This window comes from Bos indicus, chromosome 6 (assembly GCF_029378745.1).
Source record: "Bos indicus isolate NIAB-ARS_2022 breed Sahiwal x Tharparkar chromosome 6, NIAB-ARS_B.indTharparkar_mat_pri_1.0, whole genome shotgun sequence".
Taxonomy (NCBI): Eukaryota; Metazoa; Chordata; class Mammalia; order Artiodactyla; family Bovidae; genus Bos; species Bos indicus.
Window position 1 is genome coordinate 95,046,151 of NC_091765.1, and position 143,909 is coordinate 95,190,059.

General features: G+C 39.1%; 1 long non-coding RNA gene across 1 annotated transcript; it reads right to left on the minus strand.

The window, feature by feature from the left end:
* Positions 1–63,227: 63,227 nt before the first annotated feature.
* Positions 63,228–102,369, minus strand: LOC139183547 (uncharacterized). The gene is made up of 3 exons (XR_011567043.1): positions 102,248–102,369; positions 66,615–66,856; positions 63,228–63,372 (listed from the first exon to the last, which is right to left on the minus strand). It is a non-coding gene; the product is annotated as an uncharacterized lncRNA (long non-coding RNA).
* Between the last annotated feature and the right edge of the window lie 41,540 nt (positions 102,370–143,909).

Here is a 143,909-nt window from a genome sequence, read left to right on the forward strand (position 1 = left end):
AAAGGGGCTGCAGGTGGGATAAGTGTAAAGAGGCCCAGCTCCAAGTTTCAGGTTGAGACGTTGTTATTGTAGAGAGATCCCATTTCAAATTCCATCTTAACACATGGTCAATGGCAAAGAGCCCCAGTGGGGCACTGGCCAGAAGAGCAGGGTGACTAGAAAAAAAACTGTAAAAGGAGAGTATCAACAAAAATACCAATACCCGGATTAGAACTAGAATTCAAGAGGGGTCATCTTTTCCTTCCTGGTGTTTGTTTTTTTTTTTTCCTTCAACCTTTAAATATTTTATTTTGTATTGCGATATAGCTGATTAACAATGTTGTGGTAGTCTCTAGTGAACAGCAGTGGGACTCAGCCATGTATATACATGTATTTTCCTGGTGTTTTAAAAACCTGCATTATAATAAAAATCAAATGCAAAATGTTATTATCTGCAGGTGGCACCCATTTAAAATGTTGATTTGCTGGCATACATTTGGATGACACTTGGAAACAAATCTAGCACCATCCTGCTGGTGACTGTAGAATGTAGACATCAAAGAAAAAGGCAAAAGCTGGATTTCTGACTAAAGTTACCAAAGAAAATAGGAACAAAGTTAGTTAACACCTAGTATTAATGTCTTTCTTAAGAGTTCCCCTAGCAGTTAATGACCAGAGTTAGGAAGTTGTAGTTAAACGTATGGGCTTCCCTGATGGCTCAGTGGTAAAGAATTTGCCTGCCAATGCAGAAGATGCAGATTCTATCCCTGATTCGGGAGGACCCCTTGGAGAAGGAAATGGCAACCCACTCCAGTATTCTTGCCTGGGAAATCCCATGGACAGGGGAGCCCATGAGGCTACACTCTGTTGGGTCACACAAGAGTCAGACAAGACTGAACAACAACAACAACAAATTTAAACTGATAAAGGCTTGGGCATTTCCTGAGATGCTAGTTCAAAGCTTGGGTGTTTCCAGTCTTAAAAGATGCTATGGGAAACAGTCCACATGTTCTCATATTTACCATCCAGACAAAAAGTACATAATTTGGGATTTTTACTGTTTTCAAATTTTACAGAATTAAAACACTCAAAATCTACTAGAGTCATAAGGTTCTGTGTGGCCCCTTTAATTCAAGGTCATTACAAAACCATATCCTGTGTGGATCAGTGACCAAGTAGATGCAAAGGAAGGAGATTGTTACAATGAACTGGAAAATGGCTCTGTTCACCTGAGACCAGAAAGGGGATTTTATTAGCACAATAAAAGTCAAATAAATATACATAGGAGCTGCACACTGGCAGAACTTAGAGCAAGTTGTGTGCTGCCTTGCAGTGCCCTTAATGAGTGTGCATTTCTATACGGTTTTGGTAATAGTGCAATATGACACTGATTGTAGGGTCACATTGAAGAAACTGATTTTTTTTCTTTTGGCTGTAGTTAATTTGCTTATCCTTTTCCTGAAATGCCAGTTTTGGGCATTTCATGCAAGCAGAAAGCTAGAAAGACAATAAAAGTTGAATGAGTCCTTGGCATATTTCTCAGACAGTAATGAAACCGGAGTAATTGAGAGAGTCAGCAAATCACAGTTATCAATCAAATGGTGAAGGAGGTGGGTACAGATGCCAGGTCTGATTTGTTTTTCTGGTCCAGAGAACCTGCCTTGTTTTTGTTATTGATTAATTCCTGTTTTGTGTTTTCACATTATTCTTTAAAAGAGAACAACATACATTGTTGCACTGCTGCTGCTGCTGCTGCTAAGTCGCTTCAGTCGTGTCTGACTCTGTGTGACCCCATAGACGGCAGCCCACCAGGCTCCCCGTCCCTGGGATTCTCCAGGCAAGAACACTGGAGTGGGTTGCCATTTCCTTCTCCAATGCATGAAAGTGAAAAGGGAAAGTGAAGTCACTCAGTCGTGTCCGACTCTTAGCGACCCCATGGACTGCAGCCCACCAGGCTCCTCTGTCCATGAGGTTTTCCAGGCAACAGTACTGGAGTGGGGTGCCATTGCCTTCTCCGATGTTGACGTTGTTGCACTAGGTCATACTTAAACTTCAACTTGAAAGTGTGACTTGGAGGTCACATAGTAAGTTTAATTTTCCAAGGAATCTGCCTAACAAATATCTGGTCCTAAAAGTGTAACAGAAGCAGATGATTTAATTGCAAATATAAATAAAAACAAAACAGACACTTCAATTAGTGCATCAGTTAATCTGGATGGATTGAAAACTTACTTCCCACTCAACTCTAAAATTAATCCTCTATTATCATGGAGGAGATGTCATTGCAATGATTTCAGAAATAATGAATTTACCAAGAAATTTAAGATGTGGATAAATCCAAGAACTTTGGATTTAAAGAAACTATTGTTCCTCTTGAATTTTCATTCACCTCCTTTGCTTTCTCCATTGATCTTGATTTTATCTAGAAGACACAAATGAATTGTATTATTTTTCCCCTTTTCTAAGTAAAGGGTCGTTTCTTCCATTCAGATTGGATTCAGAATTAAAACACTCTTCACCCTAGTTCTGAGCTTTTAGAATGTGAAGCTCAGAAGTTTCAAGATGTTATGTTCCAAACACTTAACTAAATGTAGACATTGACAAATGAGTCATCCAGGTCTCAGTTTTTTATCATTCTGTTTTCTGATGAAAAAAAAAAGGAACTGGCTTTAACCACAATTTAAGGGAAAAAACAGTTGCTTCTCTCCAACTGATAAAAATTTCAGCACTATAGGCAAGTTCCCTTGATGCTAATATAGATCTGGTGGGCCCAACAGACAGGTGGAGTTGGCAAATAAATGTTCATTTCTCTCTTTTATGACTCAATGTTATCATGAGGGAAATGGAGAACATTTCCACAACACAGCTGTGTGGGATTCGCCAGCTCGTCTATCAAGATAACGCAGAGTCTTTTACTCCCCTGCAGTTTGGCAACCAGTACGGATCTGAGTAGGATATAGAAGATTACTCTCAACTTCTTGGCTCCACTGGAAGTGCAAGTTGTGTTTCAGAGTTGCGAGCATTATGTATCGATTTAAGAGTCTCTGGAGTAGTTTGTGATATACTCTGGCTTGCAGACTCTGGTAAGACTGGGTAAGATTATAGAGGCCATTTCGTCAATAGTTGCATCCCTTTCCCAGCTCCCTGACAAGTAATTTTCCAGCATGTATATGTATGCCTCTGGTGCAAGGAAACTCACTACTTTCCAGGGACACATTTCTGTTTTCGGTGACAAGCTGGAATCAAGATTGCCAGGAGAAATATCAATAACCTCAAATATGCAGATGACACCACCCTTATGGCAGAAAGTGAAGAAGAACTAAAGAGCCTCTTGATGAAAGTGAAAGAGGAGACTGAAAAAGTTGGCTTAAAGCTCAACATTCAGAAAACTAAGATCATGGCATCTGGTCCCATCACTTCATGGCAAATAGATGGGGAAACAGTGGAAACAGTGTCAGACTTTATTTTTCTGGGCTCCCAAATCACTGCAGATGGTGATTGCAGCCATGAAATTAAAAGACACATACTCCTTGGAAGGAAAGTTATGACCAACCTAGACAGCATATTAAAAAGCAGAGACATTACTTGTTAACAAAGGTCCGTCTAGTCAAGGCTATGGTTTTTCCAGTGGTCATGTATGGATGTGAGAGTTGGACTATAAAGAAAGCTGAGCACCAAAGAATTAATGCTTTTGAACTGTGGTGTTGGAGAAGACTCTTGAGAGTCCCTTGGGCTGCAAGGAAATCCAACCAGTCCATCCTAAAGGAGATCAGTCATGGGTGTTCATTGGTAGGACAGATGCTGAAGCTGAAACTCCAATACTTTGGCCACCTGATGCAAAGAGCTGACTCATTTGAGAAGACCCTGATGCTGGGAAAGATTGAGGGCAGAAGGAGAAGGGGATGACAGAGGATGAGATGTTTGGATGGCATCACCAACTCAATGGACATGAGTTTGGGTGGACTCCGGGAGTTAATGATGGACAGGAAGGCCTGGTGTGCTGTGGTTCATGGGGTTGCAAAGAGTCGGACACAACTAAGCAACTGAACTGAACTGAATTTTTAGATGGGTTTCCCTCATATCTCAGTGGTAAGGAACCCACCTGTCAATGCAGGAGACACAGGAGAATTGGGTTTGATCCCTGGGTCAGAAAGATTTCCTGGAGGAGGAAATGGCAACCCACTCCAGTATTCTTGCCTGAAAAATCCCATGGACAGAGGAGTTTGATGGGCTACAGTTCCTAGGGTCACAAAGTGTCAGACACGACTTAGTGACTAAACAACAGCAACAATTTTTAGGTGGTTCTTGATTGTACTTGTTCCTAAATCTGCTAAAGTAGAGTTTCACTCATTAGTCCTAATTTTATATTTCAAATTCATAGGAAATGAATTCTTTTTTTTTTTTTGTACAAATATATCCTTAAATTCTTGAAAGTAGGCATCATGTCCATTAGGCTGATATTCTAATTATTCTAATGATTCCTCTTCTGTTGGGATCTCGAGTCTTTTCTTCTTTGGACTGAGTGACTTGGCTCAATACCCAAAGTGTGATCAGTTCATGGAATCGTCAATTGAAGTTGTTACCTTGGTGACCCGATGGCTGGACTTTGCAACCATAGTTCAGTTCTCTGTCTGGTCTCAGCTCAACATCAGAAAGAGAAAGGAAAGATGTGACTGGCCATTTTTCGTGGCCATTTTTAGGAATCATTTTCATCTTAGGAAGCAACACAGTTAATGCAGACACATAGTAATAATTTATACATTTAAATACCTCCAGAAAAAAAGAATTTCAGGGAAAAAATTGACAGATAAAAAGCCAAACATGTCATCTTCCTGTACCAATCTTTGTACTCTTCCACTTAGCAATGCTCAAATGTTATCTGCTGCTGCTAAGTCACTTCAGTCGTGTCTGACTCTGTGCGACCCCATAGATGGCAGCCCACCAGGCTCCCCCGTCCCTGGGATTCTCCAGGCAAGAACACTGGAGTGGGTTGCCATTTCCTTTTCCAATGCATGAAAGTGAAAAGGGAAAGTGAAGTCGCTCAGTCGTGTCCGACTCTTAGTGACCCCATGGACTGCAGCCTACCAGGCTCCCGCATCCTAAGTACCCTTTAACCTCCTTCATCCTCCTTCGTCTTTGCAATATTCAATGAGTTGTGTTGTTTCACTGCTATTACCATTCTTGTCCCTGGACCTGATGGCTAAATTAATGCCTTCGATCCTTATAGTTTGGTGTGAACTTAATAGCATCTAGCTCAACCATGCACCTAGCTTGAATCTTTCCTAGATCTCCTTAGTCTCAAATGTAGTTAAATTAAGTGAGTAGTCACAACAGGGTTTGGGAGATTGCATAGCTGAAAAGTTCACTCCGACTAGAAAGGTATCTTACTCTTACTTCCAAAGATCCTTACACAGAAAAATGCAAATGCAACACATGTTCACCCATGGCTGATCCATGTCAATGTATGACAAAAACCACTACAATATTGTAAAGTAATTAGCCTCCAATTAAAATAAATAATTTAAAAAGAAAAAAATGCAAATACAGTATCACAGGTCTAAGTTTTCAAGAAAAGTAGAAATCCATGTTTTTAGATAAACTTCTTTGAGTCTTTTTAAAGGTATTTTTTTTAAGTTGGTCCTCCCTAGTATATTCTCAGGATGTTCTAGTCAACAGCTATCATTTTGGGACCTTTGTTCCATAGCCATACTTTCTGTTTTCTCAATAATTTTTAAAATCACGTGAGAAGTATTAAAGATAAGAATACTAAGACACTAAGAAGGATACAATAGGGTATGCAACATCTATGATACATACTAAAGTCTTAAATAAAAAGATGAGAATTACATGTGTCATATGAGCAACAACTCTATTTTTTAAATATCAATTTAGGAAAACAAAGGCAATGATAAAACATGAAAATGGAATGAAATACTATGGACAATTTAAATTTTTTTCTTTTTTCTCATATAGAAAAATTTTTTAAATTCTATTCTATTAGCTTCAAGAAAGAAAAAGATTATAAATATATATATTTTTAGAAAAAGATTATAAATATATCTTAACTATTATATTTAAGTAAAATAAAAAGAAAATCAGAATGCAAGATTTCATTGAGACTAGAGCAATTCTTGATATGTTAACCTTCCCTTGTAGCATGTCTGCACTTTTCAGTCTTCTTATATTCTTTAAATGCTAATACATGCTCAAATTATCCTGTTTTCAGAATCAATTCTGGTAGAAAAACTAGAAATGTAACATCAAGATGAAGGGAATGGAAATGGAAAATGAAAATTCTTTATTTGTTAGTGAAGTTGCTCAGTCGTGTCTGACTCTTTGCCACCCCATGGACTGTAGCCTACCAGGCTCCTCTGTCCATGGGATTTTCCAGGCAATAGTCCTGGAGTGGATTGCCATTTTCTTCTCCAGGATATCTTCCCAACCCAGGGATTGAACCCAGGTCTCCCACATTGTAGACAGACGCTTTACCGTCTGAGCCACCAGGGAAGTCCTCTTCATTTGTTAATAAGGATGTAAAATAAAAGGGAGAATCATATACTGGGTACAAGATTGATCAAATCTTGGTATTCTGGCTCTTTCTAAAGGGATCTGACTTACTTAAAGCTAACGTTTTTTGACCACTTAAGTTATTTTTATTATTATCTCCATATATTACCTCCATGTTTAGTGATAGAGACACTTAGATCTAGCAAAATCAACCTAATACCACAGAGTTCCCAAGTGCCAGAGGCAGGGTCCCCACTCAGGTCATGATCCCTCCAAAACTGTCACTACTGCCTATTGCTTACAAGCCAAATAATCTCAAGTCAAAATAAAAGCTTCCTGACACACGACAAAAACAGAATGAGAAAATGTTTTTCTAATGTGTCTCTTCCCTCATCAGATCTGTTGCATATCAAATGGATCAGTCACCATGAACCACTGAAAACAGTTGTATTTCTGATGAGGCTTCTTTTCTTGCCTTCTCTTCCTTTTTTTCACCTCTGCACACACCCATGTGATGACTGCGGCTGGCAATTTTGAGTGTCACAGGTTACTGTACCTTTCTTTTCTGTATGACAAGCAGTTAGAAAATCTGAAGGATGATTTGATTTGAGATTCCTTCAGTGAAGACAATATAAAGGGTAAATAAGCTACAACTCTGCTGTAGTAAATCCACTCCAGCATGATACAGTGTGTGCTGGCCAGCTCCGTGTGTGTTAAACAGGTCTTTTTACTGTGTATTCTTGATGCTTTCTCATCCAAGGCCTTGCTGCCCTGCCCAGGACTAGCTCACTCCTAGAGATAGCAAACAACTTACTTGGGAGCATGCTTTTCAAGTTAGACTAACCTATCCATAGCCCATCGCCCAACCACTCCCTTTGTTGGGCTCTGACACTCAGAGCAACTGTGCTTCTGTCCTGATCACCCCTGGGCTGGGCACCACATCACCAGGGACAGCCCCTAGGGTCCAGAGCCTGATGAAAAGATTCGAACTTGCCAATCGTAAGCCTGCTCATCCTGCTTGGCCTGTTCTTCCCCTATGGAAACCACAGTCAAGACTTTCGCCCATGCTTTCCTCCTGGTCTGTCTGCTTCCTGACTGACACTGGTGCCTCCCCTTGAGGCCCACCATGGCATGGCACAACCACTTCTCTTGGCATCTATGAATACACTAGTATATCTTTTTAGGAGCAACTGTCTCCTAAATGTTTAGCTTCACTGTATCTGAAGAAAAGTGAAATCTGTATTTTAAAACCATCCAGAAAGCCTCAAACTCACAGCATGATTTACACTCCCTGGAATGCTAGCTTTACTATTAGGAGTCTGTTTGTGCTGGGCCTTAACCATGCAGAGTCAGCTCGGACTCCGAATGGGGCTTTTACAGCCCGGTTTGAGCAATAGCTCATAAATGACTCCACCCATGTAAAAGGAGATGTGTACTTCAGTGAACTGACTGCATATATAACCCTTTTGTTTGCCATGCAGATTATGTAATACATAAACAAATTGTGTCTGTGTTTCAGCATTAGACAAGGTAAGCACCCTTGATGTTTCATTACAGAGCTGCCACCAGAAACCATGGTGACCTCAGACAGACTGAGACCCACCACATGCTAAATGGGAAGGTCTCAGTTCTAGGTAGAAACTTAAAATCAATGGAATGAAGAGTTGCGAGATTAAGATATAAATGTTTAAATGTAACGCTGAGAAAAGTTTTGCATGCCTAAAACAAATTCAGGCTGGATAGAAAATGCTCACAGCTCCCTCATAAAGCATTGTTTATTTTCTCTGATGAAGCCTTGCTCCCTTGCTACCCTTTCCTTGCCAACATGTGGTGTTCTCAGGGGCAGTTTCCAATCACCGCTGCTGCCAGCCAGCTGGTCACCGCAGCAGTCAGCACACTGACCCTGGAGAGCACCGAGGCGCCACACCGTCAGCCAGTTTGCATGATGCAACCTCAGCAATGTGGAAGCTCCAACCGCCCCTGCACTCTGGCTCAAACTTGGCCGTTTGGGGAGGCTGCCAGGACAGCACCAGGAGGGGAGCCAGGGGGAGCCTTTTGCCAGAACCAGCAGGTGGCAATGGCCAACAGCAGCTCAGAAGGCAGATTAGTCTTTCCAGCAGTTAAGACAGCCAACAGAGGTGGGAGCCAACGCTGCCCTTGTTATCCAACGTATAGGCATTGTTATAAATGACATCGGAGCACTCCTGTACATTTCTCATTGGGCTTGTTAGCCAGGTGGCAGTTTTACCAAAGTCATCAGTGCTCCAAGCAAAGCGTATGCTATATCATTTAACTTACATGGGAGGCCAGGGAATTACATTTCTTGGAAGAGTGTCTTGGAGACACAATAACAATGATCTCTGGTATTTATACAGTACTGTTCTCCAAAGCGGTTAATGCACCTGACAGACGGCCTCTAAATCAGACTTAGAACATTGCTCATGAGTAGAGGAGGAAGCGCGATCCAATCACTTTAGAAATTAGAAAGCTGAAAATGTAGATACGGTATTTTGGAGTTAAGGTCATGCACGATTTGAGTTATAGTCATGATGGACATCTACGAGTTCCGAACGGCATTTTCATACACAAGGCAACATGTCAGTTGAAGGAGTATATAAAACTCTGAATGATGCCAATACATTTGTGTCCATGATCTATTCACTTCGAATGACAAGACTGAAAGACAGTAGAATACAGACCTCTTTTCATTTTGATCTGAAATGGGATTACATATATACTAGAGAAGTGAAAGAGGGCTTCCCCAGTGGCTCAGTGATAAAGAATCCCCCTGTCCATGCAGGAGATGCAGGAGACTTGGATTCAATCTCTGGGTCGGGAAGATCCCCTGGAGGAGGAAATGGCAACCCAGTCCAGTATTCTTGCCTGAAAATTCCCATGAACAGAGGAGCCTGGCGGGCTACAGTCCATAGGGTCGCCAAGAGTGGGACATGACTGAGCAACTGAGCACACACACACAGAGAAATGGAAAAGGTTTATTATAAAATTTGTTCTAAATTCTTTCGAGAGCAGAGATAATATAGAAAACAGATGTTAGAAAAGATGTCTTCCAAACTGGAAGAAGTTTCAATAAGCTGTAAGGTTTCTGAAAAGAGCAAGGCCTAACAATCAACAAGTATTTATTGCTTGCCTATAATGAGTTCAGCACTGTTTAAGGGCTTACATACTCAAGAAATACATTTAAAAAAATCTAAGACCAAGTCTGTGCTTTTAAGGGTATTACAATGCTGTTAACAGAGCCAAACTAGTGAAAGCATTAGTGGCCAGCATTAAAGGAGGCTGTGTCTAGACCTGCAGTTAGACCAGAAGGAAAGGAGAGAACTGGCGAGGCCTGGCATGGTCCAGGGAGGCTGCATGGAGCAGAAGGAATACACTTGGCCAGGCCTTAGCACGCATAAGACTGGGCCCCCCAAACCATATCATACAGAGCCCTAAACTAGGAGTCAGAATTTCATCTGCCACAACATAATGATGATCACTCTAATGAGTTTCCATCACTGAAAATCAGTCATATGCCAGGAACGATGTTGGATACTGATGAACAAGATGAGCTGTGATACAGAAACAGAGAAAGGAGTATTGTAACAAGCCTATACATACTGATTTGTTGTTGCTGTTGTTCAGTCCCTAAGTTATGTCCGACACTTTGCAACCCCATGGACTGCAGCACACCAGACTTCCCTGTCCTTCACTGTCTCCCAGAGTTTAGTCAAACTCATATCCTTTGAATCTGTGATGCTATCTAATCATTTCATTCTCTGTCCCCCTTCTCCTCCTGCCTTCAATCTTTCCCAGTATCAGGGTCTTTTCCAAAGAGTCTGCTTTTTGCATCAGGTGGCCAAAATATTGGAGCTTCAGCTTCAGCATCATTCCTTCCAATGAATAGTCAGGACTGATTTCCTTTAGGATTGACAAGTTTGATCTCATTGCAGTCCAAGGGACTCTCAAGAGTCTTCTCCAGCACCACAGTTTGAAAGCATAAATTATTTGGCCCTCAGCCTTCTTTATGGTCTAACTCTCATATCTGTATATGACTACTGGAAAAACCAAAGTTTTAACTATATGGACCTTTGTTGGCAAAGTGGTGTCTCTACTTTTAAAATTTTTCATAGCTTTCCTTTCAAGAAGCAAGTGTCTTTGAGTTTCATGACTGCAGTCACCGGCTTCTCATGTGGCTCTAGTAAAGAATGCTGGAGACATAAAAGATGCAGGTTTGATCCCTGGATCAGGAAGATCCCTTGGAGGAGGACACCGCAGCCCACTCCAGTATTCCTGCCTGGAGGGTCCCATGGACAGAGAAACCTGGTGGGCTACAGTCTGTAGGGTCACAAAGTCAGACATGACTAAAGCGACTTAGTACGGATGCACACACACATGTCAACATCCACAGTGATTTTGGAGCCCAAGAAAATAAAATCTGTCACTGCTTCTACTTTCTACCATTCTGTTTGCCGTGAAATGCTGCCAGGTCCTCTCAAATTCCATTTAGATTGCTATCCATGCTTTGCAACCATCACAAAAATCCAAGAAATCAAACTTACCCAAAAGAAAAAGCAGACCGTATTGCCAGAGTTAAAACTTCCTTCCACCTCCTGCCTTTACAAAGCCAATACTTTTATGCCTCTTTGAAAAGCAGAACCAGGTAGAAATGGAGTGGGGAGCTGAAAATGATTTGTTACCATCTTAACTCCCTTAGTCTCCCAGGGGATAAACAACTGAGGTACCTTAGTGAAAGCTCTAGAACTCAGGAAAATACGTTTGGAAAATCCCTGGATGGGCTAATTCTTCAAGAACATCTTGATTCTATGAGCCAGAAAAGAAAGCCAAGAATACCAGGTGGCAATTTTAAGTTCAAGGAAAGTCTAAAGATGCATTGACTCTGAAACACTGAGCTGATACTCAAGGGTCTGGACCCGGGTACAGGGCCCCTCCCTTGCTGCATCTTTCCCAGGTCAGAATGGGGTTTTATTACAATGCTAACATATCCTCCCTTTCTTTTGCTGTTACCAGTGTCAACTTGCAAACAAACACAGGGCTTGCTCGTGTTTTTATTCCAGAGTTGCAAGAAACGTAGGCTTCAGCCATTTCTCTCTCACAAAGCAGTGAACATTTCAACATGACAGAGTCATTTCACACGTCTCCTCATCTCCTGGCTGTTTCAAAGCAGCATTTAGCACAACTTGTTTAGAACTGCCTTTTCCTGACTTTGGATGTATTTCATGTTAGTTTTTAAAAAAAAGAGAGAGAACATTTTGAGCTGACTTCCTATCTGGTCTCATTCGCAGCTCATTTCATACCGTTCAGTTCTGAAGCATCTGGGCAAATTCGAAGGCATTACTCAGCTCTCTCCTGACATTTGGAGCACCTGTGATAAAGTTCCACACGGTTCTTCATATTGGAGAATATGGACACTGCTGTCAGAAAACTGGAAAGCAGACTGGCTAAACGGAGACAGTCACAGTGCCCTGCATCCTTACCTTCTGGGTGTCACGGCCCTGAGAAAGCAGCCTAGGGTTTGGAGGGTGCTCTTCATCACAGAACAGAGCCACTGCTGTTCAGGAATCTGTAGGGGACTCACTGGCTAAACAGGGTCGGCGTTACAGGGCTGAGTACCTTCTGTATCCTTTCTTCCTTTCATTTTGAGATGATTTGAAAGGTGAATTAACATACATCATAATGTGGAGGCTTTAACCACAGCCAACTACAGTGTCTTCTTTCCAGTCCTTGAACCAACCAAGCTTGATTCTGCCACAGGACCCTTGCCCTAACTGGGCCCCTACCTGGGACTCTCGTGCTGCCCAAGTTCACCCTCTAGAACTCAGGACTCAAATAGCTCCTCCTCAGATGAGTCTTCCCTAACCGTCCATCTAAGGCAGTATGCTAACCCTTGGTACTTTCAATATATTTTCTATATTATTATCTTTATGGACTGTAGCCCACCAGGCTCCTCTGTCCATGGGATTCTCCAGGTAAGAATATTGGAGTGGGTTGCCATGCCCTCCTCCAGGGGATCTGCCTAACCCAGGGACTGAACCTGGATCTCCTGTGTCTCCTGCATTGGCAGACAGATATTTTAACCATTAGTACTGCCTGGGAAGCCCCTATTTTCTTTATACCACTTATCAAAATCTAAGTTATTGGTTTAATGTATTGCTTTATTGTTTCTTTCACCAGTTGCTCTGTATTAAAATCTAAGCTTCGTGTGATCACTGACGTAATGAATGTATCCCTAACCATACCCTTCCTTGCAACAGTGCTTGGTACATAGTAAGTCCCCCCCTGCCCCCCGCCCCAATTCCACCCAAAGAATGAATAGACGAAGTGCTTTTTGCTTTCATATTTTCCAGTTACGGCTGTAGTTACTATCTCTTTCATCCACTCCTTCTCTGTCTTTTTCTTCCTCCTGACATTGGAGTAGAGAATATTGATGGCATAATACACTGAAGAACAGTTAGGGCTAGGCAACTTTGTTCTTTGAGAATCCTTAAAAATCTTAATAATCCCATCCAGCACCTCTTCCATTTCCACTCAACTTGAAGGAATTGCTCACTTGCTGGAGATCAGCATGTTGGCTTGTTAAGGATTAATTACCCAAGTGACTCTCGTCTGCATGGGGAAGTGAGATGGCAGCAGACTACAAATCAGCCTGAGAGAGAACAAGCTGGAATTACTGCCTGCTCTTTTTCTCCTGAAACTTGCAAATACTACTGGCTAGTTTCTGCACTGCCAATGAGTGGGAGACTTGTTGATTTTTATTACAAACAAATTATAGTTTTGACCCATAATGTTTGATATTTTTCTCTGGAGCTCTGAGTTTCAATTCATTCCACTGAACAGAGGAAAAACTTGGAAGCCCAAACAGGTTTCAAACTGACAGCTATCAACTTGGAAACATCATGCCTGAACCTGCCGAATCAGGTGAGCTAAGATGCAAGTTTGAAGTGCAGAATCTTAACTTATCCTATGGGCTTCCAAGGTGGCTCAGTGGTAAAGAATCCACCTGCAATGCAGGAGATGTGGGTTGGATCCCTTGGTCAGGAAGATTTCCCTGGAGAAGGAAAGGGCAACCTACTCCATTATTCTTGCCTGGAAAATCCCATGGACAGAAGAGCCTGGCATGTTACAGTCCCTGGTGTTGCAAAAGAGTTGGACATGACTTAGCAGCTAAAAAGCAACAACTAATGGGCAGAAACAGTCTTTTAGATATTACACATGAACATACATGTAATCAAAATGAGAGGAAACAGAAAGAAATAACATTGCAGCATTGGCACATGGTCAAAATAAAAGTAGAATTAGAATAAAAATAAAATAAACCCATTCCAAAGTACAACTGTGCAAAATATCTTGAGAGAGCATAATCTGACCTCTTCAGTTCAGTTCAGTCGCTCAGGCGTGTCTGACTCTTTGCGACCCCATGGACTGCATCTGGTCTGACCTTAGCTACATCTTTTTATGGGTAGATGACTTCGTATTAGAATCTTTGCATAAGATGGAGGGGTTGGTTCAACGGGGCAGCACTTCTCAGAGGAGTCATCATTTGGCACATCTGCTACAGAACTGTGGGGAATAAGTCTGCCCTACTGGCCTCAGCAATCCACTGCATTAATAGAACATAAGTGCTTATGCAATGGCACTGGATCTGTGGCAGCTGTTTGTTCAATGTTTCATGCTTTTAGCCACATCTGCTCTAAATGAGTGTTAATATTGCAGTGGCATCCACTAAGGATGGGCTCTGTCGGCTTTGCTGAAGATCAGCCTGACCCCAGCAACAATGGAAAAGCACTTCATCCTGAAGTACCATCTTTTAAAATACCCGTATCCTCTTAACCTGCAGGTTATATCATTATACTCTCTCCACCTTCAGCTTTCTTTTCCATGCCCCTCCCCAAGTAAAAACCCGTCAGTGAATCTCAAGGAGAAAAATTTCATTTATTTCTAGCACCCTGTCCAGCAATGTCAGATAACAGTTTATTCATCCCCCGGCCCCTGGATGACATTGAAGCATATCAACAGTGACAAAAGTATATTGAATAATTATCTTGAAATTAATACATTATCCCAAACTTAAATAAATGTCATCTGATCAATATATCTTGGAATGGAAAGGGAAGAGAATGTGAAGGGCATCGCTTCATTATTCATTAATTTTAGAGTAATGTAGGCAGATGAAATGGTTATTTCAGAGCACTGCTATTATACTCACTGGCATTTTAAATAACTCCCAATATTTAACAGTATATATTCCCTTGTTGAACAGCTTATAGGTGTTAACACTTTAGTTTCCAGATTCAGCTGTTCTGGAAAGTCAAGTGACAATATTCAAAAGCCATTACTTTTATTTCTCTCTTTAAAAAAATGCTTTTCCATTTTCACTGGTAGCTGTAGCATATACTCATCTTCAGTCCTATGAACTAGTCTATTAATGTTGCAGTCTTTAAGCTCCTAATTGTTCCATTCATCATATTCCCCAGGACAAAATAAATAACTCAATTATATTTCTGTTCTCTACTTATGTGAATGAGGTATGTAGGCTAATACCTCCCAGAATTTATATAAACCTGGATAGGGAATATTTGAAAGGAAATAGAATATATACCATGAGAAAGTCAGTATCTAGTGTCATTAGATGAATTATGACCAGAGGTGATGATGAATGCAAATATCCATTCATCAATATAAACATCCTGTTTTATTTTTTGTTATTCCAAGTTAGAAGTCACTGTATTTCCATATATGGTAATTATAATATGATATAACAACGGCACTGTGGTCTTATTTGAACAGGTTTACTACTTGTTCCCCCTCCCAATTCCCTAAATAAATTGCCATAAATCTCAGAAATATGACAATGTAAAGACAGTGTTTGTATTAATCATAAAATTATTTAATTACAGAATTCTTCATTTGCAATTAGTAAGAAAGGACATCAGTAGCCACAAAATCCAATGAAATAAAATGATCATCTGGGGAAGTTAGAGAAGAAGCCTCTTTCTGTTAAACTAGTGAGTTATTAGTAGGTGATACAATCTGTAGAAAACAAACAAATCATTCAAAACCATATTTTAAAGAGAGTAGATTATACATTTCTACTTATTGGTGCTCCAGCTCCCAAACAAATGTGCAAGTTCAAAGGAAAGGATTTTATTAATTAGGCTGCTTTGTGTTTTCTGCCTGGAATGAAGTCTGACTTATGCCAATTCTCAGGCAAATGCCCTGAGAGAGGCACTCAGTTTGCCGGTGATCACCGAGGATCCGTGACATACCTTCTTGTTTTACAGGCCTGGGCATTTCACACAGAGAGTGGCCACCTGTGCTGGGACTCAGGGCAGTTTTATGACCTCAATACAGAGAAAGTAACATAATTTTTAAAACCTTAGTTGTTCTCTGACCTGATGGAAATGAATTCATGGCGCTGGGCTGATATACTTGTCTCATAGCTAGTAACATAATTGTAATATATTCTGGAATGCAGGTGAACATTTGATGCAATAGCTTGAGGATAATTGACAATATGTGAGTATTCCTGAAATCTTAAACCTTCAATCAAAAAAAAATATTTGAATAGTTTTTCTTCTTCCTAATCACAAGTGAAGAATTTTTTAGTTAAATAGTTTTATGGTTAATACTGAATTCAATCTTTTATTTATAGCCTTAATAATTTTTCTTATTGATCTAGAAACCATTATACTATGAAAATCTTTACTCCTATGCTTTCTATTTTGAATGATATTCCTTTTTTCTTCATACTTACCTATGTCAGCTCAAACACCCCTATGAAGCCCACATTATAACCATTCTCTATCATGCAACATTTCCTATTCTCTTCGTTCCAGGTCGTTTTCATCCTTTGAACTCCTAAAGTGATATTTGTGAAAGCACTGTCCATGGATGGTCTGCATCAGAATCACCAGTATTAAAATTAAAGCAAGTTTAAATTAACTCATTAAAATTTTAAAACCCAGACCATCCTCCAGAACCACTGAGTCAAAATTCAATAACCATTGAATGTACTTTATTTATTTGGCCTATGCTTTAATTATATGCTTCAATTATATATATCTATTATAATTATTAATTATATAATTAATTGATTCAATTAAATACTAACCATATTTAATTAATTCTTTCTGAATAATTTTCTTATATTGTTATTTCTTGCATTTTTTATGCGATTCCTCTATTCCTGGGATGTATTTTTTGTGTTATTTCTTCTACAAGGTTATTATTTATTTGAGTTGTGTCATGATTTATCTGTTTATATACACATATATATTTATATATTATTTATCTTATTATTCTACTAGTGAAGGCCTCTCTGAGGTAGTGATGGGTCTGGATGAGTTTGCTCAGGCAACTAAAAGAAGGCCAATCATTCTGGAATGCAGTAAAGAGAAGACAAATCACATAGGGCTTTTTAAGCCCACTTCGTGGTGCTGGAGTGACTATGAGGAGATACCCCATGTCCGAGGGCAGAGAAGCCCCAGCAAGATATTAGGCACTGAAGCAGCAGCTGCGCAGCTCTGGAGCGACTTTGGGGAGATACCCCATGTCCAAGGGCAAAGGATAAGGCCCAGCAAGACGGTAGGAGGGGCAAAATCACATTTAGAATCAAACCCCATACCTGCCACAGACACTCAGAGGGCTCAAACAAACCTTGTGCACACTAGGCCCCAGAGACCCCACAGAGACTGAGACAAAACTGTGTTTGAGTGTCTTCTGTGGAGGTACGGGTCAGCAATGGACTGCCGCAGGGGCAGGGGCTCTGGGTGCAGCAGATTTGGTATGGCATAAGCCCTCTTGGAGGAGGTCACCGTTAACCCCACCAGAGAGCTGCCAGAACTTACACAGTGCTGGGAAATAGACCCTCGGAGGGCTCAAACAGAACCTTGTGTGCACCAGGACCCAGGAGAAAGGAGCAGTGACCCCACAAGAGACTGAATTAGACTTGCCCATTAGTGTCCAGGTATCTCTGAGAGGCAAGGAGAGATAAGAAAGACTTCCTCAGTGATCAATGCAAAGAAATAGAGGAAAGCAATAGAATGGGAAAGACTAGAGATCTCTGAACACATGTATACCTGTGGCAGATTCATTTTGATATTTGGCAAAACTAATACAATTATGTAAAGTTTAAAAATAAAATAAAATTAAAAAAAAAAAGAAAATTAGAAATACCAAGGAAAAATTTCATGCAAATATGGGCACAATAAAGGACAGATATGTTATGGACCTAACAGAAGCAGAATATATTAAGAAGAGGTGGCAAGAATACACAGAAGAACTACACAAAAAAGATCTTTACTACCCAGATAATCATGATGGTATGATCACTCACATAGAGCCAGACATCCTGGAATGTGAAGTCAAGTGGGCTTTAGGAAGCATCACCACGAACAAAGCTAGTGGAGGTGATAGAACTCCAGTTGAGCTATTTCAAATCTTAAAAGATGATGCTGTGAAAGTGCTGCACTCAGTATGCCCAGAAATTTGGAAAATTCAGCAGTGGCCACAGGACTGGAAAAGGTCAGTTTTCATTCCAATCCCAAAGAAAGGCAATGCCAAAGAATGTTCAAACTACCACACAATTGCACTCATCTCACACGCTAGTAAAGTAATGCTCAAACTTCTACACGCCAGGCTTCAACAGGACATGAATTATGAACTTCCAGATGTTCAAGGTGGATTTAGAAAAGGAAGAGGAACCAGAGATCAAATTGCCAACATCTGCTGGATCATAGAAAAAGCAAGAGAGTTCCAGAAAAACATCTATTTCTGCTTTATTGACTATGCCAAAGCCTTTGACTGTGTGGATCACCACAAACTATGGAAAATTCTGAAAGAGATGGGAATACCAAACCACCTAACCTGCCTTTGAGAAATCTGTATGCAGGTCAGGAAGCAACAGTTAGAACTGGACATGGAACAGCAGACCGGTTCCAAATAGAAAAAGGAGTATGTCAAGGCTGTATATTGTCACCCTGCTTATTTAACTTATATGCAGAGTACATCATGAGAAATGCTGGGCTGGAAGAAGCACAAGATGGAATCAAGATTGCCAGGAGAAATATCAATAACCTCAGATATGCAGATGATACCACCCTTATGGCAGAAAGAGGAGGAACTTAAGAGCCTCTTGATGAAAGTGAAAGTGGAGAGTGAAAAAGTTGGCTTAAAGCTCAACATTCAGAAAACTAAGATCATGGCATCTGGTCCCATCAGTTCATGGGAAGTAGATGGGGAAACAGTGTAAACAGTGACAGACTATATTTTGGGGCTTCAAAATCACTGCAGATGGTGACTGCAGCCATGAAACTAACTTGGAAGGAAAGTTATGACCAACCTAGACAGCAGTTTTAAAAGCAGAGACATTGCTTTGCCAACAAAGGTCTGTCTAGTCAAGGCTATGGTTTTTTCAGTAGTCATGTATGGATGTGAGAGTTGGACTATAAAGAAAGCTGAGCACTGAAGAATTGATGCTTTTGAACTGTGGTGTTGGAGAAGAGTACTGAGAGACCCTTGGACTCCAAGGAGATCCAACCTGTCAATCCTAAAGGAAATCAGTCCTGAATATTCATTGGAAAGACTGATGTTGAAGCTGAAACTCTAATATTTTGGCCACCTGACAGGAAGAACTGACTCATTTGAAAAGACCCTGATGCTAGGAAAGACTGAGGGAAGGAGGAGAAGGGGACAGCAGAGGATGAGATGGTTGGATGGCATCACTGACTCATTGGACATGAGTTTGAGTAAACTCTGGGAGTTGGTGATGGACAGTGAGGCCTGGCGTGCTGCAGTCCCTGGGGTCACAAATAGTTGGATACGACTGAGCAACTGAACTGAACTGAAAGAAGTCTGAATTTTATTCCTAACATATGGGGCTAACGTGGCTAAGTGAAAGTTGCTCAGTCGTGTCCGACTCTTTGCAACACAATGGACTACATAGTCCATGGAATTCTCCAGGCCAGAAGAGTGGAATGGGTAGCCTTTCCCTTCTCCAGAGGATCTTCCCAACCCAGGGATTTAACCCAGGTATCCCACATTGCAGGCAGATTTTTCACCAGCTGAGCCACAAGGAAAACCCAAGAATACTGGAGTGGGTAGCCTATCTTTTCTCCATCAGAACTTCCCAACCCAGGATTCGAACTGGGGTCTCCTGCATTGCAGGGCGATTCTTTACCAACTGAGCTATCAGGGAAGCCCTATGGGGAGCCACTGGCAAAAGAGTGGCATGATTTCATTTGCAATTCTAATTTATTAATATAGCTTCTCTATGCAGTGCAGACTGGGACAGAACAAAAGTAGTGCAGGGACAACTGTGAGGAGGCTATGAGACAAATCTAGGTAAGTGGTGATGGTTCAATTGAGTTCAGTCACACAGTCATGTCTGACTCTTTGTGACCCCATGGACTGCAGCAGGCCAGACTTCCTGTCCATCACCAGCTCCTGGAGCTTGCTCAAACTCATGTCCATCGAGTCAGTGATGCCATCCAACCATCTCATACTCTGTTGTCCCCTTCTCCTCCTGCCTTCAATCTTTCCCAGCATCAGGGTCTTTTCCAGTAAGTCAGTTCTTCCCATCAGGTGGCCAAAGGATTGGAGTTTCAGCTTCAACACCAGTCCTTCCAGTGAATATTCAGGACTGATTTCCTTTAGGATGGACTGTTTGATCTCCTTGTAGTCCAAGGGACTCTCAAGAGTCTTGTCCAACACCACAGTTCAAAAGCATCAGTTCTTCAGCACTCAACTTTCTTTATGGTCCAACTCTCACATCTACACATGACTACTGGAAAAACCATAGCCTTGCCTAGACAGACCTTTGGTGGCAAAGTAATGTCTCTTCTTTCTAATATGCCATCTAGGTTGGTCATAGCTTTTCTTCCAAGGAGCAAGTGTCTTTTAATTTTATGGCTGCAGTCAGCATCTGCAGTGATTTTGGTGCCCAAAAAAGAAAGTCAGCCACTGTTTCCACTGTTTCCCCAATTATTTGCCATGAAGTGATGGAACCAGATGCCATGATCTTAGTTTTTTGAATGTTGAGTTTTAAGTCAACCTTTTTACTCTCTTTAATCTTTATCAAGAGACTCTAGTTCCTCTTGGCTTTGTGACATAAGCATGGTGTCCTCTGCATATCTGAGTTTATTGATGTTTCTCCTGACAATCTTGATTCCAGCTTGTGCTTCATTCAGTCTGGCATTTCGCATGATGTACTCTGCATATAAGTTAAATAAGCAGGGTGACAATATATAGCCTTGATGTACTCCTTTCCCAATTTGGAACCAGTCCGTTGTTCCATGTCTGGTTCTGCCTGTTGCTTCTTGACCTGCATACAGATTTCTCAGGAGGCAGGTAAAGTGGTCTGGTATTCCCATCTCTTGAAGAATTTTTCGTGGCTTAGACTAAAGTAAGGGTAAGGATGAAATCATATGGATTCAAAGTGTAGTTCATTCATTAGTAAGCTGACAAATTGACAGACATTTTCAGCTGAGAGATTGGTTGTGGGTTGAAAAAATGGAAAAGGATAGCTGATATGATTTTGGTCACTAAATATGTAAACACACCATTTCAATGCAGTGCCATAATTGCTGCTAAGTTGATGTATACATAGTTTAATGACTGTATAGGGAAAGATGTACCTAAGGATTCCTGAAAGAGTCAAGAATGTTATTAGACAAGGGACTTGAAGGATGAACACAGTTATGTGCTGGGTAGAGATGAAGAGAACTAAATTTGTTGAACTTAACATTTACTGGTTGAACTTCTGCCCTCTGCTCCTCACATTTGCTCATTTCCCTGTATTTCTTATTTTAAGTAATAATATTGCCACAACTTAATATCCAAAGTTATGTCCTATATCCCACTATCTACATATACAATAAATCTAGAGTGAATGTTACTTGATATTGCAAAAACATTAGCTGCATTACCTTCAAAATAAGGAAATGATAAGGACCGCTATTACTACTTGTATTCAATATTCTCTTGAGGCTTTATTTAACAAAGTAAGGTGAAAAAATAAAATTAAGACATAGGATTAGATGTAAAGACATTTATGTTTTATTTTCAGAGGATATTGTTATATAGAAATATCCAAAGAATCTAAACACAAATTTTTGGAAAGAAGAGGAGTTATTAATGTGACTGACAAATACACCACTAACAAAGAGAAAATGTAATGAGAAAGAAAGCATTCACAATAGAATAAAATGTTTAAGGTAGCTGGGGGTGCAATCTGAAATAACTATTGTTATGGGTCATTTAAGAACAGCTATGTCAGAGGAGACATATTTTAACAGTAATGACTTTATAAATAAAAATAATATATTTCTAACCACAACATTTGATAAAAGCCCAACTTTGGAAGTCCAAGCTCTGAGCAGTTGTCCCAAATATAATTTAAAAAGGAATTCTGGGATTATGTTAATCAACATAACAATCATCATTTATGAACTCTATTCATTGTATCATTTTTAGAAAACTGTTGCAAGAAATAAGTTGAAATGAGAAATACAAAATCTACTAGAGTATTTCTAATACAGTTATTGTATAAGTATAAGGTGTTTAAAAAAATAATAGAATACATATCCTCTTGTAATAAAACAGGGAGACATCATGAACTTTTTTAGCTCACAGAGATTCACTGATTACCTTGTGGTAAAGGAATTCTTGGCTATGGAGAAGGCATCTAGAAAACTGATATTTAGAAATATTCCCATTATTAAGGAATATTTTTAGCCCCAAATAAATAAACTTATATAAGATTTTCAAATTGGAGCATGCTAAATAGTCCAAACGGCTTCCCAAATGGCACTAGTGGTAAAGGATCCGCTTGCCAATGCACAGGACACAGGAGATTCAGGTTTAATCCCTGGGTCAGCAAGATTCCCTGGAGTAGGAAATGGTAACCCACTCCAGTATTCTTGTCTGGGAAATCCATAGACAGAGGAGCCTGGAGGGCTACAGTTCACGAGGTCACAAAGAGTCATACACGCCTGAGAGACTGAGCACACGTAAACACACACACAAATACTCAAAAATAAAATTTTCACTGGAGTGAAGCAATTTGCTAAAATTAGAGGAACACCACTTATTAATTTGCAAAGAAAACTGATTGACATCAGGGAAGATGGAAAAGTATGAGTCAAATTTTAAGAAAAATAGTTTTCCTTAATTGGGGGGATTGGGATTTTTAACTGAATATTATGATTTATTAATCACAGCCAAAAATGTCTCATTTGTCTCATAATATTTGCACAAAGTATCTTTTCACTATGGCAGATATTATAACCCTGTATTAAAGTAAATTGTGTGCTCAGTTGTGTCTGACTCTGTGCAACCCCATGAACTGTAGCCTGCCAGGCTCCTCTGTCCATGGGACTTTTAGGCAAGAATACTGAAGTGGGTTGCCATTTCCTCCTCCAGGGGATGTTTGGAGGGATTGAAATCCTGTCTCTTGAATCTCCTGCATTGCAGATTCTTTACCACTAGCGCCACCTGGGAAGCCCTATTAATAAGGGTACATGGTTAGAAAAGTGGAAAAGACATTGCAAAAAATAATAGAGCAGAAGAGAATAGAAATACTTGCAACAGGAGAGCAAATGGAGCAGAGTCTGAAATGTTCTGCCTGTCACACCTACTTGATACTTAAAATACAGGACGGTGGAAGATGATGGGCAAGACTCTGGGTCTTCACAAGAGGTTACTTGTTTCCTAAAATGCTTTATATTTATAATTCCTATTAATTAGAGTATGACTACAAGGACCGATTTCCCATTATAACCAAGACAATATTGCTGGCAGAACAGAGGGAGATTTTGTTGACCATCTAACATTTCCCTCCTCCTTGGCTTTAGGTCTATCTCAGATTAAAACTATTTCAAGACAGTTCAGTTCAGTTCAGTTCAGTCGCTCAGTCGTGTCCGACTCTTTGCGACCCCATGAATCGCAGCATGCCAGGCCTCTCTGTCCAGCACCAACTCCCGGAGTTCACCCAGATTCACGTCCATTGAGTCAATGATGCCATCCAGCCATCTCATCCTCTGTCATCCCCTTCTCATCCTGCCTCCAATCCCTCCCAGCCTCAGAGTCTTTTGCAATAAGTCAACTCTTCGCATGAGGTGACCAAAGTACTGGAGTTTCAGCTTTAGTATCATTCTCTCCAAAGAAATCCCAGGGCTGATGTCCTTCAGAATGGACTGGTTGGATCTCCTTGCAGTCCAAGGTTCTCTCAAGAGTCTTCTCCAACACCACAGTTCAAAAGCATCAATTCTTCGACGCTCAGCCTTCTTCACAGTCCAACTCTCACATCCATACATGACCACTGGAAAAACCATAGCCTTGACTAGACGGACCTTTGTTGGCAAAGTAATGTCTCTGCTTTTGAATAAGCTATCTAGGTTGGTCATAACTTTCCTTCCAAAGAGTAAGCGTCTTTTAATTTCATGGCTGCAGTCACCATCTGCAGTGATTTTGGAGTCCAAAAACATAAAGTCTGACACTGTTTCCACTGTTTCCCCATCTATTTCCCATGAACTGATGGGACCAGATGCCATGATCTTAGTTTTCTGAATGTTGAGCTTTAAGCCAACTTTTTCACTCTCCACTTTCACTTTCATCAAGAGGCTTTGTAGTTCCTCTTCACTTTCTGCCATAAGGGTGGTGTCATCTGCATATCTGAGGTTATTGATATTTCTCCTGGCAATCTTGATTCCAGCTTGTGTTTCTTCCAGTCCAGCATTTCTCATGATGTACTCTGCATATAAGTTAAATAAGCAGGGTGACAATATTCAACCTTGATGTATTCCTTTTCCTATTTGGAACCAGTCTGTTGTTCCATGTCAAGTTCTAACTGTTGCTTCCTGACCTGCATACAGATTTCTCAAGAGACAGGTCAGGTGGTCTGGTATTCCCATCTCTTTCAGAATTTTCCACAGTTTATTGTGATCCACACAGTCAAAGGCTTTGGCATAGTCAATAAAGCAGAAATAGATGTTTTTCTGGAACTCTCTTGCTTTTTCCATGATCCAACGGATGTTGGCAATTTGATCTCTGGTTCCTCTGCCTTTTCTAAAACCAGCTTGAACATCAGGAAGTTCATGGTTCACATATTGCTAAAGCCTGGCTTGGAGAATTTTGATCATTACTTTACTAGTGTGTGAGATGAGTGCAGTTGTGCGGTAGTTTGAGCATTTCAAGACAGAGGTGTCCACAAAATTGTATACTTTCAAAATCACAATAACCCCAAACCTTATCTTTCTTTTTCCAGTCTTACCTTTTCACCCCAATCACATGATAGTATGGAGAAAGTGGAAAAATTCTTTTAGTAGATATTTTAAATAGGCCAGGGAGGTGGGAGCGGGGGTTCAGGATGGGGAACACGTGTACACCCGTGGCAAATTCATGTTGATATATGGCAAAACGAATACAATATTGTAAAGTAATTAGCCTCCAATTAAAATAAATAAATTTAAATTTAAAAAAGGAAAAATAATAATAAATAAATAAATAGGCCATAACTGAACATCAATGCAATTCTAAACCACATATCAAAATTCCCAAACATGTGTTCTCCATCTTTTGCAAATCTATTTTTGTTCCTGGGAGAAATATATTTGAGTCCCAGAACTGTTTGTTTAGCAGAGACATTATATTGCAATTAGCTGAGAATGGAAGAAACAAAGGGAAGTCAGTTGTAGCTGTCTGGTCATTTGAAATCATCTGGCATTAACTGTTAATGGAAGAGTTTAGAAACTTTTCTTTCCTCAGACCTTTTTATAATTAATATGATTATTAATATTATACTTTACAGATAGAAATTAATATTATAGTTTACAGATATAATATTAATAATCATATTAATTATAATAATTAATTTTGTGGACACTGAAAAAGAAGGGTACAGTTTAAGATGCGTGGGAAATTTAGTTCTCTTTAGCTCCAAAACATCTAAACCTACAACCTCAGACAGTCTGTATACACTTTTGTACGCCTGCAGAGAGAACTAGTGTAGTGTGTTCACAGCAACAGTCGGGAAAATATTCTTTTCAAATGGAAGAATCGGCTCTTTGAAACAGCATTTGCAGCCTCCACAGAAGACTGCTGTAGGGCGTGTAAGAAGGCATTATCTTTTACAGAGCTGTGCATCTGCCTATGCACTATCTCCTCTTAGCCAGTTGTCTGAGTGTGGAACATCTGTGTTTATTTTGCATGACAAAGTTGTTCCTTGGCTTTGCCAAAATGAGCTTTGATGTGGGACTCTGGGTTTGTGGATTTTCCGTAGGGTAGAGATAAAGCTCAAGTGGCAGGACATTGTTTTTGTATATAATGCATATTACATGAAGTCATCCATATTTAATGACAAATGTGCTATATTTTTAATCTTTATAGCTTTAATGTGTGTAAGAGGTTTTAATAATTGGTGCTGGGATGGTGGTAACTTCCCAGAAATGCTCAGCACAACTGCTGTGGTTCTCAGCCCACAGTGTGCACAGGTTGTAAATTATAAAACTTGATTAGTGATAGACTTGGCAATATCTCTTGTGCTTTTGAAGATGCCAATCTGTAACATCATGGGTACAAAATATTTCCATTCACATTTGTAATATTCACTTTAATAGCCTATATGAAAAACCCCAGAAGAAAAATGATGAGTTATTTGGGGAAATAAAATTGTTCTCCTAAAGAACTTCTTAAATTTCTAATCTTATTGGCAGGGATGCTTAGAATTCTATATGCAAAATCTAGACAGGTTCACTTCAGTGATTATCCATTTAAGTTCTAAAATGTCTGCTTGTGTTAGCAGAGTTTTAATATTATAGATGTAAGTTCTATAATGTTCCTTAAAAAGACTACTTTGTGAGGAAATCACTAATGGGTTGCTATTAGAAATTCAGGGACCTAACAATCTTAATAACTTTTATTTTCAACTGTATCAATTTTTCTTCCTTGAACTTTTCTTGTACTTGTTTTGCCTGAATTATCTGCTCCAGTGAGCATTTAATTAGTGTTTACTTCAGGCAATAAAGAATATCCTTGATGACCCTAGACCCCATCCTTCCACCAAAAACAGAATGACTATTACCCATTCCCATTCTTATACCCATCACAGCAGAAGACTGAGCATTTATTCTCTGCTGAAGCAAAGGGACCCTGGACTTAATAACACTCTGCTCAGCTGAGGGTGGAGGTTTCAACTGTGAACATATAGACTTATGTGAAAGTCTATGTATAAGTAAGACTCCTCTACTCCTATTCCAATGTCTCAAAGAACACCAAATTACCAAAACAATCTTGAGAAAGAAAAAGTATATCTGGAGGCCTCATACATCTTGCTTTCAAAACATATTATGAAGCTACAGTAATTTAAACAGTATGGCACTGACATAAAGCCTCAAATATAGACCAATGAAGCAGAATAAGGGCCCTGAAATGAACCCTCATGTATTTGGCCAAAAGATGTTTGGCAAGGGTTCCAAGGCTACACAATGCATAAAGGATAGTTTGTTTAATAGATGATGCTAGGAAAACTGGATAACCACCTGCAAATGAATGAAGTGGGACCCTTACCTCATGTTGTATACAAAAATTAACTTAAAATGGTTTAAATCTCCAAATGTAATAATACCTGAAACTATAAAATCCTAGAAGAAACATAGAGCAAAATCTCATGACATTGGATTTGGCAACAATTTCCTAAATAGGATACCAAAAGTGCAGTCAATAATAAACTGGTTTTGGTTATACCTCATACTCACTGAGTATGTTCATAAAGCAGAAAAAAATGAGGGAATGAAAGTAAATTAAGGGGACAGAATTATTCAGATTAAATCATTAGTCCCTACATAGCCAATATACCTTGCATGAGATGATAGAAATATAATTCATAGAAAAATTAAAAATATTTAACCTCACCAATAAATACAAATGGAGAATAAATGAGAAATCTCTCAAAATTCTACATAAAACTGGCAAAGAAAAGAAATAACAATATTTAATTCTAGCAAGAGTACACTGAGATATAGCTATCAAACAATCAGCTCAGTTCAGTTCAGTTGCTCAGTCATGTCTGATTCTTTGCAACACCATGAACTGCAACACGCCAGGCTTCCCTGTACATCACCAACTCCCAGAGTCTACCCAAATTCATGTCAACTGAGTCGGTGATACCATCTAACCATCTCATCCTCTGTCATCTTCTTCTCCTCCTGCCCTCAATCTTTCCCAGTATCAGGGTCTTTTCAAATGAGTCAGCTCTTCACATCAGGTGGTCGAAGTATTGAAGTTTCAGATTCAACATCAGTCCTTCCAAAGAACACCCAGGACTGATCTCCTTCAGAATGGACTGGTTGGATCTCCTTGCAGTCCAAGGGACTCTCAAGAGTCTTCTCCAACAACACAGTTCAAAAGCATCGATTTTCGTGCTCAGCCTTCTTTATAGTCCAACACTCACATCTATGCATGACTACTGGGAAAACCATAGCCTTGACTAGACAGACCTTTGTTGACAAAGTAATGTCTCTGCTTTTTAATATGCTGTCTAGGTTGATCATAACTTTCCTTCCAAGGAGTAAGCATCTTTTAATTTCATGGCTGCAATCACCATCTGCAGTGATTTTGGAGCCCAGAAAAATAAAGTCAGCTACTGTTTCCACTGTTTCCCCATCTATTTGCCATGAAGTGATGGGACCAGATGCCATGATCTTAGTTTTCTGAATGTTGAGTTTTAAGCCAACTTTTTACTCTCCTCTTTCACTTTCATCAAGAGGCTCTTTAGTTCTTCTTCATTTTCTCCCATAAGGGTGGTATCATCTGCATATCTGAGTTTATTGATATTTCTCCTAGCAATCTTGATTCCAGCTTGTGTTTCTTCCAGCCCAGCATTTCTCATGATGTACTCTGCATATACATTAAATAAGCAGGGTGACAATATACAGCTTGGACGTATTCCTTTTTCTATTTGGAACCAGTCTGTTGTTCCATGTCCAGTTCTAACTATTGCTTCTTGACCTGCATACAGATTCCTCAAGAGGCAGGTCAGGTGGTCTGGTATTCCCATCTCTTTCAGAATTTTCCATAGTTTGTGGTGATCCACACAGTTGATGGCTTTGGCATAATCAATAAAGCAGAAATAGATGTTTTTCTGGAACTCTCTTGCTTTTTTGATGATCCACTGGATGTTGGCAATTTGATCTCTGGTTCCTCTGCCTTTTCTAAAACCAGCTCAAACATCTGGAAGTTCACGGTTCACATACTGCTGAAGCCTGGCTTGGAGAAGTTTGAGCATTACTCTACTAGTGTGTGAGATGAGTCCATTTGTGTGGTAGTTTGAGCATTCTTTGGTATTGCATTTCTTTGGGATTGGAATAACAACTGAAAATTGACATTTTCCAGTCCTGTGGCCTCTGCTGGGTTTTCCAAATTTGCTGGCATACCGAGTGCAGCACTTTCACAACATCATCTTCCAGGATTTGAAATAGCTCAACTGGAATTCCATCACCTCCACTAGTTTTTTTCATACTGATGCTTCCTAAGGCCCACTTGACCTCACATTCCAGGATGTCTGGCTCTAGGTGAGCGATCACACCATCGTGATTATCTGGGTTGTGAAGATCTTTTTTGTACAGTTCTTCTGTGTATTCTTGCCACCTCTTCTTAATATCTTCTGCTTCTGTTAGGTCCAAACCATTTCTGTCCTTTATTGAGCCCATCTTTGCATGAAATATTCCCATGACATCTCTATTCTTGAAGAGATCTCTAGTCTTTCCCATTCTACTGTTTTCCTCTATTTCTTTGCATTGATCACTGAGGAAGGCTTTCTTAACTCTCCTTTCTATTTTTTCGAACTCTGCATTCAAATGGGTATATCTTTCCTTTTTCCTTTGCTTTTCACTTCTCTTCTTTTCACAGCCATTTGTAAGGCCTCTTCAGACAGCCATTTTGCTTTTTTGCATTTCTTTTTCTTGGGATGGTCTTGATCCCTGTCTCCTGTACAATGTCATGAACCTCTGTCTATAGTTCATCAGGTACTCTGTCTATCATATCTAGTCCCTTAAATCTATTTCTCAGAATGAACCAGGGCCAAGACTAATAGACTTTTGCCAAGAGGATGCACTGGTCATAGCAAACACCCTCTTCCAACAACACAAGAGAAGACTCTACACATGAACATCACCAGATGGAATTGGATGATTATTGGTACATTCTTTTTGGAAAATCACTTTAGAAATGTACATTTGGGAGTGCTTTTGTGTAGCACAGCTAGAGTAGATATTAGATCAAATTTTCAATTCAAGAAAATTTATCTTTGTAGTTGAGTCTCTACCTCTATCTTGAGGAAATTTCTTCTTTCAAGCACTAACAAACTTCACTTTCCTCGTGATCTCACTAGTCTTGTTTTCCCTTCTAGATCTCAATTTCAGGAATCCTTTTGGATATAAGAAGTTTCTTAATAATTAATACTTTAGAGTAAACATACATTCAATAATATTAGTTTAAATGTGATTTCATTTTTATGCATTAAAATTAAATAGAAAGTGTTAGCATTTGAATGATAGAAACTAGTATTTTGGGGATAAAGAGCTGCATATTCATCCTATTCCTAGTGTTGGACCTAAATATAGAGACAGATTTTTCCAATGCAGCATTCTTCCTGTGTGGATGTAAGTGTATTTGCACATTCCAGCTGGTTAAGAGTCAAGTGTAAAACAAAATGAGTCTCTACAATCCTTAAGTTAATGTAAACCATTTCACTTAAATCTCAAAACCATAAGCTTAGTGAAAAGCATGTCCCTAAGGCAACATTCCCCAAATTGTGCTTCCTAGGACAACAACAAACTGATATTAAATGTTTCATGGAGGAAACAATTGAATTGAATTTAGGGGGGAAATGAGCTGATTATAAGCAAATAAAATGAAATATGTTTATTATATTTCATAAAATGAGGGTGAGACAGGAGTGAAAAAGCTGGCTTGAAACTCAGTATTAAAAAAGCTAAGATCATGGCATCCAGTCCCATCACTGCAGGACAAATAAGATGGGAAAAAGTGGAAACAGTGATAGATTTTATTTTGTTGGCTTCAAAAATCACTGTGGATAGTGACTGCAGCCATAAAATTCAAGTACTCTTGCTCCTTAGAAGGAAAGCTATGACAAACCTAGACAGCATATTAAAAAGCAGAGACATCACTTTGCCAACATAGGTCTATTTAGTCAAAGCTATGGTTTTCCTTCATCAGGTAATGGATGTGAGAGTTGGACCATAAAGAAGGCTGAGCACCAAAGAACTGATGCTTTCAAATTGTGGTGCAGGAGAAGATCCTTGAGAGTCCCATGGACTTCAAGGAGATCAAACCAGTCAATCTTAATATTCACTGGAAGGACTGATGCTGAAGCTGAAGCTCCAATACTTTGGTCACCTGAGGCAAAGAGCTGCCTCATTGGAAAAGACCCTGATGCTGGGAAAGATTGAATGCAAAAGGAGAAGGGGACAGCAGAGGATGAAATGGTTAGATAGCTTCACTGACTCAATGGAAGTGAATTTGAGCAAACTCCAGGAGACAGTGGGGGACAATGAAGTCTGGTATCCTGCAGTCCGTGGGGTTGCAAAGAGTCAGACACAACTTAGCAACTGAACAATAAGAAAAACAAGATACAGTGGAATATTTTATGTACTAATATGCATTGTGAAGCTTTCAGAAATTAAAAAAATGACATTTTAATGAAGAAATTTATATCACAGAATTTTTTAAGAAAAATATTTTCGGTTGAAGGCAAGTTAGGTGATACTTCTTCATAAACCTCTTTTCAAGTGGATTCACCCAGGCCATGATACTCTCTTACTTTTTCAAGACAGTGATTTAAGAGCTTCTGCTTTCCTTCTCTTATTTCACAAAGAGACAAATTAGCAAAATAGTTTCATAGACCACCACTGACAGGTAAGAAACTTCTGAGGTAGAATTAAAACAAAGTTTCCTACCTTTTAAAATGTCCTTGCATTTGACAGTCTAGATTCTCTCTTTGGTTTTTCGTTTTCTTGGAATCTCTCAGGAATTCCCTTCTCACAAGAAACTTCGCAGGCAGTGGTAATGATTTGTGAATGGAAAGAGATTTATAAGGAAATGAGTTGAGACAATGCTTTAAAAATTCATTCTTAGGATACTTTTCAAGACACAGGAACTTTCTGATAACCGTCTGAGATTCAACATAGTGGCTTCTGACAAGCAATAGAACATTAGAAACATAATTAAGCTTTTAAACTTTGAGTAGGTTGCATTGTCCAATTATTTCCCCTGACATTTCAAACTCACACACCATTGAACAAACACAAATCCAAATGCTGAAAACAAATATGTGAGAGTGAATGAAGCAGATGAGACAGGGAACATTCCTTACTCAGAGGTAAATCGAAGAGCTGCTTATGAAGCCATGAGAATTCAACAGAATAGAAATTTGAAATATCAAGTAGGCATGCCTAGAAACACAAATGAAATGATGAGACTAGAGTGTCTGTGAGGATCCTACTATGAAGTGGGATCTCAATGAAAAGTTAAAGAATGAAATAAAAAAAAATTAATGAACATTATAGAAAGTGTAAGAAAAGTGAGGCAACTTTTCTTTCCCCATTTGGAAGCTCTGTTTACTACACAGGAAGCTACTGTGAAGTTGATTAATAGTGCCCCCTCTCTCTCTCTTTAGTCACTAAGTTGTGTCCGACTCTTGCGACCGCATGGACTGTAGCCCGCCAGGCTCCTCTGTCCATGGGATTCTCCAGGCAAAAACACTGGAGTGGGTTGCCATTTCCTTCTCCAGGGGATCTTCCCGACCCGGGAGTCGAACCCAGCTCTTCTGCACTGCAGGCAGATTCTTTACCAACTGAGCTATGAGGGATGCCCTACCCACTGTTAAATCTCTGGTTCTGACTTGTTGCCCAGAATAAACTATGCTCTCAATGCACCTTGCGGGAGGGGGTGCAAATTAACCAACCATGGGGTGAAGTATGAAAGAAGTGGAAGGAATCATTTAATCTCTTTAAACACAGACCTAAAGCTATCATTGAGGCAACCGTGTCCATGTAATGAATAATAATAATATGTATTCTACAATTGATTTGAGGGAAAAAAAATAAACAGAGCAAATTCACAAAACTTGAAGAACAGGAGAGAGAGGGAGGGGATAAAAGGGTTTCTAAGAGTGTTAACTTATTCCTATTTGACAGTGGGTATTCACAAGACACAACCTCATTTCTGAGAGTGATAGATTAGGAAATACAAGTTTTAACAGTATTATTTGTTATAAAAAACAGAAACATTATTTTGCCAACAAAGGTCCATATAGTCAAAGCTATGGTTTTTCCAGTAGTCATGTATGGATGTAAGAGTTGGACCATAAAGAAAGCTGAGTGCTGAAGAATTGATGCTTTTGAATTATGGTGTTGGAGAAGATTCTTGAGAGTCCTGTGGACAGCAAGGAGATCAAACCAGTCAATCCTAAAGGAATTCAATCCTGAATATTCATTGGGAGGACTGATGCTGAAACTGAAGCTCCAATACTTTGGCCACCTGATACGAAGCGCCAACTCATTGAAAAAGACTCTGATGCTCGGAAAGATTGAAAGTGGTAGCAGAAGGGGACAACGGAGGCCCAGATGGTTGGATGGCATCACTGACTCCGTGGATATGAGTTTGAGCAAGCTCCGGGAGCTGCTGAAGGCCAGGGAAGCCCGGTGTGCTACAGTCCATGGGGTTGCAGCAAGTCAGACACAACTAGTGACTGAACAACATGTGTTATAAAAGGTGCCACTCTTAGAATTAAAAAAGTTATACCTTTCCCTATTTATTCAAAGCAACTAAGCATACAGAATAAATTAGAGAAACAAACTCTTCAGAGGATACATAATGAAAAGATCTAGAAATTGTATGCAACAGATTGCATATTATTGAAATTGCTTAAGGCATAAGTACACTGCAGCCCTATTTGCAATAGCCAGGACATGGAAGCAGCCTAGATGTCCATCGACAGATGAGTAGACAAAGAAGTTGTGGTATTAATACATATATACAATGGAATTTCACTCAGCTATAAAAAGGAACAAATTTGAGTCAGCTCTAGTGAGGTGGATGAAACTAGAGCCTGTTATACAGAGTGAAGTAAGTCTGAAAGAGAAAACCAAATATTGCATATTAATGCATATATCTGGGATCTGGAAAGATGGTACTGATGAACCAGTAGAGATGCAGACATAAGAACAGACTTGTGGACACAGTGGGGGAAGGGGAGGGGGGGACAAATTGAGAGAATGGCACTGAAACATACATATGCATTACCATATGTAAAATAGATAGCCAGCTGGGATTTACTGAATGACACAGGGACTGTGCCCAGTGTCCTGTTACAACCTAGAGTGATGGGATGGGGTGGGAGGTGGAATGGAGGCTCATTAGGGAGGGGACATATATATTCCTATGGCTGATTCATGTCGATATATGATAGAAACCAACACAACATTGCAAAGCAATTATCCTCCAATTAAAAATAAATAATTTTTAAATTTATTTTTAAGAGTATGGATGCATATACATTAATACATGTAAATAGGTAGCCAATGGGAATTTGCTGTATAACTCAAGGAACTCAAACTGGGGCTCTGTAATAACCTAAAGGGGTGGGAATGGGCAGGAAGTGGAAGGGAGATCCAAGAGGGAGGGGGACATAGGTATACCCATGATTAATTCATGTGGATGTATGACAGAAATCAAGCCAATATTATAAGCCAATCATCAATCAATTGAAAATAAATACATATTTTAAAAATAAATATATTTTTTTAAAGACATAAGTAAAAGGAAAGTCTTCTTTGCCTGTTTAACTTGCCTGATACGTTTCCTCTGACAGTTCTCTCCTTGTTTCATATTCTGGGGCCCAATTCTGTATTGAAATATTTATATTTATTTTTATCAGTAATAAATTGACAACTTCTACTGTCCATCAAATCATTTTATACCTAGCATATGAGATTCTAATAAAGTTAAGTTGTATTTATATGATTCCCAAAGAGGAGATGTTGAACAAATAAGATCCACCCAGGTACTAAAATGTGGTAGTAAACTGTTCTGAATGATGGAATCATAATAGAAGGAAATGTGGGGGCCCTTATGTCTAGAGAGGCTATTTTTTGATGGCTTTGGGGGATGGAAAATATGTTACCAATCTGAGAGCATTGGTGTCAGGCCGACTTGTTGAGTTCAGGATTGAACTGAAGGTTAGTTTTAGGTAGTCCCTGGACAATTTTGCCATGGGATTTTAGAACAGAAACAAATGCAGGGTTTTCATTCAGGAGAGTTCTAAAGGCTTCCATATGAAATGGAACACAACTTAGTAATAGATAGCATAGGGTTTTAAGTCAAACTCAATGCAATTTGAATGCCAGCTTTGTGACTTAGAATGATTCTGAGGCAATTTTGTGTGTGTGTCTTAGTTTCCTTATCATTAACATGGGATAAGAATAATTAGGGCTTCCCTGGTGGCTCAGTGGTAAAGAATCCACCTGCCAATGCAAGAGATGAGGGTTCAGTCCCTGGGTTGGGAAGCTCTCTTGGAGAAGGAAATGGCAACCCATTCTTGCCTGGGAAATCCCATGGACAGATGAGCCTGGTGGGCTACAATGCATGGGATCACAAAAGAGTCAAACAAGACTTAGCAACTAAACAACAAATAATAACCTCCTCAGAAACTTGTGTCAAGGACTAAATGGGAAAATGCAAGTGCCTAGTTTATAATAAGTTTTCAATAAATGTTAAATTTAAATTTTTACTCAATAACTTTGATGTTCTATGAATTAGTGGGATATAGAATTTATTTTCTCTTTACAAAGATCTTCCAGGATTCCTGGGAGATATATCAAATATAAATATCAGGAATTCATTTTCCAATTCAACAAACTTTTATTGAGCACCTAATACTTGCCAGGCACTCTCCTAAGCTTTGGGGATATTGCAGTGATAATCTACAGACAGAATCCCTGCCTGCTTGAACCTTGTAGATATCGGGTAGAGGTCAGGGGGGAGACAGACGGTATAAAAGCATGCAAGTAAATGTTTCCTTTCTGGTAATTATAAATGCTATAACTAAAATATTTTAGAAAAGTGAGAGAGACTGGTATTACAGATAAGAAAGGGAAAGACTATTTAAATGCGGTCAAGATGTGAGTCTCTAAAGGACATTTGATGAGAGATCCAAAGAGAGGGATCAAATTATACAAAGGTCTATGAGAGAAGAGAATTCCATTCAGCAACAATATTTAATTTAAGGTTTCCAAAGTAAGAATAAGCTGGGGATACCAACAGAACAGCAAGAAATCTGTGGGAGCAAGTGCATGCTTTCTAATTATTAAGACTTCATGCAATTTAGAGTTTCACACAATTTAGTTTCTATTTAGAATTATTGAGAAAGAAACTCTAAATTTCATGAAATAATATTTGTGAAATCATAATCTAAAACTTGCCTGCACACACCATTTATTAGTTCAACATAAGCTTTTATAAATTCACTGTTATACTGTATCTTGAAATATGTTTTTAAAATATCTGGCATTGCTTTGTCTTCATAAAGCCTATAGCCTAGTTTTCCATTTTCTGCATCATTAACGTATACAGTTTATTTGTATGCAATTTAGATCTAACAAAATCTATTAGCATAGTGTGGGATGGAGCTTTATGGTAGCTGATAGAAAGGTAAGCGAAGTGCAGATTGAAGTGCAGTGCCCTCTGAGGTCATATCATTATACTGAGAGTTCTGTGGAGGTCTAAGAAATAATCAAGGTTTTCAGGTCTCAAGTTTTTAAGACAAGTCTCTAAGTCAACTTTGAATATTTTACAGTAGAAAATATTATTAGATAAATACAATTTAGTAGGCAATATAAAAATCATGGCTGAACAAGAACTTAACGATACCTTCTCTGGTTGCTATACCTTTATGTTTAGTTTTATAGAGTATTTTAAATATTTTTATGTGTTTTGTGTATAGTTGAGAACTGAATGAACAAGATTTAGAAAAAAGAGAAATCAAGATTATTGAAAAGGCATAATCAAAAAGAAAAATTTAGTATTATGGTTAGCATAATTGAATAATAATTATATGATACTCATTTTGTATGATACTTTAATACCCTTGCACTTTAAGATAAAGTCAATGCAACCAAAAATACAGGAGGGTAGTAAAAACATACTTAAAGCCAGAAATCCTGGCAGCTATAAAGTCTTAAAGAAGCAATTTTGTAGAGACTGACAGATCTATAGGGGTAGATCCAAGAATCCTTAATAGAGGTGATCATTCATTCAACAAACATTTATTGAGTAAGCCAGACAGTAGATGAAAACCTAATATATGTACCACCCTCTGTATAACACATCAACATATATCATTTCCTCTAATATTTGTTACAGTCCCATGAAGTATGTATTCTTAAGGGGAATACAGAATTCAAAGGGATTACTGTAAATGAGCTAGGTCATAGTAGAAATGCTGGAGTAGAAACCCAGGGTTTTTTGACAATCTATTTCTTGATCTTTCCAGTATACCATGCTAACCTTCCTATTCATTTGCACAAGGTTGAAACACGGGCCTTCTTCTTCCTATAATTTTAATTTTCTTTAAGAGTCTTTTTTAATATAAATGTATTTATTTTAATTGGAGGCTAATTACTTTACAATATTGTATTGGTCTTTTTTTTATCACACAGAAAATGAAAAGACTGAGTATCTTATAAGATGCCACTAGTACCCAGTGGGAAGTGGTGTGCATGAGACTGAAGAGAAAGGAGGAGAGGGAAAACTAATTTGAATGAAGAAGTTGCAGGGTAATAGTAAGAGAGTGAAAGAGAAGAGAGGAAAGTGGTAACAGGGCAGCAAGAGATGCAGGCACACTCCAGAGAAACGTCTTTTGTTGTGTTGTTGTTGTTTTTCACCTAACTTTTGTTCTTACTATATTAGTTTCTAAAGAAAAGCAGGATGATTACAGACATTTCTTAACTTATACTCAATATCCATTTCCCCTAAATTTTATGTCTTCTTCAAACCATTCTCAGAGCTTCAGTTATCTGCCCGTAGTGCAGGAGACCAGGGTTCAGTCCTTGGGTCAGGAGGATCCCCTGAAGAAGGGAATGGCAACCCACTCCAGTATTCTTGCCTGGAGAATTTCATGGACAGAGGAGCCTGGCTACAGTCCATAGAGCTGCAAAGAGTTGGACATGACTGAGCAACTAAAACTAAGCTTCAGTTAGCACATCTAAGTTGCTAACTCCATAAGTTTTATATCCAGACCCAACTGTTCTCAAAAGAATACCATATTTCCAGATGCTTACAGAAAAAAATCAACTTGGAGGATGCTGCAAGTGCCTTAAATTCAACCTGTCCAGAACTACAATAATTTATTTTTTTAATTTTTATTTTATATTGAAGTATAGAACCAAATGTATAAACTCTGGAAAAACAGCTTACTGTTTTTCTCCCTGCCTCTCCCTATATCCTTCATCTGTCTAAGACTAAGAGAGCTCTCTTTCTACCCAAGAATGGCAAATTCAACCTGTGCAACCCATCATCTCCCTCATCTCTATCCAATCACTAGTACCTGTCCTTGTTCTTGCTCAGTCACTAAGTCACATACAACCCTTTGAAACCTCATGAACTGTAGCCCGCCAGGTTCTCTGTCCATAGGATTATTCCAGGCAAGAATACTGGAGTGGGTAGCCATTTCCTTCTCCAAGAGATCTTCTCGGACCAGAGATCAAACTCAGGTCTCCTACATTGCAGGAGGATTCTTTACTGAGCCATCAGGGAAGGATCTGCCCTTGTACTTTATTAATAATTCATGAATCTATCCTCATGGTCTTGGTAATTTCATCATTCTTTCCTGAAGTGCCAGAGGAGCCTCCGCTTTTTCCTTTTGTATCTTCCCTTTCCATTCCAGTCTGTACACAGTCAGTAGAGGCAACTGTCTAAAATTTAAATTTAATCATGTAGTTTTCTAGAAAAATGTTTGTATAGTATCCCACACTATCTGAAAGATCAAGTCCACAATCGTTCCATGGCTTTCAGTGCTCTCAGTGAATTCCGTTCAACCTTTCTCACCATCCTCAGCCCCTGACACTCTTCAGTTGAGTTCAGTTCAGTCACTCAGTCATGTCCGACTCTTTGCGACCCCATGAATCGCAGCACGCCAGGCCTCCCTGTCCATCACCAACTCCCGGAGTTCACTCAACATCACGTCCATCGAGTCAGTGATGCCATCCAGCCATCTCATCCTCTGTCATCCCCTTCTCCTCCTGTCCCCAATCCCTCCCAGCATCAGAGTCTTTTCCAATGAGTCAACTCTTCACATGAGGTGGCCAAAGTACTTGAGTTTCAGCTTTAGCATCATTCCCTCCAAAGAAATCCCAGGTTTGATCTCCTTTAGAATGGACTGGTTGAACACTCTTAGCCAAACCAAATGTACACTTTTTTGCTCAAATTTTTTTCTTTCCAAAGCACTTATCATGGCCTGAATTGTCTTCTGTGCGTGTTTATTGGTTTCCCTCAGAAGGTGAGCTTTCTCAAGTCAAGAACTCTGTTTACTTTGCTTACTGCAGAGTCTGTCATGCCTAGAACAGTGTCTGACACATAACAGGTGCCCAGTGGATATATATTGATTAACTGACTGACCCAGAAGTTTCGAGACAATTGCCTCTGAAGCCCAAATCCATGTTCTCTATTATATATTATTATATATACTAGATTAACAATCACTTTCTTACTTTTCATCTTAACTTTCACTCAAAGTAGTAAAATTTTAAAACTAATATAGTGAGGAAACGTACAGGTTTGGGTGGGGCTTTCCCCAGTGGCTCAGCAGTAAAGAATCTGTCTGCAATGCAAGAGACTCAAGGGACTTGGGTTCGATCCCTGGGTCAGGAAGATCCCCTGGAGGAAGGCAGGGCAACCCACTCCAGTATTTTTGCCTAGAGAATCCCATGGACAGAGGAGCCTGGTGGGCTATAGTCCATGGGGTCTCAAAGAGTCAGACATGACTGAAGCGACTGAGCACAGCATGTAACACAGGTTTGGGTATCAGGGAGACTTGGGTATCAGGTTTGAATTCTGGCTCCACATTGACTCATTTACCTCATTTAGAAAATGAAGAAATATTTCCTTCTTTACATAGTTATTTCAGATCGTGTGTATGATTTAGATATATGATTTATACTGTAAATACACCCTCCCTTCCTTCTTTCCTCCCTCTTACCCTTTCTTCTTTCTTCCTCCTCTTTTCGCTTTGGTAGGGAACCTGTTTTGCAAGATAAAACCTCGACTGTGACACAGAGGAAGGAAGGGGGACATTTTCACATATTAAACTATCCCTCTTAGCTGAAAAATCAAATGTCTGATTTGGACAGCCATGTGATTGTCCAGCTTATGCTTAAATAGCTCTAGCAGGAAAAATTCTACCTCCTGTTTCTGTCTAGCCACCAGAAAACATAAATTCCATATCACAACCACATAAAATTGTAACATCAGCTAATATTAAAGATAGTTTGCATAGTATAATAAATTAATTAAATAATCTTGGTGAGTCTATTTGAATTGAAACGTCAAAGTCAAGTTTCCTGCAATTTCTTTATCAAGGTCTCTAAAGTTGTATTTTTATTGATATTTTAAAAATAAATTCCTATAACATCAAACCTATAAAAGGTTCATCACAGACCAAATACCTCTCTAACCTTTTAAGCTTTCACAGTAAAAACTGTCTTTTTTATTTATCTAAGTTTGGGAAAGATACAAATGTAATCATAACCCCCAAGGCAAAATTTTATGGCAGTTTTCAGAACTCTTCACTATAAAAACTACTCAGACCTACAAACATAAAAGTTTCCAATAAAATTTGTTTTAGATACTTGCAATAAAACATTCTTTGCTTGCCTCTTAGCTCCAAATTTTGGAACCACAGCTGTCCAAATGCTGAAGATATATTCCACCTTCCCCAGCCACACATTCCTCAAACTTTTAATCTCCTTCCATTGAAAAACACTATTATTTATTAAATATCATTAATATTTCATATATAGGAAATGTATGTTAATAAGAATGAAAGAAAAAATGGGTCATATTAAAGAAATCACAAAGAGCATTACATACAAAGAGCAATACACACATACATTACTAAAGCACCTTAAGTAACTATATTTTACGTTAAAAATAATGTCCTTGGGTTTTCACCTAAAAAATCATTCTGCTGTTTAAGCTGGAACATGTTTCATAATGAAAATTTACATAATAAGGGAGAAACATGGACCTATGAGCACAGAAGTGATTCATATTGGAAGGTCTTCTGAGAGTGAGTGCATGTTCTTGTAGGGGCATTTTGAAAGCTGATTTCAATTCCACTTCTGGTCCTCCCAGTACCACAGGGAAATGCTGCCAATGGCTTCAGTGCTCAGGAAGCACACAGAAGCATCCTGGCTCTGGGCTTGAATAGTTTTACCAAGGTGTTCCTTTCAGGCCTCTGACCTTGAAATCAATCCATTCCATCCATTGCTTTGATCTCTGTTTCTCTGGGGCATTACACAAAATACAAACCAGGCTCCTTCCTTTGATATCAGCATATTGTTTACCATGCAGAAAGCAGTCAGTGGTCCGGGCTCTGTTCTCAGCTAGTCCCTTACATACATGCTCCTCTGCCTTAGGGAGGGAGTGTGGGTGGAAACGTGTGCAAAGGCTTAGGCACCAGACCAATTTATGTTTGAACCTCAGAAATGCCACTTTCTATCTCTATCAGTCTGGCAAGTTAAGAAACTTCCTCATCTGTAAAACTGAAGCAAATTTCCTCCCGTTTGTTCCTTCCTGACTCATGGTCCCATTGCTGACCTCCCTGCAAACTCCTTCAATTTTATACAGTTTCTCTCATAGTGCAGTAAAGTTCCCTACAATCCAACCTTCAACTTGCAAACTTTCAAAGACGCAAACATGCATGCTAGCCCCTGTATTGTACTGGTGCTGTTTTTCAGTCGCTATGCCATGTCCAACTCCTTGCAACCCCATGCCTGTAGCATGCCAGGCTTCCCTGTCCTTCAGTATCTCCCAGAGTTTGCTCAAACTCATGTCCATTGAGTCAGTGATGCCATCCAACCATCTCATCCTCTGTCGTCCCCTTCTCCTCCTGCTTTCTCTCAATCCTTCCCTGCATCAGGGTCTTTTCCAATGAGTTTTCTTTGCAAAAGGTGGCCAAAATATCGGAGTTTCAGTTTCAGCATCAGTCCTTCCAATGAATATTCAGCATTCAAAGTACTATACTTTAAGGTTAAAATGTTTATTTTTTATGTTTTTTTATGTATTATCTGTGTGAAAGTATTATATGTATTAAAAGGAAGTGTTAGTCTCTCAGTTGTGTCTGACTCTTTGCAACCCCATGGACTGTAGCCCATCAGGCTCAACTATCACTGGAATTCTCCAGGCAAGAATACTGGAGTGGGTAGCCATTCCCTTCTTCAGGGGATCTTCCTGACCCAGAGATCAAACCCAGGTCTCCTGCATTGCAGGCAGATTCTTTACCATCTGAGCCACCAGAGAAGCCCAATTATATACACTATGTATGTATATCTCTGTAAAAAGTAACATAAAACTATTACAGTAGTACAGTACAATATCGTGATCGTGTTAGTTGGGTACCTAGGCTAACTTTGTTGGACTTACAAATGTGTTCTGTGAATGAAACTCCTTCATATGTAGGAGACTTACTATAAACTCATTGTAATTCAGATTATACAGAAACAAACTGAGACAAGAACTGTGTACAAGGTACTCTCTGTGGTACTGGGAGAGACTTGTCAGAGAATCAGGGAAGCAGGGCAGGGAGAGGGAAGAAGTCAAGCAAGAGTATATTTTCAGGCACAGATTTGGCCTCACCTGGCCTCTCAGAGGAGGTCTGCAGCTGAAATTGCACCGGCAAGTTTGTTCCCCACAGAGACTGGCCAGATAAAATGTGACACCCAGTTAAACTTGAATTTCAAGTACACAAAGAATTCTTTTTGTGCTGTCCTTAGTCTTTCTGTCCTGTGTGACTCTTTGCAACTCCTTGGACTGTAGCCCACCAGGCTCCTTTGTCCATGGGTATTTTCCAGACAAGAATACTACAGTGGGTAGCCTATCCCTCCTCCAGGGGATCTTCCTGACCCAGAAATCAAACAGTGGTCTCCTGCATTGCAGGTGGATTCTTTACACCAGCTGAGCTACCAGGGAAGCCCAAATTTTTTTAGTATGTTTCAAATATTCCGTGAAACGTGCTTATACTAAAAAACAATTATTTGTTTACCTGAAGTTCAAGTTTAATTGGCTATCCTGAATTTTTTTTAGTTTGTATGGAAATTCTGTGAAAGTCAGGTTGCTGGGCTTTCATCCTAAGGGCTGTGAGTTGGGGTCATGGAGATGGGGAGGTGGTAGCAGGACCTCACAGAATCCATACAAGGGATGAAAGAGGATCTGAGTGAGACCCCAGCAAAAGTGTCTGCTAGCATCCTCCAGTACTTTTGCCTGGAAAATCCCATGGACAGAGGAGCCTGGCAGGTCACAGTGTATGGGGTCGCAAGAGTCAGACATGACTTAGCGACTAAACCACCACCACCAGCATCCTATACTGTGTCATGTTCTTCATACAATCCTCCTTCCACTTCCTTCCACTATGGAAAAGAGGTCTCACAATTTTTCTCTGCAACAAAACTAACTTTCTACAGTTCTTCAGTATAGCTTATAGATCACACATTGATTGCTCTGACTCCCCAGGGATAAATCCCTCTTGAGCTCCAGCTCTCTGGCTATTGCCTTCTTGTCCTGCAGTTTTGCCTATATCCAGGAGACCCTTGACCCTGATAACTGTGGTGTCTAGGTCACAGGTTTCCTCCAGTCCCAAATGCTACAGCCATCTTGGTCACTGCTTTGTCAAATAAATAGTCTCAAAGTTCCGTTATTCATTCTTTATGTTCACAGCACATTCTCTTGATTCTTCCTGGTCTAATCATTACTGGGATTTCCTTCACCTGTGAAAACTTAATTATCCCACTTTGAAAATACTCTCATTCATTCAGTTTTCACTCCATTACTCCTATTACATTAGTCCTTAGACTTAATGAAGACACTTTCCTCATTCATCCACCCTTCCAGAGTTTACTTTCTTCTCTCATCAGCAACATATTTCAGCCTTTTATCAATATTTATAAACATTCCAACAGCCTCATCCTGTATTTATTCTGCTATACTCATTCTAAGACCCCCTCAACCCATAACAATGCATAAGCCTCCCTTCTCCATTCCTCTGAAATTTGATTAAAAGATTATCATTGTGAAATGAAAATATCTCCTGCCATATTAATCAACAAGAAATGTCACAGCCATCAGTGATTTCTGGCCTCCAAATGTGAATGAGGGCTCCAAAAACTGATCCGGCGGATGCTGCCACCACCACAAGGTGATTGCTGGGGAGCCGGGGGAATGCAAGAAGCAGAGGAAACGAGGAAACAGGATTGGCCCCAGATAGCTGAGGGGCTATGAAAGGAATGAATTCAGTGAGCCCAGAGGCTAAAGTTATGACAAACCTAGACAGCATATTAAAAAGCAGAAACATTACTTTGCCAACAAAGGTCCATCTAGTCAAGGCTATGGTTTTTCCAGTAGTCATGTATGGATATGAGAATTGGACTATAAAGGAGGTTGAGCACCAAAGAATTGATGCTTTTGAACTGTGGTGTTGGAGAAGATGCTTGAGTCCCTTGGACTGCAAGGAGATCCAACCAATCCATCCTAAAGGAAATCAGTCCTGAATATTCATTGGAAGGACTGATGTTGAAACTGAAACTCCAATACTTTGGCCACCTGATGCGAAGAACTGACTCATTTGAAAAGACCTTGATGCTGGGAAAGATTGAAGGCAGGAGGAGAAGGGAATGAAAGAATATGAGATGGTTGGATGGCATCACCGACTCAATGGACATGAGTTTGAGTGAAGTCCAGGAGTTGGTGATGGACAGGGAGGCCTGGCGTGCTGCAGTTCATGATGTCGCAAAGAGTCGTACACGAGTGAGTGACCTAACTGAACTCAACTGAACTGAGAGGCTTGCCTCTTCCCATACATAGAATAGTATGCTAAATTCCTTGACTTGACACCTGATTTTTGATGTTCAAATTGCCTTCTCCCTTTGCTGCAAACTTGTATTTAGCCTGACTTCCCTGCTGCCTCCTTGAAGCAGTTTTCTCAGAGCTACTGATATGCTGTCTCCCTGGGGCTCCGAGTCCTAAACATTCCCACCAAATAAAATGAATCTCTACTTTCAGGTTTTTGTCAACTATATTTTTTTAGTCGCCATCATAAGGATTTTCTTGGCAGTCCAGTGGTTAAGACTTTGCCTTCCAAGGCAGGGGGTGCGAGCTTGATTCCTGGTCAGAGAGCTAAGATCCCACATGCCTTTTGCCTAAAAAAAAAAAAATCAAAACATAAAACAGAAACAATATTGTAATAAATTCAATAAAAACTTTAAAAATGGTCCACTTCAAAAAAGTCTCTTTAAAAAAAAATGATTACTCTGATGCCTTGTATACAGTATTGGAACAACAAAACTTTCACTTATAATTATAGGAGCAAATTTAAATCATACTGAAATTAGCTACATTATATATTGCTATAACATATCCCCCACCCCAGTGGAGAGGGTTTTAAATGCAAAGACACTCTGATATATTGCAATTTTCCTTTAGGGATCATTAGGCATTTAATATGAAGAATATTAGCTTGGGTAGAGTAGAAGCTTGAATCTATGCATTTAGTAATTTCTCACACGACAGTATAAATTGGAAGCAACATTCTTAGAGTGCTATGCTATGCTAAGTCACTTCAGTCGTGTCCGACTCTGTGTGACCCCATAGACAGCAGGCCACCAGGCTCCCCCGACCCTGGGATTCTCCAGGCAAGAACACTGGAGTAGGTTGCCATTTCCTTCTCCAATGCATGAAAGTGAAAAGTGAAAGTGAAGTCACTCATTTGTGTCCGACTCCCAGCGACCCCATGGACTGGAGCCTACCAGGCTCCTCCGTCCATGGGATTTTCCAGGCAAGAGTACTGGATTGGGGTGCCATTGCCCTCTCCGTCTTAAAGTGCTGAATACATGTTAATATTTATACATTGAAAATAGACACAGGGAAAAGATATCCTTTTTCAAAGGAAAATTCCTTTGAAAGTAGGTTTAATATTAAACCTTATTTCCAATACTCTTTTATTATGCTTACTTATTTTGTGGTGGAAAAGAAGAGGCAGAAGTACAATGAAACACAACAGCAATTATCCTATGCACAGACATGTATTAAACACAATAGTGAAACAAAAAACAATTATCATGCATGCATTTACATTAAAACAGAAATGAAATATTTACAAAGTTGAGTTTTTTCTTGGAATTGAAAGTAACTTCAGGAACAAGTTAAAAACTCTAAACCATTTTAAGTTCAACATTGTACAACTAGATATAACTCCAAGTTCTTTTCAAAACAAACTGTTTACAGTGGCTTCTTAATTCATTATAATTACCGCCACTGTTCAAATCCAACACAACTAAAAGCTGGAAACTACGGCAAGAGTTCCTCCTACTCTAAATAGTGAAATCGAAGTAAAGTTAATTATATTTTAAACCTATTTTTTCTTCCTTGTCTTATTTCACTGTTGAAGTCATTTAATATTCATGAAGGTGTGCAAAGATTAATTTTCATTTTTATATACTTGTTTCAGACATACTTAAACTGAAAGAGTTTGATTACTATACAAAATATAAGGTGATAAACCATAATCCTTCCCCATTTAGTAGAATTGTATTTTACCAATATGTTACCTTAAATTTTATTTGCTGGACTACCCTGTGGTTCAGACAGTAAAGCATCTGCCTGCAATGTGGGAGACCTGGGTTTGATCCCTGGGTGGGGAAGATCCCCTGGAGAAGGAAATGGGAACCCACTCCAGTACTCTTGCCTGGAAAACGCCATGGACAGAGGAGCCTTGTAGGCTACAGTCCATGGGGTCACAAAGAGTCAGACACGACTGAGCGACTTCACTTCACTTCACTTCACTAAGAACCTCAAGTAAGTTTGATTCTTTCAGCTTGACTCCCTGTGTCCTAGTATAAGTTGTTGTGTGCAGGGAGACAGTGTGATATGATTAGGAAGTATGTTATTTCAAACAGTTGGAACAAGAAGGCCCAAGGAATGAGTCCTAAATTAATAGCAACTAGTTGGTTTCTTTTTTGGTTTAAAAGTGAAACTAATATTTCAGGAGATTCAAGAATCAGAGGTCTCCAACCTCTGGAATCTAACAACTGGTGGTCTAAGGTGAGGCTGACGTAATGAGTCCCTTTGCTGTCCATCTGAAACCATTGAAACATTATTAGTTGGCTATACTCCAAAATAAAATAAAAAGTTTAAAAAATATAAAAATATTTTAAAAGGAAGCCACTCAATAAAATAATGAAACATGGACATGGAACTCTGAATTTTGGTTATACAAGAAAGAAACAAACTCCTCTCTGAAAACAAACTAATTTATCAAGTGAGAAATTATTTGCAATAATTTGTATACTTCATAAATATTACAATTTTTAAGGATAAAAAATTAAATAAGTAAATAATTCATAGCATATTAGGTCTGAAAGGAAATATTATTGCAACTTAAATATTTATTTTATTGATTTTTAACACTTTTTAAAAAATTTTATTTTATTTTTAAACTTTACAATATTGTATTGGTTTTGCCAAATATTGAAATGAATCCGCCACAGGTATACGTGTGTTCCCCATCCTGAACCCTCCTCCCTCCCCATACCATCCCTCTGGATCATCCCGGTGCGCCAGCGCCAAGCATCCAGTATCGTGCATCGAACCTGGACTGGCGACTCGTTTCATATATGATATTATATGTATTTCAATGCCATTCTCCCAAATCATCCCACCCTCTCCCTCTCCCACAGAGTCCAAAAGACTGTTCTATACATCAGTGTCTCTTTTGCTGTCTCATATACAGGGTTATTGTTACCAACTTTCTAAATTCCATATATATGCGTTAGTATACTGTATTGGTGTTTTTCTTTCTGGCTTACTTCACTCTGTATAATAGGCTCCAGTTTCATCCACCCATTTGGTTTTAGGTGATGTTGGCACAGTTGAATTTTTAACCATTTAAGCTTTGCATTCATTCACTTGTTCATTCATTTAACAAATATGGATAGAATATCTACCATGTGCCAGGCACTCCACTGAGTACTAAAATGAATGGAACTATGCCAAAGATAAAAGTTGTCATAGCTCCCTGGAAACTCACATGTGATGAGTATGATGATCTAACCAACATGAACCATATATGGCTGAGGAGCTTTCTGTATCTAAGACTCAGAGAAGACTTCTGTGACCCACTGACCTTTCAGATGGGACCTATTTTCTGTGTCCCAGAGGGCAGTGAGGAAGGGAAGAGAGAATTCAAAAGGTAAGATAACACCTTCTTCTTGAAAGGGTTAGCTCTGTGTTTATATTTCATTTTTACTAGTTATTTTATTAGTTTTAGTACATTTTAGTAGTTATTTTCAAATAAGTATTTTCACATTGGTTCAAAATAAACTGAGATTTTTTTTTAAAACATGAGGGAAAGGTGAGATTTGGCATTTGCTATGGTTCTTTTGCTATTTGAAGGGCTCCTTCCTAGGGGCTTGACTTGGAAACAGATGGTGCATAGTAGTGACTTAATGAGATAAATGTTTCTCCCAATTAAGATCTGTGAGTGGGTCTTTCTATTAGTAAAGTATTTACTAAAGAATAAAATCAACTGCTTGTGTACTAGTGTTCCTTAAGCTAATGACACTTTATATTCCTGATATCTAATATTAGGATTTATGATCTGGGATATGATAATGCTTTCAATATAGTCAGTACTTCTTCTTTATATGGTTTATCTTAAAGAGGACTACTGTGTAATTACTTTTGTGCTTTCCCATTTGTTTTCTTGTATAAAAGAAAAAAGACAGAATATTAACAAGCCAGCTGTTAGCACTTCTTTGATATTTCCCTGTGGTCTGCCCCATTAGAGGGGGCTAAGTTCTTAATATCAGTTGGATTTGTTAATCATTGGTAAACAGTGCTCTATGAGTATTGGGTAATGGGTTCATTTTGTGCACTTATTTTTACCATGGAAATTTGGATGTTCTCTTATCTTTAAAAGGTTTGTTTAAAAAATTATGAAAAGCATAATCCAGATTTCCAAGCTTTCCACAAAATTAAACAAAATGATGTTTTCTTTTATTTGCATGACTAAAGAAAGTATGATTTTCAGTTTTTATTTCAAGAATTTATTTCAGATGATCTTAGATCACACTCTCCATACTTAACACCATGGGGAAAATAATAGGAAAAGCTATTGCATCTGTACATGAACACTATTCATTTATTCAGGGACTACTTTAATACCAGGTTTTTGTTAGGCTTTGCGGAAATGAAAGAAATGATAACGATGGGGAAAATTTCACCCTAGAGACTCCTAAGTAGTTAGTTGATCCTTTCAAATAAAGTTCAAGGGTATTTGGTATGGCATTTGCTATTTTATAGGAGACAAAGAAAAGCTCTAGCAAATTATGCCATAGACAGCCAATAAATGCCTAATTCCCATTTCCTTAGTGGTAACCCAACTCTGGGATAGATCAATTTATATCTTTACATCCCCATCACAAGAGATATCCATGGGGAAACCAAGAGACATAGATCTAGATGTTTAGCCCTAAGGCAAAGACTTGATAAGAATAACTTATTCAGCCAGGAGTGTTTTAAAAAGAAAAATGTTCTCTTCTCAGTGAGCTTCATCCAGAGAACATTTCTTCAATGACCTCTCTGCTGTCAGGTGTGGTGGCATCTGCTGTGTGGCTTTAAGATCAGACACTTAGGAGAGCTCCCCCTCTTTCATGAGGCAATCTTCATGAAGTATGTGACAGCTAGAAACACAGACAGAGCTGAAGATAAGGAGGGAACTTAAGCCTAGCATCCTTTCAGGTGCCCGATTTATCTGGGATGGGATCAAATTTTATTCATACTTCTCACTGAGGCAGAAACATAAATGACATGTGACTGCTTTACAATTTGCTTAGCTGATGACCATTTTCCCAGAATTGACTCCTAAAAGCCCACTCCATCAGTCTCAAGAACATTCTAAAGAAATTGACCACTTCCTTGATTGGAAGATTTACTAGGCAGTAGATTTCCCTCCGCCTCCCTGTACATATAGGTCCGTAGAGGACAACAAACTGAAATGATCCTCCTTCCCTGAAGCCAGTATGGAGGCAACGTAAAGTGCAGGCTAATCCCCTGAGTCCTAAATGGCCTTCAACAGACCTGTCCTAATGAAGCAAAGTTAAAAATCAGTAATAAATTAATGAGAATGTGCCTCATAGTGGCAATCATCCATCCATTCCCTCTTAGAGCACCTCTTAATTATTTTTACTAATGACAAAGTTTGGGGGTCACTGATTTCAGAAAAGAAGAAAACTTTTCTGCTCTCAAGGCTGTAATGTGCAGCCTCTACATTCTGCGTGTTTAGAATAATCACTATTTATTACTAGTGGTTGTTTCTTTTTTAAATGTTTGGTGATGGCATTGCTTCAGTGGGCTGAAAAGACCAAATTTGCTTTTTTTCATTCAGAAAGAGACTGTTGTTTGGGACTGTCCATCATTTATTGATAGTAAGGACTAGAGTAACATGTCCTCTGCACCTTCTCCATCTTCCCATGGTACCACAGTAATCCCTAAGGAGTCATAAAGGTGTGGATAAAAATGCCTGTTTCCCCACTTCCCATCTTTCCATTAACTGGACTTAAGTCCAATTTATGCAGAGAATCTTTCAGTCTTGCTGGTGATTGTTACAGCTGCTGGCTAACACAGCCCTCTTAACATCTCTACTAAATTCTAAAATCTGCTTAAAAAATTATCAGTGACACGTGTTGGCAGCAATTTGATTTCACAGAGAATCACGGAGTGAAGGCAGTGCTCATTTTTCCTCCCTCCCTTTCCTTTCTTCCCTCCCTTTCCTTTCTTCCCAAGATACCAGTGACACATTCCAAATGGGGTGACTTTCTGGGGTCACTTTTCTTGGAATATAACTTACAGGTTGGGAAAGTGTGTTTAATAAAATGTGTCACAGCACAAATGAAGAACAATCAACATGAGTCAGTACTTTGTCATCATTTTTAGAGCAACCAAGCTGTAATTGGGAATTAGAGGCTGTGGTCATCCCACTGGACGCCGACAGAGCCAAGAGCAAGGGCCGCTTGTCCAGAGCCCACGGTGTGGCCACACGTGGCAAGTGCACGCCCACTGCTCTCCTGTGCCTTTCACGTCAGCCACCAAATCCATGTGATCTCTCTCTTGGCCTCAAGCTTCCAGATTCAGAACCCATGAAGAGTGTAGAAAAGCAACCAAAGAAAACAGTTGGGTGTATTTTGATAGACTTATGAGAAACTACGGCTTCATCGCTTTGCTTATTACTGTTCTAACTCTGGCAGGCCCCCTCCCACTTCATAAAGGAGGAAGACATTACAGGCAATACTAGAAAATTCAGGATTAGTGAAATAAGAACAACAACAAATTAACATTTTAAAGGATTTTGTTGAGCTTTACATTTTCAAAGCTTCTCCCAAGAATGCTTTTCCTCCCCCTTCAAGACTGCTGATATTGGATCTATCACTCAAGAGAAAATAATATTATCAAGCATTTTAAAAACAATCGAGTTGAAGGAGACTGTAGGATTAATATTTTTAAATGAATTACAGTGGTCTGTATGCACCACTTTCTTCAGCAATTTTTCTTGGCAGAGGAAAATATCAAACCCAGTCCAATGTGAAAATTCCCCACCACAATGAAAGAATTCAATACAAGCATCAAACTTGTGATAGTATGTTGTTCATTAAGAGATTTTCACAGCTAAAGTGTATTATAGGTCAGCCGATTTAATGCACATGTCTCATTCCTTACTACAAAACCAGCAAGGCTTAGTCACATCTCACTTCACGAATTCTCACCTTCATTGAAAACTGAACCACCCAAGTTCCCCAGAAGGCTTTGTAAGAAATGAACTCTTACTCAAATTACCATCACTTTTGCAATGTTCTATACAGGCTAATGCATCCCACTTTGAGGAGAAATCTTTCCTGGAGCGAAAGAGAATGCCGTCAAGCACACCGAGTCTCATAAGGATCACTGACAGTGAAGTAAGTTCAGCAAAATTTCTTTCAACTGATTAAACTCTGAAAGGTCATCCACACAGATAGCAAGCCCAAAGTTACCCTCCCCCTTCACAGGACCAGAACATCTTATCGCCACCAGTTACAAGGCTCATGAAAGATGCCTTCACTTATTTACACATTCATATGTTTTAAAGAAGACTTTTTCCCATTTAAAATTTTTATTATTGAATTTTCCAGAAGTCCTCGAGGTCTTGAGAAGAAAGTCACAAATTTGAGGCACTGTCATTTGGATGTTAAATTGGTAGCAGCCATTAGAAAGGCAGCCTGAGTTAATTATGTGGGATTTACCTGCCCTGTATATTTGCAAGTTAGACTTTGTTGCAATTTCATTATTATTTGTGCTATTCAGAGAAACAAATAACTCCCCTATTTTTACTTTATGTTTTAATGCAATATTTATCTCTTGGCATTGGCAGAAAATAATACTTTTATTGGCATGACCCAGAATGATGGGGCAAAACCATGAGAAGATAGAGTTGATATATGACTTTGCTGATTCAAGTTTCTGTGATTAAAGTAGAGTTGATAGCATATTTTTATCTCATGGCTTGCATGATATTTCTATGCCCTCAGAAGAGAACTGGCATTGCTTCCCCTAATTTAAATCCCAATGATCTATTGCTTTTTAATATTAACAGTCATTGCTAGTCAAGCTCTTGCAGAACAAGCAGCTTCAGCTCCAAATCTCAAGGTCTAAAGACTGTAGTCATTTATCTAATGAGCCCCTGGAGGACCTAGGGTAACTCAGCCCATTAAGCAAGCTGAGTCTCAAGCAAGGGCTGCTGAAAGTTGACCTGCAACTGCCAAAATCCTCCTTTGTGGAGTTTCGTTATGAGTCATAAAACTCACCTCCTCCATGACAAATCCAACGTATTTGTTAATTGTGTCTTTGCTCTGAGCCGTAAGCTTTACTTCACCAGAGCATCTGCTTGGGCTCCATTCCATTGCTAATGATCATTCTCTACTTTCCAGTCACTAATTTTTAAGAAGTATCAGTGTAATACAGTGAAAATCTACCCTTAAAGAGGTATCATGAAACTTGATTTGTATTCCCATTTCTGCCAATAACTATCCAAGTAACATGGAGGAAGTCCTTGGGCCTTTCTGAAATTCAGTTTCCTCAACTGAATTTGCAAAACAGTATGCAAAACAGAGGTGGGGGTACCGGGTGGGGGGATGTACTAGATGACATGAAGGTCCCCTCAGCTATAAAATTTCAGCTCTATTTACTTATAATGAAATGACTTTGTTTTTACTATTTTCATGTAAATTTTTGTGAAATTGGACAATTTTGCATGACTAAAAAAATTCATTATATATTCAGTTATCAACTCTTAGGAAAACTCTTTAAAACCAGAGGAAATCTAACACAAGACAAAAAAAAAAGCATATGAGTTTCACAGCATATTAGCTGATATGATTCTCTAGGAGGGCAAAAAATAATTTAAATCTTCATTAGTCACTCTTAAAACTCTGGATTTACTAGAATTTGGTGTTTAGTTTTCTGGAGTGTTATTTTGTATGATTTGCAATATCTCAACTACCTGAATTGATGCTTTTGAACTGTAGTGTTGGAGGATATTCTTGAGAATCCCTTGGACTGCAAGGAGATCCATCCTGTCAGTCCTAAAGGAAATCAGTCCTGAATATTCATTGTATTCATTGAAAGGACTGATGCTGAAGCTGAAACTCCAGCAGTTTGGCCACCTGATGCAAAGAACTGACTCATTGGAAAAGACCCTGATGCTGGGAAAGATTGAAGGCAGGAGGAGAAGGGGATGACAGAGGATGAGATGGTTGGATGCCATCACGGACGCAATGGACATAGGTTTGAGTAGGCTGTGGGAGTTGGTGATGGATAAGGAAGCTTGGTGTGCTGTAGTCCATGGGGTTGCAAAGAGTCGGACACAACTGAGCGACTGAACTGAACTGAACCACCTTAAGTATGTTCTTTATTTTCTAAATGTGGAAATTAAAACACAAGTTTGGAACCTGTGGTCTCTTACATCAAGGCTGTATGTCGTCACCCTGCTTATTTAACTTATATGCAGAGTACATCATGAGAAATGCTGGGCTGGAGGAAGCACAAGCTGGAAGCAAGATTGTCAGGAGAAATATCAATAACCTCAGATATGCAGATGATACCACCCTTATGGCAGAAAGTGAAGAAGAACTAAAGAGCCTCTTGATGAAAGTGAAAGAAGAGAGTGAAAAAGTTGGCTTAAAGCTAAACATTCAGAAAACTAAGATCATGGCATCTGGTCCCATCACTTCATGGCAGATAGATGGGGAAACAGTGGAAACAGTGGCTGACTTTATTTTGGGGGGCTCCCAAATCACTGCAGATTGTGATTGAAATTAAAAGACGCTTACTCCTTGAAAGGAAAGTTATGACCAACCTAAACAGCATATTAAAAAGCAGAGACATTACTTTGTCAACAAAGGTCCATCTAGTCAAGGCTATGGTTTTTCCAGTGGTATGGATGGGAGAGTTGGACTATAAAGAAAGCTGAACACTGAAGAATTGATGGTTTTGAACTGTGGTGTTGGAGAAGACTCTTGAGGGTCCCTCGGGCTGCAAGGATATCCAACCAGTCCATCCTAAAGGAGATCAGTCCCAGGTGTTCATTGGAAGGACTGATGTTGAAGCTGAAACTCCAATACTTTGGCCACCTGATGTGAAGAGCTGATTCATCTGAAAAAACCCTGATGCTGGGAAAGATTGAGGGTAGGGAGAGAAGGGGACAACAGAGGATGAGGTGGTTGGATGGCATCATCGACTCAATGAACATGGGTTTGAGTAGACTCCGGGAGTTGGTGATGCACAGGGAGGCCTGGCATGCTGCAGTTCATGGGGTCACAAAGAGTCGGACATGACTGAGAAACTGAACTGAAATTGTCCACTCCCCTCTTAAACACACTTGGGCTTCTTCTCCTTGGGTTTCTATGACCCTGTATATCTGGGTTTTCTCTCCTTCTATGACTGTTCCTTGACTTTTCACTGGATCCTCTCCCTCTGCTCACCATATACAGGAGAGTTTTCCCCAAGTTCCATTCTCAGTCCTCACATTTTAATTTCTCTGTGCATGTCCCATTAGTCATATCTTCTGCTACTATCTGAACATAATTTTCAAAGTCATTTCTCCATTAAAATATCTTTGGTGACTCACCATTACATCTATTGATCAAGTTTAATTTACTTAACAAGGCACAGGTGGCCCCAGCCTACCGTGGCAGAACTATTTCCATCTTGCTCTTTCACAAGCACCTAATTCTCTAGGCTTGTTTAACTAAGTACCATTCCCTGAGTCCTCAGGGACATTCAAGTTTCTCTTCCTTGACTATGTTATTTGCCCCTCTTATGATGTCTTTATCTTATCCCCTCCTTTTATATCTTAGAATTTTCTATTCATTTTTAAAAAATTTAAAGTCTTTCTTTTTTACCTCTTTTATTGGAGTTTAATTGCTTTGCAATGTTGTTTAAGTTTCTGCTATACAATGAAGTGACTCAGATATACGTAAACATGTATCCCCTCCTTCTTGGACCTCTCTAACCCCTCCACATCCCACCCCTCTAGGTCATCACAGAGCACCGAGCTGTTTTCCCTGTGCTATACAGAAGCTTCCCACTAGCCATCTATTTTATATATGGTAGTATATATATGTCAATCATAATCTCCCATTCATCCCGCCCCCCTTCCCTCACCCATGTCTATATGTCCATTCTCGTATACCTGTGTTTATATACCTGCCCTGCTAGTAGGTTCATCTGTACCATTTTTCTAGATTCCACATATCTGTGTTAATATATATTTGTTTTTTTCTTTCTGACTTACTTAACTCTGTATGACAGACTCTAGGTCATCCACATCTCTACAAATGACCCAATTTCATTCCTTTTAATGGCTGAGTAATATTCCATTGTGTATGTGTACCACATCTTCTTTATCCATTTTTTTTAATTGTAGGATAATTGCTTTAAAATATTGTGTTGGTTTCTACCATATAGCAACATTAACCAGCCACAGGTATACGTAAGTCCCCTCCATCCTGAACCCCTTCCCACCTCCCACCCCATCCCACCCCCTAGGTTGTCACAGAACACTGGGTTGAGCTCCCTGTGTCACACAGCAAATTCCCACCTGCTATCTACTTTACATATGGTAATGCATAGGTTTCCATGCTATTATGAACCTATTTGCAGGGCAGCAATGGAGACACAGACACAGAGAACAGACTTATCCATTCATTTTTTTCCCCAGTGTGATTAATTTATTATGAATCAGACAATAAACATTTGATTTGACAGGTACCTGGACATAGGCTATAGTCAACATAAAAATTAAACATCTGCCCTTTAACAAATGTAAATAAATCTAGGTCAACATTTTCCCCTAAGTGATTTTAAAGAGACATTTTATTTATATAACTTTGAACTTAGAGACCCAGCTCAAAGCCACTTTTCTCCTTGTAGCCTTACTGACCCAACTGGGAAGCACGAATTAATTGGGTCAGTAGGCTACAGAGACAGAGAAGGCAATGGCACCCACTCCAGTACTCTTGCCTAGAAAATCCCATGGACAGAGGAGCCTGGAAGGCTGCAGTCCATGGGGTCGCTGACGGTCGGACATGACTGAGCAACTTCACTTTCACTTTCATGCATTGGAGAAGGAAATGGCAACCCACTCCAGTGTTCTTACTTGGAGAATCCCAGGGACGGGAGAGCCTGGTGGGCTGCCGCCTATGGGGTCGCACAGAGTCGGACACAACTGAAGTGACTTAGCAGCAGCAGCAGGCTACAGAGAATCCACCTGCAATTCGGGAGACCACAGTTCAATTCCTGGGTTGGGATGATGCACTAGAGAAAGGATAGGCTACTCACTCCAGTATTCTTGGGCTTCCCTTGTGGCTCAGTTGGTAAAGAATTTGCCTGAAATGAGGGAGATCTGGGTTTGATCCCTGGGTTGGGAAGATATGCTGGAGAAGGGAAAGTATTCAGAACTCCAGTATTCTGGCCTGGAGAATTCCATGGACTACATAGTCCATGGGGTTGCAAAGAGTCGGACATGACTGAATGACTTTCACTTCACAGGCTACAGAAAGAAAAGTAGCTTTGAGTTGGGTCTTTAAAAATGACTGGATAAAACTACATGCCCTAGAACCCATGCTCTGCAGCAAGAGAAGCCACCACAATGAGAAGGCTGGGCACCACACCTAAAGAAGTCCAGCACACAGCAAGGAATCCTCAGCGTAGCGCCCCTTCCCTCCCCCTCCAAAAAATGGAAATGAAGTATGATTTGGAAGAATAACTGAGAAGATGTGTTAAAGGACTGAATGTGGAAGATGAGGGGACAGAGATTACGAATGACTTCTAATTTGGGGGATCAATGAGGGTGGTATTCACTGATACGGAAAATATTGAACTAAAAAAGTATTGAATATTGAACTAAGTTTCAGTTTTGCTTTTGTTTTCTGATCTGTGCCTGAGAACAGGAGAGATTACAGAATTCTGTTTAGGTTATGTTAAATCTAAGGTATTGTGGATTGAAGTGGAGATGTCAAAAGGCGACCAACAAATATTGAAATTTGGAACTCAATGGTCATGGCTAGAAATACAAATTTAGTTGCCATGAGCATATACATGGATTTAAAGCTCAGTGACTGAATGGAAACACCTAGTGAGAGACTGCAGAAGAAAAATAAGGACCCACAACCTAGCTCTGGGTAAGTGACATTGAGGAGGAGCCCGCAAAGAGATCCAGAAGAATGAAAATACATCTTATTCAGTAATTTCTCAACATTTTGAATATGTGAGTAGTGAAACAGGAGCCTGTTCTTCAACCATATATCTCGGCACTAGTGAGAACTTAAAGCAGCAAGACGTAAGAAGATATTTGTAATTCACAGAAAATATTGTCAAAGTTTGGAGGAATTTCTCATAATACTGATACTTTGGAATTGGATGCATATGTATTACTTAACCATGACAGGCCATTCTCATATATGAAGGTTTGTAGGCAGAGGTTCGGCTTCCCTGGTGGATCAGAGGTAAAGAATCCACCCACAATGCAGGAGAGACAGGAGACGCCAGTTCTAGCCCTGTCCCTGGGTGGAGAAGATTTCCCTGGAGGAGGGCATGGCAACCCACTCGACTATGCTTTCCAGGAAAATCCCGTGGACAGAGGAGCCTGGTGGGTTTCAGTCCATGGGGTCACAAAAGGGGCCTACAAACTGAAGCAACTGAACAGCAGCTGTAGCAGGCAGATGTTATGAGCATAGATTTCAGAACTTCACCTTTTAGCTTTGGGATTTTGAGCAGGTTACTTCTCAGAGCCCCATTGTATTCATCTGTGAAATGGAGATCATAGTAATAGAACCTATCTCAGAGAACTAATCTAAGGGTTAAATTATTTAGTAGATGTAAACACATTGGAAAAGACTCTGATGCTGGGAGAGATTGAGGGCAGGAGGAGAAGGGGACGACAGAGGATGAGATGGCTGGATGGCATCACTGACTCGATGGACATGAGTCTGAGTGATCTCCGGGAGTTGGTGATAGACAGGGAGGCCTGGTGTGCTGCGATTCATGGGTCACAAAGAGTTGGACACAACTGAGCAACTGAACTGAACTGAAACACTTAGAACAATGCCTAGAACAAAATAGCACTGAAATAAATATCAGCTATGAAACTCCAGTACTTTGGCCACCTCATGTGAAGAGTTGACTCATTGGAAAAGACTCTGTTGCTGGGCGGGATTGGGGGCAGGAAGAGAAGGGGACAACAGAGGATGAGATGGATGGATGGCATCACTGACTCGATGGAAGTGAGTCTGAGTGAACTCCGGGAGTTGGTGATGGACAGGGAGGCCTGGAGTGCTGTGATTCATGGGGTCGCAAAGAGTCGGACATGACTGAGCCACTGATCTGATCTGATCTGATGAGCATCACATGTAGTTATCTTCAGGGAGCCATATTCTTGAGCCATCTACAGTATATCCAAATTAATGTAAAAATGAGTAACAGTTTTCTAGATTCAAACATAAATTGAGAGTTATATTTACTATGTCTTTGAGAGAACTAGGTGTGAACCAGGTAGAAAATATGTGTTTTACAATTCTGATACTTATCATAATAATTATCATAATATATCATATATATATACATATGCATGCTGCTGCTGCTGCTGCTAAGTCACTTCAGTCATATCTGACTCTGTGTGACCCTATAGACAGCAGCCCACCAGGCTCCCCCGTCCCTGGGATTTTCAGGCAAGAACACTGGAGTGGGTTGCCATTTCCTTCTCCAATGCATGAAAGTGAAAGGTGAAAGTGAAGTCATGTGCATGAGTGTGTGCTAAATCACTTTAGTAATGTCTGACTCTGTGCAACCACACACATACATATGGTATATATGTGTGTGTATGTGTATATATAGATACAATACACATATATACCATAATATACTATGAAAGTGAAAGTTGCTCAGTGGTGTCTGACTCTTTGCGACCCCATGAACTATACAGTCCATGGAATTCTCTGGGCCAGAATACTGGAGTGGGTAGTCGTTCTCTTCTCCACGGGATCTTCCCAACCCAAGGATCGAACCCATATATAACAATAATTGTGGCTTTGCAAAAGTATTTTAAAATTATGGGGTCCCAGCTATCCAATTTAAAGAACGAAGAAGTGAAAAGGACTAAAAGTTCCTATTGGTTTTCTCCAAATGTTATAAATTATAAGATTTCTTTATTTCTCATTTCACATGATTTTCTTTCTTTTGAGTCTACAAGTGGATGGAAACCACTGTAAATGGGTTAAAATCTTCACTTAAAGTCTGTGCATAATTAGTTTTTATGGAGCTCAAGATCACAGGAAATAATAGTTACTTTCTTGGTAATTTTTATAGATTACAGATACCAAAGTGTCAATATAACTGTGACTGTAGATCTATCCAAATGTCATGCTGAGAAGCTAATGAAAGCTATTTATGAAAATTCTTACTTGAGTCTGAGATAATTTATTTTGTCTATCATTCATTTGTAAGGTGTGTTTTAAGAAAACACATAGTGATTTCAATACATTTAGTTTAAAATTGATGACTTTCAAGCTATTTATTTGAAATTGAACATTCAAGGAATACTTTTTTTTTGAGATCTTAAGTTTGAATGTAAGTATTTGATTGAAGACATATACAAAGTGCAATTTAATGTGCAAATATCTTGAGAGCAGAAGACTGTGAACTACTACTACTTCTTGTCCGCTTTCCAAACAGGTCAATAGTTCTGGGGAATTTAACAATGCTCCTTGGTTATGCTCAGACCTTCGGGCACTCAGTCATCCAGCCTTCTGAAGACCTTGCTTTTTAACTAACTACAGATAGCAATAGTGTTTCCCTCCTTCTTATTAGCAATGGGATTTTTACCTAGAGATTTCAGAACAAAAGGTAAGAAAGACAGTTAATTATAGCCCAGGCCTCACATGCAGAGTTAATGAATTTTAATGCACATCAATTAATAACTAATTGGGTTTTTTGCCTGACTATAGATAGAGATATTGGCTGATAAGAAGAAAAGAGGCCCCATTTTAATTGAAATACAACAGTCATTCTGCTATGGCTTTGTGTCCCTGGTTCTCCTTGTTTTTAAGTCAAAATCAGAAATAAAAAATCTGAAGCTTCTAAAGAAGTACTCACAACTTTTCACATGAGGCAAATATAAAATTCTTTATAACTCTGTATGGAACAACACTCTCAAAGCGTGTTTACATCCTGTGTAGGCAAGATGGATATGGTACTTTAATTTCTAAAATAAATAAAGAGGAAAAAAGAAAATAAACGAAGAAAAAGGGAGAGAGAGGAGGTAGAAGAGCTCAGAATGTTTAAAATCTTGGTTTCATTTCATAGCTAGTGAAACGGAAACAGATACAAGACTTATGAATCTTAACTCCCAATTTCTCCTCACCACAACATAAAACACCCTCCAACTTCAGTATGCCCTCAGATAAGAACAATCAGGCTAGACTAATGACAGGCATATACATGAAAAGTGAAAGTGAAGTCACTCAGTCCTATCCAACTCTCTGTGACCCCATGGACTGCAGCCTACCAAGCTCCTCTGTGCATGGGATTTTCCAGGCAATAGTACTGGAGTGGATTGCCATTTCCTTCTCCAGAGGATCTTCCCGACCCAGGGATCGAACCCAGGTCTCCCACATTGTAGACAGATGCTTTACCATCTGAGCCACCAGGGAAGTCTGTCAGACTAATGACAGGCATATATATATACCCAAGTGTAGAAAAGTATTTATTTCAATATCTAAACTATTCTATAGAATATGTCCAGCTTTTAACAAAAACATACAAAGCCTATGAAATGCAAAAAAGTTTGAAAAGGCAACATAATCATCAAAACCAGAGTTAAATATGACATAAATGTTGGAAATATCAGACAAGGGATTTAAAATAACTATACTATGTTAATGACTCTTAATGAAAAGGTATACCACATGTTAGATCCGATAGATATCTTCATGAGGGAAAGAGAAACTGCAATCAAACTAAAAAGAAATGGAACTAAAACTAAAATCAAACTGAAAGGCTAGGAATATAAAATAACAGAGATGAACACTGCCTTCAGTGCCTTCAGTCCGTACACTTTACACAGTCAAGGAAAAGATCAGTGAACTCACAGGTAAGTCAATAAAATCACTCAATCTGAAATACAAAGAGAAAAAAGTGAAAGCAGAGGGAGTATCTATGAGCTGCGGGACAATATCAAGCAGTCTAACATCTATAGAATCCTAGAAGGAGCAGAGAGCAAACGGGGCCAAAGTATGACTTGAAAAAAATAATGGCTGAGAATTTTCCAAAGTTAGTGGCAAGACACTAAACTACAGATATAAGAAGCTCAGAAAAACATTTAGTTTAGGAGGGGTAAGGGAACACCTCGGAGAAGGCAATGGCACCCCACTCCAGTACTCTTGCCTGGAAAATCCCATGGATGGAGGAGCCTGGTGGGCTGCAGTCCATGGGGTCGCTAAGAGTCAGACACGACTGAGCGACTTCACTTTCACTTTTCACTTTCATGCATTGGAGAAGGAAATGGCAACCCGCTCCAGTGTTCTTGCCTGGAGAATCCCAGGGATGGGGGAGCCTGGTGGGCTGCCGTCTATGGGGTTGCACAGAGTCGGACACGACTGAAGCAACTTAGCAGCAGCAGCAGCAGCAGCAGCAAGGGAACACCTATATATCATATTTAGATTGCTAAAACCTGGAGACAAAAGGAAAATCTTGCAGAGAAAAAAAGACATATTACCTATAGAGAAACAATGACAAGAATTACAGTAGACTTCTCATCAGCAATCATGTGGGAAAATAGACAATGGTGATACCTTTCAAGTACTGGAAGAAAGAGAAACAGAAAGACTACCAATTTAGAACTCCATACCTAGTAAAGTATAATCCAAAAATTAAAGAGAAATAAATTATTTTCTCAAACAAGCAAAAAACTAGTGAAGTTTTTAAAATTAATGAGTATATGACTATCTTGAGAAGAAATACTCAAAAGGTATTCAGGCAGCGAGGATGCAAGAAATTTAGATTTACACAAAATATGAAGAGCATTTGAAAAGGAATAAATTAAGGAAATTAAATGTATGTTTTTCTTTACTGCTCTAGAGATGACTGTTTGGAGTGAAAGATAATAGTATATTTTCTGTTCATAGCAGACGCAAACGTTAAAATCTATGCCAGCGCAACAAAGGATGGCAGGAAGGGACTGGGAACACACTGTTAGAACTTACAGCGTGTGCGGTTCTCAGTCGCTCAGTCGTGTCTGACTCTCTTCGACCTTTTGGACTGTAGCCCTTCGGATCCTTTGTCCATGGGGTTTTTCAGGCAAGAATAATGCAGTGGATGGCCATTTCCTGCTCCAGGGAATCTTCAGGACTCAAGGATTGAACCTGCATCTCCTGAGTCTCTTGCATTGCAAGCAGATTCTTTATACCACTGAGCTATCAGGGAAGCCCTGCTAAGTGTGAGGGGAGTATAGTATTATTAATATTAATATTTGAACATAAACTCAGTCTTCATCAAGGTAAGCAATGAAACAAACTAATTCACACAAAAATGTTCTAAGATCATAACGGATTTAAACTAGTAACAGAAAGAAATCTAGAAAATGCTCCAATATTTGAAAAGTATGCAACATACTTCTGAAAAGACTGAAAACACAAAATGTTGGCAAGGGTGTGGAGCAAAGAAATCCCTTTTATATACTGATGGTGGGAGTGTAAACTGACCCAAACTTGGAGAACTGCTTGGCAGTTTCTTAAATATTTTTCACATGAACCAGCATTTCAACTCCAAGTATTTGCCTAAACGGAATCAAAACATAAGTCTAGTAAAACCTGTAAAAATATTTTTATTGCAGCTTCATTAATAATAATTCCAAACCAGCATGTGTGTTCAGTGCTCAGTCACGACTGACTCTTTGTGATCGCATGGATTGTAGACCGCCAGGTTTCCCGGTTCCAAACTGGAAACAATCTAAATATGTACCAAAAGGAAGGAAGATAGATAAATAGCTACATATTATACAAAGCAACACCAGTAGGTAATAAAAAAAGAGAATTACCTACTGTTCCATGCAACTATAGAGATAAATCTCTCAAAAAAAAAAAAAAAATAGCATAAGATGGCTCAGTGGTAAAGAATCTGCCTGCAATGCAGGAGATATACAGGTTCCATTCCTGGGTCAGGAAGATCCCCTGGAGAAGGAGGTAGCAACCCACTCCAGTATTTTTGCCTGGGAAATCCCATGGACAGAGGAGCCTGGCAGGCTACAGTCCATGGGGTTGCAAAAGAGTCAGACACGACTTAGCAATGAAAACAAGTAAACACATATTGGGTGGTTCCATTTGAAGTTCAAGAACATATTATACTCTTAGTGACGGAAACAGAGGAGTGTTTGCCTGAGGGTGATAGAGACTGATGGAATGGAGGATGAGGCAACTTTCTGGGTTAGAGGAGTGTTCTTTGATTGGGGTGTCAGTTATATATTTGTGTGAATTTGTCAGACTCCCTAAAGTACACAATTACTGGCTGTGAATCTGTGTAAACTTTACCTGAAATAATAAAAGAAGTTTTAAAATTTCTTTAGCAGATAATATTACAGTATTAGCAAATAGACAATAAATTCTTAATAATATGTACAAAAACACCTTAAAAGAAACTAAAGTTCATCATCACTTTGTTTTGCCCTCAAATAAATTAAATTTCAAAGGCAATATAATTTAAAGTTTCTTAATACTAAAATTAGTTTAAAATCATTATGGAGACCTGGCAAAATTTTAGATTTTAGAATGCTTAAGCAATGGACAAAAATATAATTTAGCATCTTGTATATTTTCAGTTTGGAGAAGGAAATGGCAACCCACTCCAGTGTTCTTGCCTGGAGAATCCCAAGGAGGGCGAAGCCTGGTGGGATGCCATCTATGGGGTCGCACAGAGTCGGACACGACTGAAGCAACACTTATCCATCTTCTTCATTTGATGTTATGATTACCATAATTAATCAAGATTTACTTAATTGTAAATAAAAAATACCCCAAATTACAGCTTACACAAACTTACTTTTTGATTTCTATCAATTTTCAAAGAATACTCCGGGAGGAAGGTATATCTTCAGAATCTACTAAAAATCGAATATTTATTTATGACTGCCAACATTTATTCTTATAGCAGATTTTTGTCCCTTCATAGAATTGTTTTTTAATGGGGCACTGAGTGATGGATACTATCACTTTAGAATTCTTTTTTTTTTTTCTTTACTTTTGGTTATTCATTTGATCTCAAGAAATCTGTTAACTTTCTTTTTGTAATACTTGATGGGGCACTGCTTCATGTATTAAAAATGGATGACTTCCCAAAGTGCAGTATGTCGTTACTTCTTGGCTAGTTTCCCATGTGGAAAAATAAGTGTTCATAATTATCTGAAGAAGAGTGTTTGCATATTACTCCTTAAGCATATAATTATCTCATATTTTGGGAAGCATTTTATGTGTAGGCCTACAGCCTACTGTATGTTTTCTTTAAAAGGCAAAGTAGCTAAAAATGAATGTGTGGAAAATGTGACAGTCATACCATGCTAGCTGTATTTGTTACTATGCCACTATATGATTTAAAAGCCACTAATGCGAAAGGAAAGTGCATGGTACTTGCTGTGTGTTTCTAATTGGCACAATTTGCTAATACAGTCCTTGACGCCAGAATTCTGTTGTTCACATATCTGATTTAATATAATTAAATGGCAGGCACTTTTTCCTTGCAATTTTGGAACACCAGAACAAACAGAAAGAAAGGCTATGCCCATGAATACTAATTAATAGCAGTTCTTGCTAAATATAAATTGCCTTCCTCAAAGGCAACTATGATAAATATACTATTAAAAATGAATGCATGGAAAAGCCATTTTCTAGAATAGAATTGTATCAAGATTTTCTCTGATTCTCTCCTTCAGCCCCCAAGTGTACAGCAGCTCGAGCTTTGGAACTCTGAGTAAACAACACCTTTTCTCATCCCTCACCTAATTCAGAAGAATCAATATCCATGCTGACTTTTAATGATTGGGAAGCTGCTCAAAAGAGCAGGTGACACCTGAGTTCTGAGCTGAGACACACCCACGCCTCTCCATATATAGTCCTGTCTTTCTCCCCTTTCCTTTCTCCCCACTCGATTGTCTGACCCCAAACCCTTGATGACAAGGATTTTTCTTGATGAGGAAGACTCCTCAGTGCAACCCCAAATTCACTCGTTCATCCATTCATTCATCCACCAAGGACTTATTGAGAATCTACTAGGTGTCAGAGGCCATGTTAAGTAATAGGAATAAAATATTAACCAAATCATCTATACCTTCAAGAAGTTTATAGCTTAGTGTGTGCCAAGTCGCTTCAGTTGTCTTCGACATTTTGCAACCCTGTGAATGGCAGCCAACAAGATTCCTCTGTCCATGGGATTCTCCAGACAAGAATACTGGAGTGAGTTGCCACTGCCCTCCTCTAGGGGATCTTCCCAACACAGGAATCGAACTCACATCTCTTACATCCCACCAGTGGCAGGTTCTTGACCACTAGCGCCACCTGGGAGGCCCTTATAGTTTAGTGAGAGAAAGTAGATCAATTATTACAATATAGAATGAGAAGCACCACACTGGGGTGCTATGAGAAAGCTTTGCTATAAAAGGAGAGCATTTCAGGCAGAAAACTAACTGCAAGTGACAAAGCTGCTGCCCGCCCCACTCTACAACACTGTTTTGTAATATTATATTTGTAAATGGATGTGAAAAGTTAAGTCATGAGAAACAGTAACACTTCCTCCTTCTGAAACATCTAGGAAATTTCTATCTAAATACTGCTGAAAGTCCATCTTTAACCTGTGTCTTAAAAATTGGCTTCTTCCTCAAAGAATTATTTACCATATTATTTGCATAGTGATACTCTTTCTTGTCAGAAGATTTGGTATGTTTTCTTTGTCATACAATGAGAAATATACTCTTATTTGACTTGGCAATCTGCAAGCCCAGAGCTATATTTAAAGCTAAATCGTTGGACCTTGTCATATGCTCCTGTTACAAGCTTTTTTTCATCAACCACGTTTTGTTGAAGAATATGTTTCTTGACCTCTCTAACTTTATTTCCAACCATTCTGCTATGCTCTGTGTCACCTCAGATCATCTTTTTACAAGTATGTATATATTGTAAACACTTATTTCCTTAGTAAATTCATACCAGATATTATCACTTGGGCCTTGATACAACGTTACTGAAAATTTGTTGTTGTTCAGTCCCTCATTCCTTTCCACCTCTTTGCAATCCCATGGACTGCAGCATGCCAAGCTTCCCAGTCCTTGACCATATCCTGGGGCTTGCTCAAACTCATGTCCATCGAGTTGGTGATGCCATCCAACCATCTCATCCTCTGTTGTCCCCTTCTCCTCCTGCCTTCAATCTTTCCCAGAACAGGGTCTTTTCTAATGAAAAGAAAAAAGAGAGAGAGAGACTGAGAATTAGATTACTTAATATACTTGAAATAAAATGCACATTCTCCTGATTATTCATTCCTAGTTTTCAAAAGTCACAAAGATAGTTTGTGAGCAACAATATGGCATTCATAAAACATATAAAGTCATTATTCTTTGCTTATCAAAAAGTCAGCAATACTTTACACTGATAGTCTTTATTAAAAATCAGCATTACTGCATTCATGATGAAGCTTGCATTAGGAAAGTTTTTAAAAAATACAGTTTGCTAAAAAGCACTCTATATTTCTACAACAAAATTTGTTTTCATCCACATAGTTATAGTATTGATCCATGCCATGAGTGAGTTGTCTGTAAGCGTTAGGTTGTATATCATAATATATTTTCATTTCCAAAATAAAAGAAATATTCAGTATAAATTTTGAAATGTGTCCCCGGTCCTGATCATTTTTCCCCCCACTTTTTATTGTTCAAGATAATATTTTAGTTTAAAACCTGGAGAAGTTAAAGGAGTATCCTTAAAATGAAGAATCAGTCTGTGCCACATCTTTTTGAGAATAAACTGTTCTAGGAGATCCTAGTGGAACAAAACGCTCTCTGGAAGACAGCAATTACAGGACAAACAGTACTTTCATCAGAGTGCTTGCTGCCACAAATAAATTGAAGGTCCAAATGGCATACACAATCCAAAATTAGAGTAAAGCTTTTCCAAAATCATAGTCTAAGATAAGGAAGAATGATGCTTATCTTGAAAGAATAAAACTGATTTAAAAAAAATACAGCTGGAAGCACTTTAAATAAACAGCATAGGACTTAGAGCCTTTTTATATTTGATTTAGTCCTCATCATACATTCACCATTAATCATTCCCCTCCCCCTTTTTCCTTCCTTTCCTTTTTTTCCCTTCATTCTTGCCTTCTTTTCTTCTTCCTCCCTGTATTCTTATATATGTTGGATTTACAGATGCATAAATAATACAAGAATAATAATTCAATAGTCAATGTCATTATGACTTCACATTTTGAACTGATTCGAGTGTGCCTGCTTTCTATTTTTCCCTCATTAGATAAGGGTCAGACCCTTTCAGGTTTTATAAATTTCTAACCACATCCATAGCTAAGACTTAACAGGCAGATGCAAATCAATTCTACTTAATACCAGAAATAAACACAGAGACTTAAGACTTGCCAAAAAGAAGTCAGAACAGTGTCCTGTCCCCTTATTGATTTTATTCTCATTAATTTTAACAAGAAGACATTATTTGCAATGATTTGTTGTTTTATCAGACCCTCATTAGTAAGTAAGAAACATTTACCTTTATTCTACAGCATTTACCTTACTTATTTACATCTTTTCTGATTAATTTTCAAAGTTGCAGTTTGAAATAGATTTATTTTATTTGGTTATGTTGACATGTAATTTTCTTTATCCTGATATCATAAAAAAAAACACTGGAAAATATGTTCAGTTGAAATAGTTGCCTATGGTCTTTCTAGAGGTTGAAGAGAAAATTTATATGTAGAATTTCCCATATAATCTCTAAAATACATTTATCAACAATTTTACTGATCGACAGCCAAAGGTTTATAAACCCACATGCTATTAATTTTTAAGCACCGGAGGAGAGAACAGTGATAATATGAAAAAGAAAGAACTTATTAGTTTTTAATAGACCACTGGATAGCACAGATTTTGTATCCAACTATATATCCCGGGTTTCTCACCATGCTCTTCCAAACTGCTGCTCAATAAATAATAAAAGATTAAAACCTTAAACCTGGAAAACTTAGGAAAAAATATTAGAAAATTTTATTTGAGATTATAAAAATCCTCAGATGATTTACTTGAAGAGACACCTTCATTGCCTCCATGCGCGAGGACTAATGATGGCCCGGGGCCTGGGATTGGCAAGGAGCTGTGCTGGGAAACATAGTCAGAGGTAGGTGATAAAGCAGACCCTCCACATGCCTCTCTCACTGTCACCCACATATCTTCTTACCATTTGTTACAAGAAAGTGATGGTCCATATACATATTTATATACTTGGACCGTTACGACCCTGATTTTCTCTTTTCCAGGACTAGTCTTTTTGTTCTAAGCAACCCAGTTTCTAGGCAGGGTGACTGAAATGAGTTTTGTGTCTTGAGCTTAAACAAAATAAAAGAAGATTCTAATTAAAGGAACTGCTCTGAGGCTACTGACATCTTCAGCGACAAGATTTCACAATCACGTTGGCTCTGTCTAGACCCACTCTGGCGCTCTACGCAGGCTCTTTTAATTAGGATGTCATGTCTTTAGTAACCTGATACTCATTTCTTCCCTCTCCTTCTAAAGATAATGTATCTTTGATAGTTGCTCAGATACCTATTGGAATGAGATTGGATGTGTCTTTTCTGTTGAATAAGACCTGAACGTATATTTGCCCTAGTCGCAACCAGGAGATGAAGATGAGGACTGAGTTTCAATAGGGTCACTTTTATCCACTATAATAGCAAAAGAGTAAATACGCTAAAAAAATTATTGTCTGGAAAAATCTACAAAACCAGCAGGCTGTGCATATTCTTTATGAAGCTGGGTTGTTCACTAAATATTTCATAAATTTACCTTTGATCTTACAAACAGGTATAAGGAAATGAGAAACAGGAGGCAGAGAGATAGAAAACCTCTGCCTCTCTCCCAGGACTTGGCACACTTACTAACTCACCACTGGACTGCACAATGTCATGTTATTTCTAAATGCCTTGAATTGTTCGCAACTATTCTTGAAATACGGTGTCCCCACAGAGTTAAGACTTGTTTCCAGGACCCATCTCGCAGTGGGGTAGGGTATACGTTCTAGTTTAGACTCAGACATCTCTGCCTTCAGGAATCGCTCATCTTTAGCTGTGACTAGTCAGCCCTGTAATCTTAATCTCTCTAAGCCTCAGTTTCCTCCTTTACAAATAGGATAGTCATAAGATTAAGCTCATAAACTGTGATAAAAGTAAAACGTAAAGTCCTTGACATAAAGCCTGGCATACAGTGAGCATGGAATAATTTCTCTAAGATTATTACTGGCTATTGATCTTATAAAGTTTATTTTCTACTCACCAATGATGTTAATTATATATCCATTATGTCAAAGATACCAAAAAATGTAAGACAGCAGTAAAGAAAAACTAAAGTAAATATGTTTTTAGGATGTTCCTAAAGATAGCAAAAGATAGCAACAGTAGTAAACCAGGAAAAAAAAATATTTTTTCCATCAACTACTAATGAGAAGAAAAGATAAAACGAGGGAAGGGAGAGAAGTGAGAGTTAGGGAGGGAAGAAATCAGCATTTATCAACAGGAATTATTTTCAAAATAATGTTTTTCTTAGGTAGAGGAAGTTTGTACATCTTTCACTTCAATATTTTGAGATGGATGATTGGGTTAGAAGATAAGTGTCATGTAAAAGTGCTTATTCTTTTTAACAAGGTCATTGACACATTCAGACTTTTAAGATGATATGTGGTTTATTGCTTATGGGGAAATTCATAAAAGTATTTTGACAAAAAATATGGAATAAAATTAAATTCTAATTCATTGTGCCGTTAAAATTGTCTACGTGCCTTGTTCACCACTCAGTCTTTTCCCATCCATTTGTGGTTGTTCAGCTACTCAGTCGTGTCTGACTCTTTGCCACCCCATGGACTGCAGCACCAGGCCTCTCTGTCCTTCACCATCTCCCGGAGCCTGCTCCAACTCATGTCCATTGAGTCAGTGATGCCATCCAACCATCTCACCCTCTGTCATCCCCTTCTCCTCCTGCCTTCAGTCGTTCCCAATATCAGGGATCTGGGACCGTCCTGACCCAGGGATCAAAGCTGGGTCTCTTATGTCTCCTGCATTGGCAGGCGAGTTCTTACCACTAGTGCCACCTGGGAAGCCTTCTAACTGCATGCTGCTGCTGCTGCTGCTAAGTTGCTACAGTCGTGTCCGACTCTGTGCAACCCCATAGACAGCAGCCCACTGTCCCTGTCCCTCTATCCTCTGTCCCTGGGATTCTCCAGGCAAGAACGCTGGAGTGGGTTGCCATTTCCTTCTCCAGTGCATGAAAGTGAAAAGTGAAAGTGAAGTCACTCAGTCGTGCCCAACTCCTAGTGATAGTTTTTTACTATTTGCTTTCTTCTAACTTCACTATCATCTGCAGTATCATTTATCACTGCTGTGGCATTTTTCCTCTTGGTGACAGTATAAAGTTAATCCAGAATATAGGATTAACTCCAGTATATATATTAACTCTAGGTTTGGGGCTTCTCTGATAATTGTTGGATGTTTTTAAAAGATAAGTTGACTTACTTCATACTGAGTATTTATATATCTGAAGATAAGGATTAACCTCTTCAGAACACAATTATCTCTGAATTTTAATTCTAATATTAATTGTAGCCCATTCCAGAATCTTTTAACACCAATCAGTAGAAGCCTTCTGCATCTTCAGTCTATAAAACAATATCAAACAGTTGTGTCTTTTACTTGTACAAATGCAGATACCTTAGAAGACATAAGCCTTTTACCTTAGTATATGTTTTTTAAAAAATCAGTATCTAGCTGATATTAATAGCTCAAATCAACTGAGGATTTTAATTGGAAGGTCTTGAAATTTTGGAGGAGAAAGAATTTTAGGGAAGAACAAATTTTATAGAGTACTGAGTTCTCTAGTTATGGTTTAAGAGGAGAAACTAAACAAAAATTGTAAGGAGTAGAGGTGAGAACTTTGACTACTTAATTTTCAACAGAGGTTCTAAAGGTGTCTTAGTGAATAATAAACGATGTGTGTGTGTGTGTGTGTGTGTGTTGGTCCAAAGTGTCCAACTCTTTGTGACCCATGGACTGTAGCCCACTGGGCTCCTCTGTCCATGAAATATTCCAGGAAAGAATACTGGAGTGAGTCGCCATTTCCTTCTCCAGGGGATCTTCCCAACCCAAGGACTGAACCCGCACCTCTTGCATCTCCTGCATTGGCAAGTGGTTTCTTTACCACTGTGCCACCTGAGAAGCCCTGGCAGACATTACTGTGTAGTAACATCCCATGTAGATTGTGATGTGCCTATTTATTTCCTTTATACAGTTTACAATTGACTTATTGCTTATTCATTAGTAAAAGCTCTTTGTGGTCTAGGGATAATCCATTCTCATATGTGTTGGAGATGTTTTCAATTATATTATTTATCTTTTGATTCTATTGCTGATATATTTTCTTTAAAGACATTGAAAATATTCACTGTAATAGAACCTCTCAGCTTTTTTCAATATATCTGTGTTATCTTGGGTAAAATGTTCTTGCCTGCTTCATATCTATGTATAGATATAAATAGATATATGTATAGATAGATAAATAGCCTGACAGACATAAATAGGTAAGGAGAGAGAGGCAGAGAATCCTAAAGAAGAGCAGGACTTCCCTGGCAGTCCAGTGGTTAAGACTCTGTGTTTCCAGAACAGAGGGCAAAACAAGGTACAATCCTTGGTCAGGAAACTAAGATCCCACATGCCACATGGTGTGGCCAAAAACAAGAAAAAGGAAGCAAAAATAGAGATCTAGAGTTATGAGTGGAGTAGGAGCAGTGAGAGGGATAGGAATAGATACAGATAAAGAGCTAAGTAGAGGTATTCAGTCCTTAGGAAATTTACTCTTTGTGTAATTTTAGTAGGAGTTTATAGCCAAAATCAGTCATTTATCCACTTATTCTTATGCCCCTGTCATATGGTTTTGTTTACAGCTTTATAATGTTTTATTAACAGGGGAAGTTCTTCCCTCATATTCTTCTTTTTCAAAATTTCTTGTCAATTCGTACACTCTTATATTTCCATATATTTTCAAAAATTATTTGATCAGCTAAAGCAAGCTACCTTGGAGTTTTGACTACAATTTTTTTTAATGTGTATATAGGTTGGAATTGTTTTACATCCTTCTATATAATATTGTCTTTCCCACCAGAAACGTGGTATGCCTTCCTGAATTTTAAACGTTCTTAGTTTCAAATTCTACCTCTTATTATTTAATATTAGGCTCATTAATTTTGTCCTGTAAACATTTTCTCAGTTAAATTTGGCCTAAAAATAGCTTCTTACAGGATTACTAAAAACTCTAAGAAGAAAACATTCAATGTCATTTTAGAAGATAAATTCAATGCCTAGCACTGCAGACCATCTTAGCCCCCTTTTCAAGCAAAAGAGGGAAGTGAAGAAATAGGTATAGGAAGAGCATAATTATAGGCATTTTATAAGCCACTTTCTACACTATCAACAGTATTCATTAGTACCCTATTAATACAGTGTTCAGAAACTGTACTACTTGGAATCTTTAAAATGTGTCACTATATATTTTCAGTCCTTCTTACAAAGAACCTCTAACCTCTGCAAAAAATGAAGCCGTGACTGGGATGCTGAAAAATATTGTTAGTCTTAGGCATGACTGAAATCAATACACCATATAACTTGAAGGAATGGGGAGTACAAGTTCTTAAAACAAAAAAACAAACGAATGGCCACCACAACAAGACCCTTTTTTTTTTTGGCCCTTTAATCCAATTGGCTGGCTCATGTCCTTATTCCAGGGTTTAGAGTTTTCTCTTCACTCGTACTTACTGTTCTTTATATCCTTTATCTTCCCTCTTAAGGTGAGCTCGTGGTCTTCAGCTTCTCCTTTGGGTCTGGCCAGAATAACTTACACAGTTCAAGCATCAAACCTATGCTAACCCGGGGAGCAGGACCCATCTTTAGACCAGACTTGTCCTGTCCTCCAGAGATCCATCAGCAGTCTGATCCTGTGAGTTCAGCTCTCATACCTGGAACTCCTCACTACGGTCCCATCGTCAGGAGAGACTGATGCTAAATAGACCTTTGTTACTGGGGAAATTGTCATTTTCACTATCAGTCAGTAAGTAATATCAGCAAAGAAGACATATCTTGCTTATTAAAAGCCCAGCACTGTACCAGATATTACACATATTTAAGGAAACATGTAAAGAAATGGTTTACTAAATTATTCCAATTGAAATTAAAAATATTAAAGAAGGTTAAATCTCGCTTAAGATCATTGAACTAGTTAAGTACTAACATCAAGATTGTGAGTCTGTGTTGCTGCATTTCAGTTACATTATTAAGGGTCTATTCATTAATTTAGGTAAGGATATTTAATAGGACTTTAGCATACTAAGAACTGAGAGGAGATGATATAATCAAATGCCTGCTTTTAAAAAAAGAATTTTTAAAATATTTTTTTAATGGAGACATTTTTTAAGTCTTTATTGATATTGTTACAATATTGTTTTGGGTTTGGGGTTTTTGGCCATGAAGCCTGTGGGATCTAGCTCCCTCACCAGAGATGGAACCCCAACTGTCTGCATTGGAAGGCAAAGTCTTAACCACTGGACTGCCAGGGGGTCCCAATGAAATGCCCACTTCCTGATCTTTAGTTCTGACTCTCCTGTTTCCTTATACTATATCTCCTTCTCAAGATATACCACACATATTAACAAGGTCACTGTTAGCATTATTTGCAAGTTAATTGATAGATGGAGTAAAGATTTTAAGTAACAAAAATGGATTTGTTTAGAATTGGTGAAGAGCATCTATTTTGTGGACTAATGCTATTTTAATAGAACTTTCATCTGGGACACTTGAATAATTGCTGTAGGGTATATTCATTTGCTCTTTAAGCAGATCACAATTTAGAAAGAGATTTTCACTATTGCTTTTTCGCTCTGTTCCTCATATATTTAATCTCTATACACGTAGATCTGATACTGCCTCTTTAAATATATGGCTGCACTTCACTTAGAAGTGTTTATCTGTTTATGGGGATGTTTATCTGTCAGTCAGTCAGCTAGTATTTATTGAGGGCCCACAGAGTATGTGCGTGTTTGTGAACACGAAGCTTGCAGATTATTTAATTTTAAAAAATGGCACTTGTAAATCCTGGCCGACTAACTCTATAATGAGGATAATATTGTTTCCCAAGACCTCTTCTGTGTAAATATTATTGTAACTGAGTCTTTTGGCCTCCAATACATTGATCACACTCATGTGGTATGACTCCTGTGAGAGTGACCCAATGCACGATTGCGTTTTTGTTAATACTCCTAATGTTTACTCTGTAACAGGATCACTCTCTTGCCTAGATTTGTGTTGTGAGCTCATTGAATTGCTTGCTGTAGACATACTCACACTCTGGATATCAGAATGAGAATGAGATCTAGCCTAGAAACATCTATCTGTGATTCTTTATAGCCATGTCATTGGAATAATCATTTAGCCTCACCAGACTTCAGTCTCCTTCTGACGGAAATGTTAATAGTCATCATTATATTCATATTAACAATGAACGACAGACATTTGTTAAATATTTACCATGTTCCATTCTTTGCTAAGAGTTTTAGATTGATTATTTTTAAAGAATTCTTATAATAAACCTCATTTACAAAATCACCATCATCTCCATACTTCATCCTACCCACACCTAACTTAAAACATTTCAGAGGCTTCTCCTTCCTTCAGGACAAAAGCTAAAATCCTTTACCTAGCCTCCATATTTCTATACTTCTCACTGTTTTTCACTCCTGCTGCCTTTCACTCTTTTTCTATCAGCCACACCCAGCTTGCTTGTTTGTTTACTTTCTTTTTTCATCAATTTCTTGAATACAGAGTGTTTACCTTCCTCCCATTGAAGACACACTTAGGAGGAATATTTTCAACACATACAACTAAAGCTCCATGTAGACAAAGCAGCTTCTTAAGTCAACTGGGGAAAGAATCTTACCTATGTAGAAAAATCATGGACAAATCACCGCCAAGAGGCAATTCATAAACTAGGAAACACAAACAGAAGTAAATATTATGCTCAATTTCACTAATTTTTAAGGAAATGCAAACTAAAACAATGAGATGGTATATTTGCCTTTTAGGGGTTCCTAGCATTGATGACCAGAGAAGGAAATGGCACCCCACTCCAGTATTCTTGCCTGGAAAATCCCATGGATGGCAGAACCTGGTAAGCACTGTCCACGGGGTCGCAAAGAGTCGGACACGACTGAGCGACTTCACTTTCCCTTTTCACTTTCATGCATTGGAGAAGGAAATGGCAACCCACTCCAGTGTTCTTGCCTGGAGAATCCCAGGGACGGGGGAATCTGGTGGGCTGCCGTCTGTGGGGTCACACAGAGTCGAACACGACTGAAATGACTTAGCAGCAGCAGCAGCAGCATTGATGACAAGGAAAGAGAATTCTAATATTCTTCTCACCCACTTCCATACATATATACTAAGATTCCAGCTATGCATCTCACAGCATTGCTTACGTATTATAAGAAAGATCTACGCCACTCAGCTAAGCATAATATATGTATATATGAACACAAGAAAGAATCAGCAAATAACAGAATATTGATATATTGCTTCAAAGTATAACTGACATGACAGAGAAACCTATAAAATCAATACAACTCCAGTATTTCACATTTTTTATTATACTGGTGAAATATATAAAACCATATATGCAATAAAGGTAGAAACCAGTAAGTGTCACAACAATGTCTGGAACCAAACACTTGAGATGGTCTGCCCTCTAAAGAGAACTATCATGTTGAATACCACGCATTTGTCACTTAACAACAAGAGTCTATGATGCAGCTGGTACATTGATATGCCACCTGCAACTGCTTGTCAAAAGCTCTAGTATGTACAGCTTGTAAATAGCATCATTCAGAGTATAATGTACAAAACTTTTATATGGAAGCAGTGAGGGAAAACAACTCACAGCTATTATACTAAGTCAAGATTAATTCAGCCCCATCATTTTTACATTTTTCACTTTGAAATAATTATAGATTCACAAAGAGTTAAATAGTGAAGAGGTTCCCATCCACCCAGTTCCTTTGAATGATTACATCTTATGTAACAATAGAAAAATATGAAAAACAGAACATTCATTTTGATACAATATGTCTGTACCACTTTATTACAAGTGCCTTTTAAAAAGTGTATTACAGATGCAGATTCTTAGAGCTACCACAAGGTTCCATCACCACAACCATCTTACAAGAGATTTCTTTAGTCACACCCTTCTCCCTCTTCCAGCTCATGTCTAACCCCTGCTGCTAAGTCACTTCAGTCGTGTCCAACTCTGTGACCCCACAGACGGCAGCCTACCAGGCTCCCCCTTCCCTGGGATTCTCCAGGCAAGAACACTGGAGTGGGTTGCCATTTCCTTCTCCAATGCATGAAAGTGAAAGTGAAGTCTCTCAGTCGTATCTGACTCTTAGCAACCCCATGCAGCCTACCAGGCTCCTCCATCCATGGGATTTTCCAGGCAGGTGCCATTGCCTTCTCCATGTCTAACCCCTAGCAACCTCTAATCTCTTCTCCATCTTTACAATTTTGTCATTGTGATTTACTCAATCACTTTTAACTTTAGTTCCTTGGGCATTTGTAAATGTGCATTTCTAAAGTAATGACATTTTCAAAAGTATTTCAGAACCAAGCATCACAGCTCTCAAACCTTGAGAAGGTGACAATGTTAGGTGAATTTGCCTGAAGCTTATCTAGTTTTGGTAATTTTTAAAACAATAAACTCACTCAAAATGTCAGTTGAAAATGTTGACAGTGGTAACTACTGTACTAACTAGATATATATCCTCTTATTCAGTGACCAAATCTTTTTATCGACAGATATAACTTCCATGATGAATGGATTCTATTATATCTCACTTACTAATCTATTTCCTCCAAAGACTAACCATTTATACATGCAAATCAAACATGTGTTTAGCAACTACTATGCACCTGGTGCATAATAGCTCAGACAGTAAAGAATCCACTCATATTGTAGGATCCCTGGGTTGGGAAGATCCCCTGGAGGAGGGAGGGCATGGCTACCCACTCCATTATTCTTGCTGGAAAATCCCATGGACAGAGGAGCCTGGTGAGCTACAGACCACGAGGTCGCAAACAGTCAATAGGACTGAGTGACTAAGCACAGCACAAGCACCTAATGCTGCTTTAATATTGTAGGAAGAAATGTATAGTCTTGAGGAATCTAAGATACAGATGAAGGTATTTTAAAATGTCCTATTGTTATATTGTATTTCTCTAGCCTCGTTCGTCTAGTCAAGGCTATGGTTTTTCCTGTGGTCATGTATGGATGTGAGAGTTGGACTGTGAAGAAGGCTGAGCGCCGAAGAGTTGATGCTTTTGAACTGTGGTGTTGGAGAAGACTCTTGAGAGTCCCTTGGACTGCAAGGAGATCCAACCAGTCAATTCTAAAGGAGATCAGCCCTGGGATTTCTTTGGAGGGAATGATGCTAAAGCTGAAACTCAAGTACTTTGGCCACCTCATGAGAAGAGTTGACTCATTGGAAAAGACTCTGATGCTGGGAGGGATTGGGGGCAGGAGGAGAAGGGGACAACAGAGGATGAGATGGCTGGATGGCATCACTAACTCGATGGACGTGAGTCTGAGTGAACTCCAGGAGTTGGTGATGGACAGGGAGGCCTGGTGTGCTGCTATTCATGGGGTCGCAAAGAGTTGGACATGACTGAGCTACTGATCTGATCTGATCTGATCTGATTTATGAGCACAAAGTGACCACTTCAAAATTATTGTTATATAACTGCTCATTTTAAATATTACAATGCCATGGCTGATAAAATCAAAGGATGCCATGAATGCAAGCAGAAGTCTCTATTTGCTTCTGTTCATTAACTAAAGCTTAGACTATTTGCGTCCTGATTTGGACCAAAGTTCTATTCCAGTTATCACTGGATTTGTAGTTCAATTAAACCTTGATAGGCTGATCCAGGGATGCATTCAATCATCCAGCACAGAAAGCTGAACTCATTTTTGCACATTCAGTACCAGATAATCCAGATTTTCTCCATGTTAATAGATATTTGGGCATGGAGAGAAAACTGCATCAATCTGTATTGGCCATATTAGTACAAAGTAACCAGTGCCAGGACTCATTTCCTATGTAGAACTGGTGTATAAGGAAGTAAGTAACTATGAAACAAATGGGCTACTCAGAACAGAGGCAATATGTTGCTTTTGTAAGTGAAAAATTATACATAATAATGACTGTGGCATATATGTGTTTGCTTTAATTGATGAGTACATTTATGAATTAATGTACATTGTAAGGAAGTTATTGGAAGTATTCAGTAAATGAAATGGTATTATAAGATATTGAGGTATGTTTTGTTGATATTGTTGTTTCTTTTGTATTTGTTTCTGTGTTTTTTTTTCTTCCAAAGATAATCTCTACAAAATAGTAGTTGAAAATATATAATTTATGTTGATAGACAAGCTTTTGATGTCCAGCTCTCATATTTATCACTTGTGTGGCCTTGAACAAGTATTCTCATTTGTAAAATTTAACACTGTTATCTCTGTTTTAGAGTGGTGATAAGAGTTAATTAGATTTTATTATGAATACTTAGCACAATACCTGGCATGGTATAAGAGTTCAATACATGTTGGTGGCTCTTATTTTACTTATTATTATAAAGAGCACAGACAAATATTTTGAGAAAAGTCTTAAAATTGATCAGAATGTAGCCTCCATTAACAGTCACAATTCTCTTTTTAGAACTTCTGTAATACTAATAATACCAATGAATATCTTAGTTTATTTGAGATCTTAGTAACTCAGTCATGTCCTGCTCTTTGTGACCTGTTGAACTGTAACCTATCAGGCTTCTCTGTCCAGAAGATTCTCCAGGCAAGAGTACTGGAGTGGGTTGCCATGCCCTTCTCCATTTTCTCCCAATTCCCCAGTAGTTTATCTGAAATTAAAGATAATGGCCAAAGAAAAGCATCCCATTTCACTTTCTCAAAGCCAACTAAAAAAAATAAAGAGGATGGAAAACAGAGGGGGAAACAACTGCAGGAAAATTTAAAAAGCACAGAGAAACCATAGACTATGACTCAGTGCAGTTCAGTTCAGTTGTTCAGCCGTGTTCTACTCTTTGCAACCCCATGGACTGCAGCACACCAGGCCTCCCTGTTCATCACCAACTCCTGGAGTTTACTAATGTCCAGTGAGTTGGTGGTGCCATCCAACCATCTCATTGTCTGTCGTCTCCTTCTCCTCCTGACTTCAATCTTTCCCAGCATCAGGGTCTTTTCAAATGAATCAGTTCTTTGCATTAGGTGGCCAAAGTATTGGAGTTTCAGCTTCAACATCAGTCCTTCCAGTGAATATTCAGGACTGATTTCCTTTAGGATGGACTGGATGGATCTCCTTGCAGTTCAAGGGACTCTCAAGAGTCTTCTCCAACACCACAGTTCAAAAGAATCAATTCTTCGGTGCTCAGCTTTCTTTACAGTCCAACTCTCACATCCATACATGACTACTGGAAAAACCATAGCTTTGACTAGACGGACCTTTGTTGGCAAAGTAATGTCTCTGCTTCTTAATATGATATCTTGGTTGGTCATAACTTTCCTTCCAAGGAGTAAGTGTCTTTTAATTTCATGGCTGCAATCACCATCTGCAATGATTTTGGAGCCCCAAAAAATAAAGTCTGACACTGTTTCTACTGTTTCCCCATCTATTTCCCATGAAGCGATGGGACCGGATGCCATGATTTTCGTTTTCTGAATGTTGAGCCTTAAGCCAACTTTTTCACTCTCTTTTTTCACTTTCATCAAGAGGCTCTTTAGTTCTTCTTCACTTTCTGCCATAAGGATGGTGTCATCTGCATATCTGACGTTATTGATATTTCTCCCAGCAATCTTGATTCCAGCTTGTGCTTCTTCCAGCCCAGCATTTTTCATGATGCACTCTGCATGTAAGTTAAATAAGCAGGGTGACAATATATAGCCTTGACATACTCCTTTTCCTATTTGGAACCAGTCTGTTGTTCCATGTCCAGTTCTAACTGTTGCTTCCTGACCTGCATATAAGTTTCTCAAGAGGCAGATCAGGTGATCTGGTATTCCCATCTCTTGAAGAATTTTCCACAGTTTGTTGTGATCCACACAGTAGATCTTAGACTATGACTGCTGCTGCTGCTGCTAAGTCACTTGAGTCATGTCCGACTCTGTGTGACCCCATAGATGGCAGCCCACCAGGCTGCCCCATCCCTGGGATTCTCCAGGCAAGAACACTGGAGTGGGTTTCCATTCCCTTCTCCAATGCATGAAAGTGAAAAGTGAAGGTGAAGTTGCTCAGTCGTGTCTGACCCTCAGCAACCTCATGGACTGCAGCCTTCCAGACTCCTCCGTTCATGGGATTTTCCAGGCAAGAGTACTGGAGTGGGGTGCCATTGCCTTCTCTGAGATTATGACTAAGAGATATCAAATCCAATGGAATTAATAGCAAATTTAAAAGGTTTCTGAAAGGATGTTGACAGCTACTGACCTTTCATATGCAGTCTCCCTATAATTAGCCAGGCCTGAAGAGCTCAAACCATGACCATACTTGCAGTAAGAATTAAGAGACTGAACAAGTACAAGCTTCATCATAGCCCTTTTCATACTAGAGAAACAGAAAGAAAAGGCAGAATGAAGAATCAAGGAAACACCATGGTAGCCTCAGCAGAAGCAGATTGCAAGTATAGAAGGAGAGGCTATGGGTGGCCGCCAACGGACTACTAGGCACTTAAATAAAGGCTATTATGTATTGAATTCATATCTTGAAGTTCTAATTCCCAATCTGACTACATTTGAAGATAGAACCTTTAGTGAGGTAATTAAAGTTAAATGAAATTATAAGGGTGGGATCCTAAGACTGTTGTCCTTATAAAAAGAGGGACACAAAGGATGTTCATGCACAAACAGTAGGCATATAGTGAGAAGATAGGTATCTGCAAATCCCAAGAGAAAGGTATTGGTAGAAATCAAACCTGCTTACACTTTGATGGATTTCTATTCCCCAGAGTTGTGAGAAATGGATTTCTGTTAAGTCACCCAATCTATGATATTCTGTTACATTCTCAATAACCAAATTTGGAACAATTGGAGTAAAAAAATAATGACAATGTTTAATTAAAATCTGTAGAATAAAATAAATATCCATAAGTCTTATTAATATAAATAAGTAATTGAGTAAATAAATGAAGTAGAAACTCTTTTTTACAAAGAGTTTCAATTAATAAATGTAGAAGTACTGAGGGGAATGTAGAATTATCGTTAGGTAAACACCACAGTTATAATTGAATCAAGCAAAATCCACCCATGGATAAAGAAGGCCATGGATGAAAGTTTGAGAAGAAATGGAATATTTGCATAACCTCAAATATCTCTCCCAAGATATTTATCAGTTTCCAAGGGAACATAGTAAACCTAGAACATAGTAAACATTGGAAAAACCTAGCAAACACCACATAAGCCGTGTGACTGAAGTTTATAGCACTAGCTATAATGCATACATTATAAAAATAATTTTCCCCTTGGTATACTGCAGTGAAAGGATACATCACTTCTGCAGTTTTCTTGCCAAAATATAAAACCTCACTCTAATCATGAGAAAACATCAGAATTACAAAATAACTAACCATGAGATGAAAAGTACCAAGTCACAATAGAAGTGGAAAGACTCAGGAACTGTCACAGCTTAGAGAAGATGAAGGATGCAGCAACTACATGTAACTTGGGATCCTAACTGGATTATGAAAGTGAAAAGGAGTATAACGGGGAAACTAATATTTGAATGAGTCTTTAGTTCAGCTGATAAGAGCTTGCTAATGTTAATTTCCTGGTTTGATCATTGAACTATGGTTTAACATCATGGGAATCTGAAATGCACTGACATCCTCAAGGATGGTGTTGGTTTGATCACTAAGTCATGTCCGAGTCTTTTGAGACACCATGGACTGTAGCCTGCCAGGCTCCTCTGTCCATGGGATTCTCAAGGCATGAATACTGGAGTGGATTGCCATTTCCTTCTCTAGGGAGTCTTCCTGACCCAGGGATCAAACCTAAGTCTCCTGCATTGCAGGCAGATTCTTTACCAATTGAGCCACCAGAAATCTAAGTGGAGGGTGTGTATGAATTCTTTGTATTAGATTTGCAACTTTTCTGTAAGTTTAAAGTTATTTCAAAATAAAAAGGTTTTATTATAGAACAATAGGTAGATGTATTTCTAGACATTTATCTTTGAAGTTCAATAAAATAACACAGTCACTTCCTTAACAACTAATCTCTCACAATTCTACTGTAAAGACATGCTATTATTCTCAAAATAAAATCATACATAGATATATATTATATATTCACTTGCTAGGTTTAAAGGTACTAACCAAAAGCAATGTTAAAAATACCATCTTGTTTTTCTAAAACTGAAAGAAGTTACCATACTTATCTCATGCTTTTTCCTATCAAAGAGAAGATTTACTATGAAACTTGAAAAAAAGTAACTATTTTATGTTACTTTAGAACAAAGAAATAATTAGCTATCTTTTAAAAGAGCAAAATTCTTGCCCAGAAATAAAAGAAAAATTGCCCCAATAAACCCTTTATTGAAAATGTATCCTATACAGCCTCATAAATGCATGTAAACTTATACCAATCAGGATTTTTCCAATGGGATACTCTGAACCTAATGAAAGAATGAAGTAGATCTGTACATTTTAAAATCAAAATCCATTGTAAAATAAAAAACAAGTCACAGTAGTGAGTATTTTACATTGCAATCTGTACTTTAAAACCTCTATAACTTATATCTGAATCTTATAAAATATCTATAACTTATAAGTTAATCTTCATAACTTATATAAGATATATATATATATATATATATATATATATATATAGTTTTTTGGGGGGGTGACAGTTTTCTCAAAGAATGCCCAAGAAAATTTCGATAGTGGATGTTTCTAGAGAGTAGAGCTAGGGGATGGAGTCATTTTTTATATACTGCATTGCAGGAGACCCAGGTTTAATCCCTGGATGCAGAAAGTGCCTTGGAGAGGTAAATGGCAACCCACTCCAGTATTCTTGCCTGGAAAATCCCATGAACAGAAGAGACTGTCAAGCTACAGTCCATGGGGTTGCAAAGAGTCAGACACAACTGAGCATACATTAATTGAAAAGGTCTTTGCTGTTTCACAATAGGAATGTAAAAAAAATGATTTTGGTAACCAGAAATAAAGTTGAACAGTGTGTATCATGGGATATAAATGTATCATGGAATATAATATAATGTGGTCACCATGACTTAATTTGATTAGTTTGGGATCCTAGCTTAAAACAAAATGTGTTGGAATCAAACTTCAGTGAAGCTTAGAAGAAAGCTGAAATCTGGTTGGCAGATAGTAGTCACTCATTCACCTATTCAATAAATACTTATTGAGTACCTACTGTATTACAAGCTTTTCTACAAGAGGAAACACTGCAAAACACAAGTACCTGTTGTCATGTAGATTACACTCTAGTGGAGGGAGGATGTTTTCATAGGAAAGAAACATAAAATTATTTTATATAATGTTAAGCACTCTGAAGAAAATAAAACAAGGTTCTAGGTTAAACAGTATGGTCAGGAAAGACCTCTTGAATTGAGTGACTTTTGAATTGAGATATGAAAATATGGAGGAGTATTCCCAGGAAAGTAATCAGCTAGTGATAATGGCCCTACAAACGAGTTAAAGGGATCTAACTTGATGAAGGAATCAGAAGGCCACTGTGACTAGAATTTAGGTAGAGGAAAGCTGGGTAAAAAAGAGAAAAAAAATAAAATGCCTTTATCCAATTGACGTCTGTGACTTGATTTTAGTTATATTTGAATAAAAATATTTATTGTATTTATTCTTATCTATGGAGAAGGCAATGGCACCCCACTCCAGTACTCTTGCCTGGAAAATCCCATGGATGGAGGAGCCTGGCGGGCTGCAGTCCATGGGGTCGCTAAGATTTGGACACGACTGAGCGACTTCACTTTCACTTTTCACTTTCATGCATTGGAGAAGGAAAGGGCAACCCACTCCAGTGTTCTTGCCTGGAGAATCCCAGGAACGGGGGCACCTGGTGGGCTGCCGTCTATGGGGTCACACAGAGTCGGACATGACTGAAGCAACTTAGCAGCAGCAGCATGAATCGTTATGGGCTTTCCTGATGATCCAGCAGGTAAAGAATCTGCCTTCAGTGAAGGAGACACAGGAGATGCGAGTGCAATGTCTGGGTCAGGAACATCCCTCGAAGGAGGAAATGGCAACACACTCCAGTATTCTTGCCTGGAAAATCCCCTGGACCAAGGAGCCTGGTGGGCTACAGTCCAAAGGGTAGCAAAGAGTCAGACACAACTGAGCACAATACCATTCATTCATTCATTCATTCATTCATGTTTGTTCTCCTTTAAAAGTATAAAGCTGAAGTTACTGTGGATATTCTTAATATGCTTTGGGGAATTCACCTGTTAGTCACTGAGAAAGATGGTTTTGCATAATTGCAGTACATCTCTATTCAGGTATGAAGAAAGCTATATATATGAGTGGAAAGTCATTAAAACAACCCATTAGAGGATCTGGGAAACTGATGGAACTGGGAGATCCATTGGCAAGATGAACTGCCAACAGAGTAGGGTAGGTTCTGCTTGGACTACAGTTCTCTTCTTGAAGGAGTGTTTTCTTATAAGTTGAAATTTATGAGATGTATGTGTCAACAAGGCTCTGGCTGCATCCCTCTAAAAGCTGAATACTTGAAAGATAGCCTAGGAATAGTATCAATGTGAATGTAGCGTTTGCCAACTTAAATCTCACCATTGAATAAACAGATGGAGAGAAAAATTATTGAACGGTATAAATGTCACCTTCACTTTTTAGATACAAGCAAAGAAATGTGTGCCTGCTTGCTTAGAAGATTTTTGCTGGACAGATGTATGCTCAGATCCAGCCTATTTATTAGAGAACAGTCTCAGCTCTCATTTTCAATTTTAATCACTGTGTCAATTTTAAAAGGGCAGTTCTCATTATATAAACATTTGGAAGTTATAAAGCTGAAAGGTCAGGGTGTAGACAAGGCAAAGATAACATGCCACCAGCTGGCATACACTTCCATGTGCAAAACTTTTCTCCCAGTAAGCTCAACCCTCAGATATGAATGTCCTAGAACATAGGAATCATTGCCTACCAGTTTCTATTTCTCCAGCAACATGATTTTACTTGTATATGGAGAATTACATGTATCTCTCTATCCAAGGATTATGGAAAATGGAATTCTGCAATTAAACTTCATAACAATTTCACAGTTTGATTCAGTCAAACATCTTTATGTAGAATAATAATCATAATTGTCACTGTTTCAGTCATTTTGGTCTCTCAGTCATGTCCAACTCTTTGCGACCACATGGACTGGAGCATGCCAGGCTTCCCTGTCCATCACCAACTCCCAGAGCTTTCTCAAACTCATGTCTATTGAGTTGGTGATGCCATCCAACTGTCTAATCCTCTGTCATCCCCTTCTCCTCCTGCCTTCAATCTTTCCCAGTATCAGGATATTTTCCAATGAGTCAGTTCTTCGCATCAGGTGGCCAAAACATTGGAGCTTCTGCTTCAGCATCAGTCCTTCCAATAAATAGTCAGGACTTATTTCCTTTAGGATGGACTGGTTGGATCTCTTTGCAATCCAAGGGACTCTCAAGAGTCTTATCCAACACCACAGTTAAAAAGCATCAATTCTTCGGTGCTCAGCTTTCTTTATAGTCCAACTCTCACATCTATATATAACTACTGGAAAAAACAACTTTGACAACGGACATTTGTCAGTAGTTTATTTAGCAACAATTACATAACAATCGTTCTGTCTGTGTTATCTCATTTAATTCCTGCCACATCTCTGTGAGGTGGGTATTTTCATCATCAACATACAGAAATAGAAATTAAAATTTACAGAGATTAACCAATTTTCTCAGCTATTGTACAACATGTGTGTGGTAGATCTAATACTTTAGCCCAGGCTTTTGCAACTTCAACTCGATGACATTAGCCTCTGTACTACTTCATCCCCTTTAATAAGTACCACTTAGCTGAGGGTTTTATTCAAGATGCAGTAACATTTGTATTATAGGACTCAAGAAATCCTAAAATACCCAAAGCACAAAGGAAGCATCACAAATCTTTGACATCTCATTTACCTAAAAGGTATAATGTAACCTGAGAACTTCAAAATGTACTGGCTGGACCCTTAAATATAGCAGAATGAAGTTTATTTTTTTTTCTAATTTCTTTTTTTAATTCATGAAAAATAATAAATATTTAAAACACATAAAATCTGAAAATAAAAGCACACTTGCAAATTTCTATAATATCTGGACCAAAATGCAGAAGAAAAATGAGATTTGATCAATTTTTTAATAATTTTCTTAAAGTTAAGCAGCATTATGGCAAGTGACCTATACAAATATCTCTTGTTGATAGACACAAGAACCATGGGTGTATGTGTATTACATGATGAAATGGATGAGACCCTGTTACAGCCCTTGTGTGAGAGCAAGGAATGTAAAGGGAAGTGAAACTAGAGGAGCAAATGTGTTGATTAAGTATTTGTATGAACATCATGCTTGCCTGGGGAGCCACTAGTGCGTAAAACAGGATCAAGGAGAAAAAGCATAAAGTGGTTGTCTGGTAGCAACACAGAGAGCTATGACCTAAAGACTTCCTCAACAACCCTCTTAAACACTAACAACAACAATAACAGTGACAAGAAAGTTGTCCCTAGGGCAAGGAAATAGCAAATTATTGAGTACATTTGCAATAGTAATTCTATGAAGAAGCTGACTGGTTTATTTCACTACCTCCATTTATCCCCACATGATTCTTTAACAAACAATTAGCTTCATTCAAAATAATAAGAAGAAAAGCTATTAAGTTTAATTAGGTCCCATTTGTTTATTTTTGCTTATGTTTCCTTTGCCTCAGAGACAGATCCAAGGAAATATTGGTATGATTTATATCAGAGTATTCTGCATAGCAAAGGAAACTATCATCAAAATGATGATGTCTAACTTACTGAAGGGAAAACATATTTGCACATCATGTCAACATTTGATATTAAAATTAAACATTAAATATTATATTTAATATTCATATGGGGGTAATATTAAAATATATGTGGTTTCTAAAACGCAATATAAAAAATAGTAACCTTATTTAAAAATGAGAAGACCTGAACAATCTTCCAAAGAAGACATACAGATGGCCAATAGGCACATGAAAAGATGCTCAACATTGCTAATCATCAGAGAAATGCAAATCAAATCCACAGTGAGATATCACCTCACACCAGTCAGAATGGCTATCATCAAAAAGTCTACAAATAACAAATGTTTACACGGATGTGGAGAAAAGGGAACTCTGGTACACTGTTGGTAGGAATGTAAATTGATGCAATCACTGTGGAACAGAATGGAGGCTCTTCATAAAACTAAAATTAGAACTACACTGTGATCCAGCAATTCCACACCTAGGTATATGTCTGGAGAAAATGAAAACACTAATTCAAAAGATAAATGCACCCCAATTTTCACAGCAGCATTATTTACAACAGCCAAGATATGAAACCAACTTGAGTCCACCAACAGATGAATGGATAAAAATCTTGTGGGTATGTTTGTGTATATATATATATATAATATGTAATAATGTAATAATAATATGTAATATTGTAATATGTAATGTAATGTAATATGTAATAATATGTAATAATATATATATATATATAATATATAATATATGTAATATAATATATATATATATATGTAATGCATACATACACACACAATAGAATACTTCTCAGCCAAAAAAAGAAGGAAATTTTGCCAATTGCACCAACATTGATGGACCTGGGGGGTATTATGCCTAGTGAAATGTCAGAGAAAGGCAAATACTCTATATTATTAGGTATATGTGGAATCTAAAAAAATAAAACAACTGAATGACTATAACAAAACAGAAACTGCCTTACAGATATAGAGAACAGACTAACAATTACAAGTAGGGAAAGGGAAGGCAGGAAGGGCATCATAAAGGCAGAAAAAGTATTTGAATAATAGACATCTAGAAATAGATACAGTAAAACATGTAGAAGACCTTCACACCAAAAAAGGAGTAAGAGGAATTAAAGAAGATTTAATATATGCGAGGCTATTCCATGATGAAGGTGTGGAAGATTCAGTATTGTAAAAATATCTATTTGATCCATCAGATCAGATCAGATCAGTCACTCAGTCGTGTCCTACTCTTTGCTACCCCATGAATCGCAGCACGCTAGGCCTCCCTGTCCATCACCAACTCCCGGGGTTCACTCAGACTCACGTCCATCAAGTCAGTGATGCCATCCAGCCATCTCATCCTCTGTCATCCCCTTCTCCTCTTGCCCCTAATCCCTCCCAGCATCAGAGTCTTTTCCAATGAGTCAACTCTTCGCATGAGGTGGCCAAAGTACTGGAGTTTCAGCTTTAGCATAATTCCTTCCAAAGAAATCCCAGGGCTGATCTCCTTTAGAACGGACTGGTTGGTTCTCCTTGCAGTCCAAGGGACTCTCAAGAGTCTTCTCCAACACCACAGTTCAAAAGCATCAATTCAATTTTTTAACTCAAAAAAAAAAAAAAAAAAAGCATCAATTCTTCGGCGCTCAGCCTTCTTCACAGTCCAACTTTCACATCCATACATGACCACAGGAAAAACGATAGCCTTGACTAGACAGACCTTTATTGGCAAAGTAATGTCTCTGCTTTTGAATATGCTATCTAGGTTGGTCATAACTTTCCTTCCAAGGAGTAAGCCTCTTTTAATTTCATGGCTGCAGTCACCATCTGCAGTGATTTTGGAGCCCAGAAAAATAGTCTGACACTGTTTCCACTGTTTCCCCATCTATTTCCCATGAAGTGGTGGGACCAGATGCCATGATCTTCGTTTTCTGAATGTTGAGCTTAAGCCAACTTTTTCACTCTCCACTTTCACCTTCATCAAAAGGCTTTTTAGTTCCTCTTCACTTTCTGCCATAAGGGTGGTGTCATCTGCATATCTGAGGTTATTGATATTTCTCCCGGCAATTTTGATTCCAGCTTGTGTTTCTTCCAGTCCAGCGTTTCTCATGATGTACTCTGCATATAAGTTAAATAAACAGGGTGACAATATACAGCCTTGACGACTCCTTTTCCTATTTGGAACCAGTCTGTTGTTCCATGTCCAGTTCTAACTGTTGCTTCCTGATCTGCATACAAATTTCTCAAGGGGCAGATCAGGTGGTCTGGTATTCCCATCTCTTTCAGAATTTTCCACAGTTTATTGTGATCCACACAGTCAAAGGCTTTGGCATAGTCAATAAAGCAGAAATAGATGTTTTTCTGGAACTCTCTTGCTTTTTCCATGATCCAGCAGATTTTGGCAATTTTATCTCTGGTTCCTCTGCCTTTTCTAAAACCAGCTTGAACATCAGGAAGTTCATGGTTCACATATTGCTGAAGCCTGGCTTGGAGAATTTTGAGCATTACTTTACTAGTGTGTGAGATGAGTACAATTGTGCGGTAGTTTGATCCATAGATTTAATTTCTTGAACTGAGTGAAAATTGACAAGATGGTGATAAAATAGTTAAGGAAATTTAAAGGCCCAAGAATAGCCAAAGCATTCTTGAAGAAGAACAAAGCTGAAAGTTGCAGTGCTATATATCAAGATACAGTACAAAGCTCTAATAATTAGGAAAATATGATAATAAGACAAGGAAGAGGAAACAGATCAATGAAACAGAATTGAAAGTAGAGAAAGCATCATTTCATTTTATGATCTGGATGTCTATTTAATGCATTGCTGAAAAGATGCTTTTTCAATAAATGCGCTAGAAAATTGAATGTTTTTATTAAAAAGTGAATAATGACCACAACATCATTTATACACAAAAAATATAGTCAAAAGCTAACTGTTGAAACAATGCAGATGACTTTGGAAAACATCTTCATGACATTATTTCCTAGGGCAGGCAAATAAACACAAAAAGTATTAACCATGAAGAAAAAGTAATAAATTAGACTATATCATAATTAAAAACTTCTTTCCATGAAAAGACACCATTGAAAGAGTAAAAACAGTAGAATATATTTGAAATATATATATATTAAACAAATAATTACTATCCAGAATATATAAAGAACATCAAAAAATCAATATGAAAAATGTGTACAATGGAATACAGTAGAAGGGGAAATATGCAAAATACTTGGAGACACTTTACAAAAGAGAACATCCAAGTGGCCAATAAACATACAAACTGCATTCAATTCTCAATAACATTCAAGTTATAAATATAATGTAATTAACTTTACATCCACTAGGATGGCTAAAATATGAAAGACTTTTTTATGGAGCAGTTGGAGCTACCATTGCTGATGAGACTGTAAATTTATATAAGAACATTGGAAATTTGTTTGATGAAATTGACTAAAACTGAGCATACGTGCACCATATGACCTAGTAATCGCAGTCCTAGGTATCAGTTCAGGTCAGTCGCTCAGTCGTGTCCGACTCTTTGCAACCCCATGAATCGCAGCACACCAGGCCTCCCTGTCCATCATCAACTCCCGGAGATCACTCAGACTCACGTCCATCGAGTCAGTGATGCCATCCAGCCATCTCATCCTCTGTCGTCCCCTTCTCCTCCTTTCCCCAATCCCTCCCAGCATCAGAGTCTTTTCCAATGAGTTAACTCTTCGCATGAGGTAGCCAAAGTCCTGGAGTTTCAGCTTTAGTGTCATTCCTTCCAAAGAAATCCCAGGACTGATCTCCTTCAGAATGGACTGGTTGGATCTCCTTACAGTCTAAGGGACTCTCAAGAGTCTTCTCCAACACCACAGTTCAAAAGCATCAATTCTTTGGCGCTCAGCTTTCTTCACAGTCCAACTCTCACATCCATACATGACCACAGGAAAAACAATAGCCTTGACTAGACGGACCTTTGTTGGCAAAGTAATGTCTCTGCTTTTCAATATGCTATCTAGGTTGGTCATAACTTTCCTTCCGAGGAGTAAGCCTCTTTTAATTTCATGGCTGCAGTCACCATTTGCAGTGATTTTGGAGCCCAAAAAATAAAGTCCTAGGTATAAACCCAAGCAAAAGGTATGAATCTAGTGTTTGCCAAAAGACACATGCAACCATGTTTGTGACATCTCTCTATATAATAACCCCATCAACTAATGTCCATCTATTGTAGGATGGGTAGATAAATCATGGTGCATTTATACAATGGAAAACTAAATAAGAATGAACAATCCATAGCCTTAAGAATGAGAAAGATGAATCCCACAAACAAAATACTGAACAAAATAAGCCAGTTACAAACGACTATCTAGTGTATGATTCAACTTATACTCAATTCAATCCAGGGAACTACCTAAGGTTTAAAAGTGAGGGTAGTGGTTATGCTTGACACCATGGAGGAGAGGATGGAAGGGGACAGATGTCATTCTGAGTCCTCTAAGAAGCAGGTGCTGAGACAGATTAAGACAGCAATAAATTTCTTAACAAGTAACAGTTGAAAAATACAAGTGGGTGAAAGCCTTATTGAGAAATGACTGTCTCTATACACTGTGCTGCTCTGACATCTGTGCAAGAAAACAAAATGGAGCAAAAAAATCCTTGAAGTATAACACAGGCTAGAGAAAGTCTCAGCCAATCCAATGGGAAGTTCCACAAAATGATTGTCAAATACAGGAGTTCTATCATTACACTGGGGCTTCCCTGATGGCTCAGACAGTAAAGAATCTGCCTGCAGTGCAAGAGACACAGGTTTGACCCCTGGGTCAGGAAGATTCCCTGGAAAAAGAAATGGCTACCCACACCAGTATTCTTGCCTGGAAAATTCCAGGGACAGAGGAGCCTGGAGGGTTACAGTCCATGGGATAGCAAAAGAGTTGGGCATGACTGAGCAACTAACACTTTCACTTTCATCAATACATTGGCTAGAAGTGGTCAGGCTGTAACAACCCCCTGGACTTGTTTACTAGCCGAGGTTGCCCTAGAAGACCTGAGCCTCAGTGGCCACATGAAAGAGCTGCAGCTCAGGGCAGTCAGCTTGTTGACACTGCAGGCGGCTGAAAAGCAAGTCTTTTCTCGAGGACAGACATTGGCCACACCTCCACGGCTGCCAGGGCAGAAGAGTAGCTTCTGAGCTGCTAAAAATGTCTCTTTTCTTTACTCCAATTCAGTTTATTCCTCAAATGAGGTCACTTTGTGAAAATGGTTTGAGCTGTGCACTCATGATTTGTGTATTTTCTTAGCATATTGTGCTTTAATAAAAGAATTTACCTAAAAAAATCACTCTAATCTTTTAATGTTTGTCATAATATTTTATTTTTGCTTGGGCTAGTTCTGGCTTATGGCCTGTGGTTTTGTTCAGCCCCAGATCTAAGAATGGTTTTTAAATATATAAAAGGTTGTAAAACATGCCCTCCTTCCCCTATAAACACACACAAGGATATGTGTGAGAGAACACGTGTGGCTCACAGACTAAAATACTTACTAACTGGTCTTCTACATAAGAAGTTTTCCCATTTCTGCTTCAGAGAGTTCTTCTAGAACTAACATATCATGGGATTAGTAAGTCAATTATCTAAAGTTCAGCATGCCTTTAATTTCTTTTCTCCCAAGTAAAATTTTATTTTATTTATTTTAAAATGGTATTATAGTGTATTAATCTTTGTTCTACCTTTTATCTGCAAATAAATACTCTATGTCTAGAAGAAAGCTGATTTTTAAAAAAACAGTAAGTTTCTGTATATTGGGATTATAAGTAACTTGGAAAAAAAACTCCTTAGGACTTTTTTTTAGTTACATGATTTATATGAAATATGACCATCCCATGCCACAGTTTTAGAAATCAGAATGATATCACATAGTCACACAACCCCCCACCACCCCACCCCACGCACACACAATGTTTAATGTAATAAGATACGGAGCTTACTGGGTGATCTTTTTAAATGCTGCTTTTCTTAGTCCTGGATATCCACAGAAAACATAGCAACATGTGATGAAATGGCATAATGTGATTTATAAGAGAATAGTTCATCACATGCTGGACTTGGTGTGCTGTTTTCTCAGCAAGAATCACATGAACTCTGCAAGTTGCCACAAACCACAAATGCATCTTCAACTTTAAAAAGATATTAAAGCTCACCTGACACATGCGATTCTTTCTTGCCAAATATCTTTCGACCCAAACTGCGTTCACAGAGGCTCTTTACCTTCCTCATAAAAACACCCAGAAATATCAAATGCGTGGTAGAGTCACAAGTAAGGGACCTTCCCTAGGACTTTTTTGTGCCCTCTCATCTATGGAGAATTTACCATGAACTTGACAGAACTCTAATTCTCACTTCTTCCAAACCTCTTGCATAAGGGCACATTAGAAATATATATATATATATATATATATTAGCCACATAATCAAAAATCTTCATGTTAAAACATTTTCTGTTTGTCCTTGAGAAAATTAGGCATTACTATCAAGTCTTCATTCCTTTTTTGTAACATGAAATGAAAAGGTTTAGACGATTTGCCTTCATTTTCTATTGCTGTAAAGCCAACACTACAAACATATGGACTTAAACACAGCATTACTTTGCCAACAAAGGTCCGTCTAGTCAAGGCTATGGTTTTTCCGGTGGTCATGTATGGATGTGAGAGTTGGACTGTGAAGAAGGCTGAGTGCCGAAGAATTGATGCTTTTGAACTGTGGTGTTGGAGAAGACTCTTGAGAGTCCCTTGGACTGCAAGGAGATCCAACCAGTCCATTCTAAAGGAGATCAGTCCTGGGTGTTCTTTGGAAGGAATGATGCTAAAGCTGAAACTCCAGTACTTTGGCCACCTCATGCGAAGAGTTGACTCATTGGAAAAGACTCTGATGCTGGGAGGGATTGGGGGCAGGAGGAGAAGGGGACGACAGAGGATGAGATGGCTGGATGGCATCACTGACTCGATGGACGTGAATCTGAGTGAACTCCAGGAGTTGGTGATGGACAGGGAGGCCCTGGCGTGCTGCAATTCATGGGGTCGCAAAAAGTCGGACACAACTGAGTGACTCAACTGAACTGAAACACAACACAAATACTCTCACTTTCTGTGGATTGCACATGATTGGGTTCTCTGTTCAGTGCTTCACCAGATAAAACCCAGGTTTCAGCTACATTTATAATTTTCATCTGGGGTTTAGGCTCCAGCCGTAAAGAATCTGCCTGCAATGCAGGAGATGTAGAAAATGAGAGTTCCATCCCTGGGTCGAGAAGATCCCCTGAAGGAGGAACTGGCAACCCACTCCAGTAATCTTGCCTGGAAAATCCCATGAGCAGAGAAGGCTGGTGGGCTACAGTCCATGGGGTCACAAAGAGTCAGACAGGACCGAGTGACTAAACACGAGCGTGCAGAAAGCTCACGAGCTGTTGGCAGAATGTATGTCCTTGCTCTTGCTGTACTGAGTCTTTTGTTTTCCTATTACTGTAGGTGTAGGACCACCCTTTTTTTTTAATTGGAATATAATTGCTCTATAATGTTGTATTAGTGTCTGCTGTACCATGAAGTGAATAGCTATATATATATACATGTACCACCCCCTCTCCACCGGCTTTGACCTCCATTTCTCCCATCCCACCCATCTAAGTCAACACAGAGCACTGAGCTGAGCTCCCTGTACTGGAAGCTGCTCTCTACTAGCTATCTATTTCACATGTGGTAGTGTATTTATATCAAACCTAATCTCCCAATTCATCCTGCCTTCCACTTCCCCTGCCCCATGTTCGCACATCCATTTTCTACCTCTGTATCTCTATTCCTGCCCTGCAATTAGGTTCATCTGTACCATTTTTGTCGATTCCACATATGTGTATTGATATACAACATTTGCTTTATTGTTTCTGACTTACTTCACTCTGGATGATAGACTCTAAGCCCATCCACATCTCTACAAATGACCCACTTTCATTTCTTTTCATGGCTAATATTCCATTATATATATATATGTCCCACATCTTCTTTATCCTCTCATCTATCAGTGGACAACCATTCAATATCTAGAAGCTGCCACATTCCCTGACATCTGGTCATCTGCAAAGCCAGCAATGGAAAAATCTTCCTCACATCAAATCTTTCTCTTGCTCTAAACTTCTGAATTCCTCTTTGCTCCATCTATGCACCCATACTGTTTAAGGGGTTTGTCTGATTAGGTCTGGCCCACCAGGATAATCTCACTTTCTTAAAGTCAACGGTGCTACATAACACAATCTAATTATATACATAAAATCTACAAGATTCACAGTTCCAGTGATAATATACAAAAATGTACACTGGGGTGGAGATCTCAGAAGCCATTTTAGAATTCTGTCTACTAGGGTTGCTTTAGGGATTCCCTGGTGGCTCAGACGGTAAAGCGTCTACCCACAATGTGGAAGACCCGGGTTCGATCCCTGGCTTGGAAAGATCCCCTGGAGAAGGAAATGGCAACCCACTCCAGTATTCTTGCCTAGAAAATCCCATGGATGGAGGATGGAGGATGCCTACAGTCCATGGGGTGGCAAAGAGTTGGATACAACTGAGCAACTTCATGGAGGTTTCATGGAGGGTTGCTTTAAGGGTTAAATAAGATAACATGGCGGAGAAGGCGATGGCACCCCACTCCAGTACTTTTGCCTGGAAAATCCCATGGACAGAGGAGCCTGGTAGGCTGCAGTCCATGGGTCGCTAAGAGTCGGACACGACTGAAGCAACTTAGCAGTAGAAACAAGATAACATGGAAAAACACTTATCTGAATATCCAGCCCTTAATAGAGGTCTAACAAACTGATTTATCCTGATTATGATACTGTGGAGAAGGAAAGAAAATGAACTACTAACTAGTCAGATGAACCACAGGAAATCACCACTTCTATAGATCAATAATAATATATCAGCAATTTCATATTGTCCTATTTACCATATCTACTCAATAGCACATTTCACAAAACATTGAATAAACACCTCTAGGTGATTTTTAGTCCATAATTTATTCATTCTCTTCTTTCATTCATTCATCCGTAGCAATGTAGAGCTTACAGAAAAGAACAAGGTAACCATCCCTAAACCTTTTAAAACCTTAGGATCTAGTGGATTTGAGTCCTTATAGATTTTAACAGTGCAGTTGATATTAAACAAAGCTGCTTCTGACAGAGCTAAAAGAAGCAACACATATAGCAATTTCATGCGTCTAACCTCACATTGTTTATAATCCCATGACAAAAACAAATGGAAACGATAAATTTAGAAGAAGCTCTGTACTATACAGGCTCTGTGACAAATGGAGTTTATAGTCTTGGCAAGCAGCCCCCAAGGTTTTCCAGCGTTAGCTGGCATCTTAGTTTGGAAATACCTTTCTTAGTTTCTCAGCAACAGTTAAGATATGACAAACAATCCCAGTGTCTCCTTTTTTGGCTTCAAATAAAATAGCATAAGCATATTTAAACATCTATCTTCTGGCTTCTAAAAATCCTCTTTCTCATGAGCACTTAATTCATAGCTCTGTACACCTTACAAGAGTCTCCCAAGGAGAGTTGTCCAAACTTTCCTGGAAACTTTAAAGCTTCTTTTGTAATATGATTCAGAATTCTGTTCTTTCCCAGTCTGTTTTCCATTATTTCATTGGTCAGGATGTGGGAAATATTTGCTGCAGATAAGACTCATCTTTTTACTTTGCCAATGGCAACTTGTTTGACTTATACTGTAATGTAAAGACAGCTCTCAAATTATTATTAACTTCATTGTGTTGATATCATTACAATAAAGTATATGATAGAAGATGTTTTAGACACAATCTCCTCTAATTCTCATCCTCATCATACTTTGAATTCTTTTTTATTGTTATAATTAACATACAATATGATATTAGTTTCAAATTTCACTTTGAATTCTTTTTGCAATATCCTCAAGCAGTTGCCATGCAACCTCTTCTTGAACACTGAGATAAAGAAATCACTAGCAAAGAAGTATTGCTCACACTTTTTATTCTTAACTTCCAAGCTGGAAAAAAAAAAAAAATAGTGTATTACAGGTTTCATTGCTGAACTTACAGTCTTTTGTGTTGGGATTGTGGATAAGCAAAAATAGACCTCCCTACCCTCCCCAGATACACGTAGATTAGATTATATCTCAAACTTAATTAGCCAAGGACACAAATAATTAACAGAAGCAAGATTGACCAAACAAGTCAGAAACAGATGTAATTTATCTTAATGTGACTTTTTCTGGGCCTCCAGTTTTCAAAAAGACAGAAGCTAACAACAGTTTGAGCAGGGCAGAACAGTGCCTGGTCTGAGAAAACAGTCTGATTTTTCTTACCACAAGCTTTCTTAAAAACTATTTATTTATTTATTTCCTTTCAGCTCTGCAAGTGGTTGTGCGTTTGTGGACCTTACTGTGCAATACTGTGTCTAGTACAGTAGTACATCATCTTTATTTCAAGCCTAGGAAGTCTAGAAGACAGCATAAAAGCAATGGTCATGTAGCTGGTATTACACTCTGTGATTGTCTTAAAAGCATATTACAAAACTCCAAATTTCTATGAGCATACCCTGACCATCCCCACACTGAAGTTTCTCTTTATTAACTATTTACAAATAAATCACTCACATCAGGCGAATTATCTGCATCACTTTTCTAATGGAAATCATCTTTAAGATTATGTGTTCAAAACAGTTCTTTCTTCTGTAGATTTGCTTATTTTCCCAACATTTCTTTTCATATTAATGACATCGTTATTATTCTGACCTCCCAAGTGGCTCCAACGGTAAAGAATCTGCCTGCAATGCAGGAGACCAGGGTTTGATCCTTGGATCGGGAAGCTCCCCGGAGATGGAAATGGCTACTCACTCCAGTATTTTTGCCTGGAGAATTCCGTGGACAGAAGAGCCTGGAGGGCTACAGTCCATAGGGTCGCACAGAGTCAGATACAACTTGAGCAGCTAACACTAACATCCAAGTTAAATTCATCAAACTGACTTCTTCTTAAATCCCAAATCAAAGTTGTCATTAAGTTGAGATATCTTGGCTAGCTATTTTCTGTCCACAACTGCTGACATAGTTTAAATTTATATTTTATCTTGCTGTCATAGCCTAGTATATTGAGTCTACTCCATCACAAAAAGCAAAAAACATCATTTTTTCCCCCATTCCACTTCCTTGGTCAAGAATCTGCAATGAATCATTCATTTTCCATAGTATCAGGAAGTATGACCAAAATATTATTTAACACTTTCTGCATGAAGGGTCAAAAGATCTGATCTGTTTCTTATTATGGAACATTTTTATGTTTAATGTCATCATGTTTGTTTCCTTTATAGCCTTTCCACAGCTTGAAATGACACATTTCTTTGTTTAATGATGTATTTATTATTTATTTAATTAAACTGTAAGCCTCGCAAAGGCAAGAGCCAGGCTTTTTTATTCACTGTGTATCTTGTGCCTACTCTAGGTTATTGTATGCTAAAGCTGAAGCTCCAATACTTTGTCTACCTGATGCGAAGAGCTGACTCTTTGGAAAAGACCCTGATATTGGGAAAGATTGAAGGAAGGAGAAGGGGACAACAGACGATGAGATGGTTGGATGGCATCACAGACTCAATAGACATGAGTTTGAGCAAGCTTCTGGAGATGGAGAAGGACAGAGAAACCTGGCGTGCTGCAGTACATGAGGTCGCAAAGAGCTGGACATGACTGAGCGATGGGACACTAGGCAAATATAATGAAATAATGCCATTAACAGGAACATGGCTGGACCTAGAGATTATCATAGTGAGTGCAGTAAGTCAGACAGAGAAGGAGAAATATCATATGACATCCCTTATATGTGAACTCTGAAAAGAAACAATACAAATGAACTTATTTACAAAACAGAAACAGACTCCCAGACTTAGAGATTGAATTTCTGGTTACCAGGGGGAAAGTTAGGGAGAAAGGTAGTTAGGGAGTTTGGGATTGACATGTATACTTCTATATTTAAAAGGGACAATCAACAAAGTCCGACTATATAGCACAGGGAACTCTGCTCAATGTTATGTGGAATCCTAGATGGAAGGGGAGTCTGGGGGAGAATGGATATATGTATATGTATGGCTGAGTGCCTTTGCTGTCCACCTGAATCTGTCACAACATTGTTAACTATCAGTTCAGTTCAGTCACTCAGTCATGTCTGACTCTTTGCGATCCCATGGACTCCAGCACACCAGGATTCCCTGTCCATCATCAACTCCTGGAGCCTGCTCAGACTCACGTCTTTCAAGTGGGTGATGCCATCCAACCATCTCATCCTCTGTCGTCCCCTTCTCCTCCCACCTTCAGCCTTTCCCAGCATTAAGGTCTTTTCCAATGGGTTAGTTCTTCACATCAGGGGGCCAAGTATTGGGGCTTCAGCTTCAGCATCAGTCCTTCCAGTGAATAGTCAGGACTGATTTCCTTTAGGATGGGCTGGTTGTATCTCCTTGCTGTCCAAGGGACTCTCAAGAGTCTTCTCCAACACCACAGTTCAAAAGCATCAATTCTTCGGTGCTCAGCTTTCTTTATTATCCAACTCTCACATCCATACATCACTACTGCAAAAACCATAGCTTTGACTAGATAGACCTTTACTGGCAAAGTAATGTCTCTGCTTTTTAATATGCTCTCTATTTAATACAATTGACTGTACTCCAATATAAACTAAAAAGTTTTTTAAAAGGCAAATAGAAGGTGCTCAATAAACACTTACTGATTTAATGGAGAAAGGAAGTAAGGACAAAAGGAAGGGAAAGAGGATGAAGGAATTATTCTCCTGGTCTCCTCACTTGAGCACACCACCTATTTCCTTCTCTACCCCCATTTCATATATATACTTCCAGATAATTCATTGCCTTTTTTTTTTTTACTACATCTCTTCCCTCTATAGCTCCCTACTTTTTCTGCACATCAAATCTTGTCACAGGACAAGTCACATCTCATCTCAGCTTCTCCTGATTCTATGTACCTTCCAACCAGAGACATGTCTCATATTTAATGAAAAGTTAAGTATCCATCTAATTTTAAGCACCTGGTTACATATTTTCTTACACTGCCATATAATCATTGAATATTTGGTATTGTTTCTGCAAATAGACTACCTTTCCAGTTGTTTGTCCTCTCCCTGTCTGCTATCAGAGTCTTTCACCACTCTTTCTCCTCTCTACTCTGCATTATGTTAATCTATATTTCCCAGACTCCCTACTCTCAGCTTCCCAGTAAGTTTAGCATTGAGAGAAACTCATGGAAGTTTAGGGGGAGGAGAAGCTGGGGTGTTTCTGTTTCCAGAGACTATTCTTACAGGTACTGTATTTTATCCATGGCTTGTCTCTTGCTAGGCAGCCACTGCTGTGGTTCTACCTTCTTCAGATGCCCTCATTTCTGGGTTCTAGTAATATCATCTCTCCCTTTGTTTTACTCTCCATTGGGAAAGTAAGGGCTTCCTGCTGTACCTAATTTCTGGGTTACTCCAATCAAAACCAGTTCAGCTGTTCTTCTATTCATGTATCAGAAATTCCTTTTATCGACTTTCTTGTGTTTGAAGGACTTCAAATAATTTCTTTTTTTCTGGCAGGACCCTGACCAATGTGCCTTCTTTAACTATTTTCTAGGATATGAAATTTTCCTATATCCTTCCATAGCGGGTCTTGTAAAGTTGCTTATGTATGTTCATTGTTTTTTTTTAATGAGCTTTACATGCTTTTATTAGAAACAGTCACCTGGAAAATATTCCACTGTTTTCTATAAACAAGATTCAAATAGTGTATTCCCCCAGTTCTTGAAGGAATGTCATTTAGCTTTCTTCTGGGGTAAATAAAGGTGAGATGATTTTGACTAGCTCACAAACATCAAGGAAAATAAGTGTGTTCTCTGTGTTTAACATTACACATAAAATAGGCTTTTCACTTTCCCTCATTTTGTGTACTGAGTCACATCCCGATCATCTATAGAAAAAGTGTTATTAATAGCTAAGACTCTAAAGGCAAGAATTAAACTGTGATTAAAGTTGCAGTGTGTGCTCTTAAGTTCAATTCAATCTATGTGTCAATTAATAAACAAGATCCATTTAAATTACTTTACCCCTTTCACTAGAAATGAAACAAAGCTATACTTCCTCAAACATCTTTTAAAGGAATCTTTTTTTTCATGCTTCATCCACTACTGATTGAATCACATGAGACTATTTCCGACTGTCTTCTACTTTTGTAAAAGGACAGTATAGTTCATGACTGAGTATAAAATAGAGGTGTAAAATCTCAGCATAAAGTAAAACAAGACTCTAAAAGATTGGAAAAAAAGAAAAACAAGCAAAAAACAAACAACCTAAAAAGCAAGATGAGGCTCTAAAAAGACTGGAAAGACTGGTGGAAAGATACTCACCCCACAGCTGCTCAGGACTAGAAGTGTAGTCTTAATTAAATCAGTGAAATGCTTAGTTTCCCTTCATGCTCCTTATTTTCAACATTCAGGAATGGGCTGGATTAAATGATCTGTTAAGACTCCAGCTGAAAAGATAGATTTAAACAAACAAAAAGCAGAACTGGTGACACCTCTCTTTTGATTCCAATACAAAAGCAGTCACACAGCCTTTGTGAATCAAGGAGTATTGACGTAGGAATACATAATAGGAGAGGCCAACAAAATATTTTTCATTTTTGAACCAGTCCTTTCACAGACAATGAGACACTGAATAAACTGAGAAGCAATCACACTTTGCTTGGCAATAGGTAAACAAAGTTAGAATATTCAAGATTGGAAAAATGCAAGGCTTAGTTAATGTTATTACATAATTTTAAAGCTATAAGAGATCTTGAAACACAGCCCAGAGGGCTTTTTTTAACCTTTCTAAGGAAATCATTCTATCATTGGGAAATCATTCCATCATTGGGAAATCATTGGAAAGTTATAGAATCTCTTTCCTGATTAAAACCACCAAACAAAAACTAAACATATACACTGAGAAAATTGTACATACAGTTTCTGGGTGTTCACAAACCTACTGAAATCTACCCCTGCAACTCCTGAGCAATTCATCCCCATCATTTAACAGGTTAAAGACTTGATACTCAAAGGATTTAAATAGATAATCCAAAGCCACCAGGGTATTTATGACAGAAAGTATACTAAAACACAATCTCTCACTTAACTACTCTATTTCAAACTGCCTCTTATTTGGCTAGGAAATGTTAACAATTAATATCATTAATGAAATAATAAAGAAGATTATTAATTAACTTTGTTGTTGTTCAGTTGCTAAGTGGTGCCCAACTCTTTGTGACCCCATGGACTGTAGCACACCAGGCTCCTCTGTCTTCCATTATCCACTGGAGTTTGCTCAAATTCATGTTCTTTGAGCCAATGAAGCCATCCAACTGTCTCATCCTCTGCTGCTCCCTTCTCCTTTTACCCTCAATTTTGCCCAGCATCAGAGTCTTTTCCAATGAGTCAGCTGTTCCTTTTAGGAGGCCAAAGTATTTGAGTTTCAGCTTCAGCATCAGCATTAACATCACTGATGTAAAAAATAAAAAGTATCATTCGGACCAAGTGGTAAAATGTCTAAAATATAAGATGGGGAAAAAAATCACTGATGGAAAACTTGAAGCAAATGTGAGAAAAGCTAGTAGAGAATGTAGTAGGTATTTTTTTCCCTAAAAATAGTATAGCTCAGAAAGCTTCCTATCCAAAGCACAGATCAGCAAACCAAAGGCAATGTCAAAATTAGTTCTCCTTTCTATGTAAATTGATCGAATATCCTGATGAAATTCCACCTCCATTCTTTAAGTTCTCTTTTCTTACATATAACTTCTCTTAACTCCCAGGGTTCAGCTCCCCTGGGAAATGCAGCAGAGGGACCCCTTGTTGATCCTTGGCTCCTGCCTCTTAATTTTCTTTCTCTTCTTTCCCTCCTGCATCACAAAAGAGTACAAGCAGGGGAACTACCTAGGATTCCAGGAGAGGGTAAAAAACAGCACATAAAATCAGTATCACATTTAGCAAAGAGGGGTTATGGGAAAGACCATGAATCATCATCCTTTACTGCTTCTGGATGTATTACTTTGTTTCTACGAATTTGAGTTAGCATTTGGAATTTTCCTAAGCCCAGCTAAGCTGTGTTCGCACTCACCTCCTTCGTGCTGTTAATGGCAAATATATTACATTTCTATATATCATAAGTTCAACAAGTGGCTCAGACAGTAAAGTATCTGTCTACAATGCGGGAGACCCGTGTTCAAGTCCTGGGTTGGGAAGATCGCCTGGAGAAGGAAATTGCAATCCACTCCAGTACTATTGCCTGGAAAATCCCATGGACAGAGGAGCCTTGTAGGTTACAGTCTATGGGGTCGCAAAGAGTTGGACACGACTGAGCAACTTCACTTTTGCGTTATACAATTGATTTTTAAATTAAAAGACAAGAAGAGGTAAGAAATACACTTTTATACTCTCTTTTACAATTATATTATGTAATTCCACAACTGCATAATTACCTTTATAGTGTTCTTTGTTTTCTTGTATGGATTTGAAAAAAAAAGATCATTTGCTTTTAGCCTGAAAAACTTTCTTTAGATTTCTCAAAGATAGGGCTGAGATTAATGCATTCTTTCACTTTTAGCTTATCTTTTAACATCTTTTTTCTACTTTTACTTTTGAATGATAACTTTGCTGCATTTAGGATTCTTGGTTGTTCTCTCCCTGATGTCTGACCTCCACTGTTTCTAATGAGAAATTGCCTGTTTATTTTAGTGGGGTTCCCTGTAAGTAATGAGTTATTTTCTTCTTGCTACTTTCAAGATTTTTCTCCTTGCCTTTGACTTTCACCATTTTTACTCTGACTTGTCTGTCTGTGGATCTCTTTGCATTTATCCTTTGAGTTTGCTGAACTTCATGGATGTGTAATGTTTTCCAATATATTTTGTGAATTTTCAACTGCTATTTCTTCACACTTTTTTTGCTCTTATCTCTCCTCTCCTTCTGGTATTCACTTTGTGTGCATTGATGTACTTAGTACTGTCTCATATTCCTCTGAGTGTCTAGTTTTCTTCATTCATTTTTTTTCTTTCTGCTCTTTGGGTTGCAAAATCTCCATCAATTTATTTTCAGCTTTGCTAATTATTTCTTCTGCTTTCTCAAGTCTGCTGTTGAGCTCCTCCAATGAAGTTTTCATTGAAAATTTCAACTCCAGAATTTCCATGTAGTTCCTTTTTCATCATTTATAGCTCCTTGATACTTTGTACTTGTTGCAACATTGTCATTATGGCTTTCTTTACCTCTTTAGTCAGTTTCCTTTTAGTTTCTTAAGCATAGTTATAATGCTACTTTGAGTCTTTCTCTATTAAACCTGACATCTAGTCACTTACAGTCTGCTTTTTTCCCCCCAATGTATAGGTGATATGTTCTTGTTTATTTGCATGTCTCAGAATTATTTGTTGGAAATGACATTGTAGATAATACATTGAAGCAATTCTGGTACTGTTACTGTTAGAGGAAGCACACTGATTGAAACTGCCCACCCTGGCCAGGCACCATAGTAACCACATGCATGAGTTGTTTTAGGACAGGAGGTGCTGGTAAGGAACACGGAACTAATAAGCCTCCGTCAACTGGAAGAGTTCAGGAAAGGTCAAAATGAGACACCACATGTCCGACCACTCCCAGAATCCTTCTCTCTAGCATTCATCTTGGCTGAACAAGGCATGCACCACCAGGAAGGACTCTTGAGTCAGAATGATTGGCTAAAGACAACCCGGAAACTGATCCCATCCCCATAAAACCCGAGACATCAAGCCATGTGACAGAGCTGTTCTCCTGGGTTCCCTTACCCTGCTGCTCTCCGCCCAGGTGCTCTTTCCCAATAAAATCTCCTGCTTTGTCAACACATATGTCTCCTCAGACAATTCATTTCCAAGTGTTAGACAAGAGCCCAGTTTTGGGGCCTGGAAGGGGTCCTCCTTCCTGCAACAGTACCTTCCCTCTGGGGCTTGTTACTGTTACTGACCATGCTGTTTTTGTGAAGTCTATCACCCAGCCCACCCCACCCAGCACTCTGTCAAGCCTCGTATGCTATCCAGGCACACAGCCTTGGAGAGCCCAGATCATTCTCAGATGACAGTGGTTTGGCAGCACTTTCTTTAACTGTTTCTTTCTCTGCCTTCACCTACCTATTAAACTGCAACAATTGCCAGCTAATTGCTTTATTGTTTTCAACAATATCCTGGGGATGAATTGTTTAACAGGCCAATGAAATTTAAGCTGCTTTGAAAGGATAGCTCCTAAAATCACTGTTTGAGGTTTGTTCTGACACAAGGAGTACTCTTTACAGCTGTCTTTTTCCCTGGTTCTCCCTGGCAAACAGTTAGCCAACAGTTTTGCCTGTATTCCCAGTGAATCTAACAATCTCATCAAATGTTTACTGCCGCAACTCCTGCTAGTTTTGAGAACACTTCTGGGTTTAAATTTTTTCACACTTTTTTGCAAATGAAGTCAGATCTCACTAGTGGTAAAGAACACACCCACCAATGCAGGAGATATAAGAGACACGGATTCGATCCCTGGGTGGGGAAAATCCCCTGGAGGAGGGCTTGGCAACCTACTCCAGTATTCTTCCCTGGAGAATCCCATAGACAGAGGAGCCTGGCCGACTATAGCCCATGGCGTTGCAGAGTCAGACACGACTGAAGCAACTTAGCACACATGCAACACACAGCCAGATTCTCCTTCCAGAAAAAAAACTATATAGGCCATGGCTCTGGAGCTGGATGTGAGGACAATGTTAAGACATACTGCTTTGGAGTTGCATGCTGAATGGAAGGTGGGGGCTGGTGAGCAAACAGTAACCTCGGGTCTTCTCAGCTTGCGTCTCTCAGTATGGAATCTCCACCCTACAATCAAGGGAAAGGACAGGCTTCAGTGTTCTCAGTGGTGCTTTACTCAAGGTAGAGCCCCTGTCCCATGAGTGGGGGTTGAGTAGAAGAAAGGAGCCCCCACCCCTGTCAGTCAGACTTGCTGGTAACTTAGGTTCAGCAAGAAACAACAGAACAGGATGAGAAATGCTGTGGTCCTGCCCCTCCTAAGAGAACAGCCCTCTAACTTGGAGCTTGAATGAGAGGGAGTCCTGTGTTCTTGATCACACAAGTTTGGAGTGGAGTTTCTATCTCACTAAGATGGGAGAGCAAAGAAGGGAGTGAGTCTTGGTTCAAATACCATTGATTCTTACGGTTCTTGCCAAATTTTAGCAGGTTTTCTTGAATGAATACTCTTCATTTGCTGTATGCCCTTAGGTCCATTTCCAGAAACTTTAAACGGTTGTATGTGTGTTTACATTTTTTTTTTTAATTTTTGCTGAAAAGCAGGTTCACATAGCCCCCCACACTGTCATACTGAAGGTAAAGCCTCCACATTACCTTGCTTTTTTGGGAAATTTTGAAATACTTTGAAAATAAACACTGTGAATTAAATATTGTCCTTATTTTATAAAGAAAGTATTCTTATTTCATATCACAATCCATCTGTGAGCAAGAATTCGAATAGAGTTCTTACAAATGCAGATTTCAAAACCCCTACTCTTAATATATTACACTAACTAATTTAATAGCAAAGAAGGGATATAAAAGATAAATGATTACTTTGGGAAAACACAGATTTTGAAATGCAGAAACCTGTTACCTATTATAGTAGGCATTGTTAGTGACCAGTAAACTTGTATTGTTTTATATTCTGAGTACCGAGCAAGTGTCTGGTAGTACAGATTACTTAATAAGCTTGTTGCCAAATTAATACAAAAATTAATTGTGATGAAGGAAATTTTACTAGCTTTGTCCTTTTCATTTTTAATTTCACCTTGTGATAATTTTAAGATAAGATATGGCAATTTGTAGATTATGAGGAGAAATTCTACATAGAAACACTGGAAGTAAATAATCTGAAAAACAAGAATATACAAGTAAAGATAAATCAAGTCTAAGAACAGTTAGTAGGATCATTCATAGGTTTTATATCAACCTTTGATATTTCAAGACAACGGCAAGCATATGAATAAATAAGCAGCCAGCTTGAAACCTTGGATACTTTTTATTATCTGCAAATTGTCATGAAACTTTTAATTATGCTAGAAAGTAAAATTAAATTAAACAATGATTGTTTTTCTTAACATACACTTATAACTGTTATGTTTTCTAGATAATTATGTCATAGAATATATATCTTGATGCAAGAGACCTGGATTCAATCCCTGGGTGGAGAAGATCCCATGGAGAAGGAAATGCCAACCCACTCCACTATTCTTGACTGGAAAAATCCCATGGACAGAAGAGCCTGGCAGGCTACAGTCCATGAGGCTTCAAAGAGTTGGACACAACTGAGCACTTGTTTTGTAGATAATTATGTCATAGAATATATATCTTATACATATATATATTCTATTTTATGTAATAAAATATACAACCACATATACTTATGATCAGTTTTGTAAAGGATACATTCTGAGCTAAGTTTGTTGTATACTGTAACCCTTGCTGAATTGTATATATTTTCATTAATAATTCAAAATATATATATTTGGTTTTATTTATTTTGAGCAATATTTTTAAAGTATGAAAAATTTAAAAAGAAATGTTTAAGAACCTATATACCTTATATGGATGAGGTTGACACACTTGAAAAGTGAAAATGTTAGTCGCTCATTCATGTCTCACTCTTTGTGACCCCATGGACTACAGCCCACCAGGTTCCTTTCTCCATGGGATTCTCCAGGCAAGTTTACTGGAGTGTGTAGCCATTCCCTTTTCCAAGGGATCGTCTTGACCCAGGGATCAAATCTGGATCTCCTGCATTGCAGGCAGGTTCTTTAGCATCTGAGTCACCAGGGAAGCCTGACGCACTGAGTAAATTATAATAAATGGCACCCTACAATCTGATAGGAGTTCCTGAAATTACTGGCATTACAGTCAGGACAGCATTTATCCAAATAGGATACGCAGGCCATCTGCAAAAGATCTTATCAGTGTAGATCTCTAAGCCCCACTCTGCATCCTTCACATTAGAATCTCTGGGGACATGACCCAGGAATCTAGAGTGTCAATCATATACACCCTGGGTGACACTTCCACGTATGAATACTCAAGAACCATGGATTAAACAACCGAATCCTAGTAAAGATAATCTAGACATTCCACTTATTCCCTGAATATCAACTGTCATACAGGGATAAGACCTCAGAAGGAGACTTGAGAGCAATCACAGAGGTGAAGGGGTAATCGCTGATGAAAATTTATTTACCAGTATTCAGAGTTAATATGTAAAAAACTACATAAGCAAAGCAGAATATAGAAATAGAAAAGAGCTTTTATTTGGTATAAATGAATTACAAACCACATACATAATCAGAACAAATGAAAAATATGTTTAGTGTGTGAACAAGAATAATTACAGTCCCTCAACCAGTCTTGGCATATGATACAGTAGTTTAAGGTTGATATTTCTGTTTTGACAGTAGACTTATAAAGGAGATGAAAGACAAAAAAAAAAAAAAAACAACCCTGATTTTTCCTTTCTTATGTTAGGTTAAATGGGTAATGGCATACTAAAGAACTAGCATTTCATCAAAGGTCATTTAAATCAAAGCACTATAATTATTCACTTTTTATAGATACTAATTATAATTTCACTCATGCTTTTCAGTATTTCAAAATAAAATTGCTCTTCATTTTTATGCCAAAACATCTTTACAAAAGTTGTTACAGATTATTTCCAATACCTTTTGCTCAGCCATTTGGCATCATCACTATTCAGGCAACAATGTTCATATGGTAATAGTTAAATTTGTTTCACTAGGGCCCTCTCATCCAAATTTTTCATTTCCAGCCTGCACATGCTGAACTCCAGAAAATGTTTTAATTGTTTTATTTAAATATGGATATTTCTAATTCAATTAATATCAGATATGTTCCCCATCCTCCCCCTACCCTGGAAACCACCACTTAAAGAATAGGCCTACTCTACAAATAGAAGACTCAATCGTATTTTTTAGCTTACAGTTAGGCAGACTTGGGTTTGACTTTCAACATTGCCTCTTCTTAGCTGGATGCCATTAGGAGAGTGCAAACCTCTTTGAATCTCACTTTTGTCATCTCAGTTTGTAACCTCCAGAGTTGTTCAGGGCTGATTTGAAACTATCCCCTGTCCAGGGAGGGCAGGGAGGGACCAAAGAAGGGAACCTATATTGATAGGTGGTCAGTTTAAGAAGCAAGGGAACTTATGTGAAAGATTTGTCTTGTGTGGCCACAGCAAGAGTAAATGTCCACAACCACATGCCAAAATCTTAAAAACTTGTATAGAGTTCTTACCAGGGTTCAGCCATGTGTTCTGTCCAGACAATCTTACAAACACAGTGCTCTCTCAAGGGTCCAACCTTGAAAATGGCTCCCATTTAGGGTGTGATGTACAGAACATACATTCTGAGGATGGGGAAGGGATGGGGAGCCTCCAACTGCAGCTTGTGGGTCAACCTACAGTCATGTTTTTCTCAATGACCATTTCCAACACCGCCACTTTTAAAATGAAATAACACTCACTTTGCCTTTGTGTCAAGATTAAAGGAGTTAATTGAGTGTGCAAAACAGAATAGTAGTACAGATAATATCAATCGGTTAGTATTGGGTGCATGCTCAGTCATGTCTGACTCTTTGCAACCCCATGGACTGTAGCCCACCAGGCTCCTCTGTCCATGAAAATTTGCAGGCAAGAACACTGGAGTGGGTTGTCATTTCCTACTCCAGGGGATCTTCTCCATTTAGGGTTTGAACCCGCATCTCCTGCATTTGCAGGTGGATTCTTTACCACTGAGCCACCTGCTAAGCCCCAATTAGTTATTACTGCTGTCTAACAAATAATCTCAAAACTATAGAAATCAGGAGTTGCTTGTATATTTTTGAAATTAGTTGTTTGTCAGTTGCTTAATTTGCTATTATTTTCTCCCGTTCTGAAGGCTGTCTTTTCACCTTGCTTATAGTTTCTTTTGTTGTGCAGAAGCTTTTAATTTTAATTAGATCCCATTTGTTTATTTTTGCTTTTATTTCCAGTATTCTGGGAGGTGGGTCATAGAGAATCCTGCTGTGATGTATGTTGGAGAGTATTTTGCCTATGTAATCCTCTAAGAGTTTTATAGTTTCTTGTCCTATGTTTAGATCTTTAATCCACTTTGAGTTTATTTTTGTGTATGGTGTTAGAAAGTGTTCTAGTTTCATTCTTTTACAAGTGGTTGACCAGTTTTCCCAGCACCACTTGTTAAAGAGATTGTCTTTTATCCATTGTATATTCTTGCCTCCTTTGTCAAAGATAAGGTGTCCATAGGTGCGTGGGTTTATCTCTGGGCTTTCTATTTTGTTCCATTGATCTATATTTCTGTCTTTGTGCCAGTACCATACTGTCCTGATGACTGTGGCTTTGTAGTAGAGCCTGAAGTCAGGCAGGTTGATTCCTCCAGTTCCATTCTTCTTTCTCAAGATTGCTTTGGCTGTTCGAGGTTTTTTTGTATTTCCATACAAATTGTGAAATTATTTGTTCTAGGTCTGTGAAAAATACCGTTGGTAGCTTGATAGGCATTGTATTGAATCTATAGATTGCTTTGGGTAGTATACTCATTTTCACTACATTGATTCTTCCGATCCATGAACATGGTATATTTCTCCATCTATTAGTGTCCTCTTTGATTTCTTTCACCAGTGTTTTATAGTCTTCTATATAAGTCTTTAGTTTCTTTAGGTAGATATATTCCTAAGTATTTTATTCTTTTCATTGCAATGGTGAATGGAATTGTTTCCTTAATTTCTCTTTCTATTTTCTCATTGTTAGTGTATAGGAATGCAAGGGATTTCTGTGTGTTGACTTTATATCCTGAAACTTTACTATATTCATTGATTAGCTCTAGTAATTAAGCTCAATTCCAGAAAAATAAACAACCCAATCAAAAAATGGGCCAAAGAACTAAATAGACATTTCTCCAAAGAAGACATACAGATGGCTAACAAACACGTGAAAAGATGCTCAACATCACTCATTATCAGAGAAATGCAAATCAAAACCACTATGAGGTACCATTTCATGCCAGTCAAAATGGCTGTGATCCAAAAGTCTACAAGCAATAAATGCTGGAGAGGATGTGGAGAAAGGGAACCCTCTTACACTGTTGGTGGGAATGCAAACTAGTACAGTCACTATGGAGAACAGTGTGGAGATTCCTTAAAAAACTGGACATAGAACTGTCATATGAACCAGCAATCCCACTGCTGGGCACACACACTGAGGAAGCCAGAATTGAAAGAGACACGTGTATCCTGATGTTCATCACAGCACTGTTTATAATAGCCAGGACATGGAAGCAACTTAGATGTCCATCAGCAGATGAATGGATAAGAAAGCTGTGGTGCATATACACAATGGAGTATTACTCAGCCATTAAAAAGAATACATTTCAATCAGTTCTAATGCGGTGGATGAAACTGGAGCCTATTATACAGAGTGAAGTAAGCCAGAAAGAAAAACACCAATACAGTATACTAACGTATATATATGGAATTTAGAAAGATGGTAACGACAACCTTGTATGTGAGACAGCAAAAGAGACACAGATGTATAAAACAGTCTTTTGGACTCTGTGGGAGAGGGAGGCGGGGGATGATTTGGGAGAATGGTATTAAAACATGTATAATATTATATAAGAAACGAATCGCCAGTCCAGGTTTGATGCAGGATACAGGAAGCTTGAGGATGGTGCACTGGGATGACCCAGAGGGATGGTATGGGGAGGGAGGTGGGAGTGGGGTTCAGGATGGGGAACACGTGTACACCCATGGCAGATACATGTTGATGTATGGCAAAACCAATACAATATTATAAAGTAAAAAAATAATAATAATGATAAAAAAAGTTAAAAAAAATAAATTAATGCATGCATACAATGGAATGCTTCTTGAAAAAAAACTATAGAAATCAAAATTTCACTTTTCTTTTCATTTTATATATTAGGAATTTGAGGAATGCTTAGCTGAGACATTCATCCTAAGGGTCTCTGATATAGATGCTCAGATGTTGGCTGGGAGACTCAGTCAAAAAAACATCTGAAAAGGTTGGCTGTGAAAGAAGACTCTCAAATGCTGACACTTGGGGGTGATTATAGGCTGGAGGCCTAGCTCTTGACTAAAGTGTGTACTTCTGTCTTCTCCAGCATTGAGATATCAGCATAACCATATTTACATGGTTTCTAAATACTTTTGGAGTGAGTTTTCTAAGAGAGCCAGATGGAAGCTTCATAGTCTTTTCTGATCTGAACTTGAAGTTACAGAGCGCACGTCTACTAAATTCTACCCAATTGTAAGAGAATTGCTAAAGCTGGTCCAGTTTCAAAGGGAGAGAAATTTAGCCCCCAAATCTTGATGGGAAGAAGTTCAAACGATTTCTCTTAAAATCACCACGTAGTCCTGCAGATTTGAGTTATACATAGTCCATGCTATTTACATTAATTTTCTCTTAAGTTTTCATATTTATATATCAGGTATATATAATATATTAGATATATATATATCCTTCTTATTTTATATATATAATTTATACATAAATTCTCCTAATATTTGCATCTATTGGCCAGATGTAGATATTAAGAGTTTCCACTTACAGGTGTCAAGTATTAAAATAGATAATTAAAAGATTGGTATATCTTCTAGAGGATTAATATTTTTAAACATAGATGTTTAATTATAGATAAAGGCATTAACTAGACCTTAAGATATTTAGATATTAAGATACTAAGATCTGTAGTAACCTCAGGGTTATATGAAACTACATCCTGAGAAGAAAACATTATAAACAAAGAAGCTTCAATTGTGACTATATTCAGATATTGGTTTCCAAAAGAACAAAGATATTTTGTAAGGATATCTTATATCTTATACCATGTATATCATTTTTTTCCTCCACCATATGGTATCTTTCAACTTTAATGTGTACCCTAGTGTTCTAATAACCCAGTGCTCCATGGACTTGCTATAGTCATCAATAAACCATAGAGACTGAAAGCAGAGCCGGATGTTTTCTAAGGACAAGGTCTTCACAAATGTGATAAATTTCCTAATGGTGATTTAGCTTGCTTGTCTCCTATAAATTAAAATGTGAATATTCAGTTCTGGAGCCTTCCCTAGGACATCAGATGACTATCGGGCCAGAGCTGCCCACCATGAGCCAGGTATTATATAATCAACCAAGCCATAAGGTCCACTAGGCACAGCAGCCATCCTGTGTATGAATGGGGACAATGTTTTACTTGGGCTCAGACTTGAGCAGGTTCAGAAAGAACAAGCAAATTATGAGAACAGACTCCCTTGAAAATTGTCTTTCCTGTATCAATGCCTTTCCTCAGATCATACCTTCTAGAGGTTGACTGCTCTTGTATATGTTGATATTCGCCACCCAGGTCTCCCTTCAGGAATAAAGGATTCATTATATCACACACTGTAATAGCTAGCCCTCAGCTGTCAGCCCTTTGGGAGTTTGCCTTAGCTGGACAGAGCTTCTTTTCCTAAGATCACTCCCTTCCTTGAGCACCTACTTTCAGTGACCACTGAAAAAGCATATAAAGACCTGGTTCTTGGGGCTTCCTTGGTGGCTCAGTGGTAAAGAATCCACCTGCCAACGCTGGAGAAACAGGTTCCATCCCTTATCCCACATGCCACAGAGCAACTAAGCCCATGTACCACAACTATTGAGACTGTGCTTTGGAGCCTAGGAGCTGCAGCTACTGAATCCCATGCACCCAGAACACGTGCTCCACAATAAGGAAAGCCACTCCAATGAGAAGCTCACTCAGTGCAATGAAGAGCAGCCCCCGCTCACCATAACTAGAGAAAAGCCCTCACAGCAATGAAGACCCAGCACAGCCAAAAATAAATTTTTTTAAAGACCTGGTTCTCTTGTCTCAGTCAGGACAGCTCTCAAGAGTCTCCTGGTCTTCAGTCTTCTTGCAAGGCTGGTGGAGACACTCCAGAGAGAGAGAGGGCATCACAGTTCCCTTCTCTCTCTGCCCAATCCTGCCTCCCACCTTCCCCTTCCACAGGTATTATTCTAAAAAAAAAAAAAAAAAAAAAAAAAAAACCTTCACATTAAATCCCTTTAACAAAGTCTGCATCCTGAGAAACTCACCCTGAAACTGACAGAGGAGGCTCAAACTACCGTACAATTGCACTCATCCCACATGCTAATAAAGTAATGCTCAAAATTCTCCAAGCCAGGTGTCAACAAGATGTGAACCATGAATTTCCAGATATTCAGGCTGGTTTTAGAAAAGGCAAAGGAACCAGAGATCAAATTGCCAACATCCACTGGATAACCAAAAAAGCAAGAGAATATCAGAAAAACATGTATTTCTGCTTTATTGACTATACCAAAGCCTTTGACTGTGTGGATCACAATAAACTATGGAAAATTCTGAAAGATATGGGAATACCAGACCACCTGACCTGCCTCTTGAGAAATCTGTATGCAGGTCATGAAGCAACAGAACTGGACATGGAACAACAAACTGGTTCCAAATAGGAAAAGAAGTACATCAAGGCTGTATATTGTCACCTGCTTATTTAACTTACATGCAGATAACATCAAGTGAAATGCCAGGCTGGATGAAGCACAAGCTGGAATCAAGTTTTCTGGGAGAAATATCAATAACCTCAGATATGCAGATGACACCACCCTTATGGCAGAAAGTGAAAAAGAACTAAAGAGCCTCTTGATGAAAGTGAAAGAGGAGAGTGAAAAAGTTGGCTTAAAGCTCAACATTCATAAAACTAAGATAATGGCATCTGATCCCATCACTTCATGGCAAATAGATGGGGAAAAGTAGCAAACTTTCTTTTTGGGGGCTCCAAAATCACTGCAGGTGTTGACTTCATTCATGGAATCAAAAGATGCTTATTCCTTGGTAGAAAAGTTATGACCAACCTAGACAGTACATCAGAAAGCAGAAACATTGCATTGCTGACAAAGGTTCATCTAGTCAAAGCTATGGTTTTTCCAGTAGTCATGTATGGATGTGAGAGTTGGACTATAAAGAAAGTTGAGTGCTGAAGAGTTGATGCTTTTGAACTGTGGTGTTGGAGAAGACTCTTGAGAATCCCTTGGACTGCAAGGAGATCCAACCAGTCCATCCTAAAGGAGATCAGTCCTGGGTGTTCATTGCAAAGACTGATGTTGAATCTGAAACTCCAATACTTTGGCCACCTGATGCGAAGAACTGACTCGTTTGAAAAGACCCTGATGTTGGGAAAGATTGAAGACAGAAGGAGAAGGAGAAGACAGAGAATGAGATGGTTGGATGGCATCACTGACTCGATGGACAGGAGTTTGAGTGAACTTAAATTGCCAACATCTGGGAGTTGGTGATGGACAGGGAAGCCTGATGTGCTGCAGTCCATGGGGTCGCAAATAGTCCGACATAACTGAATGACTGAACTGAACTGAACTGACAGAGGAGGAAGAATGTGGGTCCAGTCCACAGATGGGAAGATGTAATACATCTTAATGTATTACATCAAGACTAGCAAGACATGGACTGCTGTCACCCTGCAGCCTTCCTCAGAGGTGGCCCCCCAAAAACCCAGGGTGAAGTAATTCTCTCTGTTGAAAATTGTGAACAGTACAGCTTATTGCTTATCATGTATGGAGAAGATAGTGGTTTGAGTTTGAATGTACACTGATTCCTGTGCCTGAAGGCACAGCAATCAATGTTCAGACACGAGGAAGTCTGGAGAAGAGATGGAACATGGAAGTGGCCTTAGAGTATCCAAATATTTATGCCCCATATAAATGCCCACTGATGTGCGTTCATCACCAAAAAGATACTCAGTAACCAACTGGACCAGATGATCCATCGCATCCTATGAGTGTCAATCACTTTATTGACTCAGCCCAGTGGTACTGATGCAATGAATTATGAATGACGTGGTCACTGTGTCAGGGACAGAGGCTATCCATGAACTACCTAGCACAAACTTTCTCTCATCAAGAATGATATAGCCTCTGTTTTGGCTACTTCATGATCATTGTAGACCAGCTGTTGCTTTGGATTCTTGATGAATAACTACAGCACTCAATGTCTGAGCTCCAGTAGCCGCACAGACTCACTTCTTTTGTTTCCTAGACCTGCTGTGCAGTGCCTGCCCCAGGGCCTGTATACACACTTTGCTCATGCTCTCTCTCTTTCTCTTACACAATTCAAGTAGTCTTTGTTGTAAGTTGCAAAATGTACCATACTGCATTCTTGCCCATTTTTTTCTGGTACAAAACACTTTGCAGCTGGTGAGAAATCCATAAAAAGTTTGCTTTTTAAACTCATGACTATTCTTAACAGAACTTTGCAAACTCAGAATTTCAACCTTCAATTTCTTTTTCTAAATGGCCCACAGTACTTGAGCTTCCTGAAGCTAAGACAGCTGTTCCAGGGAGAAAGAAGGGGAGGAGAAGGTAGCAAACATCTAAGGATTTCTATTTCTCTTTCAATGCCCACATACTTGGCAATATCAACCAGGTTCTTCCCATAACCAAAAGGCAGCTCCTTGCTAGTCTAAATGGCTCTCTTACCAAAAATCCCTAACCTTTGATCACCATTAACCATCATAACATGTGCGCATGAGCTTGGGTTTACTGAATGATTTGCAAAAGGAATCCTGTTACCCTTGTGGGTTGCATTCACCATAAAATCATTATTTAAATTACATAGAAAGCTGCACATATATTTAACATATTCCCTGGTGGCTCAGATGGTAAAGAATCTGCCTGCAATGAAGGATACCTGGGTTCGATCCCTGGGTTAGGAAGATCCCCTGCAGAAGAGAATGGCAACCCACTCCGGTATTCTTGTCTGGAGAATCCACAAGGACAGAAGAGCCTGGTAGGCTACAGTCCATGGGGTTGCAGAGAGTTGGACATGACTGATTGACTAAACACAGCACAGCTGCCCTCTTTTGCTGGCTTCATCTTGAAAAGAAGAATCTTTTTTACAGACCAATTTTACAGCTAAAGAGATAGAAGGATGGTTCCATATTCACAGAATCCAGTAGACTTATTACACACCTTATCACTCAGAAGCACTTGGCATGAGTAGAATTGCTGACTTAGAATATAATAGTATTAATTGGCATAGCATCTTGTGAGGATGGCACATAGGCCTCCAAAACGTGGTTGTTTCTCTGAACCCTGAGGATAAAGGTCTAGGGTCACTCCACCAGGCAGATGACTAGCCTGTCTTACCAAATTTAAGGGAAATTCACAATGGATCACAGAGGAGAAAGAAGTACCATTATGGCTTTAGAACTAGTTATAAAAGTAAAGCCTGCAGCTCGCTCAGCTAATTCTCTTTTTTAAAATTAACTTTTATTGGAATATAGTTGTCCTACAATACTGAGTTAGTTTCTGCCATATAGCAAAATGAATCAGCTATATGTGTATACGTATCCCTTCTTTATTGGATTTCCTTCCCATTTAAGTCAACACAGAGCACTGAGTAGGGTTCCTTGAGCTATATAGTAGATTCTCATTAGTTATATATTTTATACATAGTATCAATAGTGTATATATGTCAGTCTCAATCTCCCAATTCATCTCACTCCCTCTTCCCCTCTTGATGTCCATATGTTTGTCCTCTACATCTGTTTCTCTATTTCTGTTTTGCAAATAAAATCATCTATACCACTTTTCTCGATTCCACATATATGTGTTTCTATCCCATACTTGGTTTTCTCTTTCTGACTTACTTCACTCTGTATGGCAGTCTCTAGGTCCATCTACATTTCTACAAATAATGCAATTTCATTCTTTGTTGTGGGTGAGTAATACTGCATTGTATATATGTACCACATCTGCTTTATCCAATCCTCTGTTGATGGACATTTAGGTTGCTTCCATGTCCTGGCTATTATAATACAGTGCTGCAATGAACAATGGAGTACATATGTCTTTTTGAATTATGTTTTCCTCAGGGTAAGTGCCCAGTAAATCCTTGCAAGTTTGGCCACTACCTTGAAAGGGGCACTCTAAAGGGAATGAAAGATACCTCTTGGGCTCTGCCTCAAATCCTCTCCACATCCTATTCCAGAATTGCAGTGTTGGCCCATCCTTTGAAGGTTTCAACCAGCTTCCCACCAGTGCAACCTGACAGCACTTGACTCAGGTCTGTGTTAATATCTCTCAATCCCTGCCTGGGTTTTTGTTTTAAATTTTGTTGATTTCATTGCACCTTCTTGGGATGTCTGTAAATACTTATGTGTCATTCTAAAGTGCAGGGGAGGATCAATAAGTCTTCCCTTGACCAATGCAGGGTAGAAGCTAAGGAATAGATGTTCCTTTTGATATTCAGCTGGTTAATTCTGAAACACACACCAGAAGGCTCTTCAGAAGGGACCACAGAACTGACTGTGGCCAACTCAGTGCCTGTATTGCCTTTTCCTCCTTCCTGTCCAACCATCCATCACTTCTTGCTTTCTGGAATCACTTGCTTCATGCTTTACAGTGACCCATGGATCAAGTACCTACATGGAAACTTTTGTCTTAAAATCTTCCTTCAGAGAATGTCTAAGACAGATTACTATTAGAGAAACTGAGGCCATGGTAAGCTGGAATGGAAGAACTTCTGAAAGATGAAAGTGTGAACCACATCAAGGCATTCTATTTCTACACAGGAACCTGGGAAACTTTATTATGTCAGGACTTAGCTCAATTAAATTAGATTTGAAGCTTTTAAAAAACTATTGCATTGTTATTACATCTGATTCTAAGCCTGGAAAGTATTCTCTTATGGAAGTTCAAAACATCCAGTGTATGATGTCTCCAAGTCTGAAAAGATTTCAACCTGACACTCCCATTCATGTCACTGGGGTGTGTACATAATGATCAAAAGATAATACTTGGCTGGCCTTTAAGGGAAGGAAGGTCTCTGTGTTGTGGCAGATAAGCACTGACGCACATCTTCTCTTTCTGATTTCAAAACACATTTTATTCATCTCTAAACATTTCTCAATAAAGCTGGAGAATCTATTGCCCTAAACTAGAGCAAGCAGGATGGATTTGAGACTCATAGACACCATTCCCAACTTTCCCTGAGTGGCACATTTTTTTAAAGCATTCCACATGGGTAAACAAATGTTTATATGTTTTCTTTGAATAAACAAAGTTTAAAATATCAGAGTCAGCAAAAGCAAGACAAGGAGCTGACTGTGGCTCAGATCATGAACTCCCTATTGCAAAATGCAGACTTAAATTGAAGAAAGTAGGGAAAACCACCAAACCATACAGATATGACCTAAATCAAATCCCTTACAATTATAGTGGAAGTGACAAATAGATTCAAGGGATTAGATCTGATAGACAGAGTGTCTGAAGAACTATGGATGGAGGTTCATGACACTTATAGGAGGCAGTGATCAAGACAATCCCCAAGAAAAAGAAATGCAAAATGACAAATAGTTGTCTGAGGAGGCCTTACAAAGAGCTGAGAAAAGAAGAGAAGCTAAAGGCAAAGGAGAAAAGAAAGGATATACCCATCTGAATGCAGAGTTCCAAAGAATAGCAAGGAGAGATAAGAAAGCCTTCCTCAGTGATCAATGAAAAGAAATAGATGAAAACTATAGAATGGGAAAGACCAGAGATTTCTTCAATAAAATTAGAGACACCAAGAGAACATTTCATGCAAAGATGGGCACGATAAAGGACAGAAACAGTATGGACCTAACAGAAGCAGAAGATATTAAGAAGAGGTGGCAAGAATACACAGAAGAACTATGCAAAAAAGACCTTAATGATCCAGATAACTACAATGGAGTCATCACTCACCTAGAGCCAAAACATCCTGGAGTCGGAAGTCAAGTGGGCCTTAGGAAGCATCACTATGAACAAAGCCAGTGGAGGTGATGGAATTCCAGTTAAGCTATTTCAAGTCCTAAAAGATGATATTGTTAAAGTGCTGCACTCAGTATGCCAGCAAATTTGGAACACTCAAATTTGTGTTCCAGTGGCCACAGGACTGGAAAAGGTCAGTTTTCATTCCAATCCCAAAGAAAGGCAATGCCAAAGAACGTTCAAACTATACTGCACAATTGCACTCATCTCACACGCTAGCAAAGTAATGCTCAAAATTCTCCAAGCCAGGCTTCAACAGTATGTGAACCGAGAACTAGATGTTCAAATTGAATTTAGAAAAGGCAGAAGAACTAGAGATCAAATTGCCGACATCCATTGTATCATCAAAAAACTAAGAGAGTTCCAGAAAACATTGACTTCTTTTTTATTGACTATGCCAAAGCCTTTGACTATGTAGATCACAAAAATATGTGGAAAATTCTTCAAGAGATGGGAATACCAGATGACCTTATCTGCCTCCCAAGAAATCTGTATGCAGGTCAAGAAGCAACAGTTAGAACCAGACATGAAACAATGCACTGGTTCCAAATTGGGTAAGGAGTATGTCAAAACTGTATATTGTCACCCTGCTTACTTAACTTCTATGCAGAATACATCATGTGAAATGCCGAGTTGGATGAAGTGCAAGCTGGAATCAAGATTACTGGGAGAAATATCAATAGCCTCAGATAGGTAGATGATACCATCCTTATGGCTGAAAGCGAAGAGGAACTGAAGAACCTCTTGGTGAAAGTGAAAGAGGAGAGTGAAAAAGCTGGCTTAAAACTCAACACTAAAAAAAACTAAGATCATGGCATCTAGTCCCATCACTTCATGGCAAATAGATGGGGAAACAATGGAAACAGTGAATATTTTGGGCTCCAAAATCACTGCAGATGGTGACTGCAGCCATGAAATTAAAAGACACTTGCTCTTTGGAAGAAAAGTTATGACCAACCTGGACAGCATATATTAATAAGCAGAGACATTACTTTGCTGACAAATGTCTAGCTAGTCAAAGCTATGGTTTTTCCAATAGTCACTTATGGATGTGAGAGTTGGACAATAAAGAAAGCTGAGCACTGAAAAATTGATACTTTTGAACTGTGGTGTTGTAGAAGACTCTTGAGAATCCCTTGGACTGCAAGGAGATCTAACCAGTCCATCCTAAAGAGAATCAGTCCCAAATATTCATTGGAAGGACTGATGCTGAAGCTGAAACCCCAATACTTTGGCCATGCAAAGAACTGACTCATTGAAAAAGACCCTAATGCTGGGAAAGATTGAAGGCAGGAAGAGAAGGGGACAACAGAGGATGAGATGGTTGTATGGATATGAGTTTGAGCAAGCTCCAGGAGTTGGTAATGGACAGGGAAGCCTGGCATGCTGCAGTCCATGGGGTCTCAGAGAGTTGGACACAACTGAGTGACTGAATGGAACTGTACTGAAAACATCAGAGACTCTATATTGGCATATTAGATTTAAAGATTACATCAAATGTTTAGTGCAAATATAACTATCAAGAAATTTCAATCATTGAAGTTTTTAGATTGGCCACAAGTCAAACATTATCATGCCTGAAAATTAAACTTAAATTTTTTTTAAATTTAAAAATAATTTAAAGAACCTCTCTCTCTGTATATATGGCTCCCTAGTACTCTTGCCTGGAGAATCCCATAGAGGGAGGAGCCTGGTAGGCTACAGTCCATGGGGTCACAAAGAGTTGGACACTACTGAGCAACTTCACTTACTTACTTACTTACTTACCAAGCTGATTTGGAGGGTTTTTTGTACGTTTTCAAATTAGGCAATAGTGTTATTACATTAAGTTAATAATCAGAAGTTATAAGCTATCTTCAAATGTAAAATTTCTCATTTCAAAATTGGTGTATTCTCTGACTAACCTGAATTTAAATGAGTAATGATGTGATGATAAAATTATTATTGCCAGCACTTACTGAGCACTTTCTATGTCCCAGCTTTTTGCTAAGCACTGCATATATTATTCCACTTAATTCTCAAACAACTGTGTCAGGTAGATTCTTATGATTTCTCTTTTTTGTAGCTGCAATTACACAGGCTCAGCAACAATTCAAAGTTTCACAATCATACCCAGCTTATAAGTCATGAAACAGCAATGAAATGTATTCAAATAACCAAAATACAGGGGGAAATGGCATCATATCTCTTCAAGATATGCTTTAGTAATAATGGCTTTCTATTGAGAGCGATAGGATAAATGATAACAACAGATATCCTCTTAAAATAATTTCATTTCATGTTATAGATCCACTGGCAATCTACTAAAGAGTCATTGTAGAAAGTGACATTCTTTTTTTAAATGAGTCATTGTGTGTGCAGTGGCATTGAACAATTGAAAGGGTCTTTAAAATATGTATTTCAATTATGAAATATAGTAGGAGTTTATGTATTTGCTGTGGGACTTTATGTCCTGTGGTTGAATCAAGATCATCCGTTCCTGGGCTTTTGTGAACATGTCTGTGTTCAAATGTTAAGAAATATACAAAAAACTTTTAGCCTCTTAACAAATGTCTTGCCCTGCAATGTGGTCACGCCAATCAGCTTGCATTTTGTGTCTCTCTTCTCACACTGTCATTGTGTTTTATGAAAATGCCCTCAGGCTCCTTACGTTTCCTTAGTGAAGGGGATTTCTGGACCCTCTGTAGAATCCTTGGGGCTTTTTACAATCATCTCTTCCCAGCTGTTCCCTCTCTACCTGGCCCGGTTCCGAGAAAATGATGCAAGGCTGTGAAATGGGACTGTGCTTGGGATCCAGCTGAGGGGAAAGCCTGCCAGAAAGGTCACAGAAATGTTCACCTAAGCAGAACTGTGACCTGACCCGATCTGGGCTGATGGGGTTAAAGACTGTTTTTCCTGTGAGGGCCCACAAACTGCACTCAACACGTTCTGTTCCAGGGCTGCTTCCCTGTCATTTATGCAACACGGGGAGGTGCCCTTGACCGTTTCTTCCCCCTCTCTTGTGACTATGATTCAATGTCTCATTATAAATTATTTCACCAAGTGAGGAACCTCATTGGTTCCTCAGAGCAGGCCCTCAGCACAGTTACGGAGTAAGCCAGATGAATCTACGGAAGCCTCCTCCCTTTCACATCTTCAATCACTTTTCTTTCTCTGTTGGATTTCGAACACCCTGGAACTGTCCTCATCTAATGTCAGAGTGCCATGTCTAAGTCTACTCTCCCTGAATCTTACCACAACCAACATGGACTCAGGCGCTGTCATTTCCTTATTTTTCTGTCACCTCACAACCTGTAATCTTTAATTGACTGGTAAATCCCAATAGGAGTTCCTGTGTTAATTGGGCTGAAATTCTGGAAAGACCTCTGGAAATAATCTGTTATGTCAAAAAAACCAAAACCAAAGCTAGCAAGGGTCAGCTCACATTTGATGCTGGAGAGGACTCTGTTTGAATATCAAGAGCTTCTCCTGTCCTTTGGCCACCATTGCCCTCTCTGCTTTGTGCCTATGTCATTACATATTTTTGCTACCCCTGGAGAAGGTAAAAAAACATTTTTTAGAAACTTCTTAATGTGTAATTCTCTTTATGATGTGCAATCATTTTGTCCGTTGCTTGGAATTTGTGTTTGGAGGAATTCCCAGGGCTTTGTAATCCATGTCTTAGCCCTTCCAAGCCTTTACCAGTCTGTCCAACTTGTTCAGTTCAACGCCAGCTACAAGCCTTCCTCCAACTCCCTCTGAACCAAAATAAAAACCAAAGTCGGAGTATGTAAGAGTGAAAGGTCAGTGAAAAATAGAAATAAGTTCTATTTCCTCAAAAATTATTGGCCCCGAAAAATTACTGGGTTAAATACTGAATTAAAAATTATGGGCTTAATTAATAATCTAACTCATTCTAAGGGAGTATTTTGCATTAGCCTAGAAATGATCAATTATCCTACAACACAAAATTTACCTGTCTCAGTGTCGTAAGCCTAGAGGGAAAAGTATAGAACCTGAAGTCAGAAAAAAAAAAAAAGGGGGTGTCCTGTTACCAGTTCTGCCATGTTTAGCTGTGTGGGCTTGATCACATTAGTTACCTCTCTGATCTCAGTTTCCTTGTGGTTAAATAGATAAACTTGTCTAGCAAGATTGCCACAAAGTTTAAATTCTATGATATAGTATGTATCAAGATCCTTCCTTTGTGGCATATACTTTATTTTTTTTTTTTTAAGAAAGAAAGCAGTAAAAAATCAAGAAGAGAGAAAATCCACAATAAACAACCAGCTAGAGGCTAATATGTTCTCTATGTGTTCTGTGATAAACAGCATGTCCCTCAGTTGTGTCCCCCTGAGTAACATACGATCCTTCAGGAAAAGTGACAGGTCTGCCCATACAATATACAAAACCGGGTGTGATCCAGTCTCTAGTCTTTTTCCAGCTTTTCTCCCAAGGCTTTATCTCCCAGCTTAGGAACGTGTCAGACCAAACTGTCTTGACTTCCTGAATTCCCCTGCTCTATTATGTCTCATTACTTTGGCATAAGCCGTTCCTCCCACCTAGAAAATATTTTTCCATCTTAATGTCCTAAAGAAACTCAGACATTTGCACATGCAAACACACATGCACACACACACATACACACACACCAGCTCACTCTTTCAGTTGTACCATGTATACCTCAAGGATTCTAAGCATGGGATAAACTCCCATATGGACTTTCATAAATGACCTTCAGGAAATAAAATATCTCTTGAAATGACATGTAAAATTCTGCTTATATGTGCATTGACACATTTTCCCCCCTAAAATTAGGATTTGCAGTTTTGATCACAAGCTCAAAGGGTTTGTGATCTAAAAACCCTAAAACAATGCCAAGACAATTGTTGCAGTTCTGGGTGCAAATCACCACTGTACTGCAACATTTTGCTGGTGGCAATCAGATCTTATTCATCTCTGTTTGCCAGCCTCTACTACGTGCTAAGTGCTCAAAAGGCACTTGATGGATGATGAATTGCCTTTTCAGGAGAGCACTCTCAGGGTGCTGGAAATTAGGGTCACAGTACTACACAAGGAGGAATGACATTCATGAAACAGAAAAGTCCATCCTTGCCCAGCTGCTGTGAAGTAAAGCTCTGTTGGTGCAGTTTCCAATTTGCTAATTATTAGTGCTTTTCTACATACCAAATTAATTATAGCATAATAAAATCCAATAGCATTTGTTCTTAATTCTCCTCTGATCTGCATTCTGTTGTTTATTCTCATTTGTTCTGATAAGGTCCATTGTCTCTAATGTTGCCTCATAAAGGGTAAGAAATAAATCAATGGTATTTAGCTTTTCTAACCATCTGGTCTGGCAAACATCCCAAAATTAATGTTTAAATCTGGGTGCAGTTCATGTGTTTTGTCTTGTCTTAGGAGCATCTCTGGAGATGGGAAATGAGGGGTAAGGGATAACCCCCTAATCTCACTGAGGAATTTGATCTTTGAGTAGATATGACTCTATAAATACTATAGGTTTTCATCACATGTTATGAGGTTCAGTTATAGAACAAAGGCCAAGACTGGTCAGTTTGAAAGCTCCCACTTAGGACACTCCTTTGTGTTTCAGATTAGAGGTTAGCAAACTTTTCCTTGTTAAGGGCCAGATAGTAACGAGCTCAGGCTTCACGGGCCATACAGTTTCTGCTGCAATCATTCAGCACTGCTGATGAAATGTAAAAACCGATAGACAGCATGTAAAAAAAAATGGATGCAACTGTGTTCTAACAAAAGTTATTCACAAGAGCAGGTTACTTTTTAACTCAGATATCTGAGATTAGGTCAGAAAGCACAGTGCAGCTAGAAGAGGATAGAGGTGGGCAGGGCACAACCTTTAAAAGAATGATATGTCCACGCAGCTGCTGCTGCTGCTGCTGTCGCTTCAGTCATGTCCGACTCTGTGAGACCCCATAGACGGCAGCCCACCAGGCTCCCCCGTCCCTGGGATTCTCCAGGCAAGAACCCTGGAGTGGATTGCCATTTCCCCCTCCAATGCATGAAAGTGAAAAGTGGAAGTGAAGTCACTCAGTCATGCCCGACTCTTAGCGACCCCATGGGCTGCAGCCTGCCAGGCTCCTCCATCCCTGGGATTTTCCAGGCAAGAGTACTGGAGTGGGTTGCCATTGCCTTCTCCAGATGTCCATAGGACATGACAAAAACTGCTTAGAATCAACTAGGTTCAAGACGGCAGAATATTTGACTCCCAGTGGACCTCGAGCTTCAATGTGTTTTCATGGTAATACTTTAGTGTGTTAAATGGCACACTCACCAGCACTATGACAATTCTGAGGCCAACTCAAAAATTGAGTGGTGATCCAATTCCTGGAAATCCCTCCCCCTTCCCCAAAATAACTGGAATAATCCTCCCACTCATTTGCCTATGAAATTACCCAGCCCATAAAAATCAACAATTTCTGTCTCTCACCTTCTGAGATGGCCCACACTCTGTCTGTGGAGTGTATTTCTTCCTAAATAAATCCACTTCTTACCTATCACTTGCTTAAAACTCAGCATTCAAAAAAAAAAAAAAGAATATCATGGCATCCAGTCCCATCACTTCATTGCAAAAAGATGGGGGAAAAGTGGAAACAGTGACAGGTTTTATTTTCTTGGTGCTGGAGAAGACTCTTGAGAGTCCCTTGGATAGCAAGGAGATGAAACCAGTCAATCCTAGAGGAAATCAACCCTGAATATTCACTGGAAGTACTGATGCTGAAGCTGAAGCTCCGATACGTTGGCCACCCAATGCAAAGAGGCAACTCATTGGAAAAGACCCTGATACTGGGAAAGACTAAGGGCAAGAGGAGAAGGGGATGACAGAGGATGAGATGCTTGGGTGGCATCATTGAGTCACTGGACATGAGTCTGAGCAAACTTGGAGATAGTGAAGGACAGGGAAGCCTGGCATGCTGAAGTCCATGGGGTTGCAAAGAGTTGGACATAACTTAGTGACTGAACAGCAGCAACAATCTATTACTTTTTCCTTCACTGAATCCTTTCTGTGATTACACATCAAGACCTTCACTTTTTCCTGGTTCTTCTGGGATGGAGAATTTAATTAAGAATAGTATTCTTTAATTCAGATTTCTAGACCCTCCATCTTCTGACACTAGATTGCTTTCCCCACCTTATGTTATGTCCCTTCTATGAATCAGTTCAGTTCAGTTTAGTCACTCAGTCGTGTCTGACTCTTTGCCACCCCATGAGTTGCAGCATGATAGGCCTCCCTGTCCATCACCAACTCCTGGAGTTCACTCAGACTCATGTCCATCAAGTCGGTGATGCCATCCAGCTATCTTATCCTCTATTATCCCCTTCTCCTCCTGCCCCCAATCCCTCCCAGCATCAGAGTCTTTTCCAATGAGTCAACTCTTCGAATGAGGTGGTCAAAGTATTGGAGTTTCAGCTTCAGCATCAGTCCTTCCAATGAACACCCAGGACTGGTCTCCTTTAGGATGGACTGGTTGGATCTCCTTGCAGTCCAAGGGACTCTCAAGAGTCTTCTCCAATACCACACTTCAAAAGCATCAATTCTTTGGCACTCAGCTTTCTTCACAGTCCAACTTTCACATCCATATATCACCACTGAAAAAACCATAGCCTTGACTAGACGGAGCTTTGTTGGCAAAGTAATGTCTCTGCTTTTGAATATGCTATCTAGGTTGGTCATAACTTTCCCTCCAAGGAGTAAGCCTCTTTTAATTTCATGGCTGCAATCACCATCTGCAGTGATTTTGGAGCCCTAAAAAATAAAGTCTGACACTGTTTCCACTGTTTCCCCATCTATTTCCCATGAAGCGATGGGACCGGATGCCATGATCTTAGTTTTCTGAATGTTGAGCTTTAAGCCAACTGTTTCACTCTCTTCTTTCACTTTCATCAAGAGGCTTTTTAGTTCTTCACTTTCTGCCATAAGGGTGGTGTCATCTGCATATCTGAGGTTATTGACATTTCTTCTGGCAATCTTGATTCCAGCTTGTGCTTCTTCCAGCCCAGCCTTTCTCATGATGTACTCTGCATATAAGTTAAATAAGCAGGGTGACAATATACAGCCTTGATGTACTCCTTTTCCTATTTGGAACCAGTCTGTTGTTCCATGTCCAGTTCTAACTGTTGCTTCCTGACCTGCATACAGGTTTCTCAAGAGGCAGGTCAGGTGGTCTGTATTCCCACCTCTTTCAGAATTTTCCACAGTTTATTGTGATCCACACAGTCAAAGGCTTTGGCATAGTCAATAAAGCAGAAATAGATGTTTTTCTGGAACTCTTTTTCTTTTTCCATGATCCAGCGGATGTTGGCAATTTGATCTCTTGTTCCTCTGCCTTTTTTAAAACAAGCTCAAACATCAGAAAGTTCACGGTTCACGTATTGCTGAAGCCTGGCTTAGAGAATTTTGAGCATTACTTTACTAGCATGTGAGATGAGTGCAATTGTGCTGTAGTTTGAGCATTCTTTGGCATTGCCTTCTATGCATCAGCCCCTCTTAAATGCATCTTCTGTGACAGTGACATTGGTGGGAGTGGGAGTGATGTGCTGGCTGCTGCTTGGTGATTGGCTGTATTTGGGGAGTGAGAGGAAAGAAGACACAAAAATGACTCCAAAATCCCAAAGTTGAATGAGTAAGGGATGATACCCTTAGTAGAAAGGTTAAAGTTGATGAGAAAGAAAACAAAAAGCTACAGCATAAAACCATTGCTAGGCCTTTCTTGGTGGTCCGGTGGTTAGGAATCCACTTTGCAATGCAGGGGACACCAGTCTGGTTCCTGGGTCAGGAAGATCCCACATGCGGCACGGCAACTAACCCAGGCACTGCAACCACTGAAGCCCAGGCACCTACAGCCTGTACTCTGCAAAAGGAGAAGCCACTGCAATGAGAAGCTGCACCCCGCAACCAGACAAAGTCCGTGTGCAGCAACACCTACCTAGTGCAGCCAAAAATAAATACACAAATTGAAATTGTTTTTAATTTAAAATGCCATTGCTAGCATGAAATTCCTCCCTTGTGTATACACTCAGTGCCCTCCTCTCTCTCATTTTATCATTTTAGACTGGCAAAACCCCATCCTGCTTAAATTCAGCGCTCTGTGGTTCTGCTCCTCTGCCCGGCTGAATATGACCGGAAAAGGCACACAACTGTGACATGCCCCACTGTCAAATGGGTTCCTAATGTACTCAGAAACAAAGTACGTTTCCCTAATGCTTTCCCTCTCCCACACTTCCAGAGGACCGTTTCAAACCTCCTGGGTTCTCATACTACACCCAGTACTTCCTCCTGATCACCAACTGTTGACCTCGCTTCCTATTTAACAGGACAATAGCAATGATGAAAAAAACAATTCTCACAAGCTTGAAAGCTTGAATCATTGCACCTAACTACCTCTTGGCATCTGTGTCCATGTATCCTTTCTTGCTTGCTTCCTGTTATGCTGTCATTTTGCACAACCTGTGTTCTTGTTTAAAGTCTTCTGTACACAAAACCACATGACCTCTTGCTTGGTTGAGGCCATAGCTCCAGCAATTCTTTCCTTTCTCTTGCATTACCAATTTTCTCCTACTAAATAGTTTCTAACCCATTTATACACATGCTAGCATCTCTCCAATAGTAACAAAAGAATCTTTCCCTTGACCTCACAGTACTCTTACAGCCATGACTCCACTCTGGTCTTCTCTTTAGAAGTTGTTACCCTCTACCTCAATGTCCACACCCCTCTGGTCCTTCGCAAGCTTCTCCTTAGCTCACCATACTTCTACACATTGGAGTGACCACAGATCAACCCATAGGTCTCTTCTCTTTTCTCCTGCACATGCTACCTCCTGGATTCATCCAGTTTTATGGCTTTAAATACTATCTAGATTAGGGGATCCCCAACCTCTGAGATGTAATGCCTAATGATCTGAGGTGAAGTCGTTGTAATAATAATAGAAATAAATGTAATGTGCTTGAATCATCCCCAAGCCATCCCCCTCCCCAGGTCCATGAAAAAAATGTTTTCCATGAAACCAGTCTCTGCTGCTGAAGATGTTGGGGATCACTGATCTAAATGATGATAATTCCCCAATTCACAGCTCATCCCAGGCACTCTCCTGAATTCCAGACACATATATGCAGCCTACGGTTTAATTTATATTTCCATTTTGATGTCTAATCGCCCCCTAATTGATCCCAAACACACTCACCAAGTCAAAGTCTTCCCAGTTTCAGTTAATAGCCACTTCTTCCTCCTGAATCTCAATTAAACCTTGAAATTATTTCATTTTTCTCCTCATGCTTCACATCTTCCCTGTTAGAAAATTCTACTGGTTCTACCTTCCAAATATATCCAGAATCTCACCTCATCTTCCCGCATCTATTGCTCCCAACTTTTGCAAAGCTGCTCTGGTCTCTCAACTGAATGATTCCAATAGTTTCCTAAAAAAAGTCTATGCTTCCACATTGACCCCCACAGTCTCCAGTCTAGTCTCAACACCAGCCAAGACATGTAGGTTCCTGTCTCAAAATTTTCCATGAAGTTCCTATCCTATTAGAGTACAAGCCATCATCTTTGGAGTGACCCAGGAGGCTCCTGATGTCCCGACATCATCACCTCCCACCTCAGCTCCTGCTTCCCTGCCTCTCTGGCTCACTGTCTTCCAGGAATGCTGGCTTCCTGAGTTCTTCAGGAACCGTCCAGCCATGCTGTGGCCTCAGAGCTTCAGAACTCTGTTTCCCTTTCCCACAAAGCCCTTTTCCCAGAGAGACTCACTCTCTCACTCCCTTCACGTCTTTGTTGTTATATCATCTTCCCAGTGACGTCTTCATAGGCTCTTTTACTAAAAATTGCAAACCACCCTGCTCCACACACTGGCACCCTTTTGTGCTCTCTTGCTCTGTTTTCCCCATAGAATGTGGCATCAGCTGGCATCATTTCCACCTCACCCTACTCCACGGAGACATGGATATAGAAGTACAGCTGAGACCAAGTCCTATCTCATGTGAGGGCTGTACACCACTGGTCGCTGCAGCAAAGGATGCTGTTAAAAGTGGCCCAGGCAGGTGTGAGGCAGCAAGTGTGATGCACACAATACAGATGCCAACCGGCATAATCACACCTTAAGTCAGCCTGGACTTTCCAACCCACCTCTTGAAAACAGTGCCTCTCATCTTCTTGAAGTGGTTGTACAGAAACAGATTTCCATTTCTTTATCTGCTTAACGCTTTTGAGCTTCCATTCCCCATTTTTTCCTTTTCAAATTTTTTGTTTAATTTATGCTCACTTTTTACTGTACCTTCAGTACACAAGTGAAAAATGTACTTGACCTTATTGATGTTTCTCTATTTCCCCATGTGCCAGTTTGTTATGCTTCTGGAAAGGTAAAAGTGACCTTTTCCATGAAGGAGTCAGGACATACATAATTTTGGTGGTATGTTTAGTTTTGTCTTCACTGGCATGTCTTAACAAACGGATTTTTTAACTCCTATTTTAACACCTTGGTGTAACTAAGTAAATGTGAAAAATATATCCCTCAATATGTGCATTTGCATATTTACATGTTTTCAAAAATAAAGAGAAAATACATAATATTTAGGAATGAGATAGGAGAATCATTTTCACAAGTTACAGATGTCCTGATAACTCATAAGTGGTGATACTATATAAGGTCATCTCTAATGAGTGAAAACATTGTTGATTTCACACTTCCCACATCTTGTACTCTGTTTATAAGATTTACTTCAGATGTTTGAAGATTTTAAGAATTTTTAAATGGTAACTTAACTATCAAAACTAAATAAATACCTCTTTATAGAGTTTGGTATGGATGTGAGAGTTGTACTGTGAAGAAGGCTGAGCACTGAAGAATTGATGCTTTTGAACTGTGGTGTTGGAGAAGACTCTTGATAGTCCCTTGGACTGCAAGGAGATCCAACCAGTCCATTCTGAAAGAGATCAGCCCTGGGATTACTTTGGCCACCTCATTCGAAGAGCTGACTCATTGGAAAAGACTCTGATGCTGGGAGGGATTGGGAGCAGGAGGAGAAGGGGACGACAGAGGATGAGATGGCTGGATGGCATCACTGACTCGATGGACGTGAGTCTGGGTGAACTCCGGGTGTTGGTGATGGACAGGGAGGCCTGGCGTGCTGTGATTCATGGGGTCACAAAGAGTCAGACACGACTGAGCGACTGAACTGAACTGAAGCTTTCTTTGGACAGAAAAGGACCTTGAAATCTGTTTAACACCTTTGAGACATTTCTCCTAACCTAGAGCCCTCATCATAAATTCTGTTTTGTTTTCTAATCACTGTTAATAAATCCACCGTACATCTTTTCCACATGACAGATATCTTTTGTGTGGGTTTAATGACATAATCCTAGAACAACAACAAAAAAAACTTTGAGAAGTGTATTCACTTAAGTTACTTATTTAATTTAATTTGGTTGTGTGGGGTCTTCCCTACTGCACTCAAGCTTTCTGTGTTTACAGTGAGCGGGGACACTCTCTAGTTGCCGTGCTTGGGCTTCTCATCGCAGTGGCTTCTCTTGTTGCGGAGCATGGGCTCTAGGGCTCATCAGCTTCAGTGGTTGTGGCACATGAGCTGAGTTGCCCTGCAGCATGTGGGGTCTTCCTGGACCAGGGACCAAGCCCATATTCCTTGCATTGTCAGGTGGATTCTTAACCACTGGACCACCAGGGAAGTCCTGCCTTCACTTTTTAAGGCTATTTCATGGATGGAGTTCAGTAGAGTAAAATCACAGTAATTTCAGAAAGAGTATTTTTCCACCTTTCACGATACCAACTATCACATAGAGGGATCTTGAACTCAGCTCCTCTGATAAGCATACCAAATCTACAGCCACATATGAGAGAAACCCCCAGACTACCTGAGCAACTCCCCCACATTGGATGAACATGAAAAAAAAACCCACACCAAAGTATATAGAAGAGACTGAGACACAGTCTCATCGTAACACCCCCAGCACAGCAACCCACAGTCAGGAGGTAACTTACAACCCCGAGCTTCTCCTGAGGAACTAAGGGTTTGCACCCCAAGTCTGGTAGCTCAGCTTTTAAGATCAGCACCTGAGAGGGGACTCCAAGCCATATAACTTTTGAAAGCCAATGAGGCTGTGTCTACAAGACCCATAAGGTTATCCTGACCTGAGAACCTGCTCTTAAACAGCTAATGAGGACTCACTGCAGCTATACCCTGGCATCAAGTGCAGAAGCAGCCCGCTGAAATGCCCAGTATTCCTGAGAAAGAGGTCTATCAAGATTATCTTCACAGCTGCAACCCAAGGAGTGAGGCTTCCAGTTAAATCCACCCCTAAAAGTCTACTGTAATCCTCCACAGAGACTTTGGAAGGTGGTTGCTGTCTTCACGCTCTCCCGCTGTATGACGATAAATGTTTTGGTCTCTGCCTCTTGTTCCTGCTAATATTTAGCCTTTGACTTTTCATGAGGAGGAAATGGCAACCTGCTCCAGTATTCTTGCCTGCAAAATCCCATGGATAGAGGAACCTTGCAGGCTACAATCCAAAGGATCACAAAGAGTGGGACACGACCGAGTGACTGAGCCTGCACACAGACCTCACACGGAACTCCTAAAACCCTTGTAATTTCCCAAGTAATAAGAGCATCTCTTATTTTAATGGGGGGACTGTTGGTGGGCTCCTGGATGGAGGATGGTCACCAGAAAGACCAATAAGTTTGGAACTTTCAGCTCCATTCCCCCATTCTTCAGAGAAAATGAGTTAATAATCAATTATGTCTACATAATAAAGTTGCTGTAAAATTTTCTAAAGTATGATTGGTGAACACATCCACATTCCAGGAGGCCAGTGTATCCCAGCTCCACAGGGATAAAAGAGTCTGTGTTTGTGCCCTTTCTGGCCCTCACGCTGTGTACCTCTTCATCTGGTTGTTTATCTTTATCCTTTTGATCATATCCTTTGTTGTACAAAAACCCAGCATCTTGAAGTAAATGATCCCTTGAGCTTTGTGAATTGTTGTAGCAAATGATCAAACCCAAGAAGATGGTTGTGTAAATCATCATTTTTTTTCTCTACTGGATTTATAAAACATTATTTCTGATATATAACATTCAAGGATAATAAAGCTATCTTAAAATCTCAAATATGAGAAATCTGTGGCAAGAGTTTAAAAAAGTACACTAGTCAAGGTGAAATTTATATATTGATATACACATATTCTAAAACCCAAATCTTTTTTACATGAACACTAACCTCTTTTGTTGTTGTTAATTTTCCCCTTACAACATGACCTGACTCTGCAGCTGCCATGTCCTTCAGGAAACATTTGACATCTGATATCACTGGGGCTGCCATGGGGGGACGGGTGCCAAAGGCATTTTTAGGATAGAACTTGAAGAAATACAGAACAGTCAGAAATACAGCTGACAACCTGGGATTTGTGATTGGCCTCTGAAATGGGGGCAGTCTTGTGGGACTGAACCGCTGACAAGTGTGATCTAACACTAACTCCAGGTAGATACTGTCAGAACTGAACTGAATTGTAGGACACCCAACTGATGTTGAAGAATTGGTCACTGTGGAAATAAACCCACACATCCGGGGTCAGAAGTGTTGTAAGTGTGGCGGTGAAGTGAGAGTAAAGAAAAACCCAATGCATTGTCCCCCAGATGGCAAGATGTCAAGAGAAAGAAAGTCTTGGTTACATGGCTGGAAACCTGAATCTTGCTTGTGCAGTAATAACAGTAATGGTAATAATTCCTTTGTTTCCAATGGGAATTGGAGTTAGGTTTGTGTCATTGTCAACTAAAAGAAACTTGATTGAGACAATGGAAGAAGTTACTGAAGTAATTATTTATTTCATTTATGTGTGATTAAGAAAGAACTCCTCACCACAAGGAATATGAAAGGGATGGGAGTCACTTTGTATATTGTGATGCAAGATCGTTTAAATAAGCTGTACTTTAATGTTAGACAAAAAAGAAAGTAAGGAGAGCATGATCCCTTTCTGATTTCCAAGAAAAGACACTTAGTCAATATGTGGGTGATTCATGTTGAACACATTTCTTGATATTGGCTGGTTGTAATACTGGATAATGCTGTTGGAATATCACTCCCTGTATTTAGGAAGGGGGGGGTCATTAGTGAAAGGCAACTGTTTCTATAAAGTTCGCCATCGTGACAGTCACATTCCTGAGGATAGAGTGTGTCTGTCAGACAAGTATTTGAAGGGTAGTCATGGAGAAAGACAAAATTAATATTATTCTGCTGAGCTCTCAAAGGCAGAACTATTAAAAACAGCTATAGTGTGTAAAATTCAAATTAAATAAAAAGAAGGCTCTCTTAGTCATTTCAGTCGTAAGTGACTCTTTGCATCCCTGTGGATGGTAGCCTTACAGGCTCCTCTACCCATGGGATTCTCCAGGCAAAAATACTGGAGTGGGTTACCTTGCCTTCCTCCAGAGGATCTTCCCAACCCAGGGATTGAACCCAGGTCTCCTGTATTGCAGGCAGATTCTTTACCATCTGAGCCCCCAGGGAAGCCCTCCTCCATAAGGAGTGTTCAAATAAGATTTTTCAGGGATATTTAGAGAAGATTCTTAAATTGAACAGAGGAAAATGCAGAAAATCCCTCCATTGCTTTGAGTGAGTTCTACACCATCTCCAATTCTAAACTTCCAGTAACCTACCCTCCAAAGTCCACACATAACTAACTGTTCAGTATGTATGTTATTTAATAATAACACAGAAATCTGAATAACTAGCATTTTCCTACTGTTTTATATTTGCGTAAAGCATTCTTAGGTATATGAGTAATTAGTATACTTCAAATCAATATATTTTATTGCTTTATCTTTAAAGACACCATATTTAAAACAAGTGGCTTCTATCAAGAAAATGGATCTCATGACACAAGATATAAGTCATCTTGACATACTTATTTGGGGAACATTTCACTTGCAATAGCAAGGGAAAATGGGAAAGTATCTTCCAGAAAATTATGTTTTCCCAAAGGTCATTTTAAATTTTAATAATTTAATCAACCATCTGATTCTGATTTCAAGTCAAGAGTCATAGAGTTTCATTTTATTATAAACAGAAAAACCATAGTCATTCAAACACTGATGACAGAGAATTACACCATTAACTGTGCTGGACAGGACAAAGGAGCCAAGTGAAGGAGAAAGACACAATTCATGTCTCTCATCAATTTAGGAATGTTTTCCCCCCCAGGGCCATCCTAAAGCCAAAACAGGGAAAGTATTTCCTACCTTGGTACATTATGACCTCTATTCCCTCCCCTACATGATCTATATGTCTCTGAAACTTGGTTTCTGTCTAAGTGTCTAAAGAAAGACTTTATTCGGTGAAATACATTTTTGTGGACATTCATGTGATCTCTGGGTTTTGAGTTACAAATGTTCTAAGTGCAGCGACTACAGGCAATGGACATAGAAGCGAATGAAGGAGAGTATGGAGCTGCCCCACTGCCGTTGCTCTGTTCACAGTGAGGACTGAGCCATTTAATCCCCTTGGATTTTTTATCTACCAAAACAGCTTGGGCCCATCAGCAAATTGCAGTGGCATATGGTCCAGGTTTACGAGTAATCTGGCTCATGATTAAGGCAAGGGGGATGTTATCCTTCAGCAAATACTGAAAATATTGCCAGAGAATTTGGTGGGGTTTAAAAGTCAAACTGATAAAATGATAATTATTGAAGACTTCTAGGAATCACCAATTTGGATTTGGTCAAATTAAAATTTTTCTTTGGAATAGGAAGTTCCTTCAGAAAAGAAAAATTAGAGCCCTAAGTTTTAAGAGGTAGTAGTTCTGTTTCTCTCTCGAATAAATAGCTTAAAGGCTGATTGTCAGAATCTTCAGGGGGCTATACTAGGTTTCCACTTCCCTACAATCAGTTTTGCCATTGTGTTTACAGCTGTCCTAAGGTTCCAATGATGAAGGAAACAATTTCAAAGAGAAGTGTGTGACCTGAAGACAGGTAGATGGTAGCTAATATAACCTCATCCATGTTTCTCAAATGGGCTAAGTCTCCAGGTACAGCAGGGATTCCCATCCCTGGGTGCACACCAGGTTCATCTGGTGAGATTAGAAAAATCTTTCCTAGATATTCAGATTTAATTGGGCTTCAGTGAGGCCCAGCAATGGCATTTTCAAAAAGGTTACCTAGTGTTTCTATAACCACTGAATTAGGCAACACTCTAGTATGCCCCGGAGAAGGCAATGGCACCCCACTCCAGTACTCTTGCCTGGAAAATCCCATGGATGGAGGAGCCTGCTAGGCTGCAGTCCATGGGGTCGCTAAGAGTCAGATACAACCGAGCGACTTCACTTTCACTTTTCACTTTCATGCATTGGAGAAGGAAATGGCAACCCACTCCAGTGTTCTTGCCTGGAGAATCCCAGGGACGGGACAGGCTGGTGAACTTCCGTCTATGGGGTCGCACAGAGTCGGACACGACTGAAGCGACTTAGCAGCAGCAGCAGCAGCAGCTGGTGTGCCCAGTGGTACCCCAAAGTGTAGTCTAAAAACTGAACACATCTTTCTGGAAAATCCATCTTACTCAAAGATTTGAGGAAGAAAATTAGCTATATTTTATTCCTCTTTAACAGTTATCATAAGACATAACACTTATAATTCTAAGACAGACATGAATACATCATAAAATGCAAAATTCACATGAGGTTTTCAGGTAAAACAGTGCCCCCAAATCCTAAAAGCAATATGTTTATTTTTTTTTCCTTCATTCATCAGATATTTTTGAAGAGGTAATATACACAAGATATTATGTGTGTGTTGATACACATATGTTGATACACCTAAATATTGATCAATCATCAGTTTAGGAATATATGTGTGTCTGTATGTGTTTGTATGAATTTATATTTCAATCAATAAGAAAAAAATTTTAAGACTCTATCATGCTAGATTGCATCTATGTCCAAACAAGTTTAGCAGTTTCAAGTACAGTTGTATAAGCCTGATTTAGGTCCTGATTCCCTCACAGATTATTTGGCATTTATGATGGTGAGGATACTAAGTAACAAATTGAGCAGCAGAAATAAAAACAGATAAAATGCTCATCTCATTCTGTTCAATGTTGTAGTACTCTTTAGATCTATAACATAGCAGGAAAAAAATTTTCAGATTCTTGGTTGTCTTGGGCATTATATTCTTACTTTATCAAGTGATTTCTTATTGGATTAAAGCTAATTAGTCCTACAGAAATTCATGATCATATAGTTCAATCTGTGTATAAAGGGATTCAGCTTTCCCAAACCTCTCTTCTTAGCACATAACATAGGAGAAACAAGCCAAGTTTAACTTCAGTCTTTCTAGTCTTTAACCTTAAAACAATATCAGCATTTATTTCAGTTGAGTTCTAATAATTACCCTCACTGAAGACCCTCCTTAAAATGTTCTCCCTTATGCTCTTCACCATTGATTACGGAAAATGTATTTATTGATTCATCTTTACTACAGCTTCCAGGAGTGACAAAAATAAGAGTTTTGTTTGACACTCATCAAAGTAATTTTTGCAAAAACTCTGCTGGGTAAACCAACCAGTGATCACTTGCTCAGCTACAGAATCACCATAGCAACAGAGTCACCTCATCATGTCAGGACCCCTGCACTCTCTGGGCTTTTAGAAGAGCTTCGTATCCAGTGGTACATACCGACACAAAAAAGCCAACATCAGAGATTCATGGCTTTGACTGTTGAAAAAAAAGAAAATCTCATGGTTTTGGCTCTGTTGAAAAAAAAAGTCTCATGTTTTAATTTAAAATATTCATGCCGAATACTTGAAAAATGCCACAACCAAACGAGGCGTCACAGGAACATTGGACTCCATTCTTTGCACTGGAGCAAAATCTTGAGAAGGGTCCAAAGTTCGCTGTGAACTGGAGGAGAAATGAGAGAACTAATGACACCAAAGTGGTTTCCTACATTGAAAGGAAACATTCCCCTCTGCTATTTGGAAAAATCAGGGTGGCCTATTGGTGACTTGCATGGAAAGTTGTTGAGATGGATAATAGCTATTTTGCAGCCTGTGGATTTTTAAAGCAAGAAAGCAAAAGGATTATTACAGCATGAGAAAATTGTAGGCTGTGCCAGAATCAGTGTAAAAGAGTTGGAATTCATTTTCCTGGCTTCCCCATGAGTCATGTACATTCTAAGGATATTAGAGTGCGTTTTGGAGAAGGAAGGAGCTACTTATCCCCAGCAAAGATGTTTCCAGAACTGATAGAGAAGGAATAAGAGTCAAAGTATAGAGTCAAGAAAGCCAAGTTGCAACTAAGACACAAGGTCTCAATTAAATCCAGGAAAGAAATAAAATGTCAGTTTTGGGTAAGATAATTGTGTTCGCTGATAGAGATCACACCCCAATTCTCCACATGCCCATGTATAATATGAATTATATAACTTAAAATAATTTCATGCAAAGACTTTTTTTCATTACTCAGGATTTCAGGGAAAAGTGAATACTATAGACAGTGGTTATCATTGGAACTCAAGAGTTTACAAAATCAAAGGAAATCTAGGAAAGGCACAGACTAACTAGAAACCACAGTCATACTCTCATTCAAATTTTTACCATCTTGCATGGTAAGAGTAAATTTGAAACAAGAGACGTTCCTACACTATGCCCTGAATTAAAAAGCATCCTTGTCATTCTGCCCAGAGAATCCATGCTTTACCCAGGAAGTTGGTATCCCAAAAAGTGCTTGTTCAGAGTAACTGGATAGGAATTTCATAGTTGTTATTAAAATACAAGGAAGGCATTCTCTCTTTCCATGGACTGTAGCCCATCAGGCTCCTCTGTCCATGGAAGCCCTTGTCCAGGCAAGAATACTAGAGTGTGTTGCCATTCCTTTCTCCAGGGGATCTTCCCAACCCAGGAATCAAACCCGGGCCTCCTGCATTGCAGGCAGATTCTTTACCATCTGAGCCACCAGGGAAGCCCTTCTAATGGTTTAACTCATCTTAAACCTGGCACACCTCTTCCAGGATTTCCTACCAATATTTTGCTTAGAAACCTAGTTTTTAATTTTTTTTTTATTTTTAATTTTTAGCTGTGCTGGGTGTTCATTGCAGTGCTGATTTCTTTGGTTGTGGCACGTGGGCTTAGTTGTCCTACAGTGTGTGAGATCTTAACTCCCCGACCCATGTCCCCTGAATTAGAAGGCAGATTCTTAACCACAAGACCACAAGGGAACTCCCCCTTAGAAGCCTAATTTTTAATCAGAGCTCTAGCCTCAAACTATCGTCATGCTATCTTTTTTCCCAACAAATGAAGCTGTTAAAAGTAATAGTGGCAGCAATGGTTGCCATTTATCAAGTGCTAACTAGGTTCCAGGTGCTTCTGAAAACTCTGAAGCAAAGTTGCTAGTTGGGTTATTACTGGGTTATTCCAGTGCAGCAGTGCAGTGCTCAGTAGTGTCCGACTCTTTGCAACCCCATGGACTGTAGCTCGCCAGGCTCCTCTGTCCATGGAATTTTCCAGGCAAGAATATTGGAGTAGGTAACCATTTCTTACTCCAGGGATCTTCCAGATCCAGGGGTCAAACCCATGCCTCTTGTGTCTCCTGAATTAGAAGGCAGGTTTTTTAACCATTGTGCCACCTGGGAAGCCCTAAAATAAGTTATAATTTATAGATGAGGAAATTGAAATCTAAAGAAGTTAAACTCACCCAAGATTGCCCAGTAGGATCCCAACTTAGTTGCTTTATATTGTCCAGCTCCCAGCACTCACTCATTCCTTCCTTGCACAAACATCTGTGGCACCCTGACCTTCTGCTCTCTTGGAGCTCACACTCCACATTCCGCACATATATGTCAAATGCTGTCAAGTTCACCATGAACGAAGAAGAGAAAAGGGTAGAAGTTGAGAGAGATGAACTCATCATCTCTGCCCACCTCCCCAAATGCAGACAGACCTCTCACTTACACTTTTTCCTTCCATATGATTATGTCCAAGCTGGTGCTCTTTTCTTTTCTCTTAATTTTAAGTTTTTTTTTTGCGGGGGGGGGGGGATATAAGGCAAGAGGATATGGGAGAGACAGAGGATGAGATGGTTGGGTGGCATCACCGACTCAATGGACATGAGTTTGAGCAAGCTCTGGGAGGTACAGAAGGACAGGAAAGACTGGCATGCTGCAGTCCATGGAGTTGAACATGACTTAGCAACTGAACAGCAGCATAGAAGATTAACAATGTAGTGATAGCTTCAGATGGACAGCAAAGTGACTCAGACATACATATAGGTGCATCCATTCTCCCCCAAACTCCCTTCCCATCCAGGCTGCCACATAACTCTAAGCAGAGTTCCCTGTGCTATACAGTAGGTCCTTGTTGGTGACACCAAACCTTTGCTTCTCTAAATTCTTGTAAAAATATATCTGGCTATATCATGCCCACTATATTTTTATCCACTTCAGTCATCTAATTTCGTGTTTGGTTTAAAACTCCCCTCTCTGCTCTAAGTTCTATCGTAATAATTAGTGCTTCGCACATCCATGTGGAAACATCAGTTGGACAGTGTCTCCTCTCTGCTGCAGACACTCACCCCGCCTACCATGCACCACCCAGAGCTAACACACCTCTGAAATCTGAAAGTTCTATGTCCACTGTCTAAGCACAGTTTCCCATTTTTTTTTTTTTTTGCTTTCTTATTTGAACTACTAACATCTTTGTTTCTAGTCCATAATTAGATTTGAAATTTATTGACTATTCCATCTTGCCCATTAATCAGCCTCTTCCAGTTCCCTTTTCCCACATGAGCAATAATCCAGCATTTGAGTCACTCCTTTGTGTCTTGATTCTTTGCTTCCTTCTGCTGCATCTGCCCCCCTCAATCTGGCCAATGCCACAGTCCTCTCTACCTAAAATGGATGGGGATGGGAGAATGAAACATAAAACTGTGTAGATCTGCGTCACTGTAAGTGAACAGTGTCCTGGCCCTTAATACTGTCCAAAAATCCTGTAGTGTATTTTTTTTAATGTGATAGACTGCTTTATTTTTTCTAAGTAATTTACTGACAGTGAGCTTTTTCTCTAGTGTGGCCAGCAGGGCTACTCTTAATTGTGGTGTGCCAGCTTCTCATTGCGGTGATTGGCTTCTCTTGTTGTAGAGCACGGACTTCAGTAGTTGCAGCCCATGGGCTTAGCTGCCCGGCAGCATGTGGAATCTTCCTGATCAGGAATCTAACCCATGTCCCTTGCACTGGCAGGTGGATTTTTAACCTCTGGACCACCAGGGAAGCCAGCAGTGTGTTTCTTATCAGCTTGTATTTTATGATACAGCATAACTATTATAAGTTTACCTGCTTTGCACAAGTCCCCTATCCCATAATTTCACCTTTCACTCTCAGAAAAGGCCTCCTCTCAAATTCTACACAGAAAACACAATCAGGTGAAAATTTGTCCAACTTCACATGCACCTACCTACTCACTTTGCTATATTTGCTGTTTATTTTTCTTTCTCCTATTTCTCTAGAAAAGAGATTGTCCTCTTTTCTGAAGTTAATCCTGCCATCCCCTCCAGCTTCCATACAGCAGTTGCTCAGTCATTTCTTCTCTCTTATGGCAAGTCCTCTGACTTCTCTCTTTCTTCACTAACATTTCCTCTCTTGCTTACAAGATGGCTCAAGCCTCTACTATGCAGAACACTCTCCTTTAACCTTCTACTCACTACTAGCTCCCATCTAGTCTCTCCCATTTAAATACAAGCTAGTGCAAAAAGAAAAACTAGTCTGTACACAGGTAATTTAATTTCCTGTCATTCACCTCACTTCTTAACTCTCGCCTTCTGCAGCCTCTGCTCCCATCACTTCATTGAAATAATTATTCCAAATGGAGGGTGATCATGCATCCTGGGTTGCCTTGAAAACTTCTAGTTTATATTTGTCTTATTGTAATTATTAGTTAACAATCCCCATATTAGTTTTTTTACAGAGAAACAGAACCAAAAGATTGTGTAGATAGATAGAAGATGTGCATGCATGCTCAATAGTGTCTGATTTTTTGTGACCCCATGGACTGTAGCCCACCAGGCTCCTCTGTCTATGGACTTTTTGAGACAAGAATACTGGAGTGGGTAG